This window comes from Chionomys nivalis, chromosome 3 (assembly GCF_950005125.1).
Source record: "Chionomys nivalis chromosome 3, mChiNiv1.1, whole genome shotgun sequence".
Taxonomy (NCBI): Eukaryota; Metazoa; Chordata; class Mammalia; order Rodentia; family Cricetidae; genus Chionomys; species Chionomys nivalis.
In genome coordinates, this window is record NC_080088.1 from 94,825,939 (window position 1) to 94,962,406 (window position 136,468).

Genomic DNA, 136,468 nt, shown 5'->3' on the forward strand with positions numbered 1-136,468 from the left:
TCTCTGTCTCTATCTCCATCCATCGCTAGATGAAGGTTCTATGGTGATATGCAAGATATTCATCAGTATGGCTATAGGATAGGTTCATTTCAGGTTCCCTATCCTCAGCTGCCCAAGGAACTAACTGGGGACATTACCCTGGGCACCGGGTAGTCACTCCAGGTTCAAGTCTCTTTCCAACCCTTAGGTGGCTCCCTTAACTAAGATATGTGCTTCCCTGCTCCCCTATCCAACCTTCCTTTATCCCCAATCATCCTGTTTCCCCAAGTTCCCCCCATCCTCTCCTTCACACTTTTCTCTCCCCATCTCTCCTTACCCCCATCCCACCCCACCCCCAAGATTCCAATTTTTTGCCCGGCAATCTTGTCTACTTCCCATAGCCAGGAGGATAACTATATGTTTTTCCTTGGGTTCACCCTCTTATTTAGCTTCTTTAGGATCACAAATTATAGGCTCAGTGGTCCCTATCCATGGCTAGAAACCAATTATGAGTGAGTACATCCCATGATCTTCTTTTTGGGTCTGTGTTACCTCACTCAGGATAGTATTTTCTATTTCCATCCATTTGCATGCAAAATTCGAGAAGTCATTGTTTTTTACCGCAGAGTAGTACTCTGATGTGTATATATTCCACACTTTCTTCATCCATTCTTCCATTGAAGGACATCTAGGTTGCTTCCACATTCTGGCTATTACAAATAATGGTGCTATGAACATAGTTGAACAAATGCTTTTGTCATATGATAGGGCATCTCTTGGGTATATTCCCAAGAGTGGTATTGCTGGGTCCAGGGGTAGGTTGATCCCAAATTTCCTGAGAAACCGCCACACTGATTTCCAAAATGGTTGCACAAGTTTGCATTCCCACCAGCAATGGATGAGGGTACCCCTTTCTCCACAACCTCTCCAGCAAAGGCTATCATTGGATCAGTCCTCTGTCAGATGTGGGGTTGGTGAAGATGTTTCCTTATTCTGTAGGCTGCCATTTTGTCTTATTGACTGTGTCCTTTGCTTTACAGAAACTTCTCAGTTTCATAAGACCCCATTTATTTATTGTTGCTCTCAGTGTCTGTGCTGCTGGTGTTATATTTAGGAAGTGGTCTCCTATGCCCATGTATTGAAGGCTACTTTCCACTTTCTTTTCTATCAGGTTCAGTGTGGTCGGATTTATATTGGGATGTTTAATCCATTTGAACTTGAGTTTTGTGCATGGGGATAGGTATGGATCTATTTTCATTCTTCTACATGTTGACATCCAGTTATGCCAGCACCATTTGTTGAAGATGCTTTCTTTTTTACATTGTATAATTTTAGGGGGGGGTTGTCAAAAATCAGGTGTTCATAGGTATGTGGATTAGTATCGAGGTCTTTGATTTGATTCCATTTATCAACCTGTCTGTTTTTATACCAATACCAAGCTGTTTTCATTACTGTAGCTCTGAAATAGAGCTTGATGTCAGGGATAGTGATGCATCCGGAAGTTCTTTTATTGTACAGGATTGTTTGGGCTATTTTGGGTTGTTTGTTTTTCCGTATGAAGTTGAGTATTGTTCTCTCAAGGTCTGTGAAGAATTGTGTTCAGATTTTAATGGGGACTGCATTGAATCTATAGACAGCTTTGGGTAGAAGTGCCATTTTTATTATTCCAAGAGCACAGGAGATCTTTCTATTTTCTGGTGTCTTCTTCAATTTCTTTCTTCAAAGACTTAAAGTTCTTGTCAAATAGGTCTTTCACTTCTTTGGTTAGTGTTACTCCCAAGATATTTTATGTCATTTGTGTCTATTGTGAAGAGTGATGTTTCTCTGATTTCTTTCTCAGCTTCTTTATCATTAGTATATAGGAGGGCTACTGATATTTTTGAGTTGAACTTGTATCCTGCCACATTACTGAAGCTGCCACATCAGCTGTAGGAATTCCCTAGTAGAGTTTTGGGGGTCACTTATATATACTATCATATCATCTGCAAATAGTGAAACCTTGACTTATTCCTTTCCAGTTTGAATCCTCTTGATCTCCTTTTGTTGCTTTATTGCTCTAGCCAGAACTTCAAGAACTATGTTAAATAGATATGGAGAAAGTGGACAGCCCTGTCTTATTCCTGATCTTAATGGAATCGCTTTGAGTTTCTCTCTATTTAATTTGATGTTGGCTATCGGCTTGCTGTATATTGCTTTTATTATGTTTAGATACATTCCTTGTGTCCCTGATCTCTTCAAGACCTTTATCATGAAGGGGTGGTGGATTTTGTTAAATGATTTTTCAGCATCTCATGAGATGATCATATGATTTTTTTTCTTTCAGTTTATTTATATGATGGGTTATATTGCTAGATTTTTATATGTTGAACTATCCCTGCATCTCTGGAATAAAGCTGACTTGATCATGGTGGATGATTTTTTTTATGTGTTCTTGGATTCAGTTTACCAGTATTTTATTGAATATTTTTGCATCTCTGTTCATGAGTGAGATTGGTCTGTAATTCTCTTTCTTGGTTGAGTCTTTGTGTGGTTTCAGTATCAGGGTAACTGTAGCTTCATAAAAAGAGTTTGGTAATGTTCCTTCTGTTTCTATTATGTGGAACACTTTAAGGAGTATAAGTATTAGCTCTTCTTTGAAGTTCTGGTAGATATCTGCACTGAAACCATCCAGCCCTAGGCTTTTTGTTTTGTTTTGTTTTGGTTGGTTGGTATCCTTTTGACGACTGCTTCTATTTCCTTGCAGATTATGGGTCTATTTAAAATGTTCACCTAGTCTTGGTTTAATTTTGGTATGTGATACCTATCTAGAAAATTGTCCATTTCTTTTACATTTTCCAATTTTGTAAAGTACAAATTTTTGTAGTATGATTTAATTATTCTCTGGATTTTCTCAGTGTCTGTTGTTATGTCCCCCTTTTTCTTTCTGATTTTGTTAATTTGGATGTTCTTTCTCTGCCTTTTGGTTAGTTAGATAAAGATTTGTCTATTTTGTTGATTTTCTTCAAGAACCAGCTCTTTGTTTCATTGCCTTCTTTGTTCCTATTTTATTGATGTCAGCCCTCTATTTGGTTATTTCCTGTCATCTACTCCTGGATGAGTCTGCTTCTTTTTGTTCTAGAACTTTCAGGTGTGCTGTTAAGTCACTAGTGTGAGCTTTCTCCTCTTTCTTTATGTAGGCACTTAGTGCTATGAACTTTCCTCTTAGCCCTGCTTTCATAGTGCCCTATAGATTTGGGTATGTTGTGCTTTCATTTTCATTGAATTCTAGGAAGTCTTTAATTTCTTCCTTGACCCAGGGGTCGTTCGATAGAGCACTGTTCAATTTCCATGAGTTTATAGGCTTTCTGCAATTAGTGTTGTTGTTAAATTCTATCTTTAAACCAGAATAATCTGATAAAAATCCAGGGGGTTACTCCAATTTATTTGTATCTGTTGAGACTTGCTTTGTTACTGAGTATGTGATCAATTTTATAGAAGGTTCCATGAGGTGCTGAGAAGAAGGCATATTCTTTTGTGTTTGGGTGGAATGTTTTGTAGATGTCTGTTTAGTTCATTTGAGTCATGACATCTGTTAGTTCTCTTATTTCTCTGTTAAGTTTCTGTCTGGCAGACCTGTCCATTGGGGAGAGTGGGGTGTTTAATCTCCTACTATTAGTGTGTGGGGTTTGATGTGTGATTTAAGGTTGAGTAATTTTTTTTTGTTTACATATGTGGATGCTCTTGTATTTGGGGCATAGATGTTCAGGGTTAAGACTTCATCTTGATTGATTGTTCCTGTTATGAGTATAAAGTTTCCTTCTCTATCTCTTCTGACTGATTTTAATTTGAAGTCTATCTTGTTAGATATTAGGATAGCTACACCCGCTTGTTTCTTGGCTATATTTGATTGGAAAATCTTTTCCCAGTCCTTTACTCTGAGATAATGTCTGTCTTTGAGGCTGAGGTATGTTTCTTGTATACAGCAGAAGGATGGATCCTGTTTTCTTATCCACTCCCATGGTCTGTGTCTTTTTATAGGTGAATTGAGTTCATTGATTTTTTTTTAGGAGATATTAGTGACCTGGTAGTGTTTTTGTGTTTCTATTCTTTGGGGCTTGCTGGTGTGAGGTTATCTTTTGCCTGTGTTTTTGGTGGGTGCAGGTAGCTTCCTTGGGTTAGAGTTTTCCTTCTACTACTTTCTGTAGGGCTGGATTTGTGGATAGGTATTGTTTAAATCTGGTTTTGTTATGGGATATCTTGTTTTCTCCATCTATGGCGATTGAAAGCTTTGCTAGGTATAGTAGTCTGGCCTGACATCCGTGGTCTCTTAGTGTCTCAGTACATCTGTCCAGGACCTTCTGACTTTCATGGTTTCCATTGACAAGTTGGATATAATTCTGATAGGTCTGCCTTTATATGTTACTTGACCTTTTTCTTTTGTAGCTATTAATATTCTTTCTTCATTCTGTATATTTTGTGTTTTATTATATGACCAGGGGATTTTTTTGGGGGGGGAGGGGTCCAGTCTATTTGGTATTCTGCAAGTTTCTTGTACCTTCACAAGGATATCCTTCTTTAGGTTTGGAAAGTTTTCTTCTATAATTTTCTTGAGTATATTTTCTGTGCCTTTGAGCTGAAGTTCTTCTCCTTCTTTTCCTATTATTCTTTGGTTTGTCTTTTTATTATGTCTTAGATTTCCTGGATGTTTTGTGTTAACTGTCCTTGCCTGCAGTCAGACTGATGAATATCTTCAATATCACCATAAAACTTTCATCCAGCAACTGATGGAAAAAGAGGCAGAGACCTGTATTGGAGCACTGGACTCCAGTTGAAGAGTGGATGGAGTGAGAATATGAGCAAAGCGGACCAGACCATGATGGAGACACCATTGAAACAGTTTACCTGAGCTAATGGGAGCTCACCAACTCCAGCTGTACAGGAAAGGAAACAGCATAGGACCAAACTAATCCCTCTGAATGTGGGTGACAGTTGTATGACTGGGGCAGGCTGCAGGGCAACAGGCAGTGGCACCAGGATTTATCCCTACTCCTTGTACTTGCCTTTTGGGAACCTATTCTCTTTGGATGGATACCTTGGTCAGCCTAACTATGGGGGGGGGGGCTGGACTTTCCCCAAAGTTATGTGCCTTAACCTCTCTGAGGAGTGTATGGGGGGTGAGGTAGGGAAAGTAGGTAGAAGGACTGGGAGGAGGGGAAGGAGTGGAAACTGGGATTGGTATCTTTAATGAACATAGTTTTTCTTTTTAAAAAAAATATTTAAAAAGCGAAAAAAATAATTTGTTGGATTTAACATTTTCTTTGACTGATGAATCTATTTCCTCTATAGTATCTTCCATACCATATCTCTCAATCTCTCTCTCTCCTCTCTCTCTCTCTCTCTCTCTCTCTCTCTCTCTCTCTCTCTCTCTCTCTCTATCTCTATCTCTCTATCTCTCTCTCTCTTTTGTTATTTTTACTTTTATTTTTCAAGACAGGGTTTCTCTGTAAAACAGTCCTAGCTGTCCTGGAACTAGCTCTTATAGACCAGGATAGCCTTGAACTCACAGATATCTGCCTGCCTCTGCCTCCCGAGTGCTGGGATTAAAGGCATGCACCACCACTGCCTGGCTCATCTCTTGTATTCTGTTGGTTGTGCTTGCCTCTGTAGTTCCTGTTCATTTACTCAGATTTCCCTCGGTTTTTGTTTTCTCTATTGCCTCTATTTCAGACTTCAAGTCTTGAACTGTTTGAACTGCTTGCTTCACCTGTTTGTTTTCCTTGGCTTTCTTGGGTTTCTTTGAGTGATTTATTAATTTTTTCCAATTTTTTGTTTTTCCCTTTCTTTAAGGGAATTTTTCATTTCCTCTTTAAAGGTCTCTATCATCCTCATATACTTATGTTTAAAATCATTTTCTTTTGCTTCTTCTGGGCTAGGATGACCAAGTTTTCCTGTTGTATGACCTCTGGGTTCTGGTGTTATCATGTTGCTTTTTAGGTTGAATGAATTCTTGCATTGGCATCTCCCATGTCTTCCTCCAATTTGTGCTAGAGTGTTCTTGCCTCTTGGTCCAATCCTTCCAGAGGTTGTCTGTATCTTTGGAAACTGTTCCTGGTCTGCTCTGTACTGTTGCTGTCTGAGATCTCTCTTGGCCTGCTCTTTTGGTCTACTCTGTGTAGTCACAGCCTGTGCTTCAGAGTTTCTCTTTTGGTCCTCTCTCTTGGTCCTCTCTGTGAATTTGCAGCCTATGTTTCAGAGTTCCACTGAGGTTGCAGGGGATAGGTCCACTGGTTCTTTTTTGAGACAGGGTTTCTCTGTGTAGCCCAGGCTGTTCTAGAACTCACTCTGTAGACCATGTTGGCTTTGAACTACGTAGCTGAGACTGGCCTTGAATTACACACACACACACACACACACACACCACTTCACCTCCTAAGTGCTGGGTTACAGGTAGGCACCACCGCACCCATTGCTGGTTCTACTGAATATGAGACTGCCCTTGCATTCTAGAAGTCTCTCTATTGAATATGAGACTGCCCTTGCATACTAGAAGTCTCTAGCTTCAGTGGGTGAGTAGTAATGCTTTTTAATTTTGTTAATTAACTCCTTCCTAGCCACAGCCCTTTAGTGCTACATATCTGGGCCATGCTGATTCTGCACATGCAAAATTCTAATTAGATTAGAAACCTGCTCTAGAGCGACTTATTCTAGGAATGCAGTGCTTCATCCCATCATAATTTTTAAAATGGCAGGAAGGAGCCACACCATACAATAGGACTCACATGGGAGGTTTATTGGAAGAGGAGAGAGAAGGGGCAAAGAAGGGGGCAGAGACCAGTACCTGGGAACAAGAATGGCAGAAGAGAGAGACAGAGAAAGAAAGCAAGAGAGAGAAACAGGGAGGTAGGCAAGGCCCACCTTTTATAAGGGAACGTAGTGAATGTACACAGGAGGTGCTTAGTAACTGCAGCTGAGGATATATCCTTCAGGATGCCCAGGGCAGGCCAGTACAGATACACTGTCTCCAGGGCAGGGTTCTGGAGAACCCAACAAAGATTTCAAAGATCTATGGACAGAAGGAAACTCCTTTCTGCCACTGCCTCCCCTCACTTCAAGACAGGTTATTTTCTATTTCTATAACCACTGGATCAGGGAACTAGGGTTCAAAGATGTGGTAACTTTTACGCAGTAGCCAAAGACTTTCTCAGTGACCCCAAAAAATCTCTTCACCTGTGATTCAAACACAGCACCACTGACTTTGCTTTTCGGGAGAACAATAACACCAGTTGAAGTTTTGTCATCATTTTGTGTGTGTGTGTGTGTGATGTCCAAATGTTTACCAGGGCATGAGTAGAAATCTGAGAAAGACATTGGGTGTCCTGTTCCATCACTAGGTCTCTTACAGAATCTAGAGGTAGACTGGTGGTCGGCAAACCCCAACCATTCTCCTGTCCCTTCCCCCCACAGTGCTGGGGGCTACAGATGTGTGGCTACTGCTGAGAGGCCCAGCACCCAGCAGGTCAGAAAGAGTGGAGAGGAGATGTGGAGTAGGTGAACAACTGGACAGATGCACAGACACACACAGGAACTTTATTTGAGAGCCAGAGTTCAATTCTTCTTTTATTTTTCTCTCTGCTGGTTGTTCTGTTCTGTTCTTCTACCCTGACATTTTCTTCTTTTCAGTTGTTCTCCTATCTCTCTTCTGATGTTCTCTTTTTTCTTCTCTGATGGTTCCCCTTCTCTTTCCTGATGTTTTTCCTTCTACATCTTTCCTTTTTCTATCTCTTATTTTTCTCTTATCCTTTTTATTCCCCCAATACAAAGATTTCTATGCAAGAAAAGATTTCAACCTCAGAACCACAAATTACATATTTTCCAAAAACAAATTAAAATCTTTACATAGGAAATCACATTAAGATCAGAAGTTACATGTTTTTCTTAGAAGTCCACAAGCAGTTAGACATTTTTCTTTGTATTAATTTTCACACCATAACATCTTCACCCCAAAGCAATGATTCCTTCATAAATGATTAACAAAATTTTAAGCAAGCCAAGTATATCTCAGCCAGTTCCTTTTGTCCTGACAGGAAGCTGTTTGGGGTTTCAGTGTAGCAGATTTTTTTCTTAATTCTACTCCAGAGAAACTTTAAAAGAGTGCTCAGCTGACCATCTATTTTTCTTTATTTTATTGTTGTTTTCATTGAGCTATATGTTTTTCTCCACTCCCCTCCCTTTCTCTCACCTCCTCTTCTACCCTCTCCCATGGTCCCCATGCTCCCAATTTACTCAGGAGATCTTGTCTTATTCTACTTCCCATGTACATTAGATCCATGTATGTCTCTCTTAGGATCCTCATTATTGTCTAGATTCTCTGGAATTATGAATTGTAGGCTTTTTTTGGCTTTATGTATAAAAGACACTTATGAGAGAATAGTATGATATTTGTCTTTCTGGGTCTGGGTTACCTCACTCAATATATTTTCTAGATCCATTTCCCTGCAAATTTCAAGATGTCATTTTTTTCTGCTGTGTAGTACTCCATTGTGTAAATGTACCACGTTTTCCTTATCCATTCTTCGATTGAGGGGTATTTAGGTTGTTTCCAGGTTCTGATAAACAATGTTACTATGAACATAGTTGAGCACATGTCCTTGTGGTACAATTGAGCATCCTTGGGGTACATACCCAAAAGTGGTATTGCTGGGTCTTGAGGAAAGTTGTTTCCTAATTTTCTAAGAAATCATCATACTGGGGGCTGGAGAGATGGCTCAGAGGTTAAGAGCATTGCCTGCTCTTCCAAAAGTCCTGAGTTCAATCCCCAGCAACCACATGGTGGCTCACAACCATCTGTAATGGGGTCTGGTGCCCTCTTCTGGCCTGCAGGCATACACACAGACAGAATATTGTATACATAATAAATAAATAAATATTAAAAAAAAGAAATCATCATACTGATATTCAAAAGGGCTGTACCAGTTTGCAATCCCACCAGCAATGCAAGAATGTTCCCTTTACCCCCCATCCTCTCCAGCATAAGTTGTCATTAGTGTTTTTGATCTTGGCCATTCTGACAGGTGTAAGATGGAATCTCAGAGTTGATTTGATTTGCATTTCTCTGATTGCTAAGGATGTTGAGCATATCCTTAAGTGTTTTTCAGCCATTTTAATTACTCTGTTGAGAGTTCTCTGTTTAGGTCTGTACTCCATTTTTTATTGAATTATTTGTTCTTTTGACGACCAATTTCTTGAGCTCTTTGTATGTTTTGGAGATCAGTCCTGTCTGATGTGAGGTTGATGAAGATCTTTTTCCATAATGTAGACTGCTGTTTTGTCTTTTTGACCGTGTCCTTTGCTTTACAGAAGCATCTCAGTTTCAGTAGGTCCCATTTATTGTTTAGAGGTCTATTTAATTTGCTTATCTGGTCTTGATCCAATTTTAGTTAGTGATATTTATCCAGAAAGTTGTCCATTTCCTTTAAGTTTTCCAATTTTGTGGAGTACAGGTTTTCACAATATGATCTAATGATTCTCTAGATTTCCGCAATGTCTATTATGTCCCCCTTTTCATTTCTGATTTTGTTAATTTGAATATTCTCTCTCTCTGCCTTTTGGGTAGTTTGGATAAAGGTTTGTCTACTTTATTGATTTTCTCAAAGAACCAACTCTTTGTCTTATTCTTTGTATTGTTTTCTTTGTTTCTATTTTGTTGATTTCTGCTCTCAACTTGATTATTTCCTGCTGGCTAGTCCTCCTGGGTTAGTTTGCTTCTTTTTGTTCTAGAGTTTTCAAACGTTCTGTTAACTCACTAGAGTGGATTTTTTTCCAGCTTCTTTATGTAGGCATTTAGTGCTATGAACTTTCCTCTTAACATGCTTTCATTGTGTCCCATAAATTTGTGTGATGTGTGGTCATTTTCATTGAATTTTAGGAAGTCTTTAATTTCTTCCTTTATTTCTTCCTTGACACATTGATGATTCAGGTAAGCATTGTTTAATTTCCAAGTGTTTGTGGGCTTTAGTGGAATTAGTGTTGTTGTTGAATTCTATTTTTAAGCCATGGTGATCCAGTAAGATACATGGGGTTATTCCAATTTTTTGTATCTGTTGAGGTTTGCATTGTTACCTAGTATGTGGTCAGTTTTTGAGAAGGTTTCATGAGGTGCTGAGGAGAAGGTATATTCTTTTATGTTTGGATGGAATATTCTATAGATGTCTGTTAAGTCCATTTGAGTCATAACATCTGTTAGTTACTTTATTTCTCCGTTAATTTTCTGTCTGACAGACCTATCCAGTGGTGAGAGTGGGATGTTAAAGTCTCTCACTATTAGTGTGTAGGGTTTAATGTGTGATTTAAGTTTAGAAGTGTTTCTGCCAGGCAGTGGTGGCGCACGCCTTTAATCCCAGCACTTGGGAGGCACAGGCAGGTAGATTTCTATGAGTTTGAGGCCAGCCTGGTCTATGAGAGCTAGTTCCAGGACAGGTTCCAAAGCCACAGAGAAACCCTGACTCAAATAAAACAACAAAAAAAAGTGTTTATTTTACATATGAGGGTGCCCTTGTATTTGGGACATAGATGCTCAGTATTGAGATTTCCTCTTGATAGATTCTTGCTGTGACTATCTTGAAATGTCCTTCTTTGTCTCTTTTGATTGATATTAGTTTGGAGTCTATTTTGTTAGATATTAAGATCGCTACAGTAGCTTGTTTCTTAGGTCCATTTGATTGGAAAAAATTTTTGCCAACTCTTTACTCTGAGGCAATGTCTGTCATTGAGACTGAGGTGTGTTTCTTGTATGCAGCAGAAGGATGGGTTCAGTTTTCCTATCCATTCTCTTAGCCTGTGTCTTTTATAGGTGAGTTGAGTCCATTTATATTAAGGGATAGTAATAACCAGTGACTGCTAGTTCCTATTATCTTAGTTTTCATTGTTGGTAATGTTATTGTGTTTTTCCCTTCTTTGGGATTTGCTGCTGTGAGATTATCTATTGTCTGTGTTTTTGTAGATGTAGCCAACTTCCTTGGATTGGAGTTTTCCTTCTAGTACTTTGTGTAGTGCTGTGTTTGTGGTTAGGTATTGGTTAAATCTGGCTCTGTCATGGAATATCTTGTTTTGTCTGTCTATGGTTAAAGTTTTGCTGGATATAGTAGTCTGAGATGGCATCTGTGGTCTCTTAATGTCTGCATAATGCTTGAGTAGGACCTTCTGGCTTTCTTTTTTTGTTGTTGTTTCCATTGAGAAGTCAGGTGTAATTCTGATAGGTCTGCCTTTATATGTTACTTTGCCTATTTCCATTGCATGCAGCTCTTAATATTCTTTCTTTATTCTGTATGTTTAGTGTTTTGATCCAGTCTATTTGGTGTTCTGTAAGCTTCTTATATCTTCATGTGCATATCTTTCTTTAGGTTAGGAAAGTTTGTTTCTATGATTTTGTTGAATAAATTTTCTGTGACTTTGAGCTGGAGTTCTTCTATCCCTATTATTCTTATTCTTTTCATGGTGTCCCATATTTCTTGGATATTTTGTGCTAAGCTTTTGTTAGATTTAATATTTTCTTTGACTGATGAGTCTATTTTCTTTATTGTGTCTTCAGCAATTGAGATTCTCTTCCATCTCTTGTATTCTTCTGTTTATGCTTGCATTTGTGGTTCCTGATGGTTTTCTCATAATTTGTTTCTATAATTCCCTCAGCTTGTGTTTTCTTTATTGTCTCTATTTTGTCTTTCAAGTCTTTAATCATTTTTTTCACCTGTTTGATTGATTTTTGTTTTCTTTAAGGGATTTGTTGATTTCTTCCAATTTTTTGTTAGTCTTTTCCTCCATTTCTTTGAGGGAATTTTTTATTTCCTCTTTAAGGACCTCAAGCATTCTCTTAAAGTTATTTTTAGGTCATTTTCTTCTGCTTCATCTATATTTGGTTGTTCAAGTCTTTCTGTTGTAGGGTCACTAGTTTCTATTGGTGTCGTGTTGCTCTTAGTGGTGTTGTGTTTTTACCTAGTGTACCCATTTTTACCTCTGATTGGTGTAGTTGGGCTGTCTGTGTCTCTGAAGATCAGTCTTCCAGGTGTCAGTGGATGCAAGGCTCAGATGGTTGCAACACATGGTTCCAGTCACCTCAGAGGTCACTCGGTGTTCCTAGAAGCCGTTCAGTGCTCCTTGGGGTTGCTCTACAGTACCAGGGGTCATTTGTGCCTGCTTCAATGGAGATCGCTTGCTTGGGGTGTTTGAGCTGAGGTTGCTGTCTTGGGCCTGCTCCTGTGCAGTTCACTGGTTTAAGCTTGCTCTGGTTGTGGTGGCTGGCTCAGGCCTGCTACCTCAGAGGTTGCAGATTCACTACCAGTCCTATAGTCTCTGGCTCGGGCCTGCTCCCTCAGCAGTGGCTCCCTTGTACCTGCTTCTGTGGTAGTCCTGCCTCATCGCTGGTTCAGGCCCGCTCTGGCGAAGGTCATGTGGATATCCCTGGCCTGAGCCTGCTACCAGGAAGGTCCCTGGCTTGGGCCCAGTCCCACAGAGTTCTCTGGCTCAGGCTTGCTCCCTCAGTGGTGGCTCCCTTATACCTGCTCCTGCTCCATTTATTTTTCTTTACACACAATAGGGTCATTCAATTTCCTTTCACAACTTTGTTGTTTTGGAATGCATACTGGGGCCTGAGATTAATTCTGTAAGCTGCATGACCAAGGAAATTAGGCCTAACCCTGGGTGTAGAGACATAATTGTTTTCTTTGATTATCAGCCTGTTTTCCCCAGGCAGAATTCATGAGACTTCCTTGTCCTTATTTTTTTATCCTCTGTAAATCTCACATCTAACAAAGCTGAAAGTGATTTCTAACCTATTTTTTTGCCTTTTTTTTTTGTATCTCTTACTAAATTGGCAAAATCACCTAAACTGTTTCCTTAATCATCTTTAATCATCTTTACTGTCTTAACCACTTATATCTTTTAGGCTGACTCAGAAAGGCCATAGATCTAACTAAGCATCATTGTTCTTATAAGAATCATCTTCATTTTGATCTGCAAGTACGGTGTCCAGGGAGGAATAGGATTTTCCCATGAAGCAATCACACTATACTAGATACAGGGGATCCTTTCACATAATAATCACACCATGCAAAATACAGCAGCAAGCAGGAGGGAGGACAGCATAAACAAGGGGCATTCTGGAGACAGTCCACTGCCTCCACCCAGGCTTTAGCTTTGCTATTCAGTGAACTGAACTTCATGAGCTCCATTGCTGACTACAGTTTCTCTGATACAGCCACCAATGTGTGGCCCATAACCAGGCATTTCATATGGGTACAGGTGTCAGAACTGAGGTTCTCATTCTTGCACTCTTATCCACCGAGATAAAAGATACAGCTTGAGATGAACACAGGCATTCAATGTATCTGCTTCCCGAGTAGTGCTACAGACCAAACCTCTCTCACTACCTTGCCTTCCCCACCATGATGGACTGAATTTCTCTGAACTGTGAGCTGAAATTGTACCCTCCCCTCTTTGTTAGAAAGTTGGTTAGTGATGAGAACTGTCAATTCAGAAAAGAGGTACCAGGAGTGAGGACATTCACTGTGATTCTTTCACAAGTCTGAAATGTTAGACATACTATTTACTAGGCTTTTGGTCTTATTCTGTTCCTATCTTTATTTTGCTATACCCACATTTGTCCATTTTGGAATAAAATATTTACTTTGTGCTATTTATGTTGTTAAAATCATTCTGTGAGCATGAGTATGCAGGTACCACAGCATTCATATGGAATTCAGAAAACAGTTTTGAGTGTCTGTTCTCACCTCTCAGTTTGTTTGAGGCAGAGTCTCATGTTGTTTGTCCCTGTGTATTCCAGGCGTCAAGGGAGTCCTTGTCTCTGCCTTTCAGCTTGCCTTCAGAATGCTGGGACTATGGATACATGCTACCATATTCCAGTTTACTGGGTTCTATGGATCATAACTCATGTCCCTCTAGCCAATAAATTGTTTCTTGGTTTTATACCTATTTACAGGTTTACAGGGAAAAAATGTCTTGGATTTCTAAAGAGAATAAACTATTCAGATATTGGAGGCTCTTACAGGAGAAACTAAATGAACTTTGTATTATGGGGTGGGTGGGGGAGTTTGCCAGGAATGATGATTATAAACGTGTAATCATAGCACCAAAGTAAAGGCAAAAGGGTTGTAGTTCAAGGCCAGCCTGGGATACATAGTGCAAGACTGTGTCTCAACAAAAATGAAATTAAAGGGGCTGGGTCATATCTCAGTGGCAGAAAATTTTCCTGGAATGGGTCAGGTCCTGGTACCACTTACCTCACCCCCACCCCTGACACATACACAACCATACACAGGCCTTTCTGAATATTAAATGATTTAAAAATAATTATTCAATATTGAGCTAAAAGAATAGAGTTTGAGGCCTAAAAAGCATTGTTTACCATTACTTATAAACCCATGAAAAGCTTCCACAACTGCCTCTCAAGCTGACCTTAGCTAAGGGCCCAACCTGGCCAGTCTGAAATATTGCTGAGATTCCTATCATGCCTTAGCCAACATGGGCAGAGCTAAGCTAAGAAGGGCAGTGAAGACCCAGTGGTATCTAAGCCACCTACAGATGTTCAGGAGAAATAAAGATCATTTCTAACTTTTAAATTAACATAGAGAGTATGCTAAAGAGGTGGCTCAGTGGTTAAGAGCATTTGTTGCTCTTATAGAGGACCTGAGCTTGGCTCTCAGCATGTTTAGTTCTCAGCATCCATTTCAAGTACTCACAACCACCTATAACTCCAAGGCATCCAATGCCCTCTTCTGGCCTCTGAGTACACCTGCACACATGCAAAACACAGACATACAAATACTTAAAATTAAATCTTGGGATTGAAAAGATGGCTCAGTGGTTAAGAGCACTGGCTGCTCTTCAGAGCTCCTGGGTTTGAGTCCCAGCACCCACATGGCAGTTCACAACTATCTGTAACTTCAGGTCTAGGGGACCCAGTGCCCTTTTCTGGTCTCTTTGAGCACTTCTCAATCTTGCTGGTACATACATGCAGGAAAAACAACCATATGCATAAAATGAAAATGGAAAAGATATACAAGGGGTGGGGAGATAGGTTAGTTTGTAATGCCTAGTATGTATGCAGGCAGACCTGAGTTCAATCCCTAGGAACCATGTATATGAAAAAAAAAGCTGGACACATGCATACAAAACCAATGTTGGAGAAGAGATAGGAGAATCCCTGAGGGCTGGTCAGCCAGTCTAAAAGAATTGATGAGTTCCAGATACAATGAGACCCTGACTCAAAAAATAATGTGGGCAGTGAAGAAGATGCCTGATATCAACATTTGGCTTCCACATGCATGTAGGTACACACAGAAACATACACACACACACACACACACACACACACACACACACACAATTTATGTGTGTGAGAAAGGGGGAGGGAGAGGGGAGGAAAAGAGGGAGAGAGAGAGAGAGAGAGAGAGAGAGAGAGAGAGAGAGAGAGAGAGAATGTGCATGCATGTACAAACTACAAAGCTGTTCTTCTGGTGCTTTCAGTGGCACTTAAATGCCACAGACCATCTCTAACAAGACTAGCATTTCTAAGGGAAGGAAAGCAAGCCAAACACACAAGGCGTCACCACTGAGTGGCTGAGGTGCTACAGGGTTTCAGTTCCCAGAGCGTCTCCCAGACTGCCATTCACAATAGAAGTCAGTTCTGACCTGTCCTGTAAAGAGTATGCTATCTGTCCTTGGAAATCATTTTCTGAAGCTACCTGAAATGGAGACTTTATCTGTGGTGGGGGGAGGTTAAACTTCTCTACTGAAGCACTAAATGTAGAAAGTCATCTATGCCATTTGGATTAACGCTGAAATCCTTTTTGTAGTTAAAGAGGTTGTTAGAACTATATGTTTCTTTGTTCTAAACCTTTTTTTTAAACACCAAAAGGTATGTTATACCTCTAACTACCAACTATTTAAATACATGGTGGTTTGAATGAGAATGTCCCACTGTATAGGATGTGAACACTTGGTCCTGGTTGATGGCACTGTTTGGGAGGGGGAAGTGCTTTTCACTGGAAGCAGACTTTTTTTTTTCAATATTTATTTATTTATTATGTATACAATATTCTTTCTGCGTGTATGCCTGAAGGGCAGAAGAGGGCACCAGACCTCATTGCAGATGGTTGTGAGCCACCATGTGGTTGCTGGGAATTGAACTCAGGACCTTTGGAAGAGCAGGCAATGCTCTTAACTGCTGAGCCATCTCTCCAGCCCTGGAAGCAGACTTTGAACATTCAAAGTCACTTCTAGTCACTCTCTGCTTAACTCTAGTAGCCATTCCTCCCTGCCATGATGGACTCTTTATCCCTCTGAAACAATAAGCAAAATAATCTCTTCCTTCTATAAGCTGCTCTTGCTTATGGTACTTTATCACATAAAATTAACTGATACAGATCACTTGTCAATTATATTTAAATGTGCATTATAACATACAAAATGAAGAAATATCTGTATAAATTACAAATATTTATAATTTTATTATGAAATTATAATTACATCATTTACAAGTAGCTACTTTTGAAACAATGTGTTTAAAAAACCATATAGCCCAGGCCAACCTCAAACTTGTGGTCTGCCAACTCAGCCTTCCCAGTCCTAGAATTACAAGTATGTGTCACCACACCTGGCTTATAAGGAAAAAAAAATGACAAAAAGATCCCCAAACTTTTGGACTGATGCCTCTCTAGGGATGGCCTAGTTACCATGGTAACGCAACAACCCTCTCTAGATTCCATAGTGTAAAAAAACCACCTCTTATACTCAAAGATTCTATAGTTGGGGCTTTGGAAAACATGAGTACAGAATTGATGGCTCATCTCAGCTTCCCAGTGTCTGGGCCTTCTCTGGGAAAATTTACAAGCTGGGCTGGGATCATCTAATTCCTGCCTAGACCACATTTGGCAGCAAGTTCTGGCTGGATGTTGCTGGATGCTGGCTGAAACCTCTGAAAGGGTTGTTGGCTGGAGTAGTTGCACACAGCCTGTCCATGTGGCTGCTTAGGCTTTCTCACAGTGGGGTACCTGACTCCAGAACTGCCCAGTTTAAGAAACTGTAAGCAAAATTGGGCAATTTCCTTAAAATCTAAGCCCATAAACTGGTCTAGCATCATTTCTACCATATTTTATTAGCTGAGCACTCATAGCCTATCCTGCCTAGTTTTATGTCAACTTGATACAAACTAGAATCATCTGAAAGGAGGAAACCTCAGTTGAGAGAAAAATGCCTCCATAAGATCCAACTAAAGAGCATTTTCTTAATTAGTGACCGGTGAGGGGAGGGGCCCCATAGGTAGTACTATGCCTGGGTTGGTGGTCCTGGGTTCTAAAGCAGACCAAGCAACCCATGATGAGCAAGCCAGTAAGCAACACCCTTCTGTGGCCTCTATATCAACTCCTGTCTCTAGGTTCTGGCCCTATTTGAGTTCCTTTCCTGACTTCATTCAATGAACTACAATTAGTAGTAAGTGTAAGTAAAATAAACCCTTTCCTCTCTGCTATTGATTCACAGCAATAAGAAACCCTAAGAGAGAGCCCATATTCAAAGGGAAGATGACCCAGTCTCCCAACACTGCATCAATAAATTGGAATCTAAGGTCTAACCCATCTGGAGATTCTGAGGCCAAGGATCAACCTACCACATTGCTATCTTGCGGTTCACATTTACAAATTCTCCAAGTTTCTCTTTTCATTTCTGAAGTATCTTTAACTTAGCTGGTATTTAAATACCTCAGGGATCGTTCCCCTCCTGGATTCTTCTACCTCATAGTTTTTGTATATTTTCACCTCAGTGTTCCAACTGTTTACAGATTCCTTGGATCCCTGAATCTGCTGCATGAAGTTGCCTTCTAAAGAGACTCACACTCCAACTTCCTCTTTTACCTGGAAGGAAAGCGGAAGTGGGGCAAGACCAGAAAGGTCTTGGAAGAAATGGTTTGAGCTGGGTGGCCTGATCACTTGGAAGACTTCTTTCCACACAACCACTATCTGGATGGTGGTGCTCAGAAGGGACCCATAATAAGGGGCGAGAAAAGAACTTGAATCATATCTCCACAGAAAGGCTGAAGAGCTCCTTAAATCACAGGAAAAAGTAGTGACATCAGAAAGTCACCCCAGTTGTCTTCATGTTTGTGACTTCCTATCTAGTAACAGTACAGAGGTCCAATGCTGCTGCAGGAGGCAGAGAAAGAATTAAAAAGGGCAGTTTCCAAAAGTCAGGTCTCCTGAGGCAATTTTGTGGCAGTTGGGTGAGAGATACAGTAGAGAACTAACAGTGTGAGAGAACTTGTAGGACCTGGCTAGGGAAAGATAGTCACTTTTCTCCAGTTCTTAGATTTGGTAATTTTTGTATCTTTGTTTTCTCAGCTATCTTGAGTATGAAAACTACATCTTTGGGATAAGGGTAAGAAACTACCCTGAAAAGAGCCACTGGGTGACAGCCACCAGTCCATGCACTCTGGGCTAGGTGGGTGGAACTCATTTCAAGAGACAGGTCTCTACCTCACTTGCCTATCAGTGCCATCTTCTCTCACTTTGGCCTACACTATCACGTTTAGTGTAACTGCTCAGAGACAGCTAAACTGTCTTCAGCCATCTGTCTCACTTATTTCACTGACTGATCCATCCATCCTTGAGGACCTATACACAAAATATCTGAGGGTATGGAGGCACTTAAATAGGGGGCCACAGTGTCCGGAAGCCAAAATAACTAATATCCATCAGCATTACAATCTCAAGTCATACCTGGAAACAGCTAATTTGAACATGTTTATTGAGAGCTTGTATCTATGCCTGGCAGTGTCTCAGGGAAGAAGTACCACATAGAAAACCAAATGTTTAAAAAAAAAACTCCAATGCTGAGGTGAAGTCCCTTATCCAACTCTAACCCTGCGAACAGGCAGAAAGAAGCATAGCACTCTGGTGCATTAGGATGACAGGACTCATGGCTTCTCTATACAAGAACCAATTCAGAAAGAAATGGAGGTTTGAAATACAAGGCCATTTCTCTTTCTTTTAAAGTACTTGGCTGGGGCCCAAAGGAATGCTTCATTTTACTCCTTCCTTCTTGCTCACTCATGGCCTTAAAGCGGGAAGTGGAGAAGGGGAGGGGGCCAAAGGTCCATCAGAAATCCTGAAATGAAAAGGAGAATGGAAAACATGGAGTCATGAGAAGAGACCAAATAGTAAACAGAAGGCTGCTGTTCTAGTTCCCCACGAGAGTTCCCAAAGACCACATAGAGGAGCCCACGGGTTCTGATCTTTCCATCTATTAGATGAACACACAGCTGAGCACCATCATTTCCAAGGACACACACACTAGCTCTGGAATGCTCACCTCCACATTCAGCTCTGTAGTATCTAACAGGTCCAGCCCATGCTCACTGGGAGAAGAAGGGCTACGAAGTAGCTAGAGCAAACAGAGCCAAAAGTTAGAAAGGTTGTTCTAAATTCTACCCACCAACAGAAACACAGTTCCTTCTGAAGTCTCAAGGGATAAATTATAGAACCGACCCTTCTCTTGGCCTGCTGGTTGAATCCTTCCCAAGCATTCAGCTATGAAGCTAGAGAATAGAATTGTCCTAGCATTCTAGCCGTGTTATTTGAACAGAGATATGAAGGTGTTGTTTAGATTTTCCTCTGAGAACAAAGTCTCCATTCTCTCCCCTCCACAGAGAAGACAATAAAATAATAGCACACAGTATTAGCTTAGTGTGGACTGGCTATCTAAGGGGGGGCTCTCCTCCCCTCTACCTCCTGTAAGACCTACTTGATATGTATGTTGAAATCTTAACTTTTGGGGCCCACAGAAGAGGTGACCTTTGGAATATGTTTATGTGAGAGCATGGAGCCCTTAAAATTATGTTAGTGCCTTTACAAGAGGCCAGTGTTTGCTCTTGCCTTCATGAGACAGCCTGCAACTAGCACTGAGCCCTTACCAGAACCCATCTGTGCTTAAAAGAACTCAAGACTTCTAGCTTTCAGAGCTGAAGGAATAAATGTCCACTACTTACAAACCTAGAATCCATGCTTCTCTGAGCTAAGGCACAGACCTTTGCAGTTTATGAGGCAAGGCTTTGTACTCTACACTATGTATAAATACTCCATTTTAAGGATGGAGAAATGAGACTGAGACAAGCAACAGCTAACTTGATACGAAACTAAGGACTCACATTCAGTTGACCTCACTTCAAGCTCTCTGTTTTGCTTACTAGGTCAGATCATCCACCAAAGAAACCAGGTAGGCATGCTTTTTGGTGGTGGCAGGGACCTTGAAATGCCATAGACTTGTGGCAATAAACATGGCTACAGCCACTACCACTACCATGAGGCTGGAACCTCAGAAAGCTAAGGAATGGGCTGGAACCAGCCATCAAAGCCACGGCTTTAATCCTACCCATATTGCTTAGCAAATTAAAGACTCATGTCAAAAAAAGAGAGATACGGTAAAGATAGACTCAAAGACAAAATAAAAAAAACCTCTAAATGGTTTACGGTTTTTAAAAATATATGTAGGCTTGGGAGAAAAAAAGAAAAAAAAAGAGTAGTTGGGTGTGGTGGCACACACCTTTAATCCCAACACTTGGGAGGCAGAGGTAGACAGACCTCTGTGAATTCAAGATGAGGTGGCATACACCTTTAATCCCAGCATTTGGGAGGCAGAGGCAGGCGGGATCTCTATGAGTTAGTTCAAGGACAGCCTGGTCTACAGAGGGAATTCCAGGACAGCCAAAGGTACACAGAGAACCTGTTTCAAAAAGCCAAATATTAAAAGTAAAAATAAAATAGAGGTTAAAATAAAGTCATGTAAAGATGAAAAATACACAGAGAGTCTGGATACTGTATGTTATTATGTTCTCTTTGAATTGTTTGAATGCTGAGGAAAGCTGCCAGAAGATATTTGTTTATAAATGCTGCTAAATTAATCCAAGAAAAGATATGTCACTTTGGAGAAGAGGTTTTGCTTTTGTTTCCACAGAAAATGAGAGGTTGTGGATTCATTCTGAGTTAAGAAAAATCAGATTTGATCAAGGAAGAACACCTGAGAAATCTCCAGTAGGAACAGATGGCCCAGATGTCTGAGTTCTACATCCAGAACAGATTCAAGACTGCTGCCTAAGATGATCAAGACTCACAGGATACTCCAGTCAGGAATTGATCATAATTCGAAATTTTCTTTAGGTTCCCATAAGATTATCAGTGCCCGCAACAAGCAGGAAATAGCCTGGAAAACTATACCCACATCCCCCCAAAAATGGACTATGGATAATAATCAGGAGAAAAGCTAAACAAAGGATATTAGATTCAGATTTCTTGGGTTTTTTTTTTATTTTTATTTTTTAAATGGGAAATGGTATGGGACCATGGTCTGTATTCTGTCAATTATATTTTAAATAAACACTGATTGGCCAGTAGCCAGGCAGGAAGTATAGGCGGGACAACCAGACAGGAAGTAGAGGCGGGTCAATGAGAACAGGAGAATTTTGGGAAGAAGGAAGTCCTAGTCTGCAGTCCTGGCCCAGTTACAGAAGAAGCAAGATGTGACTGCCTCGCTGAAAAAGGTACTGAGCCATGTGGCTAGCATAGACAAGAAGAAAGAAAGAAAGAAAGAAAGAAAGAAAGAAAGAAAGAAAGAAAGAAAGAAAGAAAGAAAGAAAGAAAGAAAGAAAGAAACCAGGTAGTCAGGAAAGAGAAAGGGGAAAGTGGAAGGACAGGGACAGGCAGCCTTGTCAGGAAAGAAGGGTGTGGCTGGGGTGAACTGAGGGATTTGTCTCTGGCTCTAGTCAATTTTTCCAATTACTGGGAAATTCAGTGGCAACAATACTTATCTGGAAACTGTGAAGAAATGTGCTATTCCAAGTCTTTTCTTTTTTTTAAAACATTTATTTATTTGCATGTGTGCATGTACATGTGTATGTGTGAGTGTGTGCACTGTGCATAGGTCACAGGGCAAGGTTTTTTTTTTGTTGTTGTTTTTCAAGACAGGGTTTCTCTGTAGTTTTTGGAGCCTGTCCTGAAACTAGCTCTTGTAGACCAAGCTGGCCTTGAACTCACAAAGATCAGCCTGCCTCTGCATCCCAAGTGCTGGAATTAAAGGTGTGTGCCACCACAGCCCAGCCAAGAGGGCAAGTTCTGGAAGAAATTTTTCTCCTTCTACCACATGGGTTCTGAGAACTGAACTCAAGCCTTCAGGCTTAGTAGGAGGTACTTTATCTGCTAAACTATCTTGCTGGCCTTTGCATTTCTAGCTTCTATTCCTTTCAGTTTTCAAAGCTGGGCCTAGAAGCCACTTTGTAGCTCAGGGTAGTCTTAAACTCACAGTAATCCTCTTGCCTCAGTCTCCCAAGTACTGATATTATAAGTGTGAATGACCAACTCTGGTCATTCCTGGGCTCCTTATTTAAGAAAAGTAAAGTATAAACTAAGTCTGCAACCTTTCCTCCTTCCCTCTATGACTCTTTCAAATAACCTTCAGCAGTTTCAGAAACAAGGGCATCATTGACTGACAACAGGCATCTCAGCCTCTAGTTCTGGAAAAGGGGACTGTTGGGTCCACACCTTGTCTCCACCTTGCCATTCTTCACATGATCCATCCAGAAGTCCTAGCTCTTCTTCCTCATCCTCTTCCATAAGGCTGAGTCTATGGTAGTGGCAAAGAGTACTGGTTTTTAGATGGTCCTTCCATGCCCCCTGAGTGTTTCACAGGCACAGGGAAAGAGGGACTGGCAGTGGTGGAGCAGGAATTAGGACTCTAGTTCCCACTCCTGCTTCTGAGGAGAGCCGCCCTTTACACACTAGAGAGACATGTGAGGAATGTTTTGGGACCAAGACAACCCAGGGAGCACTGGTTAAGGTGAGAAGTCAGAGTGAGTAAATCAACGTGGGAAGGGGGAACCTAACCGGGTCAGTTGTTTGCCCAAACCAGAGCCTGAAGGATCACACTGAATCTGGAAATACTGTGCACTCGACATCTTCAACCTCTGGGTGCCTGAGAGTTGCTGACTGTTGAGAATAAAGCAGGGTCAGTGACAGGGTTTGAGAAAACACAAAGGATAAAAAGAGTAGAGAATAGCATGGAGTGTGGAAGAGACATTTTGCATCTATAAAAACAATGGAAAAGCACACAAAAATCTAGTGTGCTATGGGGGAAAGAACAGAAACACCAAGGTTTCCCTGGTCTCACCTGCAGATCAGCTCTGGTCCTGGACTAGCTTTTTGCCTCTTGCCCACTGGCCTCAGGGACTGTCTTCTCTTTACTGCCGTGGAGGTGAGGGTAGGTTTTGGGTAGCTACTGTTCAGTTGAAGGCTTTCTTCTTGGGATGAGAGCTCTTCTTTCTGAGGCCTACAAGAGCCTACAAAGTAGATACACATATCAAATAGATCAGGAACCTGCCATGGGTTACTTTTTACAAAACCTGTCCAGAATTTCTTAAGGGAAAGTTAAGCAGTAAAGAAATTGAAAAATCGCCAGGCGGTGGTGGTGCACGCCTTTAATCCCAGCACTCAGGAGGCAATGGATCTCTGTGAGTTCGAGGCTAGCCTGGTCTACAAGAGCTAGTTCCAGGACAGGCTCCAAAGCTACAGAGAAACCCTGTCTTGAAAAAAACTAAAAAGAAAAAAGAAATGGAAAATCTATGTAGCCTTATTTTATTCCACTTCAATGAGCAGAGCCATACATAACAATGTACCTGTGTGTGAGTTATGATGAATCATTATGTTTAGCTTCTATTCTAGCAAATACTATCTATCTAGAAAACAAGGTAGAAAGAGAAAAATATTTACTTCACAGAGGGCATAAACATTTGATGATGAATGTGGGAGATGACTGACTCCCTAAAATTAAGCAGTTAGGCCATGAATTCTGAAGTCCTATCCATTCTAGATTAATGGTAATCATTTTGGAACCAGAGGCTTGAACAGGGTTTTCTTAAGACAGAAGACAAAAGGATAATGCTAATGTCATCTTACCAGGCAGGCCCAGTACTTTCTACAGAGGGTAAAGAAGAACGATGCCACCAACTGAGGTGTCCACACCAGAGGCTCTCCTTCCCCGAGAAAACCTCAAGTGGTGATGTGATTTTAAAACATTAGTCAAATGTCTATTACCATTTGCCAGGGATGAGCACTCTACTGACTCTCTTCCTCCTCTGCAACCATGTATGTACACAGAAACCAAAAACCCAAGTCGCCACCATTAACCTATATGAAGGACTAAAGACAGCAGGGAATGTAGCCATAAGTAAATCTTTGTGAACTTGGATTAGTCAATGATTAGTCAGTTAGGCATTACATACAAAAAGTACACGTTGAAAATAAAAATATGTAAGGTATTAGGCAATAGTGGAGAGGGTCCCTGAAACTTAATGACTACCTTAATTGTCATCATAGAAACTTCATCCAGCAACTAACTGATGGAATCAGATACAGAGATCCACAGCTAACCTTGGGCCAAGTTCCCAGAGTCCAATCAAAGGGAGGAAGGAGTGATAATATGAGCAAAGGGGTCATGATCATGATGGGGATACCCACAGAAACAGCTGGCCTAAGCTAGTGGGAGCTCACTGACTCTGGATTGACAATGGGAAAACCTGCATAGGCCCAAACTAGGCCCTCTGAATGTGGGTAACAGTTGTGAGGCTTGGGCAGTCTGTGGTGTCAGTGACAGTGGGACCAGAATTTATCCCTGGTGCTTGAACTGACTTTTTGAAACCCATTCTCTTTAGAGGGACACCTTGCTCGGCCTAGATATAGGAGGAGGGCCTTGGTCCTGACTCCAAGTGATGTGTCAGACTTTGTTGACTCCCCTTGGGAACCCTTAACCTCTCTAAGGAGTGGATGGGGGGTAGGGTGGATGGAAAGTGGCGGGGGGATGGGAGGAGGAGAGGGAAAAGGGACTGAAATTGGTATGTAAAATGAGAAAAGATTGTTTTTTAAAAAATAAAAATTAAAAAAAATAGGTAAGGTAGAATTCATCCTAATTAAGAATATCAACAATGGGGCTGGAGAGATGGCTCAGTGGTTAAGAGCACTGCCTGCTCTTCCAAAGGTCCTGAATTCAATTCCCATCAACCAAATGGTAGCTCACAACCATCTGTAATGAGATCTGGTGCCCTCTTCTGGCCTGCAGGCATACATGCAGACAGAATACTGAGGATACTATACACATAATAAATAAAAAAATCTTAAAAAAAAAAAAAAAAGAGTATCAACAATTCTGGGCATGCCTTTAATCCCAGCACTCAGGAGGCAGAGGCAGGCAGATCTCTGTGAGTTAGAGGCCAGCCTGGTCTAAAAAGAGTTCCAGGACAGCCAGGGCTACACAGAGTAACCCTTCTCAAAACAAAATAAAATAAAAAGAATGCCAAAAAAAGGGAATATTAACAGCATAAAAAGGTAATCCACAGATTTGAGAACATTCTTGTATATCTTTACCTAATAAAGATCTATCTAGAATGTGTAAAGAACCCTCAACAACTCAATAATAAAAAGACAACACAATTTTAAATTCCAGTGCTCAGGAGGTAGAGAGAGGTTTATCTCTGTGAGTTCAAGGCCAGCCTGGTCTACAAAGTAAGTTCTAGGACAGCCAGGCCAACACAGAGAAACCCTGTCTCAGGAAAAAAAAAAGATCCAAGTTCAGTTCATGTGCTCATGCTCACATGCACATACACATACACACACACACACACACACTTTAAACTTAAGATAACATAAAAGTTACCAAAGTGCACACTTTACAAAGATGGCCTAGCCGGGCCGTGGTGGCACATGCCTTTAATCCCAGCACTCGGGAGGCAGAGGCAGGTGAATCTCTGTGAGTTCGAGGCCAGCCTGATCTACAAGAGCTAGTTCCAGGACAGCTAGGGCTGTTACACAGGGAAACCCTGTCTCGAAAAACAAACAAACAAAACAAAACAAAAAAAGATGGTCTTACTTTTATAGTATGTAAATTACATTTCATTAAAACTGATAACAGTTTTAAACTTACATTTTAAAGTGCATGATAGCAAATGCACATTATTATATCAAATTTATTAGAATATTACTTAAGACAATCTTTTAAAAAAGCAAATTAAAAGCATTAGGTAAATGTTAAGAAAGTGGTGATTTGAAAGTTACTTGAGAAATCAGTGTATTGTTTGCTGCCAAGGGAGTAAGTACATCCTAAAAAGACTGCTTGGTTCAATCTTTGGCTTATCATTAGTTTCTATATCATTTTTCCAACTTTGCTATTTTAAGTTGGCTAGATAAATGGATGAAGAAAATGAATGACAGTTGGTGCTTGATGAAATCTTCAACAAAGTCTAAGTTTGAAGGAGACTAAAACCTATCTCTTGTTTAGGCAAAGGCAAGTAGGATATAGTGCAGAACACACTGATGCCTACCTACCCAACCCTGACCCTTACCTTCAACACGCTTCTTCTTGGAGTGGGAGGGTCCCTGAGGGCTGGCCTCTGCTGTGTTCTCTACAGGGTTGAGGGAGTGATAGTAGGTGGTAACTGGACCCCAGGAATGTCTACGTGCCTTGGAGACACGCTGAAGACACTTTTCCAGGTAGGATAGTCTAAGAAGGGATGGTACAGAGAATAAATGAACTGAGCCCTGCCCAGATTCTTCTGTAAATCCACATCTCTACTCAACCACTAACTTACAATAACTGCTTGTCCTGATGGAAGAGGCGGGGGGAGAACTCTGAAAGGAGCTCCAGGAATGCAAGATTTGGCGGCTCACGAGAAGAGTCAGCAGGAGGAAGCTCAGACAATGAGAACTTGATGCCTTCCCTTGATTGGGTAGAATTACTTCAGTTGGAGTCTGGAACATCCTAACCAAGTATGCCATCACCACACCTTTGCTGCCCAGGCCACACTCACCACCAGCCTGCCTGCTGCTTCTGCACATGGTTACTCTCCCCACGAAGACCTGATCACCTGCCCTCCCAGTGCCCAACCTCCAACTAGCACTTCCTCACTTGTGCAGCATGACCACAAGGTCTCGGTTGTGAAGCTGCTGGGGTCCAAAGCTCAAGGCAAATCTCCGGGCCAGGTCCCTCATCTCGATGAAGGCAGGCAGTTCCGTCAGGCCCTGGGGCCCCTGCTCCTGCATCAGTTCTGTGTACAGCTGTGTTCAGGAGACAAGGCACATTTGAAAAAGGTGACAAGGAGTTCTAGAAAAGCACTCTCTTCTCTACTCAAGACTCCACAAGGCTAACTTTCCTCCCTAGATATATCCACACCTGATCCCCTACAGCAGAGCAAATCAGCCCTGCTCTGTGGTGAGGGTTTTTAAAATATGCTCCTGAGGATCAAACTCAGCCTTACACTTGACGGGTAAGCACTTTACCACTGAGCACCACCCTCAGCATTCTACCTCTGCGGTGATGAGTAAAAATGTCATGGCTCAGCAGGTGTTTGCTACCAAGGTTGACAACCTGAATTCAATCCCCAGAATCCACATGGTAGAAGGAGAGAACTAATTTCCACATTTTCCTCTGATCTCCACACTGAAAACTGCTTCCCTCCCACCACAGCAACACACATAAAATAAATTTTTAAAAATTAAAAGTCTGTAATAAATAAAGGAGGTTGTAAGAAAACAGACTAAAAAGTAATCAAGAATTCCCTAGAGGCTAGAGAGCTGGCTCAGTGGCTGAGAGCATTTGCTGCTCTTCAGAGCACCTGGATTCAATTCTTAGCACCCACATGGTGGCCTGTAACCATCTATAATTCCAGTCCCAGGGGATCTGACTCCCTCTTCTGGCTCCACAGGCACAAGATGTACAGACAATCACACAGGTAAAACACCTACTTACATAAAAATAAACAATAATTGTTTTTGAAAATTCCCTATCACTTTAGAATGGGTGTTAATAACTGATTTCTATGGAGCTTGGGGAAGGAGGAAACTGACTGGTGAGTTAGATTAGGGTTTCTGGTGATTTAAATAAGAACGGCCCCCATGAGCTCATATATTTGAATGCTTAGTCACCAGGGATTAGAAAAAATAGGTGGTGAAGCCTTGCTAGAGGATTAGACTAATTAAAAGGATTCATAGGTGTGGTCTTGCTGGAGAAAGTGTATCACCGGGGTGGGCTCTAAGGTTTCAAAGGCCAAGCCAAGCCCAGTGTTACCCTCTTTCTGCCCTAAGAATCAGAATGTAGCTTTTAGCTATTGCTCCAGTGACTGCCTGCATGCCACCATGCTCCCTGCCAAGATGATAAAGGATTAAAACCTCTGAAACTGCAAACAAGGCCCCACTTAAAAATACTTTATAAGAGTTGCCTTGGTCATGGTTTCTCTTCACAGCAATAAAACAATGAGTAAGACAGGGTGAAACCTGTCACAAGAAATGAGTAAAGAAAGTTTCTGTCCTTAAAGATCTTGCAGGATCATCCCTAAGATGCTGGGGCCGGACAATGAGGTGGGAATCTAGGAAGAGCATGCCATATTTGTGAAGTGTCCAGAAAAGATCACCTGCTTTAGGCTCAGGAGCAGGATCCGAGAACACTGACATCGGTCAATTTGTCTTGCTCGAGTTAATGTTTCCTTAATAATGTCACCATAGTCTTCATAGAACTAAGGGAGAGGAGGTAAAGAAGTTAACATTAACTACAGGGGAAAAAAAATCTCTTTGGTTTCTTCATTCACATCCCTAATCACAATTGCTTCCCAAAAAGCCGTAAGTAGGAAAACAGTAATATGAGCATAAGTAACTCAGATGAAACCTCTTCTCTAATAGTGCAGTGTCCAAAAGAAACCAAACTTAATGGGAGAAAAAAAAACTAAGGGCAGAAACTGGTTGAACCCAATGATTGGAGAAAAGGAGTGGAGCACCAGTACCTACCCTGAGACAACACTAGTTCCCACACATCCCTCCCACCAGTCTAGAGTTCTGAGAAACAAGAGTTTCTGTGCTGCTCATTGCTTTGCCCTTAGTACCTGGCATGTCTGAGGTTCAGCAGACAGAGAGGGATACAATGGCAGGTTGAGGAAATGGAGCTAGTTATACACATACGTTATCTTGTGAGGTCTGACTTTCCCCACTGTTTTCTTTCTCTAATACCCATCCTGTGGATTTGGTTTAAAGCAGGAAAACAGATTTCTTAATTGGAAAAATAAGTTATTTCCCAGTCACTAGCTTTCTCTACGTAAGTATTCACCCCATATCTCTTTTCTCTGTCCTTTTCCTGAACCCTACTGCTGTTCTCTCCTACTTCTCTTTTAAGCCTGATACTCTCAGACTGTCCTCAACCACTGACTCATTTCCCTCCTTAGATGCTGCAGTGTTACCTTGCTATAGTGTTTGAAAACGTCTGAGGCTGCGTCTAGCTCTAGTACCCCATAGAGCAGTAGTTTGCAAAACCCGGCAAGCAGACGGCGCCGCTGGTGCAGGAGCTCTATCTGGACATGATCTTCTTGGGACTGACCTGTGCAGCAAAAATAAAACCAGCCACAGGTTTAGGCTTCCCACCCAAGATACTGTCGCCAGGCTCAGCCCCAAACCCTTCCTGAGCTCTGGGCCCAGAGTTCTTGTACCACTGCCCAGTTCTCCAGGCTGGAGAAAGACGTGATCCATGAGGAAACTGGCTAGTTCCGACTGGAGAGTAGCTTCCGGAAAAAAGACAAGGGGCCTAAGGAAATCTCGTCCCCCTGAAATCATCTGAGGGCTGAAGATGAGAAGCAAGTCACTCAGTAAGACAAAAGCCTGTTGGGGAGAGAGAAAAAGAAAGAATGATTACAAAAACCAGAATATTTACAAAGACTATAGTTGTATAGCCCATTTCTGTGGCGAACAGTCTCCTCAAACTGCAGGACACACATGCTCACCTGCTCCTGAATCTCTGGGTCTACATCTGAGAGGCAGCTCTGGCAAAGTTCACAAAAGGCTACCATTCTTTTCTTCAAACTCATCAGCTGCTTCTGTAAAAAGAGCAGATTAATTTACAGAGGAATGAAGGCTTAGGCTCCTCCATTCCCACTCTCCTCCTCAAACCCACACTCACTTGGGAAGTAGACTCTGAAATGTGGGTTACCATCCATAGAATGGAAAAATATACAAGACTCAAGGCTGGCAAAACCACCTGTAACACAAAATGTTAGATCAGGTGGCTAGAGAGCAAGAGTGAGGCGTGTCAACAGCATAACCAGTAAAAAGAGAGAAGCTGGAGTGAGGTGGTGCATGCCTTTAATCCTAACACTTAGAAGGCAGGGTCAGGAGGATCTCTGTGAGTCTGAGCCCACCCTGGTCAACAAAGCAAATTCTACAACAAACAAGGCTACCCAGAGATACCCTGTCTCAAAGAAACAAAACAGTAACAAACCTCATGCCAAAAAGAAAAGACAGACCCAGGAAACAGAATTCCTTTCTGATGGTAAAAGGATTATTTTGGGCAATGTCTAGAGGCTTCTAGCCTAGACAGAAATGTCCCATCTTTCTGGTTTATTCAGTCTCCTAGAATTCCTCAACATTCTCCTTGGCTCCCAGGAACCCCAAGAGAAAGGCCATTTCCAGGCACTGAAGCCCCCAGTCCACCTCAGAGAAGAACAGAAATGATAACCTGCCCAACCTTCCTCCCTAGAGCACTGCACACCCAAGACTGGGACCACCTAGGCAAAGTGGCCTCCAGGACACAAGTTCTGAGAGTCATCTGCCCTGTCTCTGTGTGTCCAGCCCATCACCTGCCTGGTGAGGAACTTCTCCTGTGTCCACAGCTTTCTGGAGGAGTCGAGAACATGGTTCAGAGATATCCCAGCGAGTCAAGTCATGAGCACTGTAAGGAGACAGAAGGGAAGGTTATATTGGGACACATCCAAGGCAATCAACACTAGAAGAAAGGGAAGGGGGCAGGAGAGATGCTCACTTGTAAAACGCAGAGAGACGCTTCAGAGTGGCTGTCAGACTGTACACCTCATCCTCATCTAGGAAGGATGACTAAGGAACAAAGACGCTCACAGCAAAGTTTCTCAAAACCTCGTCATTAATCCTGGCCCTCTCTTACCCTCCCTGGGATTCCCTGCATTTTTTAATGCTTTATAAGTAAAACATTAAAAAAATTTTTCAAGAGATGGAATACATCCCATATCACTGGGATCCCATACAACCCTCAAGGTCAAGCGATTGCCAAAAGACATCACCAATATCTCAAAGAGGGCCTTATAAAACAAAAAAGGGGAGAAGTCTCCCCCCCATCTACAACTGTAAAAGGCATTATTAACCATCAATATTTTAAATTTAGCACCACCTGCATTAGGTCATCAAGCTCCTGCTGGAATCTATCTGCAAGAAGATCCACTAGCTGGCTTCGGGCAAAGTCCACTCTGCTGAAGAAGGTGAACTCTGGCTTACACAGCAGATAGAGGCCACGTGCTGCAGCCTCAAGCACCTCAGGCTCCACATGCTTCACCACCACCTCCTGGAGTTGTTGCAGAAGCAGCTCCAAGTGCTAAAAGGGAGACAAGATAGGGTGGAGTATAGGCTGAAGAGTGACACAGGAGGATGAAAGGAGTGATGTTTAGGGATAAGATATGTATGTGTGTGTGTGTGTGTGTGTGTGTGTGTGTGTGTGTGTGTGTATGTATATGTATATATGTGGGCCGATAAGACGATAAGATTCTTCCTGAACCTTACATAAACAAACCAACCAACCACTGGAAGAACCCTTAACTTAAGCAGGGAAGTAGAAAGGTCTAGGAAATGAGCTGCCGCCTCACCTTCTCCAAGCGCTGAGTGCAATAAATGCTGAGGTCAAAGTAACTAAGCAGTCGGAGCAGGGGAGCAACATTCTCTGCATCTGCTGAGAACTGTAGTAGAGAGTGTGTCTTGTTAATTAAGGAACAAGGGGCAAATCCTTCCACCATCCTACCTTGGGGTCGGTCCCTCACCCACTTATACCCCAAACTGTATGAGAGGCTCTCTTACCTTGGCCAGGAGCTGGGGTAAGAGGGGGATGAGGTGCTCAGCCAGCTTCACCTTGTCATAAGCTTGAAGTTTGCGTTCTTTGGCAGTCAGACCCTGATTTTAGTAATTGGAAGTGGGAAACTGTGAAGAAACACTGGGTACAGAGGGTAAGTGTATCTGTACACACTTCTGTTCCATGAACTTTCCATCTGAGGAGGAAAACTCAGCATATCCCTTCAGATATATTTTTTTTTAATCTGGAGATGGGATTCTTAGAGGGAAAGAAGGAGGGCCTGGGCCCTAACCCAGAAAGTAGAGGTAAAGAGGACCACTAGCCATCTGGCTCCAATATTACTGACCAGTTACAACCCACCACTCATGCCTACCTTCTTCCCTGTGATGCGCCCCACTGGTGGGTGACCCTCCGCAGCTTGCCGAGCACTGGACACAAGGATTTCTATCAGCATTCTCTCTTGCATATCACCCAGATCTGTGATAGAAAGAGGATCAAAAATAAAACCACAGATTAGCCATTCTCCATCTCCATATTCCCTCCCCAGGACACCTCTGTTGCTTTTTCCAAGTCAGGCAAAAACAAAACAAAACCCCAAACCTCTCAGTTTCACACTAGAAAATTCAAGATACCCAACCCCCAGCTACCATGTGGCACGCACTCTGGTCCTTTCGCAGTAGCAGGCTTGTCAGACTCTCCCAGTCCTTCAGATAAGACTGTGCACAGTCCCATAAGCTATCTACCAAGTAAGCAGCATGGTTGTGATGCTGTGAAAGAAAGTTCCTAGTAAGTTATCCACTGACACCACATCAAATTGTTCCAACAAGTGGCTATTGGTAAGCAGGACCCTCCTACCCAATGCCTAACTTGTCTGCTACTTATAGGTCTTAGGCGTAACATTCCCTTCCTACATTACCTCACTCTCCATAAAGAAGGCCAGTAGAAGGTGAATGAAAGTTCTCTGTGTTTGTGAACTCCGGCGTCGCTCCCTGCCACCCACTGCTTTTGCCTCACACTCAGGATAGAAGATCCTGGCAGGATAGATATGGAAAGAATATAGCATGGGAGGAAGTGAGGACAAATGGACAAGTGGAGAGACAAGGAAATTCTATCGGTCTAAAAGAGGAAAGGGACAAGAGAGACTTCAAGTCCCTAGGTAGAGCAGAGAGGTGGGAGGGGGGCCAGGAAGGCAGGCAGAGGATAGTATGACAAACACACACCACTCACTTCCAGTACACAAACTCCCCTGCAGAAGAGGCCATAGCACGATTAGAAATGTACACAATGGAGTAGATTTTCTCACAGTCTGCATTGGTCAGTACTCCCTCCATGTTCCTTCAAGAGAAAAAAAGAAACTGTGTGTGTGAGAAAGTTCTCTCGTACAGCCAAGGGTGGAACAAAACAAGGCAATACGTACAAGGACATGACTCATAGAAAATGTTTAAATGAAGAGAAGAGTTAAAGATAGGGAAGTACCCTTCTATCCTACAACTCAGGAAGTCCTCTGTCTTCCATTCTGCACACAAAGAAGGCTGATTGTGATAGGTCAGGGACAGAGCCCTGGAGGGGCTTGTTTGAGGCTACAAAGGCAAGTCTGTGAGGTTGCCTCCCCACTTCCCACAACTCACTTCAGTATAAGGGTCAGCAACCTGATGGCCTCCACTGCCACTTCACACTCTTTGTCCATGACCATGGAAACCATCCGGTCCTGTGCAAAGAACATTATCCAATCTCTCTCACCCATTCCGAAACATCACAATCTCTATTTGAAACTCCTAACACAAAAGGAGCAGGAACTCTATTCAGAATAGCTATCAGCTTGCTAGAGAAACTGGTGAAAGACCTGGGGTGAGGAAATGGGAACCACATCACAGAGCCAAACCTGGGAATGCTGTCCCCATCTTACCTTGAAACGGTTGGTAAAGAGCTCCATGCGTGTGCTCAGCTCCTGGTTGCTGTACAGCCCTTCCAGAGCCTTCACACACTTTAGGCGGACTTCCTTGTGCTGTTGAGGAAGGAGACAGGAAAAGGGAAACATGACTGACCAAGGATCCCTACAGAGCCCCCATGTGCCCCTTCACTATTCTTCATTCTGGGCATGAGTGATCTCTACACTGAGGACTCTTGGATGTAAGAAACAGTAAAGAGTTGACGTCTCACTGAAAACAGAAAAGGCTCATAGAAGCACTAGACAACCACAGTGAAAAGAATCCCCTTGACTGGCACTCTGGCATTTGTGCTACCATAACCAATTCGCTATTTCATAGGGAATATTTTCTTCTTCCATGACATATAAGGTTTCAAAGGTGTTCTGACTCGTGAATGCTTTTCTCCTTTCTGCTTTATCCTACCCTCCTCAGCACTGCAGTAATCTCAAGGTTCAATGCCTTGATTGGGAGATCACTGTGAAATGATCTCACTAAGTGAAATGTCTCAGGACAGGTTAGAAGGAGCGGGTAACGGGGAGGCTGACTTAACCTGACCTTATCATGCAGGGTCCAGCCAATGTATTTTAGGTAGCTGTCGTTAAGAAAGGAGGTGCTGTAGCTTTGCATCCAATACCCAATCTCCTCGATGCAGATAGCACGGATCTCAGGAAGGACATCCCTAGACAAAGAGACAAACTGACATATTACCTTATCTCAAAAGTTACCTTTTGGCCTACCACATAGCACTCTCAAAGAAGTTATGTTTGTGACAAAACACAGGTACTAGGCCTTTCATTTCCTCATTCCAACGTAAACACACGAAATACGTGAAATTAAATGCTTCTTTCTATAATCAGCATTTGAGATAGTTTAACCTTGTACAACTACATCTCTATACTCCTTTAAAAGCCAATTCTGAAAGTTCACTTAAGTGTTGGCTAAAATTCACCATTTTTTCAATTTTATTTCAAGAAATTATTAAAGTTCTGGAGAATCAGAAGTTGAAATCTAGACAAACGTGAGACACTACTACAAATACTCTAATTCTAAAACAAGTAAAATTTAATACTATCAGTTCTTCAAACACTATGAATCTCCCCTAGCCTCAGCATAGTGAAATCACATGTTAGGCTAAGAAAAGGCTTGCTGAGCGAGACATGCCTCAGTATAGGAACCTTTCAGGTCTCTGCCCTTGTGTGCTCAAGTCTCCAACTCCAGAAAGACAGAGACAGGGCCAGGACTTGGGCAAGGTCAAGAGGAGGAAAATACTCAGTGATTATCTTGATTTCTGGATTTCCTTACCAGAACTCACAAAATCCTTTGCAGATAGGGATAAACAAGATCTTAGCTAATTCATCGTATCTGTCAGTTTCCACTCCAGCTGCAATATCCTGGAACTAACTAAATAACTCAACACTGGAAAGGGCCTTGTCATTCCCCATGCTACCACCAAGGACAGCAGTTTCAGTAAGAGCCTGTAACTGACTCACCTGTACCGATGGACAAAAATACCTCTGAAGATAGCATTCATCATCCCCTCTATCTCTTCTTGATTCTCTTGGAACTGGAGGAAGGAACAAGGTCAGTCTATCCTTCTTGTACCTCAACAATATAGCATCACAGTTATAGAAAATCCAACATCTACCCAGTTACTATTATTGAAGGACAGAGTATGAACCATCAGGTATTCTATATTCCCTCCTAGTTACAGAAGAGGCAGTGAAATCTAATGCCTCAAAAATTGCTTTGTGTTTGATATATAATAATAATAATAATAACAACAACAATAATGTTCCTGGGGACTGGAGAGATGATTCAACGGTTAGGAATACATATTGGAAAAAAAAAAAGAATACATACTGCTTTTCCAGAGCACCCAAGTTCAAGTTCCCAGCACCCATATCAGATTGCTCAAAATTACCTGTAATTCCAGCTCCAAAGGATCCTACATCCTCTTCTGGACACCTTTGTACTCATATAATATAGATACAGACACACATAAACTGGACTTAATGAATGAAAAAAATTAGGAGGACACAAAGTTGGATGTATAGAGGAGTTGGGTGGTGGAATTGGGGAAAGGTAAATATGATCAGAATGCACTGTACAAAAGTCTCAAAAAACAAGAGTATTTTTAAATTAATATATATATTTTTAAAAGTTTTGGTTGTCATGACTGGGCTGGGTATCAAAGTACTACTGGATTCTGATAGACAGAGGGAAGGAAACAGTGCTAAACAACATACAAGGCCAGGACAGTCTCCCAGTGTCAATAATGCCACCACTACTGAGAAACCCTGGACTAGATGAACTAGATAAAAGGAGAAAACATCTCTGAAACAACTAATCCCATTTCTTCATTACACTGATATATTAGGGAAAATCTGAGGAAGCAGACATTCTGTGCAACAATTAAAAGAGGAAGCCAGGTGTTAGTGCATACCTCTAATCCTAGTAGGAGGAAACCTGAAGAGGAGTTTGAGGTCAGCCTAGGCTACATGTTTATGTAGCCTATCACAAAGGAAGAGAATATTAAAATAGGCTCCAGAAACACCACCATCAAATATCTTTACTTAAATCCTGGATGGGATATTTTAAGTCTGGATTAATTAGAACACATGAGAAAAAATGATACTGGGCAACAAAAACATGTTTCATTTAAGAGGGTATACTTCAACCTTTAGGGCTGAAGAACTATTATGTCCATAATTTACTATAAGCTATCAAAACAAATAAGCTAATATAATGAAATACTGTTTATAGAATACAAATATGCATATGGTATTCATTACATTTGTGTTCTATAATGTCTTAAGTTTTTCACATTTCTAAGATCATCAGTACCAAATTTTACAGAAGTCTGTAAAACAGAAATTGAGAAAAGACCACTGGTGACAAGATACACTTGTTTGGAGAGAAGTTTTGACAAAATGGAGCTAAAATACTGTCCCAATCAGTGAAAAATCAGGAAAGTAAGGAAATACTGTAAAGAAAAATGAAAGTATATTACAGAGAAGTGGACTAAAGGGTCGATACACATTCACAAATGGACAGAAGAAAACAGTATGGTAAGGAGACTAAAGTGGGAGAATGACAACTGATGAATAGTCCAGAAAATAAGAAAAGACTCACACTTGTGCAACTCTCCTTTTCATAGAGAATACACACCAAGACTCTCAAGCAGTGCGTAAACTACAGAAAGTATCAAATACCATCCACATAGGTTGAAACATCTTTCTATAAAATTCTTGGAACCAGTAGTGTTCTAACTTTTACAGTTTTTAGATTTTGGAATACTTACATAGACCTTACTCATTGGAAACACAATTTCCAAATCCAAATCTGAAATAAACTCCAAAATGAAAAGAATTTCTGCATGTCATATTGATGCTTAAAAAGCTTTGTGGAGCATTTCAGAATTCATGTTTAGATTATGTTTAGAAATATTTAGATTAAGGATGTTCAAACTGTATTATGTATTTATATGTGTGTATGTACACCTATGAGAAACCACTGGTAAATTACAGAGTAACAAAAATAATGTTGGAATAATGTTATGTGAGCTTTGGTGTCTCTCTTTCTCTCATTTCCTCCCTTCTTTTCTCTCAAAATAGTCATATTGTACACTTTGGGGTTCTTTTTGCTTTTGAGACAGGCCTGGCTGACCTGAAGCTCAGTGAGCTCCTCCTGCCTCTGCCTCCTGAGCGCTAGGATTAAAGGTATATGCCACCATGGCCAACTACTTTGGAGATTTTTGAACCTTTGTTGACTGTGGGAAACTGAAACCACAGAAAAGGTCATATAATGTGGGTCTGCAGATCTAACGTGGGTCTATCACACACAATTTTAAATCCTAGACAGATCTACTAGTACATTTAGTAGGCCTTTAATATCATCCTGATAATGAAAAACAGCAAATGAGAATGAAGTTACACAAAGTTTGCTTCTCAGGCTGAAACAGCTCAGTGACAGTGCCTACCTGGCAGATATAAGGCCTTGGATTCAATTGTCAGTGTCACAGAAAAAGAGAACAAGGAAGACAGACAGACGCACACAATAATAATTATTTCCTTCTCTTTTAGCATAGCAGAGAAGCAACTGTTTTTTATGAGGATTGGGAAAATCATCAATAGATACAGTCAGACATGATATGTCCTACCAACCTCAAGGTGGAGAAGGGTCAGATACTAGCAAGGAGAAGACAGGTATAGCAGCAGGGTTTGACTAAAACACTGCTACTTGAAATTTAATCACTCTAAAAGATTTTCCCAGGGCTTATATATGCCAAAAGTATTACAGTTTTAAAAATGCCTCCTCAAAAGATTCGTGTATACACACACACACAAACACACACACATATAAAAGCTTGGCTGCCTGCTGATAAGACTTTTAAGAGGTGACTGGATCCCAATGGATTAACCCACAGATGAGTCCATAGCTAAATGGACTTATGAGGAGGTAGGACTTAGTTGGACGATGTAGGTCACTAGGGTCATGTCTTTGAAGGAAAGAGCTTATTCCCAGACCCTTCCCTCCCCTCTCTGCTTCTAATATGAGGTGAGTGGCCCACCCCATCATAACCTCTAGGCTCTAATAGTCAGTCTCACCACAGGCACAAAGTCATGGAACCACCTGAACATTGACTGAAACCTCTCAAACTCTGAGCCAGGATAAAACCTTTCCTCTTTGAACTATTTCTCTCAGGTATCTGTCAGAGTGATGAAAAGTCTACCACAAGGAAAACAAAACAAAACTTACTGTGTGGCTAGGTAGCCAATTAGATGATTATCTCATTTAAATTGATTAGAAGGTAGAATTACCCTTGTAATTATTTTTAATTTTTTAATACTTTTCATACAATACATTTTGGTCATATTCTTTCCCTTCTCCCAATTCCTCCCAGTAGGATTATTCTTTTTAAAGAAAAGGAAACTTTTAGTTTAGTTAGGAATAATAAACTTTTAGTTTAGTTAGGAATAATCCTCCCAGTAGGATTATTCTTTTTAAAGAAAAGAAAGTTTTAGAAGTTACATAAGGCCCTCCATAGCAAAAACTATCAGAACAAAATATATTTTCAGGGGTGGCTGGAAGGTATGTGCTCTTTTCATTTCCCAATAATTTGGCCTCCCGTGTCATTTGTTCTTTCTCAGCACCCTATGATAACCTGCACTGCACATTTAACATGAAATTCAAGTTTTACTTGGCATTTAAACACTGCTGATAATGCCTGCAAACCAATGGAAACTGAATGAAAGTGAAATACAGAAAACTAACGTTTCTTCAAATTAAATACCTGTGAGCCTACGTCCCAGAAACAAGAACACACAATGACTTTAGATGGGATGTATTCGAGGAAAACTGTTGCCAGTCCCTATTCTTTATCTGAAAGGCTGCTAGAGGCCTATGTTTACTGAGAGAAGTGATGGAGCCTGATAAGGTCTCAGCTGTAGAAGATAAAAGCTGGAAGGGGTGGGGTGGGGCCAGAAACCTTCCTCACCTCCTTTTGTTTCTCCAGCAGACTCTCCAGTCGCTCCAGTGCTCTCTGCTCTGGACCCTTGTTTCGTTCAGCTTCATACTGACGCTGATTGTTCTCTTTGTGCAGACTCAACTGGAGTGCAACTCTTACTAGAGAAGTCATTAACTTCATGGCTTTGAGTCAGAGGAAACAAGGAAGCCATTGTTCAAACCAGAGGACAGAGCATGAGTGCAAAAGCAAAGGGGGAAAGGATAAAGAAAATAAAAAGCAGGGTGACCCTCAAGTCCTAAGGTTTCCTATCCTGGAGTGGCCCTCCCCTGCAACTTTTCTGACCTTCTTTTATACACCAATCTATTGCCAGGGGTATGCTCTGAGAAGATTTGAAAACTGGGAATCATTATGGTGGTCTACCCCTTTCCTATGTCCACTAGTGGGAAGCAGGAAGGAGCTGTAGGATAAAAGCAACAAGTTCTGGATAACATTGATGCAGGTGAGAAAGAAAACCCAGAACATAGAATAAAAGCATCCTCCACCTCATTAATCTCAGGAGAGCCCACTGAGTTGTACAAGTGCTCACCAGCCAGGGTACTAGTATGACGGAAGGCGCGGACCTGGGAATCTGAGAGGCCAATGAGCAGAGAAATAAGGTCATCCATAGGAAAGCCATCATAGAGGAGGCCGTACTGACACTGATAGACCAATGTCTTCACAAACTCACAGAAGCTTCCCTGGAACTTCTTCCAGGATGGGCCTGGAGCTGTCAGGGGATAGTCCCCTGAGTCCTACAAAAAGGGTTTATGGAAAGAATAGGAAAATTACTAAGTCCAAGAAAGTTCAGGGATTTGAACATCAAAACCCAACAGCACATTGAAATGTAACTCTATATACTTCACTTTACATTATCACTCAATCCCAGAGACATGCCAGCTAATTTCTTTAAGTTCCTTTTATTTTTTTTTTAAAAAAAGATTTAACTCTTCCTTATAGAAGTTATTTCCCAGAATCAGAAATAAAGGGGCAATAAGCCTTGTGTTTTGAAATCAGAATAAGAGGAACAAGATGATTTCAATCAGCTTCTTTCACCTCATTAAACTGTTCTGTTAGGTGCTGGATGATCTCTGAGTTGGACATCATCCTGAACATCTCAGGAGTTACAGTGCCTGGAAATTGAGACAAGAGACATAAAAAGAAAATAATAAGACACAGATACATCTGAGGATGAACTAGAGGAAATATTGAGAAGAGCTTAGGGAGCAATCAGACAACTTGAATCCTTCCTATTCATAAGCCTGTCATATTCATTTGTACATGTGCTTTGAAATAACTTCTGAAAAATGCAAATGAACTATGCAAACAGAAAAAAAAACAAAACAAAAACAAGACTAGGCCAGATGATAAAATTTTTTAAAACAAGTTGATATTCCCTGGCCCAATAAAGTAAACCTTGGCATATGGAGTTTGGGGGCTCCACAGCATCAGATAGAAAACAGTGGCTGAGAAATAAGAATAATAGACTATCTCATCTACAAAGACTAAAAGGCACTAGATGTTTTATGCATATCTGCAAATCCAGCACTCTGGAGGCTGAGGAAAAATATAGGTGAAATGGTTAATAAATAGAAACAAGTATCATGGGATGTACTCACTCATAATTGGTTTCTAGCCATGGATAGGGGCCACTGAGTCTATAATTTGTGATCCTAAAGAAGCTAAACAAGAGGGTAAACCCAAGGAAAAACACATAGATATCCTCCCAGCTATGGGAAATAGACATGATTGATGGGCAAAAAATTGAAATCTTGGGGGTGGGGTGGGATGGGGATGAGGGGTGATGGGGAGAGAAAAGTGTGAAGGAGAGGATGAGGGGAACTGGGGGAATCGGGGTGATTGGGGTAAAGGAAGGTTGGATAGGGGAGCAGGGAAACTCATACCTTAGTTAAGGGAGCCACCTAAGGGTTGGCAAGAGACTTGAACTTGGAATGGCTACCAGATGCCCAGGGCAATGTCCCCAGTTAGTTCATTGGGGCACCTGAGGATAGGGAACCTGAAATGAACCTATCCTATAATCATACTGATGAATATCTTGCATATCGCCATAGAACCTTCATCTAGCGATGGATGGAGATAGAGACAGAGACCCACACTGGAGCACCGGACTGAGCTCCCAAGGTTATAATGAGGAGCAAAAGGAGAGAGAACATGAACAAGGAAGTCAGGACCATGAGGGGTGCACCCAACCACTGAGACAGTGGGGCCGATCTATTGGGAGCTCACCAAGGCCAGCTGGACTGCTACTGAAAAAACATGGGATAAGACCGGACTCTCTGAATGTGGCGGTCAACGAGAGCTGATGAGAGGCCAAGGAGAATGGCACGGGAACTTTCATCTGGCGATGGATCGAGAGAGAGAGACAGAGACCCAATTTGGAGCAAGGTCTGAGCTCTTAAGGTCCAAATGAGGAGCAGAAGGAGGGAGAACATGAGCAAGGAAATCAGGACCACGAGGCGTGCACCCACACACTGTGACAGTGGAACTGATCTATTGGGAGCTCTCCAAGGCCAGCTGGACTGGGACTGAATAAGCATGGGTTGAACCTGGACTCTCTGAACATGGCGGACAATGAAGGCTGATGAGAAGCCAAGGACAATGGCACTAGGTTTCGATCCTAATACATGAACTGGCTTTGTGGGAGCTTAGCCTGTTTGGATGCTCACCTTCCTGGACCTAGATAGAAGTGGGAGGACCTTGGTCTTCCTGTAGGGCAGGGAATTTGGACTGCTCTTCAGTATCGAGAGGGAGGGGGAATAGACTGGGGGGAGGAGAAGAGGAGTGGGGATAGGGGGAGGGGACTGGGGGGAGTGGGCAATATGTGGGAGGAGGGGGAGGGAAATGGGAAACGGGGAGCAGTTGGAAATTTTAATTAAAAAAGAATAAAAAAATGAAAAAAAAGAAGAAAAAAAAAGAAGAAAAAAAAAGAAACAAGTAATAGATTGACTCATATACAAAGACTGAATGTACTAGATGCCATGTGCACACCCGTAATTCCAATATTCAGAAGATTGAGTGGGGCAGGAAGATTGCCAGGATCAAGACCAGTCTGGTATACACAGTGAAACCCTAGCTCAAAAACTCAAAACAAAAAAGCCTCCATGGGCATGACAGTCCAGTTTCAAATCTGTGCCTACCACTATCATGGCCGAAGCAAGATTCTTTTCCACCAAAAGGTCGTGTCTCAAAAATCAACACAGTTCCCTATAAAATTAATTCTAATACTTACACACCAAAATTATAATTAAATAATGCAGCTCTCGTCTTACCTTCTTTACTTACATAATTTCAACTGTACTCATGAATAGAAGAAAAATTTTAAACATAAAGGGTAGGGATCAGGAAGAGACAGGGGAGTTTCCTCACTTTTACATCCACAGGATCGGATGAAAAAATTAACGAGCTCCAAGAATCCTGCATTTTCATCTTGCTTGTAGTTTTCTAGCCATTCATCCACCAAAGACTAGGAGAAAAGTGTGGATGATTTCAATTCCAACAGATTGTCCTATTTGATCTTCCCAACTGAAATATGCAAATATCTTATTAAAATTACAAACATCTTTTCAAATGTATGTCTGAACTAGTATGGAAGGCAGAACCCCACATAGGTCAAAAATGAGAAAGCAGCAATTCTGGAAGTAGGAAGCTGACTTTTGATGGAAGGGTTTCACTAAACAAGATAAATATTTAGAATGCACAGCATAGGAAATAGAGCCAAAGAATCATTCCAAGAGTGGTCCAAGAAAAGGCTCCCATAAAAGGTTGAGTCCTACAGAGCTGTATTCTTATGAAAATGAAGAATGGGAAATAAATTTACAGGGCCGTTGGAAACAGCATGAGAATGTACTCTATAGTGTAGTTGGAGAGAAAAACTAAATCTCTATAAAACATTATAACCATACATAGCCCTTAGGACTGAATTTACCACCCAGATTCTTACTACCTATATGACCAGAATAATCTCAGGTAGAGATTAAAAGTGATTCTCAGATGGGTATGGTGGTGAACATCTCTAATTGCAGTATTTGGGAGGTGGAGGCAGGCGGATCATAAGTTCAAAGTCATCCCCAGCTTCATAGTGAGTTTGAAGTTAAGTCTGAGCTATACAATACTCTGTCTCAACATAACAACAGCAAAAGTATTCAGAAGTGTTCCCATGTTAGAAACAAATTCAGGTTCCTCTCTTATAAGCACATCTTTGATCCTGACCCAAAGCGTTCCAACACAGAGATTTGAAGAAAAATGAGTGAATCATAGAAAAAAAAACCTAGTAAAACATGGGAGGAAAGAAAGCATTGAAAGAAATAGTTATAAAAACAGACAGCAGGGGCTGGAGAGATGGCTCAGTGATTAAGAGCACTGCCTGCCCTCCGAAGGTCCTGAGTTCAGTTCCTAGCAACCACATGGTGGCTCACAACCATCTGTAATGAGATCTGGTGCCCTCTTCTGGCCTGCAGGCATACATACAGACAGAATACCAAGAATATTGTATACATAATAAATAGATATTTTTAAAAGACAGACAGCAGAATTACAAGCATTCACTTATGGGAATGAAGGTGTCACCAATTATTAAATGGCTGTTTCATATGATTCAAGAAATATACATATAAATGTAGAAAAATACAATTAAATTTAAAAATAAGTTAACTTTGCAGAGGTGAGATATATAATAAAATGCATAAGTTTACTGCATATGGCTAGAAAAGTGGTTCAGCAGTAAGAACACTTGTTGCTCTTGCAGAGGGCCCAGGTTTGGTTCCCAACACCACACAGCGGCTCACAACCACCTGTAACTCCAGTTCCAGTGGATCCTGTGCCTTCTTCTGGATTTTCATGGTATTACACATTCATGGTGCAAACACAGTATATAGGTACTCATAAACATAAAATAACGAAAACACAAACTTCTTCCAGAAATTACTTTATTGTACAGGATTGTTTTGGCTATCCTGGGTTTTTTGTTTTTCCATATGAAGTTGTGTATTGTTCTTTCAAGGTCTGTGAAGAATTGTGTTGGGATTTTTGTTTTGTTTTGGTTTTTCGAGACAGGGTTTCTCTGTGGTTTTGGAGCCTGTCCTGGAACTAGCTCTTGTAGACCAGGCTGGTCTTGAACTCATAGAGATCCGCCTGCCTCTGCCTCCCAAGTGCTGGGATTAAAGGCGTGCGCCACCACCTGTGTTGGGATTTTGATGGGGACTGCATCACATCTATATGTTGCTTTTGGTAGAATTGCCATTTTTATTATGTTGATCCTACCTAACCAAGAACATGGGAGATCTTTCCATTTTCTGGTATCTTCTTCAATTTCTTCAAAGACTTAAAAGTTCTTGTCGAACAGGTCTTTCACTTCTTTGGTTAGTGTTACCCCAAGGTATTTTATGTTATTTTTTGCTATTGTAAACAGTGATGGTTCTCTGATTTCTTTCTCAGCTTCTTTATCATTAGTATATTGGAGGGCTACTATACTGAAGGTATTTATCAGCTGTAGGAGTTCCCTAGTAGACTTTTGGGATCACTTATGTTTACTATCATCTGCAAATAACAAAAGTCTAGACCATGATGGATACACCCACTGAAACAGCTTACCTGAGCTAATAGGAGCTCACCAACTCCAGCCATACAGGGAAGGAAACAGCATAGGTACAAACTAGTCCCTCTGAATGTGAGTGACAGTTGTATGGCTGGGACAGACTGAGGGGTCACTGACAGTGGCACCAGAATTTATCTCTACTGCTTGTAGAACCTATTCTTGTAGGCTTTTTTGGAACCTATTCTCTTTGGATGGATACTCTGCTCAGCCTAGCAAAAGTAGGGAGGGCCTTAGACCTTCCCCAAAGCAATGTGCCTTACCTACTCTGAGGAGTGGATGGGGGGGGGGAAGAGGCTGGTAGAGGGGATGGGAGGAGGGGAGGGAGTGGGAACTGGGATTGGTATGTAAAATGGAAAAAAGATTGTTTTCTTTAAAAAAAAAAAAAAAAAAAAAACCACTGGATGGGCTACATAGAAGAACAGATGCTGAGCCGAATCAATGAAAGTATCCAAAATGCAACTCAGAGAGGCTGACAGATTATCAAAGTATTAAAAGGATCAGAAAAGAGACTGAAAAGTTCTAAGATCTAATTGAATTCTAGAATATAATAAAATGAATAAAGGGCAGTACGCGAAAAGAATTTTCCATACTTGCTGAATGACATCAATTCTAAAATTCAAGAAGCTAGTGGATCTCTAGCATAACAAATAAAAAGAGACTTAACCTTTAAACAGCCCATAAGACATTAGATGTCTTTGTCTTCTAGAAAGGCAGAATTGCTCCTGTCCTGTGATACTTAGAAAAGGAACATACAGCTGGGTAGTGATGGCACACGCCAGCACTTGGGAGGCAGAGGCAGGTAGATCTCTGTGAGGTCGAGGCCAGCCTGGTCTACAAGAGCTAGTTCCAGGACAGGCTCCAAAGCTGCAGAGAAACCGTCTCAGAAAAAAAAAAAAAAAATTCTCCTCTGGGGGCTCTCTTATCACTGTAGGGACTCATACTCCACTGTCTTATCTTTTTTGGTTTAGGTATGCTCAATAAAATGCCAAAAACAAATTAAATTTGTAGATTCTGCTCCTTATTGTCTCATTCTACAAAGAATCTGATAGTATTAGGGAACAGGTGAGTCTGGTATTGTGGCACACTCCTTTAATCCCAGCAGTTATGAGTCAGAGACAGGCCGATCTCTATGAATTGAAACCAGCCTGACCTGCATACTGAGTTCCAGGCCAGCCAGGAATACATGAAAAAATCCTGTCTCAAACACACAACACAGAGATGAAGTTTGCAGTTGTCACTCTCTAAAGTCAGCATAGCCTCTTGCTCACTGAACTAAATAAATCTGAAGGAGGGTAAGCAAGGTCTCATTAGTATGGCCTGTAGAGAGCAGACCAGCTGAAACTCCACAATTGGTAAAGCACCCCTTAACCAGTTTTAGACACTGTTAGCCAGAGTCTGACCTCTACTGGCAGGGTGAAGAAAGCTCATTATTACAGGCTCCCTATGAAAGCTGACCCTATCACAAGTCCACTGAATTTCGGATTCGCAAAAACTCCCCTTCTAGTGTCTGATGCAAAAAGTTGCTCAGGATTTCAAAACAGAGTATAGTTATCGATGCTTTAAAAGAGACCTATACAGTTGTCATTTTTGAAGATACCAACTTGTGTGCTATCTATGCCAAATGTGTAACAATTATACCTAAAAATATCCAGCAGCATGACTTATACATGAAAAACACCTACAAAACACTATGAAGGGAAACATTTCATTCCCAAAAAGCAATTCTCTGTCTTCTTCCTCTTATCAATAGTTCTATGCTACATATTTTTTCCTATGTGATCAAAAATTATATGATTGCTAGCAGAAAAATAAGGGACAGAAATCAGGTATTGGTAGTTGGTTTCCATTTTCATTTTATGTGAATTCTTAATATAAATGCAAACTGTAAATCATTAATGCAAGTCAACACATTTCAGTAAACAAGTTTCAACAGTTGAACTTTTATAATTATAAAAATACTTGCATAACTTTTTCTAGACAACACCATTTTTAAAATTATAATTAAATTTCTTATTGATACTAAGAGGAAGAGGAGCAGAGGTGAGTCACTTCTTTACCTGCATGTCACTTTTGGCAGCTTTCACAGCATCAAAGAGATCATTGGTTGGAGGCACTGATTCATTCTTGTCATTCCCACTAAGTATTATTCGGGACCGCTTCTTCTGATGTTTTGCCACCTAGTAAGTATAGAAATATTAGGCATACAAAAGCTGTAAGAATGATGCTAACATTTAATTTGATCATTATGACCTTAAGTAGCCTTAAGCTGCCAATTCCACAGCTATGCTTCCCTTATTGTTTCAGATCTTTAGTAATTATTTTATTGTTGTGAAATTTGTTATTATTAACCTTTTCTCTATTTAAAGAATTCTGGCACCTCTCCATCCTAATACTCTCTTTTCTTCCATCCCATCACCTGAGTCCCTTCCAGATTTTTCTTTGCTGATTCCCCGACTAGATTCTAAGTTAAATAAAGTGGACTCATACTTCCTAAATATAACCCCAGCAGCACAGACACTGAGAGAAACAATTAACAAATGGGACCTCCTAAAACTGAAAGCTTCTGTAAAGCAAAGCACCCAGTCAACAAGACAAAACGACAGCCTACAGAATGGGAAAAGATCTTCACTAACCCCACATCAGAGGGCTGCTCTCCAAAATATACAAAGGACTCCAGAAATTGATCATCAAAAGAACAAACAATCCAATAAAAAAAAAAAACGATGGACAGACCTAAACATAGAACTCTCAAAAGAGTAATCTAAAATGTCTAAAATGTTCAACATCTTTAGTCATCAGAGAAATGCAAATCAAAACAACTCTGAGATTCCATCTTACACGTGTAAGAATGGCCAAGATCAAAAACACTGATGACAACTTATGCTGGAGAGGATGTGGGGAAAAGGGAACATTCCTTCATTGCTGGTGGGAATGCAATCTGGTACAGCCCCTTTGGATGTCAGTGTGGCAATTTCTCAGAAAATTAGGAAACAAGCTTCCTCAAGACCCAGCAATACCACTTTTGGGTATATATCCAAAGGATGCTCAATCGTGCCACAAGGACATGTGCTCAACTATGTTCATAGCAGCATTGTTTGTCATAGCCAGAACCTGGAAACAACCTAAATGCCCCACGACGGAAGAATGGGTAATAAATGTGATACGTTTACACAGTGGAGTACTACACAGCAGAAAAAAATAACATCTTGAATTTTGCAGGCAAATGGATGGAGCTAGAAAACATCATTTTGAATGAGGTAACCCAGACCCAGAAAGACAATTATCACATGTACTCACTCATAAGTGGTTTTTAAACATAAAAGAAAACCAGCCCACAAATCACAATCCCAGAGAACCTAGACAACAACGAGGACCCTAAGAGAGACATACATAGATCTAATGTACATGAGAAGTAGAAAGACAAGATCTCCTGAGTAAATTGGGAGCAGGGTGATCTCAGGAGAGGGTTGAAGGGAAGGGGAGAGGCAGGGAGGGGAGCAGAGAAAAATGTAGACCTAAAAAAATCAATAAAAGAAAAAAATAAAGTGGACTCACTGGGGAAGTTTTGAGTGGTCGTTTCGGTGCTCTCTTCCTCGCATTGCGTCTTGAGTGGTCTTCAAAGTCACTATCTTCACTAGTTGATACAGAGGGACTGTTCCTAGTAAGAGTATGATTTTCCTTGTATCATCCCATTCCTTCCACATAAAGAATTAACTGTAATTCCTATTAACCTCTAACTGTGCCACATCTACATGAGAAAAACATTTAAATTTTAAGAGATATGGAGCAAGAAAAAAAAAACACTTCAAAGCAGTAGAGATGAAAAATGAGCAACCAAAAGCCGATGAGAGGGCTCAACAAGTAAGAGCACTTACGACCAAAGTCTGTTGACCTTGGAGTTCAACTCCTGGGGCCCCTTGGTGGAAAGAGAAAACTGACTCCTGAAAGTTGCCCTCTGACCTCCATGTATATATTTGTGGCATGCACATATACACCTAAATAAATGTACTTTTTTTTTTTTTTAGAATGAGGAACTGAAACAGGTGAATGAGACAGCTGGTATTCAGAGAATGTTCAGACTACCACTCTGTGTGCAGAAAAATCTATATGGCTGAGGAATAACTTATCATTCATACATAAATAGATGAATGTGTAGTTGGGGTTATAGTTTATCCTTGAAACATAACCTTAGTGATTCAAGTTCATAGCGCTGATATAATCTAGTCCTTGATAATAGCACTGGCAGAAACAGAAATGAATCAGAGAAGGCCAATTAATACAAATGGGATAAAGATAATGGTGTATGAGATGGATTTTTTCTCTAAAAAGATTACAAAATAAAACATGCTATTATAATCTTCACAGAATAAACTCATAAAACTGTAAGAATCATAGATCACAGAACTACAGGACACCAACTAAAAAAAACATTTTCAACAACAAATAAAGCACTCTTTATTTATACAGTCCTCACTCCCTGTTTCCACTAGCACACTAGCAACGGCTACATGCTAAGCACTGCTACATGTCCAAGACAGGTTTGGCTAACAAGATGAACTCAAAACTAGACGTGTACTCTATTCTTTTTCAGGGTCTTGCTATGTAGCCCCAGGGCTGGCCCTTTCAGCTTACAATTAAGATATGCTATTCTTGATGTTTGTAAGATGTAAGACAGCCGTGCTAGGAGGAGTCCCCAGTGTGAACCAGTATGGCATTTCTTCCCTTCCTCTCTTCTCCCTTTCCAGCTGCCCATTTTTTGTTTGGTTGGTTTATTTTTATTCCCTGCCACCCATTTTTTGTTTGGTTGGTTTATTTTTATTTATTGTTTGAACGCAGAGTTTCATGCAATCCAGGCTAGCTTAAAATCACTACACAGCTGTCCTTAATCTCTTGATCCTCCTGCCTCCACGCCCAAGTTCTGGGATCACAGGTGTGTTTCACCACATCCAGCTTCATACAGCGTTTCTGATATTTTTACAGTCCCACACATACTATCACCAAGAGAGGAGAACAAAGAGAGGAGAGCTGCTGAGGATATAGAAGGGGCCCAAAAATGCAGAAACCTCTCTCTCCCAGCTGCTCACCGCTGTGCAGTATCCTGTGAGCTCCCATCATCACAGGATAGACTGGTGGGGGAACAAGGAGACAGGGCGTTCTGTGCACTTCCCACAGACTTCTGACTTGGGGAAGACACGCTGTCTGAGGAGGGTGACCACAGACTGGGCATGTTAATCCAGCTGCAGGGGAAAAGAAAGGGTGTTTGTACCCCCACTCCAGCCCTGCCCCGACCACTTTCTCGCCCAGGACAGGGTGTCAGGTCACGACTGCATCAAGGGTGGGCACACAGAAACCTGAATGGGGTGGTGGTGATGCTGCAGGCTAATTGGGAGGCTGAGGCAGGAAGGTCACCAAATTCAAAGCCAGCCTCGGTTATGGAATCAATTCCAGACTAGCCTGGGCAATTTAGTAAGCCCTTATCTCAAAATAAACGGGGGGGGGGGGAGGGAGGGGGAGAGGAAAGGAGGGAGGAAGAGAGAGGGAGGGAGGAAGAGAGAGAGAGAGAGAGAGACAGAGACAGAGAGACAGACAGACAGACAGACAGACAGACAGACACCTGGGGATTATAGTTGAGTGGTAGAAGGCTAGGCTAACACGTTTAAGACCTGGGGTCCAATCATCAGTACAGGCAAATAAATAAATAAATAGGCTAATAAATAAGTAGGTTTACACCGGAGCAGTTTTAGGCATGAATCCCTTTCACTGGAGGGGGCGGCCATAAACTGGCTGGAGTAAGAGAATGAGTCTTAGCTGACAAAAGCAGACCTCAGTAGTGCACCTCAGATTTCCATTTCTGGAAATCGCCTCCTGGAGCTCTGGATGATTCGGAGATAGATAGAGGTGTCCTTTGAATTAGGCCGGAAACATTACGAAGGGTAAAGGAAAGTGCACATTCTGTTTCCAGAAAGCGCCGTCTAAGGCGGACCCTAGGAAGCTTGTTCGAGCTTAGGGGGACTTCCCTTTGGGAGACGACTCGCCTCTCCGGGGCTTCCATAGTGGACCCCACAGAGGTGCCGAGGACCGAGGGGCAGAGGGGCAGGAGGGTCGGAACGCGGCCTAACTGTGGGTTCAAAGGGGCAACCTCACTGTCGGCGATGGATGCACACGCGTGAAGGAAGGCCACCACCTCCAGGGTCCTTTCAGGCCTCAGTGGACATCCCGCCTCTGACAGAGACGCCCACCGCCGCGGCTTTTCTTCCTCAGGAGGCGGGCGGGTAAGTCTCGAAAAACGCGGGAAGGCACGAGATCCACTGTGCGCAGGCGCGAGATTAACTGTCCTTCGCGCGGCTGAGAAGTGTCGCGAGATTCAGAGGAGCGTAAGCTCGTGCTGAACACGTTCCGCTCACACGGCGCGCTCGGCTTCGAGCAGCCACCAGGCGGGAGGCATGCATTCCTGTCACGTGGGCTCGAACGCCAGCGGGTCGCTCCACCCTGGCCACGCCTCCTTTGCGCCTCTGCCTCCCCCTCCATTGGCTGAGCGTTCTGCTACGGCCTTCAGCCCGGCTTCTCAACTGCAATAGGCTCCGTTTCACGCAAGCCCCGCCTTTCGAGCGAGAAAGCCACGCCCCTCCTCAGGGCCACATCCCACATCCCCCGCCCCCTCCACCTCTACAACCTCCGCTGTGCGACCGCGTTCCGCCCCCTGCCGAGCTCCCCTTCCACATTGGCTTCAATTCTCCTCTGACCCCGCCCCCGAGGCCGGTTTCTTCTCATCATTGGCGAACTCCCGCTTCGGGCCCCGCCCCCTGTCCCGCTCCCTGGCTCCCATTGTCTCCGCAGATGCCGCCTGGTCCAGCTACCGTGCTGGGGTTGCTCAGTTTTGGGGGGCACGCTCTTTCTCTGTTCTTCGAGACGTCCCGCGGCCGAGAAAGGAATTCTAGAGAGTTCTGTGGACTCTCCTTTCCTCCTTAGGACCCACTTTACCCCGTCCCAGGGAGGAGAGCAGCTATGTCCGCGCTGCGTCCTCTCCTGCTTTTGCTGCTCCCTCTGTGTCCCGGTCCTGGTCCGGGACCTGGGAGTGAGGCAAAGGTCGTCCGGAGTTGTGCAGAGACTCGGCAGGTGCTGGGAGCCCGGGGATATAGCTTAACTCTCATCCCTCCCTCCCTCATCTCAGGTGAGAAGAAAGAGGAAGACTAAAAAGTCAGGGGTGGGAGGGGGCGGGGACGGGTCCTCCCCGTCTCACAATGACTCTTTCTTTTCAGTGACCATTGTGATAATTGTCTCATCTCGTAGGCATCTTTCTTCTCCTCCTGTAACTTCCTTACCAGGATCACAAGAACCCCGCTGCTCACATAATAGCGCTCGCTCAATCCCCACCCAAGGAATTCCCTCTCTGTAATTAGCATACCCGTTAGTGGCTTTCTTAGCAGCCAGGAATTCCCTTGCAATTTCTGTGAGCATTTTTTATAATAATACTTTTGCTCACCGAGTAACCCCACCCCTACAAACCCCATTCTTCATCCCATGGACGTCCCATTAATCCTTGGAGGCGTGGCGTCTGTCCTGTTGGGAAGAGTCACCTGAAGATACCCTGGTCACTAATTTGGCCCTCGAGGCAGCTGTCAAATAGATGATCCCATGACAAATAGCGGTGAACTGGGGTGGGCGAGGGACGGTAAAGGAGGGTTCAGGTAGGGCTGAAGGGGCAGACAAAGAAAAAGGCGGCCAGGCAGGTGGAAGAGAATGACCAGCCTCCTGAGACAGGTGGGAAATGGAGGGAAAATCCTAATATCCCACCTCGCTGTCCACTGTTCCTCCCCGTTTCCTCTGCCCAGGTGAGCACCTTCAGATCTGTCCTCAGGAGTACACCTGCTGTTCCAGTGAGACGGAGCAGAAGTTGATCAGGGATGCTGAGGTCACCTTCCGTGGCCTGGTGGAGGACAGTGGCTCCTTCCTGACTCACACACTCGCTGCCCGGCATAGAAAGTTTAATGGTGAGGACCTTTGGGGGTCTCCAAATGGGTTCCACGCCTCTTTATGTTGATGATTCCCACCCAGCCCCTGTCCCCACCTCTTGCAGTCACCCCAGAGCTCCCCCCAACTGCCCAGTCCTGCCCGGCTCCAATTCCCACTCTGCATTCTCTCCAGGCCCCTGCCCTGCTCACTCCTAGTCTGCCAGATCTCTGACTTGCTCAGTTTTCTAACTCTTTTGCCTCCTCTTTTCCTCACTCCCTCCGGTCTCTGCCCTGTCTCTGCTCTCCCCCTCCCTATTCCCTCTTCTCATCCCTCCACCTTTGTCAGAGTTTTTTCGGGAGATGCTGTCCATATCCCAGCATTCTTTGGCCCAGCTCTTCTCGCATTCCTATGGTCGCCTGTATTCCCAGCACGCCACCATCTTCAATAGTCTGTTCTCTGGCCTGCGGGACTACTATGAGAAGTCTGGCGAGGGGTTAGATGACACCTTGGCGGATTTCTGGGCACAGCTTCTGGAGAGAGCCTTCCCTTTGCTGCACCCACAGTACAGCTTTCCTCCTGACTTCCTGCTCTGCCTTACTCGGCTCACCTCTACTGCTGATGGCTCTCTGCAGCCCTTCGGGGACTCACCCCGCCGCCTCCGCCTACAGGTGAGGGGGTCCCAGCAGCTTCTGACCTAGTGTCCTAATTTATGAGCCATCATCTCCAAGACAGTCTCCCGTTTTGTGCCCATGTCACCTCTGACCTTATGCCCTGCACCTCAGCCTTTCTCTGGCTTGGTGATCCCTTCTCAAGTCACGGTCACCTATGCCTGACCAGTGTTCCTTGGTCTCCTGTAACTACATGCCCACCCTCATTCTTTGCCCTACTTTATATATTCACTTGGCCCTCCGTCCCCAGCTAGTTGTCTCTATGTCTTACACAGTGACTTCCTGTGATCCAGTTAAGCATAAGCTGGGCAGTCCATGGTATCACATTGGATTGTCACCATAATTGTTTGAGGTAAATAAGAGCATCCTTACTTTCTGAAGGAGAAAAATGGGGCTCCCAAGGAAGTCCCATAGCCAGTGAGGAGTAATGCTGGACTCCACACCTCCTTCGAAGTTCAGTGTTCTGATACACATTCTAGCTCTAAACCTTGTTCCATACAACCCTACCAGCTCTTCCCAAACACCCAATACTTCTAGACGATAATTCCTTTGGAGCTATTGAACCTCCTTCTTACATCACCCAACAGTGTACCCACCCCGTTAACCCCACAAACCGAACCTCCTGTTGTCTCTCAGCTCCAGTCTTGCCTAACTCATAATAATTTTTGTGGCTTTTTTTCCCCCCTCACCTTCTTTTTCCCAGATAACCCGGGCACTGGTGGCAGCCCGGGCTTTGGTCCAGGGTCTGGAGACCGGAAGAAATGTGGTCAGCGAAGCCCTTAAGGTTAGCGGGGACCTGAAATGGACAAAGCTCAGAGAGTGAAGAAGACAGGCACCAGCTGGCAGGAGAGGCCTAGAGCTGTCCCTTGTCTGCTCCTGGGCTCTGGTGTTCCAGGGTACATCAGGAAGGCAGGCCAGAGTCAGGCCTCCACTGGGTCTCTGATCCTCTGATGACACCTTCTACTGGTCTTGGAGGGCTTGTTCATTTCCATAGCGGTTCAAGATTATGGTGATCCCTCGGTGCCCCCTCCCTCCTCCCTGCAGCTGAAGGCCTCGCTGCATCGCTGGTCCTGTCCTAACCTCACCTCCTGCCTCCCTCATCTCTCCTCAGCCATCTTGGGCTCACTCTTGGGCCTGACTCTGTCCTTACCACCTCCTCCCCAGTAACACCCTAGTCAAACACTTCTCATGGAGTAGAATCAGCAACCTTGCTACTGGGTTCTCCCCTTTGCAGCCCAGCCCTGTAGCAGTCTGGTGGTGTCACCGGATGCCATATGGGGTCACCAGCCACAGTTGCTCACATCCAGCTTCCAACAGATAGCCTGGGGAGGTGGGTCAGGATCTCTGGTCTCTCTGTGCCCAGCACCAGGCTTGCTAAGGCAGCCTAGGTGTTCATGGATGCCCAGACCCATTCTCTACCCACCAGGTGCCCGTGTTGGAAGGCTGCAGGCAGGCCCTGATGCGTCTGATCGGCTGCCCACTTTGTCGGGGAGTCCCCTCGCTTATGCCCTGTCGGGGCTTCTGCCTCAATGTGGCCCATGGCTGCCTCAGCAGCAGGGGACTGGAGCCTGAATGGGGCGGATATCTGGGTGAGGGGGCTCAAGAACCACACTGGGAAGGGGGGTAAGAGGGAGGGGGCTTTTCATTTAATCACACACACCATCTCCACGCAAGCAAATTGCTCTTTCCTAAGGCCGTAGTGAGATTTGTGGGAATGCCCTGGTTCGGTGCATACCCTCTACTTTCTCTTTACCCCCTTCCCTCAAGATGGTCTCCTGCTGTTGGCTGAGAAACTCCAGGGACCCTTTTCCTTTGAACTGGCTGCTGAGTCCATTGGGGTGAAGATCTCAGAAGGTTTGATGCACCTGCAGGAAAACAGTGTAAAGGTGTCAGCCAAGGTATAGAGAGGGAAGGGTGGAAGGGTAGGGGTGAGGTGTGGCTTTCGGTGTGAGTGTCAGAGACAATAGGTCATGTGGGGAGACTGTAGACTCGGGGGTGGGGCACAGTGTGGCTTGCTTCAGAGTGGCTGTATTGGGGTCTTTTCCTGTGCACAGGTATTTCAGGAATGCGGGACCCCGCATCCAGTGCAGTCTCGTAACCGCCGAGCACCAGCGCCCCGAGAAGAGGCTAGCCGCCCATGGAGGGCAGCAGCCGAGGAAGAACGGCCAACGACGGCGGCGGGCACTAATCTGCACCGCCTGGTGTGTAGAGGAGCTGCGGGTGCAGGTGGGTGTGGCGCGACCGCGCTGGACGCGCTGCAGCTTTGTTTTCCGTCGTGCAGGTAGGGGAGCTCCGAGAGAGAGTTGGCCGCGTGCGGGGCTTCTGGGCCGGATTGCCCGTGACCGTGTGCGGGGACTCCCGCATGGCGGCAGACCTCTCGCAGGAGGCGGCACCCTGCTGGACTGGCGTTGGGAGAGGCCGGTGAGTTTCTGACGGTGGTGGCGGGAGTCGGGCAGCAGATAGAGGGAAGGAAGGCAGCGGGAGCCTTCGCGGTGTTGTGTTCTCAGGTATCTGTCGCCTGTGGTCGTGGGCTCCTTGAACGAGCAGCTCCGCAATCCGGAGCTGGATCCCTCTGACCCCGACGTCCCGACGCGGCGGCGGAGGCTACATCTCAGAGCAGCTACGGCACGGATGAAGGCGGCTGCCCTGGGTCAGGACCTTGACATGCACGATGCCGGTGAGGCCCAGAAACCCACTTGGCACCGCCCCTTGCCCCCCCCCCCCCCCCCCCCCCCCCCGCCTAGGGACAGTATCCAGCGAGTCTCCCCTAGGGGCCTGCCCATTGCTTCTCAAGTCCCGCCCACTGCCCTCTAACTTCTACCTCTGCTGAGAGCCAGCTCACTGTTCTGGAGCCCAGCCCACCACCTCCCTGCCCGTTTATGGCCCTCTCAAGTACCCGCTCTTGGAACTCCTGGTGGCCCCTGACATCATCACCCCCCACTGCGCCTCCGCTCCGCCCATCTCCCTTGTCCCTCTCATTGCCCCGTTAGCCCCGCCCCGCCATTAACTCCTTCAGTCATTCCTATTCACTTAAACCCCTCCCAAAGGTCTCCATCCTTGATTGCAGTGGAAGACAAACATTCCCACAGAGAACACTGAGGAAACTTACTGTAAAGAGCAGTGGGGGGGGGCAGAGAAGCTAGCTGTGGTACCACTAGGCTGCCTTCCACCCCCAGATTAGCCAAAAAGAGAAACAAACATTCATGGTTTATTCTTTGTCTTGGTCACTCTCCCTGCCCCTTCCTCCCCCGCCCGTTTCTCTGCTTTTGTTCTCTGTGACTTCTTGTCTGCTCTCCTGATGTACCCACTTTTGTCCTTTTCCTGACGCTGGCTTTCCCATCTCATTACCTTGTCCCATCTCCATGTCTGGCTTCTGATTTCTGGTTGTGCGTTCCCTCCCCCGGCATTCCTGTCCATTACTCTTATGTGTGTCCTTCTCTTGCCTCTCTTTATCTCTTTTTTTGTATATTAATTATGCAAAATAATGGGGTTCATTTTGACATTTTCGTGCATGCCTATATATACAAACATGTACTTTGTGTCTTGCCTCAATTCCCCTCCCATATGCATCATTCCTACCTCTCTTCCTCCTCCTTTCTGCATCGGCCCGTTCCTCTCCATCTGCACAGATGAAGACGCCAGCGGCTCCGGAGGGGGACAACAGTACGCAGATGACTGGAAAGCTGGGGCAGCGCCTGTGGTCCCCCCAGCCAGGCCTGCAAGGCCACCTCGCCCTCCTCGAAGGGATGGCCTTGGGGTCAAAGGAGGAAGTGGCAGTGCCAGATATAACCAGGGCAGGAGCAGGAATCTGGGATCGTCTGTTGGTCCCCATGTTCCACTCATCATCATCCTCTTTCCCTCAGCCCTGACCCTGCTTGGACTTCGATAACCAGGGAGGGGTGCCCTAGCATCAGAAGGGTTAATGGCCCTTCCTCTCCACCTTTCTCAGCTGAGCATGAGGAGGAGTGGAAGGGGGCTACAGAGAAGTAGAAAGGGACTTGGTGGGTGAATGGCTGGGGCCCCAGATCCAGGAGTTTCCCATTGATGGGCTGGAGGCAGATGGGTGTTCATAATATTTATTTTTTCATTTGGGAACTGGGGATATTTATTTAGGAAGGGAGTGTGGTTCAGCTCTTTTAAGGTGTGGGGCTCACTGATGTAAAAGGCAGGGGGTGGGCTGTTGGGGAACGGGTTGAAGGAACTTGGAAGTGGGAGGGGGGGCTATTGGCATGAGGGATACCTGGTATTGAAGATGGACAAATAAACCTAGCTGGGAGTGAGGTCACATGCCTGTAAACCCATTATTTGGGAGGTTGAGGCAGGAGGATTGAGAGTTGGGGACACAACTCACACACACACAAAAAGCTAGGTGTTGACAGTGGGCCAGAGGATGGGGATGGGGGAGATGACCGGGGTTCTGTTGACTCTTTAAAAGCATCTGTTTCTTAAGTGGGGGAGGGGGGCTCATCCTATGACCTTTGCCCTCCACATCCTTCACAAGCTTCCATTTCATCTTTCAGCGTTAAAGTCAGTGTTTATAGGTAAATAAATAATAATTCATTGGACCATACGTGTGGCTTTTTATACATGTGCGTGTATGTGTGGTGTGTGCATGTGCACACCCAGACGCCAGAGGAGGAAATCTGTCCTGCTGTTTCACTCTTTATGGGCATTAATCCCTTGAGAAGGCATTCTCACTGAATCTGGAGCTAGGCTGTCAACCAGCAAGCTCCAGTGTGCCTCTTATGCCGCACCCATCCCGTATCACTGGAGTTACAGTCAGATGCACTTGTAGCCATGCCCGACTTCTTCACATGGGTGCAGGGGATTTGAACTTGGGTTCTTATGCATGTGGAGCAAGTGCTTTTCTTACAGTCTGTTTCCATACTCTTTAATTTCCCTCCTGGGCATCTGTAACTGGCTCAGTTTCTGCCTGCTTCTTGCCTCTTGAAGTCGGTTCCTTGGGAGCAAGCAGCCCTAAGGAACAACCCCAGATCTCCCAAGCCTGAGGTCTAAATATCTTAGCCTATTGAGAAAGAATTGAGAAGATCAAACAGGAATCACATGAGGAAGTAGCTGTAAAATGTGCAGAACACCAGGTCTATTTATGTTAACACTCCACTGCCTTTGCCTTCGGGGTAAGAGTGACAATTCTTGACAGACTTTGGCTGTCTTCTCTGTCTCTGTGTGTGTGTGTCTGTCTCTTTCTCTCTCACATACACCTGAATAAATCTTTTGTGGAAAGTCAAAAAAAAAAAAAAGTAATTGATTCCTTCTTGAAAGGAGGGTAGAAGTGCCATTTCAAAGGCAGACTAGGGTATCTTTTCCCCGGTAGATTGGTAAAGCAGCATAAAGGGGCAGGGAGGGGAGAGACCCAGAGAGAACGGATCAATGCCCAAGCAAGCAAGTTAGCAGCTACTTGGGCTGGCGGGACAAAGGGAGGGGAGGGGGAGGAGTCTGGGTGCTGAGAAAAGTTTGTAGGGAAAGTTGATCCGAGGAGCCGGGCGGTGGCTGGGACAGCCCGACCTGATTTTTCCCCTGCTCTCCTTGTGGCCTGGTGAGTGGCTAGAGAAGCTGAGGCTGGGACCAGTGGAGGGACCTTTGAATTTATGGAAGGAGACCTGAAGGGTTCTCAGAAGACCCTTAACAAAGGGCTGACGACAGATGAAGCGGTCACCAAAGCTGCAGAGGGGACTGTGAGCCGGGAAGAGGGCAATGAGAAGAGCTTGAGGTGAATGGGAGGAAATAAAGTTTAGCTCGGGGATACAGGAGTTTGCTGGCTGAATTCTGGGGGCTGTGGTGGAGGAGGAGTTGGGGATAATGCCAGAAGGAGGCGAGTCCCTGGATAGCAAGCTTGGATTCTTTTTGCTTGGGGTCACCCTGGCAATTCAGGGAAGGAGGCTGTCAACGCTTGCTGGAAGGACCTTGATCTTTGATTGTAGGGTGTGATCTGAAAATGTGGAGCTAAATCCAAATTCATCAGGAAGCTTAGGGCCTGGGGAAAAAAATCAATCAAAATCTCTCTCTCTCTCTCTCTCTCTCTCTCTCTCTCTCTCTCTCTCTCTCTCTCTCTCTCTCTCTCTCTCTCTTTCTCTCCCCCCCCCCTGCACTGATAGGATTAAGAAGCGGAATGGGGTGCATCCAGGGGCTCTGTCATCCCACGTTTCCACCAGCCCCTTTTAGAACTTGGGGTCTGCCTTGGTGGAGTGAAAAACAGCTTTGCCAGCAGGAGCAGTGACTCACATCACTCCTCTATGTCCACCAGCCCCCTTTTCTCCTCCAGGTTACCCAACCTTTTCCTTTCTGGTTCCTCCGACCCCATTCCCTTCTAAAGTTTCCCCCTAAACTAGCTCAAGAAGGAGGGAGGTTCTTCATTCCTATTTGTGATCGACGGAGGGACTCGGAAGGCAGCCAGGACCTGGCTTGACAATGCCCTGATGGAAAGGTCATGAACAAACAGATTCTATCTCATTTGGTGTCTGTTTCATTTGAGATCTGGGTCCTGACTTTCTCTCCTTCCCTTTCAAATATCCAAAGTTTGGGAGAGGGGTACAGTCAAAGAGTTGGAGGGGGGCGCTGAAGACAAACAAGTTTGGCAGAACAGGGAATAGATGTCAGGTCATCTATAAGGGTCTGGTGTAAAGGGTGCACATGAGCGCGCGCGTGCGCGCACACACACACACCCCCTAGGCCACTCACCATCCCTGCTTCAGGTCTCAGTGGCAGAAGAAGAAAAGGTTCTGCCCTTCTCTTTAGACTCCTCTCCTTCCCCCCTCATTTCCCTTCTAGACGCTGACAGAGGCAAAAATCTGCTAACTCAGGGGGCAGACTCAACCAGGGCTGCGAGCAGGCCTGGGGAATGAGCCCCTGATCTCCAAAAGGTGTCTTCCACGGTTGCGCAGCCAACTCCAGCTGTCTCTGCCACCCATGGCTCTTGGCCCGGGCTCTGTTCCTGCCTAGTGTCACCTGCCTTGTGGCACATGGGTCCTCTATCTCCTGTCAGGACCATGAGGCTCTGGAGACCTCGGAGCCTGGGGGTGGCTCTGGGAGTCTTCATGACCATTGGATTTGGCCTCCAGCTCTTAGGGGGACCATTCCAAAGGAGGTGAGTACCCATCCTGCCTTGCCTCTCCGACTATACCCCACCCCAACCTACTCTTTCTTAATCCCACATGGGGATGTGTGACTCTAGGGGGCAAATGCTGGGGTGGGGGGCATTCCTACTGCCCATTCATCACAAGGACCCACCTGTTCCACACAATGGCAAGGGACAGGACACTCCGCTTCCTTTCTCTTTCCAGGTTACCGGGGCTGCAGCTCCGACAGTCCTGGATCCCTTCACTGGGACCAACTGTTAAGTCTTGCCTCCCCCGACAGCGGCTTGTGTTCTTGAAGACACACAAATCTGGGAGCAGTTCTGTGCTCAATCTCCTTCATCGCTATGGGGACCAGCAGGGGCTACGCTTTGCCCTGCCTGCCCACTACCAGTTTGGCTACCCAAAGCTTTTCCAGGCCTCTAAGGTCAAAGGCTACCACCCCCAGAGTTCAGACACCAAGAAGCCTTTCCATATCCTCTGTCACCACATGAGATTCAACCTGAAAGAGGTGAGGAGGTACAGGGAGGGTGGAGACGAATGGACAAGAAATCTCAGGCTTGTGGTTAAGACCTGTAAGAGGGGTTCATCCTTGGTATGGGGGCTCACACACAAACTGGACCCTAGGATATAAAGGTGAGGTTTCCTGCTGCTCTTTCTCGAAGTGTCCTCTGCCTGGGGCAGAGCTAGAGTGTTCCCTCTCTCCTGTGGGATCTGTGTGTGGAGGATGTGTGTGCTTGTGGGGGCCAGATGTCAGGCCAGATGTCAACTCCAGATATATATCTTACTTTCCACCTTAGCTTTGGAGACAGGCAGGGTCTTTTACTGAACCTGGAACTTACTGATTCAGCTAGACTGGCTGGCCAGCGAGCCCCAGGATTATTCTGTTTCCTTCTCCCTAGTGCTGGGGTTATGGGTAAAAACCACGTTTTGAAACTTCATGTCAGTTCTGTGTTAAGCCCTCAACAGGAAGAAGAGTTGGACATTTTGAACGTATGATGGTATATACCTGTAATTCCCGAACTTGGGAAGTTGAGACAGGAGGCTCCTGGAGATCAGACTAGGGATGTAGCCCAGCTGACAGACTGCTTGTCTAGCATGTATAAGGCCCTGGATTCAATTCCTAGCAGCACATAAACCAGGTATGGAGGTGCACACCTATAATCCTAGCACTTGGGAGATGGAACCAGAAGGATCCAATCTCAAAAACTTAAAAAATAGTTGAAGGTCAACCTGAGCTATATAACGATACCTCTAGCTCAAAAAGAAAGAAACAACGAGAGAGACCCCAGCTCTGACCCCAAAGGAGGCATCTTATCAGAGAGATGAACACGTTGTCTCACGTGCTTAAACCAGTGAATGCTTGTTGGGAGAAACAGAAAGCACACGGGCACTGAGCGTGGTGGCTCACACCTTAATTCTAGCACCGTGAGGGATAAGGAGCACCTGGCAGGAGAACAGAGAGGTTCATGTGGTGGGCGGGGAACTTAAAAGATCAGAAGGGGTTTTTGAGAAAAGGCTTATTATGCTTCCTGCTTTTTCATGTGTCTGTCTGTCTGTCTATATTTGATACTGGATCTGTCTGTCCGTCTGTATTTGATACTGCATCTCATGTAGCTTAGACTAGCTTCAAACTAGCTGAGGATGATACTGAACTCCTGATTCTTCTGCCTCCATCTCCCTAGTGTTGGGTACAGGTGGCACAAACCACTATCAGTTTATACAGTGGTGGGGATGGAACCCAGCACTTTGTGAATGCTAGGCAAGCACTCTACAAAGTGAGTTAGTTCTCCAGCTCAGACAGTCTTCTAGGGGAACTGTGTGTGTGTGTGTGTGTGTGTGTGTGTGTGTGTGATAGTTACCATTATGACATTCAACATTAGCCCAGATGACTTAGAACTCATGGCAGTACTTCTATCTCAGTCTCTCAGAGTGACAGAATTATAGATGTGAGCCACAGTGTCCAGTAACCATCAAATATTCTTGGTGTTTTTTGTTTGCTTTTTAATGAAGTACTAGGGATTGAATCCAGGGATTCCCCACGTGCGCTAAGCAAGCATTTTCCCACTGAGCTATATCCCCAGCCCAGATTGGGCGTTCTTAGAGGAAGCAAACCATCACAAAGACATGATGATTTATGTATACACGTGTGTATCAGGAGAGTGTGTGCCATTTATAGAATAGCGGAGACTGCCCAAACACTTTATTTTGGAACAGGCTCTTGCTGTGTACCCTGGGCTTTCCTTGAATTCTTGGCTATCCTCCTTCCTCAGCCTTCCAAGGGCTAGGATTACATATATGAGCCACCACACCCGGTACACCCTTGTTGAAGGCAGAAGAGGAGACAGCTGAGGAAGTGAAGGTGATGTCAGGGGCACCAAGGGGCCACTGTTGTATAACAAGGGGCTACCGTTAAGAGTGGGCCAGTGACCACTGCACTGGGATCCTCTAATGGCTGAGAAATGACTGTCATGGTCTATCTACCGTGTTCCAGGCACTTCCACATTCTTCCATGTATACTAATCCAGATTTATACCTGAAGACACAAAGGCTCTGATGACATCAGTGAAATGCCAAAATCACACAAATAGCAAATGGCAGAACTGGGAATGGTTATTTTTGATGCCAGGGAGAGTTAACTACCATCTGCTTTCCAAAAAAGCCAGCGTTCAAAGGCTCTGCCCTCTGGGCGTTGCCATATTAAGGAAGAAAATGAAAAACATTTAGTTAAAGAAAGGCATAACTCGCCGGGTGGTGGTGGCGCACGCCTTTAATCCCAGCACTTAGGAGGCAGAGGCAGGTGGATCTCTGTGAGTTCAAGGCCAGCCTGGTCTACAAGAGCTAGTTCCCTCGGCTTATACAAAAAAAAAAAAAAAAAAAAAAAAAAAAAAAAAAAAAAAAAAAAAAAAAGCATAACTCTTAAAAACGAAAACTTCGTCTATAGGATGTGTGTCCATAACTGAGCCAAGCGTGTGTATACCATAGTGTATGTGTGGCTGTCAAAGAGTCAGAGGACGGCCTTGTGTTAGTTCTCATGTTCCACCTCATTTGAGACAGGGTCTTTTCTGCAGTTTGTGGCTATGTGCTCCAGGCTAGCCGGTCTCTGGTTTCTGAGGACTCACCTGTCTCCACCTCCCTCCTCACCATTGGAGATAACAGAGGCGTGCTCCCATGTCTAGCTTTACCTACATGGGTGCTGGGGCTCCGAACTCAGGTCCTCACACCTGTGCAGCAGCCGTTTAGCCACTGAGCCATAGCCCCAGCCTATCGTAGCTCCTTTAAAAAAAAAAAAATCAATTTTTTTCTCAGTAAATTTTCAGTCTGTTTTGCTATGTAGCCCCACTCTCAAATCTATAAATGGTCATTCACAAATGGTCATTTTTCTCTGGCTGTCTCCTGCAGAGCTGAGGGGGGTGGTATAGGAGTTTGGGGAATGAAATTTCTTGATGATATGAGAAATGTAACCATTTGTTCTCTTTTCGGAGGGATGGTTAAAGACTGAGGAATGCCTTGTTGCTGATTTGGGGCCTTGCTCATATAGTTTCCAGATGCGTAGCATAACAGCATAAATTCCAAATAAGTTCCTATTATCATTTTGGAGATTGACCCAATTGTATTTATTTTATTCATCTGAAGATTTGTTTGTGTGTGAGAGAGACAATGCGTGCCTATGCATGTTCAAGGACACTTAGAAAGGGTAGCAGGGAGTTCTCGGGTATCATTCTCTGCCTGTTCCTTTGAGGGAGGGTCCCGGGTCCCTCCCTGAACATGGGGCCAGGTTCTCAGCTAGGTTGGAAGCCAGCAAGCCCAGTGATCCTCCTGTCTCTGCCCCCATTGGAGGCAGGCTTACGGGCATTTGCAGAGATACCTGGCTCATTACCTGGGTGCTGGGATCTGAACAGATTCTCACAATTACAGCATACAAGGTCTTAACCACTGAGCCATCTGTCCAGCCCCTGATCCTCATTTTTAAAAACTTCCTTAAGGACAGACTTATTACCAATTGCCACTGTGGTACAGAAAGGTTAGATTCCATGATAAAAGTCATTTTCAGGGTAGATACCTTCGGGGAGTGTGGGAACTATTAACATAACACATCAATCAGTCTGCAGGGCTATGCTACAGCCTGATTCTCAAGATACCTGTTGAGTAATAGACACATCCCAGACTTTAGTCTTACCCATTTTCCAGCACTGTCCTGCCCTCCCCCCACCTCCCACCAGTGCCCTACTTCAGGAGTGTCTTGTTCTCCAAGATCTTTGGAGTTACAGAAGAGCCTTGCGTGGCAGCCATCCTGGGCTGGCCTGAGAACACAGTTCCTGCCACCGCTGTCTCCCTCCTTCCATTTTGAGGAGCCTCAGCCAATTGCTTTCTTGAAGCTGTGATTAAGAGTCCCAGAAAAGGCATTTAACAGGAGTGTGTGTGTGTGTGTGTGTGTGTGTGTGTGTGTGTGTACTGGCCATGTTGGCACCTGTCTGTAATTACAATGCTCAGGTGGCTGAGCCTTAAGGCCACCCTGGGCTGTGTAAATGTGACCCTATCTCAAAAAGGGGATAGGGCTGGGGAGGTACAGTAAAATGCTTACCATGCAAGCAATTTTAGGACCTGAATTTGATTTCCAGAACTCATGGAAGAGACTCTGTGTTCCCAGCTGGGAGGAGGCAGATAGGAGAGTCCCTGGGGCTCCCTGACTAGTCAGCCTTGCCTGGTTGATCTCTCACTCAGGCCAGTGAGAGATCCTGTCTTGAAAACATAGGTGGATGATGCCTGAGAAATTGAGGTTCTCCCCCAGAGTCCACATGAACACTGACACATATGCACACGCAAAACCTGAATACAAATGGATTTTTATTGTAGAAGTAAACACCAAGTCTGGTCCTTAGAGGTTTTAGGTGTGTGCCAGCCAGCTCCCAGGGCTTATGGCCCTGTCTCTGCCTCCTTGGCACAGGGCTCATGGGTGAGCACCACTGTGCCAGGCTTTTACGTGGGTACTGGGAGTATGGACTGGGGTCCTCATGCTTGTGTGGCAAACACTTTATTGACTGAGCCATTTCCCCAGCCCCAGGTTTGAGAGTTTTTATCAACTAAAGACGACACAATGAATGACCTAGAGCTCATATATTCGTCTCCTCACCTGGGAACCCCTGACTTACTTCCTTTTTGCAGAGAAGCAAATTGAGTCTTAGAGGTGTTACATAACTTCCCCCAAGCACACCCAGCTAGTTAGGGAACCTTAATGGGGGCGGGGGGCAGAGTTCCGAGGGGACTCACCAGAGCCTTACTTTGTACTTATTTTCTATTTTCTACTCAGTCAAGCATTCTCTGTGTCTGCTCTTTCTTTCCTCTGCAGGTACTTCAGGTCATGCCTTCTGACAGCTTCTTCTTTTCCATTGTCCGAGACCCAGCGGCTCTAGCCCGCTCTGCCTTCTCCTACTACAAGTCAACCTCATCAGCCTTCCGAAAGGCACCTTCTTTGGCTGCCTTCCTGTCCAATCCTCGAGCCTTCTACAGACCCGGGGGCCGTGGCAACCACTATGCCCGCAACTTACTATGGTTCGACTTTGGGTTGCCCTTCCCCCCAGAGACGAGAGTGAGTCCTCATCTACCCAGGGACCCCAGCCCCCTCCAGCTACATATTATGCCTTCTGCTGCTGGCCCTGGAACTCTCTTCCAGCCTGTGACCACAGCTGCTAACAGTCACCAGCAGCCAGCCGGCTTTGCCTCTTCAGATTTCCGGCCCTCATCTTTTATCCAGTGGGGTCTGGCCTGGCTGGATTCGGTCTTTGACTTGGTCATGGTGGCCGAGTACTTTGACGAGTCATTGGTTCTGTTGGCAGATGCCCTGTGCTGGAGTCTGGATGACGTTGTGGGCTTCATGCACAATGCCCAGGCTGGAGGTGAGCAGAGGCTCGGGGCTGCCAACAAGAGTGTGTTGAATGGTGAAGATCAGCAGCTGACTGCACGGGCCCGAGCTTGGAATAACCTAGACTGGGCTCTTTATACTCACTTCAACCGTAGTCTGTGGGCGCGGATGGAGCAATATGGCCGCAGCCGGCTGCAACGTGCTGTGGCTGAGCTCCGGGCTCGAAGAGAAGCTCTGGCTAAACGTTGCCTGATGGGAGGTGAGGCTTTAGACCCCAAATACATCACCGATGTAAAGCTCCGTCCTTTCCAGTTCGGTTCAGCTAAAGTTTTGGGCTACGTACTTCAGAGCGGACTGAGCCCAAAAGACCAAGAGGAATGTGAACGCTTGGCTACCCCTGAGCTGCAGTACAAGGACAAACTCGATGCCAAGCAGTTTCCCCCTACAGTCTCCCTGCCTCTCAAGACCTCAAGGCTACTGCCCCCATAGGCATGGGATGACAAATGAGGACACACGACGGCCTTCCCTTCCCTTGGAAGGAACAGGAAGTTTGCTCTAAGGTGAGACTTGAGCCGCCTGGCTTTTCTGTAGGAATTCCAGCAACAGCTGCCTCCCACCCCCAGCTGCTCACTTGGTCTCTTCAAGTCTCCCAAGACAGGTTCATGTAGCAGTTCCCCCAAAGCCCGCTGGAGGGGCAAAAGAAGAGTGAGCCAGAGAAAGTTGGGGCATGATACATCCAGTTCTCTATGAAATATTTGTTATGGAGCTGTGTTGATTTCACTGTGAAGATATTTGTTGGATGAATAAATGCTATGAAACATTTACTTATTTTTTTAAAAAAATTATTTTTTTGTGTACAAGTAATTTGCCTGCATGTATAAATGTGTACCGTACAACATGCCTGGTGCCCACAGGTCTCCTGGAACTGGAGTACCAAAACTGTAGTTACCAAAAAAAAAAAAAAAGAAAGAAAGAAAAAATGACTGTGACTCACCATGTGGGTGGGTGATGGGACCCAAACCCTGGTCTTCTGCAAGATCAGCAAGTGCTCTCAACCTTAGAGCCATCTCTCCAGGCCCCAGTTATGTGCTTTATGTAGGGCTCTCAAAGGGGTAGGGATGGAGACTCTTTTGTTGGATAGAAATTGGACTGGAAAGCGTTCTTTCTTTTCTTTCAATATTTCCTCAAGGCTGGGAATACAGCCCATTGGTAAAACGACTGACTAGCCTCAGGCTGAGGCTCATGATGCCAATAATACAGACACACACCACCAAAAACAACCGCCGCCACCACAAAAATTCAAGAAAAAGACAGGGGTAGCTCAGTGTGGTCAACCCTCAGCCCTGCATAATCAGACCTGATGACACATACCTGTAATGCCACCACTCCGGAGAATAGCAGAGGCAAGAGAATCAAAAGTTTGAGTTCATCCTTAGTCAGGCAGAGAGAGAGTTTAAGGCCAGCTTGGGCTTCGAGAAGCCCTGTCATAAAAGGAAAAAAGCGTGAGAGAGGGGGAAGAGAAAGAGAAAATTAGGGAAGACAGCAAGGGAAAAAGGGAATAAAAAGAAAGAAGGAAGGGAGGAGGAAGAGGGGCAAATAAAAATAAATTCTACCCAAAGAAGCTTGTCTAGCCTCCCACAAATTCCTCAGCAGCCTACATTCACGACCGCAAACCACACCAGCTCCGTGCAACCTCAGAGGCTACGCCCCTTTCCTTCCGCTTCCGGTCTTTCTCCAGTCATTCAGCCCTGCACCCCAGTTCCGGCGCCGCAGGGTCTGGGTTCCGGGTTCGTTTCCCCGGTTTCCGGGCCGGGCTGGTGTCTCCCGCTGCCGGGCGGAGCGGCGGCCCTCGGGTGTCGGGACTCGCCGGCCGAGCTCCCGCAGGTCCCGTGGCTCCCCGCCGGCCCGGTCTCGGGTCGCGTCGCCTTCCCCCCCAATGGAGTCCCAGTGCGACTACTCGATGTATTTCCCGGCCGTGCCGCTGCCGCCACGCGCCGAGCTGGCTGGGGACCCGGGCCGGTACCGGGCGCTGCCCCGGCGCAACCATCTATACCTGGGGGAGACGGTCCGCTTCCTGCTGGTGCTGCGCTGCCGGGGCGGCGCGGGGCCCGGCGTCGGGGGAGGCGCGGGCTTGGCATCCCGAGGGGCCTGGACCGAGCTGGCGACAGCCCTGGCCGCCCTGGCCTCGGTCAGCGCCGGAGGGGGCATCCCGGGGGGCGGCGGCGCCGGCGACCAGGATGCCGAGCCCCCGGGGGGAGGGGACCCAGGGGGCGGAGGCTTGTTTCGAGGCTGCAGCCCCCTTCTCACTCACGGCCCGGGCCCTTCTACCTCAGGGGGAGCGACCACGGTGAGGATCCCTGGGTGACAAGGGCAGAGGGGAGGTTCGTTGGGGGTAACAGGGGAAAGTTTGGGGCATGGACTCTTTAGGGACTTGACGCAGGAGGCAGATGACAGCATTGTTCTGCCTTGCAGAGGGACCTAAGACTGGAGGCAGATGACAGCGAGGGGAGGGCATAAAGACTTGCCGTGTCTTGCAGAGAGGTTGAAGGATCCTGCGTCTTTGACTTCTTCACGTCTCCTGACTTCTTCACCCCTTTACAATCCCCAGCTGCCTGTGGAAGAACCGATCGTGTCCACAGATGAGGTCATTTTCCCACTCACTGTTTCACTGGATAGACTGCCCCCAGGGACACCCAAGGCCAAGGTAGGATGACAAAGCTGGAGCTGTTGCCCTATAATTCAGACGGCGTTTCAAGACCCACCCGTCAGTCCTGATTATGGTCCGATGCCTCCTGTATCTAGATTGTAGTGACCGTGTGGAAGCGTGAGGTTGAGGCACCGGAAGTCAGAGATCAAGGCTACCTGCGCTTGCTACAGACTCGATCTCCTGGGGAGACTTTCCGCGGAGAACAGAGCGCCTTCAAGGCCCAAGGTGGGGAAGAAGGGAAAAGCTGGAACCCGGAAGAGGGGTAGATTAGAGGGAGGCAGGGAAGAAGCAGAGGTCTGATTTCTTGCCTCATCCCCTGTCTACAGTGAGCACCCTGCTGACGCTGCTTCCCCCTCCAGTTCTGAAATGCCGGCAGTTCACTGTGGCTGGAAAACACTTGACCGTGCTCAAGGGTGAGCAAATCTTTTGGCTCAAGGCTTGAATAGTCCAAGGGAGTGGCTTGGAGGGCAGTGATGGGTCTGTTATGCTGGTAAAGGTAGGGCTGGGGGAAAGTGGGGGGTCTCACTTCTCTGAACTTGGCTGGTTCCCACACACAGTGCTGAACAGCTCCTCCCAGGAGGAGATCTCCATCTGGGATATCCGAATCCTCCCCAACTTCAATGCCAGTTATCTCCCTGTCATGCCTGATGGCTCTGTACTGCTGGTGGACAATGTCTGGTGAGGTCCTGAGGAGGGGTGGGGCTGTCAAGCGGTGGGGCAGAGATGGGATGTGGCAAGCTATTCACTGCCTTCCTTTCTTCTGTACTAGTCACCAGTCGGGGGAAGTCTCCATGGGCTCCTTCTGTCGGCTTCCTGGTACCTCTGGCTACTTCCCTTGTCCTCTTAGTGCCCTGGAGGAACACAACTTCCTGTTTCAGCTGAGAGGGGGTGAGCAGCCCCCTCCTGGGGCCAAGGAGGTGAGCTGGTGTGTTCACATAAGTGATGAGAACAGCGGGAACTGGAAATACAGTTCCGTTGGTAGAGTGCTTACCTACCAAGCATAGAACCCTGGGTTCTGCCCTCAGCGTTGCATAAATCAAAGTGGGGCCTGGGATTTTAGCATTCCGGAGACAGCAGGAGAATCAGAAGTTCAAGGTCATCCCCAGCTAAGTAAGGAGATGTAGATGAGTCTAGGCTGAGACCTGTCTCAAAGGAGAGACAACTGAAGGGAAAGGTGTGGGCTTAAGAGATGAAAACTCTGAACGTGGTAAGTCTCCCTTTGTCCTCTCTGCAGGGTCTTGAAGTCCCCTTGATTGCCGTGGTTCAGTGGTCCACCCCAAAACTGCCCTTCACCCAGAGCATCTACACCCACTACCGGTGAGTATGTGGGAGACCACCAGGCACTTCTCCTGCTCACCTCTGCCTAACACATACACCCAGCTTCCTCTTCCACTGCTCCCAGCCTGCCCAGTGTCCGCCTAGACCGCCCCTGCTTTGTGATGACCGCTTCTTGTGAATCCCCTGTTCGGACCTACGAGCGTTTCACTGTCACCTACACGCTGCTCAACAACCTCCAAGACTTCCTTGCTGTGAGGCTTGTGTGGACCCCGGAGCACGCACAGGCTGGTGGGTCCCCTACCAGGCTGAGACCTCGTCCCCTGGGAGGGGAGGGAAAGGAAGACGTAGGATAGTGAGAAGAGCTCAGAGTGGTGTCAGGCCTACCTCAGTGGGTGCCTGCAGCAGCCAGATGGCTCTGCCAAGTACCTGGCTAGTCATCCAGGGTCACAGATGGGGAGTTAAGATAGGCAGTGGGCAGAGGCATTGGGTCTGTGCGTTCTGGTACAGATTCTACCCCGCTCATTTACTAGCTGTGTGACCTTGGTAAGTTACTGCATCTCTGGGCTTCTATCCTCTCTAAAACTGAGTAAATAACATCTCATGGCTTGTTACACGTATTAATGAGTTAGTGCACGATACTGATGAGAACAGACCTCGGCACATGGCATTAACCATCGCTGTCTATAACCCTCAGCAAAAGATAACATTTACTCAGTGCACCCCACAGAGCACCTTGTGAATTAAACACCCCCCTGCTGGTAAAGACCTGTGGGGGCTGAGGAAAGCTGTTTCTGTCCCCAGGAAAGCAGCTGTGTGAAGAGGAGCGCCGGGCCATGCAAGCAGCCCTGGACTCCATCGTCTGCCACACACCCCTCAATAACCTTGGCTTCTCCCGGAAGGGCAGCGCGCTTACCTTCAGTGTGGCCTTCCAGGCTCTGAGGACGGGGCTCTTTGAGGTGGGCCCAGTGTTGGGTGGGACAGTCAGGGCTCCCTAGCTTTTGGAGGGGAAATGCCTTAGGGAGCCTAGAAGGCTGGGCACAGGGAAGCTGGAGGCCCAGTCCAACCTGGGTCTGTGTGAAGGTCTGCATCTTCCTACCCAGCTGAGCCAGCACATGAAACTGAAGCTGCAGTTCACTGCCAGTGTGTCCCACCCTCCGCCGGAGGCCCGGCCCCTGTCCCGCAAGAGCAGTCCCAGCAGCCCTGCCGTCCGCGACCTGGTGGAAAGACACCAGGCCAGCCTAGGCCGCTCTCAGTCCTTCTCCCACCAGCAGCCTTCCCGTAGCCACCTCATGAGGTAAGGGACCTGGGTGGCTGTCAGTGTGACCAGGAGGGGAGTTGGGAGTCTAGGAACAGGATGCCAGGGGGGTGGAGGGATGGGGATGCTCACCCCCACGGAGCCCACAGCCCCTGTCTTCTCCCAGGTCTGGCAGCGTGATGGAGCGCAGGGCCATCACACCCCCTGTGGCCTCCCCTGTTGGTCGTCCCCTCTACCTGCCCCCGGACAAGGCTGTGCTTTCTCTAGACAAGATTGCCAAGCGCGAGTGTAAAGTCCTGGTGGTGGAGCCTGTCAAGTAGCACCAGTCTGCTCACTCAGCTCTGGACACTCCAGAAACCCTAAGCCCCCGGAGGGCTCCTTGTTCCCAGGCTGCGCCTCCCACTGTAGGCAGAGAGGCCCTGCACGGCTGTCTGTCTGTGTCTGCTGCTGAGGGATAAGGGCAGAAGCTGTGAAATGGGCAGCATGGCTGCAGCTCAGCCAACAGTATTCCCCAAGTTCTCGTGGGGGGCTGGCCCCACCCCAGCAGGGCAAGGGCCGCAGGCGCTCCCTTGCCCCAGCCCTTCACTTGTCCCGAGTTTACAGAGTATTCTCCTTCCTGTTCAATCCTCTCTGCCTCTGAAATTCCCTTCCACCCACCCGCAGGGCTGAGATTAGAGGGTGGTAGTGGTAAAGGGACCCCAACAATGACAATGACTCTCCTGTCTCAGGGGTTGGGGACATAGCTAGGTGGCCTCTTTCTGCCCCTCATGTTTACGTTGGCAGCCTGAAGCACTTTAAGTTCTGTTTTCTTGGTTTTTTTGTCTGTTCCTGTAACTTATTCTCTTGACTCCATCTCCAACTGAAGTAAACTATTAAACGCTCTTCAGGAGGGAGTCTGAGTCTTGTCTGTGTCGGCCACAGGGGAGATCGCCTTCAGTGTACAAACAGCTGTCTTCCTGTCCATGAGTCTCCAATTTCTAGTTTTACTTTGGCTTTTCGGAACGCCCTAGACTGGCCTGAAACCACTGTGCAGCAGCCCAGCCTGTCTGAACTTGATGCTCCTGACTTGCCTCTCAAGTGCTGGGATCACAGATGTGCACCATCACACCTGTCTCAACTTCCCAGTTCTATGATGCCTGGAGGTGGTCTTGTCCCACTGATGGACTGAGGTACGGCTATCTCCCTAGAGGGTCAAAGACAGGCACAAGGTGTGATGGCCTCAGCCCCACCCCCACCCAGACAAACCATTCTGTGCACATATTGTGAGCACTAAGAAGGGTTGCATTGCTGTTTATTATGCAGAAGGCAGAAAAGAGGGGATCTTTTTGCCAGTTTCCCTTAGCGCAGAAGTCACTTAGCCTTTGTGACTTGAATGGGGGTGAGGAGGTGGTAAGCACAGGCCCAGTTCCAGCAGTGAGAAAGACAGAGGACAGTGTCCCCCGTCACAGGCCTCAGCAGCAGTCCACAGTCCAGCCAGAGCCTTCTGCAGCTCAGACATCAATAGGTTCCCGACCGCGGTTCTGCCTCTTTACCACAAACACCCTCTGTCCGGACACAGTCACCAGCAGCGTGTGTTCACCAAAGACCACTGGAAAGGGAAGGGAGTACAGTTAGCAAGTGCAGTGGCCTCCGTGAGGTCACAGCAAAACTGGCTGAGATAAGACAAGGAGAGGCGGCTGTGAAAACCCTTCTGGTCCTTATTACTCGGTTCTCATACTAGAGGGATCTCAAACTGAAGGCAGGAGTTGAACCAGGGACCCCAGGAGGAATTTGGAATCAATGGAATGGAGCTAGATACTCCTTCCCAAAGCAGAGAAGCCTCTAGGAAAAAAAAAAAAAAACCCACCACCAAAGGCAGGAGCTCACCAGACAGGCGCTTGAAAGGGACGTTCGTGCCATGGTGCAGCCGGAAGCCACAGGCTGTGCTGACCAGCTCTGAGATGGTGCTGGCTGCCTGCTCATCGTTCTCAAGGTCCCCAGATGACTGTATGTGGATGGAGGAGAGTAGGGGCAAAAAGTGAGAGCCTGGAGTTAGGGACAAATTCAAGACACAGGACCGCTGGCTCTCATGCTTGTTATGGTCTCCCATAGTCTCAAGTTGCCTAGCGTTGGAAAAATTCTACCTAAAGCTTCTTTATGATGGTGTTGCCATCCCTTGTACCATCCTGTTTCTCATCCTGAAATACCAGGCTTTATTTGCAACTCTACTGATATCCAAGCTGGCGATCAAAACATCAAGTGTGTTTATCAAATGATCTACCACACCCCCAGCCCTTCACTGGGGGATGCTAGGCAGGGGCTCTACCACTGAGCCACACCCCAGCCCCTCACTGGGGGATTCTAGGCAGGGGCTCTACCACTGAGCCACACCCCAGCCCCTCACTGGGGGATTCTAGGCAGGGGCTCTACCACTGAGCCACGCCCCAGCCCCTCACTGGGGGATTCTAGGCAGGGGCTCTACCACTGAGACACACCCCAGCCCCTCACTGGGGGATTCTAGGCAGGGGCTCTACCACTGAGCCACACCCCAGCCCCTCACTGGGGGATTCTAGGCAGGGGCTCTACCACTGAGCCACACCCCAGCCCCTCACTGGGGGATTCTAGGCAGGGGCTCTACCACTGAGCCACACCCCAGCTCCTCACCTAGGATTCCTGGCAGATGTTCCACCACTGAGCTAACTGCTCAGTCTTTAAAGGTTCCACCTGTTCCCAGTCTTCCCACTTGTCCTGTCTGTAGGCTATGAAGCAGAAACACCCACTTCGTCTTTGAAGCTTTCCCTCTGGCTAGGACAGTAGTCCAGACTTTGTCTGGACAGTAGTCCAGACTGTCTTAACTTCCTCTCCTCACTGCTTCTAAGTGGGCCTATATTACTAGGCTTAGTTCCTTTTGCTGTTTCCCTATCTGTATGCTGGGGTCAGCAGGACCTATTTTATTGGCTTGTGAAGGTTTTGTGAGAAAACAAGAGAGCACTATGTATCTACATAATAAATGTTCTATATATCTGTTTTCAGTACACCTCAAACTCAGTATCTACAGTCAGGCCATCAACATTCTTAGCCACTTCCTTGGTCAGCTTCCTTTCCTGAGTTATTTATTCAGGCATCATAGTATTTTTCAGGTTTTCTCAGTTTAAAGCGCTCCTGGATGAGTACTTCAGAAAGGTAATATACATGCAGAAGTACTTTTATCTAGTTAGTACCAACATATAGAACACCTCTAACACCGCTGGGCTCTGGAGATGGCTTAGTGAATAAGAGCGCTTGCTGTACAAGCAAGAGGACCTGAGTTCAAATCCCCAGCCAGACATGGCCACACTTGCAACCTCAGCACCGTAGGGGGCACAAGACAGGTGGACTGCTGGGGCTTGCTCAGGGCTTGCAAGCCTAGCTCCAGGTTCACTGAGACCCTGGCCCAAGAAATAAGACAGAGTGCTAAGAGCAGGACTCTGCTGTCCTGCACTGGCCTCAGCATGTGTGTGAGCACACATACCTGTACACACATGTGCAGGCACACTAAAAAATAGATACAACTGAGCTGGAGAGATGATTCAGCAGTTAAGAGCACTGGCTGCTCTGGCAGAGGTCTTGAGTTCAATTCCCAGCAACCGCATGATGGCTCACAGCCATCTGTGCAACCTGATGCCCTCTTCTGGAAAAAGGGCATCATGCAGATAGAGCACTCATACATAAAATAAATAAAATCTTAAAAAGGTGTTCGCCACCATACCTGGTTCTCCTAAGGGGGCGGGAAGACCTTGTTCCTTCTTGCTACCAGTCTAGTTTCCTACCTAGATGACTCCTGTTAAACCATTTCAGTGAGCCATGTTTGTGTTTTAAATAACCCTTAGGATTCCTCCAAAGATGTCGAGGCTAGCCATAGGAAGTCCTCCACTATCAGATTCTTACCACATCATCCTTCCTGCTCAAACCGTTTCAACAGAAACCCACAACTAACTCAGACAGGCACTGACACACTCAGGCAGTTAAGTCCAGCTCCCAGCCCTGAGTGTTCTTTCCTCATTCACAGCCTTCTGCCCTTGCAGCTCAGCTCATTCCTGCCTCTAAAGAAGTCTTGCGGGACTGGAGAGGTGGCTCAGAGGTTAAGAGCACTGGCTGCTCTTCCAGTGGTCCTGAGTTCAATTCCCAGCAACCACATGGTGGCTCACAACCATCTGTAAAGAGATCTGGTGCCCTCTTCTGCCCTGTGGGCATACATGGAGGCAGAATGTTGTATACACAATAAATAAATCTTTAAAAAGAAAAAAAAAGAAGTCTTGCGATCTAGGTGCAGGTGAAATGGTTCAAACATATAAGTGCTTGTCTCAATGCCAATGACCTGAGTTCAATTCTCAGGTCCCACATGTTGAAAGAACCCTCACTCCAGAGGGTTGTTCTCTGACATTTACTGGGTGTGGCACCTATATGCACCCCCATGTGAGTTTTAAAGCTATACCAAATAAAAACACTATAAGTGATTAGTCATCATCAAACTAATTGTATGACTTTAGAAAGTTGGTAAACTTTTTTCCCTTTATTTTATTTATTTATTTATTTTGAGGCAAGGTTACATGTAGTCCAGGCTGGAATGAATTCACTACCGTAGCCAAGGATGACCCTGAACTTCTTCCAAGTGCTGGGATGACAGGTTATGTCCCACCTGGTTTATGTAGTGCTGGGGATTGAACCCAAGGCTTCGAGCGTGCTAAGCAAATTAACTCTCTGAACTGAGCTACATCCCCAGCCCTTTGGATACAAACCTCTTTTATACCATAAAACAAAAGACTTGGATTCCAGACGTTAATTACTAAAAGCTCAATATATGGCAAGCCGGGAGCCAGAGGACAAAAAATAGACACCTGGGAGAAACTGGGCAATATCTGATGGTATTTCTGGGTCGTGTATCCCGAAAGGACCTCCCCAATACACACACACACACACACACACACACAGTCCCGCCCACGCCCTGCTCGCACGCCTCACTTTCCCACAACGCACCGCCAGCACTGCACCTTCGCTCAGTACCAGGTAGCCAAGCTGGTCTGGGATTCGCTCCAGCCCCTGGGTCAGTGCGGAAGTCTAGTGGGTAAAGAGGCAAGGGGTGAGAAGCATGACAGCCTTGCAGACCCATCTTCCTCCTGAATTGGCCTTCCAGACCCTCTAAATGGCTTGTAAGACTATCTGCGGCCACTACTGGACCCCCGAGCTCATCCACTTGTCGTGTAGACGACCCTGGAGACCTTCCTAGCCCCTCCTCGCAGCCCTTCTCACTCCAGCCCCCTTGTGCCATCTAGACTATTCCCCAGCAGCAGAACACCCGGTGGCAGAGCCTTCTCCAGCCCTCCCTGTCGCCTCCCTCCCATCTCCATTCCCTCTCGTTTCCAGGGTGCAATGAAGGTAAGAGCCTAGGGCAGGCCATAAGGGGGAAACTGAAGCTTGGGGAACGGGGACGCGGAACCCTAGGCGTGCACGCCCGCGCATGCGTCCTCACTCACCATCGCAGCCGTAGGTGCCCGGGGAGCTCTCTACCGGATAGGTAGCTTCCGGAGCCAGGCTCGGGTCATGTGGTTCCACCAGCTGACGCTAGCCCAGCCCTCCGCGCGCCGATTGGAGGGCGTTGTACGTCATCAGACTTCATCAACCACTGCGAAGCGCCGCTCCCGGACACATTCGTGGATTGGTTGCATTTCCCCGACCCGGTGAGAGTGTCGGAAGAGTCCGTGGGTTAGTGGGCGGGGGCGGGACACACCCCCCACCTCCCACTCTACGAATGTGCGCATGTGCACCCGGGGCTTCCTAGCAGAAACTACCGCAGTCTAGCGGTGTAATGAGAGTACGGGACACCTCTGGCACTGAGTGCCCGGCTTCAACCTGAACCTGAAATGAGAAACTAATGTGAAAGACGAAAGTTTGCATATGAAAAGCTGTTCATAAAGTTACTCTCCTGTCTTGAGGACGTTTAAGGGTGAAGCAACCCAAATATAACTCTGAATGGGTAAATCAAATTTGGTGCACACACACAATAGCATATCATCAATACAAGGGAATAAAGTCTTGATACAATGAAGCACAAGAATCTCGAAAACAAGATGGAGAAAGTAGGCTGGAGAGATGGCTTCAAAGGCCACTCAACTAAATAGCGAGTTCAAAGCCAGTCTGAGCATGAGCTACCTACCGAGACCCTGACCAATACATGTAAACTTCTGGCAAACCCAGAAAAACTGGAAGCATGTTAGTTGTTGGTAGTGGGACAAGTGACTGTTATTGGGTTTTTTGGGGGGGGAGGGGCAGGGTAATTTAAGCTTTTTGGAATTGCGTTAAAGACTGCACATCATTGTGATTGTGCCGAGGTCACTGAACCATACACTTTGAAATAGAGAATTTTAGGATGTGTGAATTATTCCCCACCCCTCTTTTCAGTGGGCAGATCTTGAGTTCGAGGCTACTTTACACTTAATAGTGAGACTGTCTCTAAAGAGTTTTAAATTAGTAGAGATTAGCAAGAGAAAGTTGTTCAGAGATGCTAAATATACAAGCCATTCCCTGGCCTTAGGTACTCGTGATGCTTAGGCATAATATTTTGGGTTTTGTTTGTTTTGTTTTGATATAGGACTTCATGTAGCTGGTCTTGAGTTTCTGAAGTTCCTGTTTCCACCTCCCAAGTGCAGAGGCCACAGCTGTGTGCTGCCACCGCTGGCTAAGGGCAGCTTTTATTTATTTGTTTTTCCATTTATTACTCAGATCATTTCCATCTATACACACTCATCAAAATCTCTCATTCACAACCCTATAATAGCGCCCCCTTAGCTTCCCTGTGATAGCTCCATGTTGCAGATGGGGGAAGTGCAGAGGTTGAACCTCGCTTCCAGGCCTACAACTGGCCAGTGGCAGGGTCAGTTTCTAGTCTCAATTTTCTGATGCCAAGTCCAAAGCTTTTTCCTTTGCCCTATGGACAAATTATGCAGTTCTTTAAAACTACATTTTACCTTTTTTTTTATATAGCAATTGACTAAACCATCCAAGAACACTTGGCATTCAGTAATCAAGAAGGAAATGAGGGTCTAGAGAGATTGCTTGGAGGTTAAGATCTTGTGCTGTTCTTCCAGAGGACCTGCATTTGGTTCCCAGCATCCATATCAGGAAACCCACAAGCTCCAGCTCTAGGGAATCTGATGTTTTCTCTCTTCAAGCCTCTGTGGACACATACATGCACGTGCACACGCATGCACACACACAATTTTAAAAATAAGAATTTTTTTAAGGGCCTGAAGTCAGAAGGCAATTTTTCATTTCTTTTCAGGCATAGTGTCAGACATGGTTATTAACACAGAAACTATTAACAACACAGAAAATGCTGATTTTTGACAACAGACAGCCCATGCAATGACATAAACTGCATTTAAAAACTTCCTCCTGACGTTTTTATTAATACGAATGAACTCTTTGCAAGGCCGATTCTTCACCTAGTACTGTTTCCTTTGGTCACAACGTGACTCACACAACTCATGTCGACATCGATGTTTCTTGTTCCGTCACCGAGTGTGTACTGGGTATCTCCTGCGTTCCAAACACTCGTTAAAATTGACGGGAACCGCTGTGACTTTTCTCTGAGACAGGATCTCTTGTAGGCTCGAAACTAGTAGTCCTAAAAGCAAGCATAGAATTCTACGTTGAAACCAGCCTTGGCAATGAGTTTTTAATATAACAACAAAACCATAAGCAACAAATTGCCCCCAAACAAGTGGGATGTCACTGTTAATGTAACTGAAATTAAGGTCTCTCTGTGACAGTCTCAGAAGTTTCACTGAAGAGTGGGCAGCACCTGAATGTGAGCAGCGCTAGTGGACCGGCATCCCAGACTGAATAATGAGAAAGCTAGCTGAGTCCCAGCGGCCATCTCTCTGCTTGCTGACTGTGGACGCCATGTGACCAGCTGCCTGGTGCTCCCACCGCCAGGCCTTCCCACCACCAAGATGAACTCCCCGCCCCCGGAAACCACGAGTCTTCAAGTACAGGACTTTGTTACAACCACCAGAAAATTAACTAACACACAAGACCTCATCAGATTGAAAAAGTTCTGCTGAGCAAAGGAAATGACCAATGAAATAAAAGCGGGACAATATAAAGGATGGGAGAAAATACCTGAAACCATATAACTGCTGTGAAGTCAATACCTAAAATATCTGTCATTCAGACAACAGCTTGAGGAACCATGTAATTCATTAACGGATGGGAAACGTCGAGACTTTTTTCTGAGATGGATACACAAATATCAATCGCTGTTTTGTACAGTTCAGAAGCTGATCTACAGTGGCCACAATTTTGGTTTTGAATGGGTGACTTTATTAAGAAGGAGAGAGAGCGAGAGAGCGAGCACAAAGCAATTGAATCGGGTAGTCAAGTATCTAGCAGACACTAACTTGGGAAACCCCTCTTTAAAGCAGCCACCAACAGACAGAAAGTCCTGGGCAGAGTAGAATGTCTCCTTGTGGGAGGCTTCTAAGTAAAGAATAAAAACCATCAAACTGGGAGCTTACAGACATCCAGCAGAAACTGACCTGGGGTTTTCACCCCATGGCTGAGCTTTCAGCCTCTCTCCCACATCAGGCCCCTTCATACCAACACTAGGACCTCTGTTGGAAACGGGACACCTGCCAGTCATTCTCAAGGGCACTTTGTTTGGTTGGCTGGTTTTGAGATAGAGTCTCACACTGTAGACTCGGCTGGCCTGGTGCTCACAGAGATACTCCTGCCTTTGCCTCCAGAGTTCTGTGATTAAAGATGTGTATCACTGTGTACTGACAGGCCAGTATCGTCACTCTTGGGCTCTTTTGATGTTTGTTCCCTTTCTGTCGGAGTTAGGGGGGCAGCCCATCCCTAGACCTTGGAAGACCCCTTGAGACAAGCACGTTTATGCCTGAAATGGAGGTGGAGTTGGGGATGAGGGTGCAGCTCTGCTTCCAGAGCCAGCTACCCAGTGCATTCAAATAGCATATGACAACTGACAATGAGTGTCCATGACACCAGCTCTCAAGGGCATTCCACATCACTAACGACTAGGGAAATGCATACCAAAACTACCCCACACCTGCTAGGATGGGTATTTCTGTAGGTTTATTATTTTATACATAGGGGTGTTTTGCCTGCATGTCTATGTTCCACGCATAGTACAGTGCTACGTGAGGCCAGAAAAGGGTGTCAGTCCATATGGGTACTAGGAACTGAACCCCCAGTTCCTCTAGAAAAGCAGCCAGTGCTCTCAGCCATCGCTCCAGCTCCTGGGACGGTTATTATAAAAGAAAAGTGGTGAGTGTTGGTAAGATGTGAAGAAAGGGAATCCTTGTGCCTGCTGGAGACAATGTAAATTAGTACAGCCATTATAGAAAGCAGCATGACGTTTCCTCAAAGAATTAAAAACAGAACTACCACATGGGTCCGGAGAGATGGCCCCATAGTTAAGAGTGCTTGCTGCTCTTACTGAAGACTGGAGTTCAGTTCTTGGCACCCACATCGATGATTCCCAACTGCCCGTAACTGCGGCTGCAGGCGGGATCTGGTGCCCTCTTCTGGCCTCCATGTGCATTACACTTACACGAGCAAACTCAAGACTCAGATGTGCACAGGTGTACTTAATCTAAATTAATAAAAATAAGATATCTTAATTTTAAGAAGCTACTTTGTGATTCAGCCATTCCAATACTATGCATATAACAAAAGGAAACAAGATCAATATGCTGAATAGATATCTGTATTGACGTGTTTATTGAAATACTACTTATGACAGCTAAAATATAGAATCAACCTACATGTCCACAACAGGTAAAGAAAGAACGAAAATAAGCTGGACGGTGATGGTGCACACCTTTAATCCCGGCACTCAGGAGGCAGAGGCAGGCGGATCTCCGAGTTCCAGATCAGCTGCTGAAAGTACTTGCTAGGTAAGCCTGACGAATAACCAGGACCCACACCTGCCATCCAGTACTCTTACAGAGAGATGGAGAGGCAGAGGTCAATCATCCAAGTTCACAGACCTGTAGCCTGTAGAAAAATAAGAGAGTCAGGGCCTCGACAAAATAAAAAAGATAAACTGACTCCCCAAAGTCATCTTCTGTCGTCACATACATGCTGTATGATATACACATTCACATAAATAATTATAATAATAATAATTATTATTATATTTAAAGCAAGTTGCAGAAGGAAAGCTACCCAGTCTGACTTCACCCATTTATCTGTTGAGATCTAGGAAGGCAGAGGGTGTGTATGTGTATCATGATTGCACTTTAAGGATAATATAAAGCTTATATGAAAATCACAAACATCATAATCATCTGACAGATGGGTAGGAGAGCAATCAAGTGTTGACAGAGCTTTGCTGTCCTTCCCGGTCCTGCAGCTATTCAGTCCCAAAGAAACACACAGAGGTCTACATCAATTATAAGCTGGTTGGCCTATCAGCCCAGGCTTCTTATTAACTCTTACATCTTATAATTCTTGTCTGTGTTAGCCGTGTGGCTTGGTACCTTCTATTAGCAAGGTATTCTCATCTTGCTTCCTCTGTGTCTGGGTGACGATTGCAGACTGAACTCTTTCCTCTTCCCAGAATTCTCCTGTTCTCATCTCCCCGCATCTACTTCCTGCCTGGCTACTGGCGAAATCAAATTTTATTAAAATAATACAAGTGACAAGATAAAGACCATTGTCCCACAGTGATCAAGGAAGTCATTTACTTTTTACACTGGTTTGAGGCCTGTGGAGAAACTGCTGTCATTTGAATATGGCTAGGCGGTAGTGGCACTAAGATTCAATTGCTGCTTTCTTTGTTGTTTTATTTTGCTTTTTGAGGCACTATTTCTTTTCTTTTTTTGAAACATTTTTACTTATTTCCGTATATGCATGCATAGGGAGTATTTTTATTAATTATTGATAATTTCATATACACCTGTAACATATTTTGACATTTCTCACCCCTCTACTGTTCTCCTCCAGGTCCATTTCCATCTCTTTCCAACTTCGTGTCCTTTTGCTTTATCTTGTTTTGTTTTGTTTTTTGAGGCCAGGTGTCTTTGTTTAGCTCTGACTGTCCTGGAACAAATACTGCAGATCAGGCTGGCCTTGACCTCAAAGATCCCTCTGCTTCTGTCTCCCATATGCTGGGACTAAAGGCATGTGTTCCTCTTTGATCTTTAACATGTTCTGTTCAGGGGTAACCATAATTTTATGGTTGGGGGTCACCACAACATGAGGAACTATAGTAAAGGGTCACAGCATTAGGAAGGTTGAGAACCACTGAATTTGAACAGTTAGGTAGGGTGGTCTTGTTGGAATAGCTGTGACCTTGTTAGAAGAAGTGTGTCGCATGGGTGGACTTTGAGGTTTTGAAAGATCATGCCAAATTTCTCTCTCTCTCTCTCTCTCTCTCTCTCTCTCTCTCTCTCTCTCTCTCTCTCTCTCCCTCTCTCTCTCTCTGCCTGCTGCCTATGGATCAGGATAAAGTCATTCATAGTGAGGAAAAGGTCACTGATACAATTGACCTGAGACATGAATGCTATTATTGGTTTTCTGTGTCAGATATGACATGTGTTGGGTGATGGCCTGTCAATTTAAAATAAATAAAATTAACAAATAAATAAAATTCAAGCTGTCATAATTTATTTTAAAATGGCCAGAAGGAGTCACGCCATACAACAGGGCCCACATGGGAGGTTTATTGGAAGAGGAGAGAGAAGGGGCAGAAAAGAGGACAGAGAAGGGGCAGATAAGGGGCAGAAAGGGGGCAGAGAGGGGCCAGAGACCAGTCCTGGGGACAAAAGTGGCAAAAGAGAAAATGAGAGAGAGAGGGAGGTGGGCAAGGCCTGCCTTTTATAGGGGGACAGTCGGTAAAGTGCACAAAGGTGCTCTTAGTGGCTGCAGCTGAGGAGATGTCCTGTAGGACACTAAGGGCGAGCCACTACAGATGCCTGCATACTAACATCCTTCCCTTTTGTTTACTATAAAAAGGTGAGGAGTTAGAAAGGGGCAGCAGGTGAGACAGGAACGAGGATACTGTATTCTCAAGACTGCTTTCTCCTGACCCAGGAGCATTGTAACCATTGAGACCTGAGAATTCTGGGGTGCTGGCCCCATCCTGGAGTATCTTGGCTGGTTCACTTCACTGTCCAGGCTCTGTGGAAAAGTCAGGCACCACTTGGATCTGGCAAGATGCTGTTCCAGGTGGATTCAAGTCAACTCCCTGCAGCTCACAAGAACTTGGAGTCTACAAAAAGAGATCCATTTTAGACACATTAGAAAGCAACCAAAGAGAATTTAAAATCCTGACTTTGTGGATATGATACTATAGTGGTAGAGTATAGTGTTTAGTACTCTGCCAGAGCTAGACTAATAGCTTATCAGATCAATCAATTAATGTCAAGATTGGGAACAGTAACAGAACGAGAGAGAGGGAGAAATCGGGAACACGTTTCATTCTTTTCTACGTCTCAGATGGCTTTCTCCTTATCAACACTTACACTTTCCTGTCTTCACACAAACAAACCTTAAAGCACCTGTTCCTTGCCCATCACCACAGCGTTACCCTGACACCCTCTTCTATCCTATTTACCAGGAGATACAGGTGGGAAGTCAATAATAAAAACTGAAACAGAACAAATATGTATCAAACTTTCATTGCTGTTTCCAGAGAAGGCAAGAAAACATGACATGAAAAAGATCACCAGGGCCAAATGGAAACAGGAGAAGAGGGGCCTGTGAGCAGGGACTGAAGGAGCACAGAGGCCATCATTGCCCTTGGCAAGCCATGGGGGCCTCTGCTCAAATGCCCAACTCTGGGAAAAGGACACTCTGGGGGACCAGAAACTCCATTATAGAATGTATATCTTATTTATCAAGTACTTTATTTAGCAAACATAGGCCACCACTTATTTATTTAAATTCTCTAGACGCTTGGTGAAAAATTTTTGTGGTCCAAAAAACTCTACCAATGCAATGATCCAAATCAGACCAAATCAAATGGAATTAGAAAAGAAAAAAAAAAACAGGTTTAATGGATACCAACACTCCTGGGTGAACTTCCAGGCCCTTAGAGAGCAGATGGGGAAGGAAGACAGGGAAACCAAGTGTTTGTTCTCTGGGCTGCTGTTTAAATACCCTGTGAGAGTGGTCTTGAGCATCTCTGAGGAGGGGTCATTGTTTGGTGGGCTTTCTCAGGGGTGGAGTCTGGACTGAGGTAACTCCCAGGGGAGGGGGGCTTGGGATGAAACTTTCCAACCAAACATTTCAGACTCTTTGGATATATGGATGCCAGGGGCTGAGGTGAAGCCTTAACCCAAACATTTGGCGTTGAAAACTTGGCAAAGACATAAGTACTTAGTGTTAAGTATTTTTCTGACCGACAAGCCAATAATCCAAATCAAACAAGATCAGACCGAATTAGAAGGAGCCCAGGTTTAATGGATACCACCACTCCTGGGGGCAAGGGGTAGGGGAAAGAAGAACTGGAATGAACACCAGAGAGGAAAAAGGAGAGATCACGTGTTCATTCTCTGGGCTGCAGTTTAAATAGCTTGTGGTCGTTGTCTTGACCCTCCCTGGGGAGAGGTCATCATTTGGCGGGCTTTCTTAGAGGTGCAGTTTGGATTGAGGCAACTCCCAGGGGAGGTGGCTTGAAATGGAGTTTTCTGCCCAACATTCCAAAATGGATGCCAGGGGTCTGGAGTGATGCCCCAACTCTAAAGGGAGATAAAATGGACAGAGAGCTAGCTCACTGGGACTAAAAAGATTGCTCTTTAACCTCAGTAAAAGATGGCTGCCAGGCATGTAGCTGCTTACATCATAATGAGGTCACCAGCCAAGTTAGAGAAGAGCCTCATGGTTGCCATTTAAAACATGTTTTTCTAAACAATGGTTACATGCACATACACACAGAGTTACATACACATACATGCAGAATTAAACAGGAGTAAAGAAAAAGACAGGGAGAATTGGTGTGTGCTCAACTCCTCCATCCAACATTGCAGCCAACAGACAGGATATTTAGAGAGGGAGAGCAGACAGACATGTGGCAGAACTCCTGCTGGGCTACACTGGGCCTAGCTTTGGGGAATTAGCACCTAGTCCTAATCCGTCTTTTGCTTAGCAGATACCTTTTGTCACCCAATGTGAATCTTGTCTGAGAATTTCCCAAAGACATAAACATCTGCAAAACTTCACAATGTAACTATATTCTAGTCAAGCCCCTGCCGAGCACTTAAGTGGCTCTCCAGATTGACACCAGGTAAATTATTCATCATTGTCTTTATGCAAGAGGATGATCTGGTTTCTCACCTCTCTGGCTTCAGAATTTATACCTACCTGCTTCATATTCCAAATGCAGGCCTACTGAAGGTTCCTGCAGGACTCTCCCCCCTCACCCTTTTCACATTTATTATTTTCTTCTCACTCACGCTGTCTTTCAGCATTGCAGTAAAGACTTATGTGGTTGCACCAAACATTGCATTCTTCTCTCCCAACTGGATGTTTTCAGGCAAATCTCTCCATCTGTGAACCTTGGCTCAAAAACATGACTTCCGCCATATGCCTCCCCACTGTACCCCATCTCTAAACTACCTGTACACGCACACTGTAGAGGTGGTACTCTCATGTATTATCAGAACACCCACTCGGATCTGTGAAAGTTCTATGATTCTAAATCGGGAGAATTATCTAGAGCACGCATCATCAAACTAAACTGGTAGGGTGGAAATACAGCAGGAAAAGCATAGCCTAAAAGGACAAGTGGTTCTCACTTGGCCTTGAATCCAGAGACCCGGGTGCTTTCACAATCACAAACAGAATGAACCGAAAATCTAACCAGTGCAACCATAGAAGACAGCCAAGGGAAAAAGACAATAGCTCATAGAGCTAAGAATCCGTAAGCATCTGACAGCTTCCAGAAATGCCGATACTCAAAGAAAGCCAAAATTCTATTTCCCACTGCCTTAAACTAAAGTGTGGAAGGAGGAAAGCTGAAAACCGTGGCACCTAGTGAGTTGAGAATTTGCACTTGGCGTTATTGTTAGGAAAAAGCCTAAGATGAGCTGCTCCACTGACACAAGGAAATCCAATCGGGCAAATCAGACCGAATAAAATGTCCGGGCTTTTTTAAATGCAACACTCTTGGGTGGCCGAGAGCATGGCAGGGGAGACAGAGATGGAAATCACAAAAACAAAATTTTTAATTTTTAGGTCAGTTAATCCAGCATTCCTGTCTTTCGCATGGTTAATAGACTCCTCTTCATTACATACCTTCAAACAGTCCCTGGACTGGTCTGGGCACCCGAATTCTGAAAGCTGTCATCATTAGGTTTCTCCCAGGAACCGTCTTTTGGTCCAGCATCAACCGTATCACCACCTCCTTTGCGGAGAGGAACCTCGGGGGCGGGGGGGAGGGGGTGCAGCTGGCCCCATGCTAGAACTGGTAGTCTTCCATAAAGCTGCTTCGTCAGCTCCACCTGGCTCTGTCGCTGCCTCTCCTCGCACACTGATCGGCTGCTTTCGAGGGACTCTGGTTTCTGCAGAATGGGCAATTCTTTTCTGAAGCTCTTCATCTACCGAAACTTTCTCCAATATCAGATGCTTAGCTGCTGCCACTTCCTTCTGTGTTCCTGAGATTGTTATAAGTCTTGACAGTAGTAGCGTTCCCTCTGATTCTTTTCACAAGTGATTTTGGCTCCAGAGGCCTTACAGATAGAGCGAATCGTCTCGCCACCTCTCCCTGTGATTCTGCCCACAGATCTCTGGGGCACTGAGAGTTGCTCAGACACTGGGGTGTTCTCTGTCTGGATCTGATGGATTGCTGCCTTGGCCCTGCACTCCTGAACAGGAAACCCGCTGATCAGCAGCTCTCGCTCATCGCCTACATCCTTTGTGTCCACATCAATCCGAGCGCCGGGCTGCTTCCGCAGCTGTTTAATATTGGTTCCTTGTCGACCAATAGTGAGTTTCTCAGCCTCCTGGGGAACTCGCATTTCTATCTTGACGTCATCTTCTCCAAAGAATGTCAATCGCTCTTCTCTGCTTTCCCTGTATCGGCGGTATAGGATGTGGGCAACTGTTGCACTTGCTGGGATCCCAAGGCCCAGGGCTATTTTTTGAATAGTGGACAGGCTTGTCCATGAAGTTCATTCAGTGGACATTTTCTGCTGTACCCTGACTTAACATCCGCTCCTCCGAGGCGCACGCCACACGCTTCGCCTCGCACGTCACCGGTGTCGCCGCCCCGTGGCTCCCTACGTGAGTGAGCACTTTCAAGGGACTCGCATGAACCTAACACCTGCGCTGCGACATCCACGGCATTTTGGTGCCCAACGTGTGGCTTGAAGAAGGATAAAGGATCCGCTAAAGAAGGACAAAGAAGCTGACCATTTTAAAAACTGGAAGGACAAGTTCCCTCAGGACAAAGGGACTCCAGGATTGGCAGTTTTAAATGTTTTAACATGAAAATAATCCAGGGAAAATATCAAGTCAGGGCCGAGGTTATGCTTATGTTTCCACAGGAGATAAAGGATTGTGGATCCCATCAGAATTGATCTTTAAAAATCCAGCATGAGCTTGAGACATCTCCCAGATGCTGCAGCTGCTGAGATGCCCCTGGGAAACAAAAGACCTCTGGAGCAGATAGCAAAGCCTCTCACCTGGGGACAGTTTAAGAATTTGTGACAAAGGGGAAGGGAATGGCTCAGAAGCCTGAATGCTACAGATCTGTTCCTTGCATGCTTATCTGTGGTAGTTATACCGGTAACAGGGGCAAACTATACATATCAGGCTTTTATCCCCAACTCTCCAATTAACACAGCAATAAGTTGGGGAGATACGGGTATTCCTGTAGTGGCTAATGAATCTTCATGGCTATCTGGTCCATATGACAACAGAGGTCCTTCTCAGCGGACGGAGGAGTGAATGAAAACTACAGTGAGGGAGTACAGGGAATTTCTATTTGCATGGGAAATGAAATTCAATGCCTAAAGATAACCTATCAGGTATGGCTTTCCATAGTCAATGCTACCCAAGATTATTGTAACAAGTTTTATATGCTTCAAGCATCTGGTTTTAAAGGGCAGGAGATTAATGATACTAGTTCCATAAATCTACTGTTCTGTGAGATGCGGGTCAGCAACAAAGAATCTGACTGGATGCATTGGCAACAATGTCAGAGTAAGAGGCCTCAAGTGCTAATTAATACCTCCCAAGGAGATGTCATAGACTGGAGCCATGTTGGATCACCTCAAGGAAGATATTTCTACTTAGAGTCAACATGGAAACAGTATAATTTGAATGGTGCTGTGGAAACTAGTGCTTCTGTTAATGAACTTATCTGATGGCATGGACTTGGGATGTCAAGTCCTGTCCTACAATTTGGCGCTTCAATTCAGACTAACTTGTGGAAATTGCCAAGTGCCTTCTACCCTCTTAAGGCATGGGAAGGAAAATTAAACATTAAGGATGATAACTATACTTTGTCTTTTAGACTAAATCAAAGCCATCCTTTTATGGCATTGTACCGTTTCTTTACTTGCTACTAAAAGTGCCTGCACAATGGCCCCCTAATAGTTACAGCATCACTTGCGAACTCTGTGCCCTTCATACCTGTGTTAATTCTAGTATGTTTTAAAATTTGTCCCTTGAAAGTTTATATAGTCTTAGAGCAAGACCAGCAATCTGGATCCCAGTGAGGTTGTCAAAAGCCATGCAAGGCTCTCCCTGTGATGGTCCTGGTGCAGAAGCTCACTGAGAGAACGTTGAAAAGAACAGGTCAAATGGTTGGACTGGTTATTGCAGTTATTATGGGAATCATTGCATTGACAGCTACAGCAGCAACAGCTGGAGTGATGCTTCATAAGGAAACCCAAACTGCTGAATTCGTTAGAGAGTGGCAAGAACATTCAACAGAACTTTGGACTGAACAAAACAAGATTGATAATGAGACAGTGAATTAATTAACCAAGTTAAGGCAAGTTGTCATATTGTTAGGGGATCAGTTAGAAATTTTGAAAAACAGATAAAATTAAAATGTGATTGGAATGTCTCTTCCTACTGTACTACAGCCTTAAAATGTAATGATAGCAAGTATGATTGGGACAAGGGTAAGATGCATTTGATGACGTTGTCCACTCTCTTCGTATCTATTCAATATAGTTCTTGAAGTCCTAGCTAGAGCAATAAGACACCAAAGGGAGATCAAGGGGATAAAAATTGGAAAAGAAGTCAAACTCTCACTGTTTGCTGATGATATGATAGTTTACATAAGTGATCCCAAAAATTCTACCAAGGAACTTCTACAACTCATAAACACTTTCAGCAATGTAGCAGGATACAAGATTAACTCAAAAAAAAAATCAATAGCCCTCCCGTACACAGAAGATAAAAGGGCTGGGGAAGAAATCAAAGAATCAACACCCTTCACAATAGCCACAAATAGCATAAAATATCTTGGAGTAACTCTAACAAAACAAGTGGAAGACTTGTATGACAAGAACTTTAAATCTTTGAAGAAAGAAATTGAAGAAGACACCAGAAAGGGGAAAGACCTCCCATGCTCTTGGGTTGGCACAATTAATATAGTAAAAAATGGTGATCTTACTGAAAGGAATCTACAGATTCAATGCAATGCCCATCAAAATCCCAGTAAAATTCTTCAAAGACCTTGAAAGAATGGTACTCAACTTCATTTGGAAAAGCAAAAAAAAAAAAAAAAAAAAAAAAATCCTGTACAATAAAAGAACTTCTGGAGGCATCACAATTCCTGACTTCAAACTCTACTACAGAGCTACAGTGCTGAAAACAGCCTGGTACTGGCATAAGGACAGACAGGAGGACCAACGGAACCGAATAAAAGACCCGGATATCAATCCACACATCTTCAAACACCTGATATTTGATAAAGAAGCAAAAAATATCAAATGGAAAAAAGAAAGCATATTTAAAAGTGGTGCTGGCATAACTGGGTATCAACATATATAAAAATGAAAATAGACCCATATCTATCACCATGCACAAAACTCAAGTCCAAATGGATCAAAGACCTCAACATAAAGCCAGCCACACTAAACCTCATAGAAGAGAATGCATTGGCACAGGAAACCACTCCCTAAATATAACCCCAGCAGCACAGACACTGAAAGAAACAATTAATGAATGGGACCTCCTAAAACTGAAAAGCTTCTGTAATGCAAAGGACATGGTCAACAAGAGAAAACGGCAGCCTACAGAATGGAGATCTTCACTAACCCCACATCAGATAGAGGTCTGATCTCCAAAATATACAAAGAACTCAAGAAATTGGACACCAAAAGATCACATAATCCAATAAAAAATGGAGTACAGACCTAAACAGAGAACTCTCAACAGAGGAATCTAAATGGCTGAAAGACACTTAAGGAAATGTTCAACATCCTTAGTCATCAGAAAAATGTAAATCAAAAGAACTCTGAGATTCCATTTTACACGTGTAAGAATGGCCAAGATCAAAAACACTGATGACAACTTATGCTGGAAAGGTTGTGGGGTAAAGGGAACACTTCTGCATTGCTGGTGGGAATGCAAGCTGGTACAACCCCTTTGGATGTCAGTGTGGTGATTTCTCAGAAAATTAGAAAACAACCTTCCTCAAGACACAGTAATATAACTTTTGGATATATATCTAAAGGATACACAACCGTGCCACAAGGGCATGTGCTCACCTATGTTCATAGCAGCATTGTTTGTCATAGGCAGAACCTGGAAACAACCTAAATGCCCCTTGATCAAAGAATGGATAAGAAAAATGTGGTACACTTACACAATGGAGTACTGTATAGCAGAAAAAAAATAACGACAGCTTGAATTTTGCAGGAAAATGGATGGAGCTAGAAAACATTATTTTGAGTGAGGTAACCCAGACACAGAAAGACAATTATCACACGTACTCACTCATAGGTGGTTTTTAAACATAAAGCAAAGAAAGCTAGCCTACAAACCAAAATCCCAGAGAACTTAGACAACAATGCAGACACTAAGAGAGACTTATGTATATATAGAATCTACATGGGAAGTAGAAAGTAGAAAAAGACAAGATCTCCTGAGTAAATTGGGAGCATGGGGACCTTGAGAGAGGATTGAGGGAGGAGGGAAGAGGCAGGGAGGGGAGCAGAGAAAAATATATAGCTCAATAAATATCAATAAAAAATATTTTTTAAAAAAGATGCATTCGATGGGTTGCCCTAATTCTTCTCAATGGTTTATGCTTTACAGAAAGAAATTAAAGAAACTTTTGCAAAAGGTTACCTGATAGCACAGGAATGGATATCGTAGAAGGCCCATAGCCCACTGTAGCATCATTCAACCCTATGTATCACTGTAATAGATTTCTTATCCTAGCAGCGCTGCTCTTGTCCTAGCAATGGTAGCTTTATTAGCTTTAACATGTGTCTTGGTCAATGCTATGCCCAAATCCACAAAGTCCCCCAAAAGCCAGCAAGGAGACTGAGTCCTGTATGTAAAAGCAAAGAGCCTTTATTTTTACGCAAGTTTGCAAACTCAGTCTCTCCTCATGTCCAACATACTGGAATAAACTAAGGCCCCGGGCTCAGTTAGAGTTGGGTTTTTATGGTAATAAAGGTGGGGGTGAGGGGTTTCTGAGGTTCAGAACTCCTGATTGGCTCACGTTTGTCTAGGGGTGTACTGGTGAGTGTGCTAGCAGGTGATCCTATCTACAGCGGTTGGAATGTTCGGCATTTCCTTTGGATGATCTGGTCTTGAGTGGTGCTCAGGTAATCTTAGTTTATAGTCTTTCCTGTAACCAGGTATTGCTTCAGGGTAAACTACTGAGACTCAGGCCTCCATTAAATTTATTGATGGCTGATTCCTACTCTGGCAGGTGATAATGGTTATACCCTGATCTTCCTCAGATATTAAGAGGACGCTCCCCAAATTGGCAACAAATCCTTCAAAAAGACTTCATTAAAAAGGCCTTTGGGACTGAAGAGATGGCTCAGCAGTTAAGAAAGACTCTGCTGGCCAGGCAGTGGTGGTGCATGCCTTAAATCCCAGCACTCAGGAGGCAGATGCAGGCCAGCCTGATCTACAAAGCGAGTTCCAGGACAGCCAGGACTGTTACACAGAGAAACCCTATCTCGAAAACAACAACAATAAGAGTAGCTTTGCTGTAGTAGAGGGACTGAGTTCAGTGCCCAGGACCCCTGTCGGAGGGCTCACGTCAGCCTTTTACAGGCATCTTCACACATGTGTCATACAGTTACACAGAGACTTTCATGCACTCAAACAAACAAACAAAGGAAACCTGTAAAAGGTTACCTGCTCTTTCCGATACCGCCTCATCCTATTATCTGGACGCATACAGAAAATTTCATTCTTTCAAAACACATCAAACCCTTATCCAAATGAGACATTCTAACCAGAACAGCTTGCTCTCTCTCTCTCTCTCTCTCTCTCTCTCTCTCTCTCTCTCTCTCTCTCTCTCTCTCTCTCTCTCTCTGACATGGTTTCCCTACCCCCATCACCTTTTCACCTTTTCTCCCTCCAGCTCAGCACTATTGGTTCATGTAGAAAGAATGTCTCTTGCTCTGTAGTTCTTCAGCCTCCCCAGCCTCCCCACTAACTGCTCTGCAGTGTGCATGCTAGTGTAAGAAGCTCCAAACGTGGCTGCTGCCCCTTCCTAGCCTATTGACTGGATGTGTACATGGATGGAAACAGACTCCCCGTTCCTTCCCTGCTTCTTATGGCTAATCCAGGTTTTATACTAGAGCCCCCAGGGAGAAAGGTAAAATTTAGGTCTTCCCTTTGCTCCCTGAGGGTGTCTACGGGAAAAGGACACTCTATTGGGCACACCTCCCTGGTGGCTCGCTGTGAGCCTGCAATCTGCCCACACATAGTCACGTATGTGAGTAAAGTTCCTGTTTTTCCACCTGAATTCTGCCTCAGTGTCTAGTTCAGCCGGCCAAGACGGCTCAGCCTCTGCAGCTATCGCAGATGCTCCTGCTGTTGCCCTTTCCCTCTAAACCTGACAGTGTGTACATATGTCAGGTGACAGTTTTCAAGAACATTGGAAGTCTATGCAGTGAATCAGCTCCTTTGTGATGGGAGGGCCTCTTAAACTTCTGATGCTGTGTGAGATACCTGGATTCGTATTTATAATGCAACAAGAGTCTAGGCTGTGTGGATCTATTCATGGAGCAACTGAAGGGCTACAAGATCCTGACCGCGGGGTTAATCGTTCTGATTTTGGTGAGTACTTTCCTTGCCTCTTATTGGCATCCTTATCGCTTTTCTGTGTTGGGATTGGTTAAGTGCTTTAACATTGGAGAGTGGACTGAGGGAAGCGCTCATTCTTCCTCTGCTCACCCCTGAGAGACATCTGGGAGCATCAGCTGCAGAGGAGAACATCATCTAAGAAGCAGTGTGAGCAGCTGTGTGTTGGTGTCATCAGGGAATCTAAAGTCAGAAGTTTTTAGGAAGTCCCCAAGGAGAAAAAATAGGAGTGAGTATACGGACTTTGGTTGGGAAGAAATGACCAGATGTTTGCTTCCCCTAGGTAGGGCAGTGCCAACAGACAAAAGAACAATTCTACCCAAGTCTAGATAGCTTAATAAGGGGGTTTATTGGGCTTACTTAAGGAGCACACATAATCTCCAAACAAGCACATCAACAAATGGGCTCCACAAACAACTTCCCTATAGCTGCATAAATGGAGTTCTCCCTGCTCCAGCTGCCACCTTCTATGTTCCAGCACCTCCAGACACCGTGAGAAGCTGGAGCAGAACTGCAGAGAACTGGAAAAGGTTCAGGGTGGGGGCAGCTGAATTCCAGGGGAGGATCTAATGACCCTCCCCCAGCCGTTCTTCCACAGGCAAAAGTCTAGAGACTGACTGGCCCTTGTTGAGGCTGGCTTGCCTGTCATCACAGCGGCTCTGATGGAGACGGTCATGGCCCTGTTCCACATCAGCAATTCGAGTTCTCAGTTCTCTTGACTTTAGAAGTTGTTCTCTCTGTCCCAGTTTAAGAGAACAAAGTCTTTTGGTGTCTGCTTCTGTTTTTAGCCTGGAGGGAAATAAAGTCAGGGAACAGAAAAGGTCTTGTACACACACACACACACACACACACAGGACTGGGTGAGTAAAGGGGGCAGTGAGAGTGAGAGAATAATAGACAATAATGGGGTGAATATGGTCCATATGCATTGTATATGAGTATGAAACTGACACCGTAAATAAGAAAGAAATTAAACCCTTCTTGGAGCAAAAGCAAGAAAAAGAGTTTAGCATGACCCAGTGTTTCCTCTTTGAAGCTGTGTACAAGAAAAAGTCAACACTGTTTGGGAGGAGGTTCTTCCTGTCTGTCTGTCGAAAGTGAAATTTTAACTCATGGGGTGTTGTTGATATTTAAGCAGCAAGACCTTTTTGCATGAAAATGTAGATTTCTAACCTTTCCTAGAAAATGAATGGTTTAAAATATTAGAAGACAAATCGGACATGATTCTGGAAACAATGAAAGAGTGAAAGAGATTAAGAAAAGATGAATTCCTTCTTTCAAAAGATGTTGATTTCTGGTATCACTTCCATAGCAACTTTGTGTTGGGTGAAAGTACAGGCTTCTTTTTTTCTTTTTCTCTTTTTAAAATTGATTTTTTTTAAAAAAGAATCTTTTCTCATTTTACATACCTATCCCAGTTTCCACTTCCTTCCCTCCTTTTGCCCCCCCCCCGCCACCACACAGCCCCCTAGCCACTCCTCAAAGAGGGTAAGGCTTCCCATGGGGAGTCAACAAAATCTGACGCATCACTTTGTGGCAGAACCAAGGCCCTTCCCCCTATATCTAGGCTGAGCAAGGTCTTCCTCCAAAAAGAATGGGCTCCAAGATGCCAGATCAAGCACTAAGGATAAATCCTGGTTGGTCCCACTGTCAGTGGCCCCACAAACTGCCCAAGCCACACAACTGTCCCCCACACTCAGCAGGTTCAACCGCTATCAATCCAGAGTCAGTGAGATCTCACTAGCTCAGGTCAGCTGTTGCTGTGGGTGTCCCCATTATGGTCATGACCCCTTTGCTCATATTATCACTCCTCCCTCTCTGGGACTGGTCTCTGGAAGATCAACCCAATGCTTAGCTGTGGATCTCTGTGGATCTCTTCCATCAGTTGCTGGATGAAAGTTCTATGGCAACAATTAAGGTAGTCATCAGTCTGATTGCAGGGGAAGGCCAGTCAAGGCACCCTGTCCACTATTGCTTAGGGTCTTAGCTGGGGTCGTCATTGTGGATTCCTGGGAATTCCCTAGCGCCAGGTGTCTCGCTAGCCCCAGAATGGCTCCCTCAATCAAGATGTCTCTTTCCTTGCTCGTCCTTTCTGTTCTTCCCCCTTCTTGTCCATCCCATTCCCTCATGTTCTCCCCCTCTCTTCACTTCTCCCCTCCTCTCCTCCCTTTCTTCTTCTGTCCTCCCTTCTCCCTCCCTCCTCCCAATTATCTCAGGAGATCTTATTTAATTCCTATTCCCAGGGGGATCCATGAATGTCTCTCATAGAGTTCTTTGTAACCTAGCTTCTCTGGGGTCATGGACTATAGGCTGGTTATCCTTTGTTTTACATCTACTATTTACTCATGAGTGAGTACATACCATGTTTGTCTTTCTGGGTTTGGGTTACCTCACTCAGGATGGTTTTTTTCTAGTTCCATCCATTTGCATATAAATTTCAAAATGTCATTGTTTTTTACCACTCAGTAGCACTCCATTGTGTAAATGTACCACATTTTCTCTATCCATTCTTCAATTGAGGGACACCTAGATTGCTTTCAGGTTCTGACTTTTACAAATAATGCTGCTATGAACATAGTTGCAAAAATGTCCTTGTGGAATGAGTGTGCATTTTTTGAGTATATGCCCAAGAGTGCTATTGCTGAGTCTTGAGGTAGATTGATTCCCAATTTTCTGAGAAACCATCATACTGACTTCCAGAGTGGTTGTACAAGTTTGCACTTCCACCAGCAATGGAGAAGTGTTCCTCTTAACTCTGCATCCTCTCCAGCATAAGCTATCGGTGTTTTTGGTCTTAGCCATTCTGACTGGTGTAAGATGGTATCTCAGAGTCATTTTTTGCATTTCCCTTATGGCTAAGGATGTTGAGCAATTCCTTAAGTATCTTTCGGCCATTTGAGACTCCTGTTGAGAATTTTCTGTTTAGATCTGCACCTCACTTTTTGATTGTATTATTTGGTAGTTTGATGTCTAGTTTCTTTAGTTCTTTATATATTTTGGAGATCAGTCCTCTGTCTGATGTGAGGTTAGTAAAGATCTTTTTCCATTCTGTAGGTGTATGTCAACTTCTTTGCCATCCCCTCAACTTTTACACATACTAAAAGGAGTTAAGCTGTAACGTACATCTAGTGTCCAAAGAGAAAACAAAGACATGCGCCTATGTGACTATAACCCAGGCAAGCCAGAGCTGGCCCTCCACGTAGAGTCTGAGCATCTGGGTGGCAGAGAAAGAGAATTATGAGTTGGAGGCTGACCTATGGAACAAGCCCGAGGCCAGTTCCTAAGATCTGCGGCAAAAATGCCCAAGGTAGGAGGAGAAGCACTTGTGGGTGTAATCACTGGAGCGCAGCTGAGAAGAGCTTTCCTCTCCCTGAACCTACAGGCTGTTAAGGGAAGCTGTGAGGAGAGATTTCCTTCAGCGGTGGAGCCTCTGGGAAATTTGCCTATGTGCTTTTTATTCACCTTAATTAAACTAATTCAGACACACAGAGGCATGCGAGCACGCGCACACACACAGGCACATACACACGCACGCACACACACAGAGAGAAAAGTACAAGGAGGACCAACTGGAAGTGGGGGGGACACACAACAGAGTAATGGGAGGGGCCGGAAGTTCAGAGGTTTAAATGCTTGCTGCTCTTCTAGAGGACTGAGTTCAGTTACCAGCAGTCATGTTTTCTGGCTCACAATGACTATAACTCCAGTTCCAAGGGATCTGGCACCCAATTTTGACCTCCATAGGCACCTTCACACATGTGTCAGAACGCACACGAACACATAATAAAAATAAATCTTAACCAAAACATTAGAGGATTGGGCACAGCGACACATGCCTTTAATCCTAACACTTGGGAGACAGAGGCAAATGAATCTCTGAGTTTGAGACCAGCTTGGTCTAGAAAATAAGTCCCATGTCAGGCAATGTTACATAGTGAGCCTTTTCTAAAAATAAAATAAAATAAAAAACAAAACAAAAATCTTAGGGCTGGTGAGGTGGTTCAGGGTAAAGGTGTTTGCTGCCAAGCCTGATGGCCTGAGTTCAGTCTCTTGAGACCCACATGGCGGAAGGAGGGAAATGGTTCTCTAACGTTGTCCCCAGAGCTCCACATATGTGCCGTGAAATGTGTGCCGCCACATACTTGCACATAAATAAATAGATGAGATAAATTTTTAATAAAAAAGAGATGGAAGAGGAAAGAAAAATAAAAATTAAGAAAATTACTATCATCAACAGATTTGAATTTCTCTTTTTTACCAAGGTATCCAGCATTTCGACTTATAATAGTATCGTTAATTTTGAAGAGTCATAAAAAACCATGTTTTTATGAGCACCATGTTTTATGAGGTTCATACATTTTGCATCTATGTTACTATGTGAAGTTGTTATTTGTTAATTTTGTCTCATGACCTCAATCCACTTTATGGATATACCATGATTCACTTAACCACTGTATTGTTGGTAGAAATTTGATATAGAAGAACACATCTTTAGTCCTATCATTCAGAAGGTAGAGGCAGGTGTAGCTCTGATTTTTGTGGCTATCTTGAACTACATAGTGAGTTCCAGGACAGCCAGGACTGTGCAGAGAGACTGTCTCACAAGACAAAGAAAGAAAGAAAAACAAAAACAAGAAAATTTGAAAAAAGAAAGGAAGGAAGAAAAAAACTAGAAAGGAAAGCAGGAAATTAAAAGAAAGAAATTTGTGTTACTTTCAATTTGGGGATTTCCCCCCCCCCCTTTATGAGATAAGAGCTTCATGTTTCTCAGGCTTGTCTCAAACTTGCTATTTAGCAAGTTATATAAGAACAGCTTCAACAATTCTTCCCCCCCCCCCATTAACGTTTGGCAGCATTAAGTTTGGAATCCAGAGCCTCATATATACTAGACCTCTACCACCAACCTGAACTTCTCATGCTCTGAATTCTTCTCCCTGGGGATGCCATTGCAGCAAGGCATCACCACACCAGGTTCTGTTGTGCAGGAAGTAGAATTCAGGACTTTGTGCATGTTAAACGGTCGCTCTATTAACTGAGATACAGTCAGGAGGGGTCTTCAATGCTGCTACTGTGAACTTTCTTTTCTTTCTTTCTTTCTTTTTTTTTTTTTTTTTTTTTTTGAGACAGGGTTTCTCTGTATATCCCTGGCTGTCTTAAAACTCGCTCCATAGATCAGGGTAGCCACAAACTCACAGAGATCTGCCTGCCTCTGCCTCCCACGGCCCAACTTACTGTAAGCATTCTATCCCATTTATCTTAGTGAATACCACACCTTAGCATTGAGTATTTACCTATGAGATGAATTGCTTTGTCCTAACATACACATACATTAAAAGATGAAAATAATAGCTATTCAACTTTCATTAATATAACTTGAGAGATACAGTTGCTTTCTATTCTTACCGATATTGTTATTTATCAATTGTCACTTAAATCATTTTTATAAACACATAGAGCAATTCCAAAGTGGTTTTATTTGTTTTCTTAATAATTCAGTAGAGGATCTAGTCATAGATTTCTTGGTTATTTAAATTCTCTTTTATTTAAAAAATGCTGTACTGTGTATGCTGGCATACACTTTTAATTACGGCACTAAGGAGATGTAGGTTGGCTGATCTCTGAGTTTGAGGTCTTGTCTACAAAGTGAGTCTTAGGACAGTCAGAGAAACTCAGATAAACCTTGTTTCTTTCTCTTTTTTTTCAAGACAAGGTTTTTCTGTGTAACAGCTCTGGCTGTCCTGGAGCTTGTTTTGTAGACCAGGCTGAGCTCCTCCTAACTCTGCCTCCCAGGCCAATGTACCCAATGAGATTCTGAGTTCTTGGGTTACAGAGTCTGTAAGCATCAGTGCTACTGTTCTCCAGCACATCAGATGTCAACACTGGGAATAGTGAGATGGCTCAGCAGGTAAGGAAGCTAGTTGTCAAACCTGATGGCCTGAATTTGATATCCTGGAAATGGGAGAAGGAGAGCTATGACCCTACAAATTGTCCTCTGACCTTCACATACAGGCCATAGTGTGCAAGTACAATAGTTTGTCTGTGTACACACACACAAAGAGAGAGAGAGACAGACACACACACACACACTGTTTAAAAAGAAAAAAAACTAAGAGGCATTTGTAGCTAGAGAGGTGGCTCAGTGGTTAAGAACACTGTCTGTTATAGAGAGAGTATCTGGGTTCGGCTCCCAGCACCCATATGACAGCTTAACAGGCTTTTGTAACTCTAGTTCCAGGTGATCCAATGCCCTCTTCTGTTCTTGGGCACCAAGGATGCATGTGGTATACATGTATTTATGCAAGCAAAACACTCATGCATATAAGTCTAAAGAAGTAGGAGGAAGAGGAGAAAAAGGAAGGAAGAAGAAGAAGAGGAAGAAGAAGGAGGAGGAGGAGAGAAGAAGAAGGAGAAGGAGGAGGAGAAGAAGAGGAGGAGGAGGAAGAGGAGAAGGAAGAGAAGGAGAAGAAGGAGACGGAGAAGAAGAAGAAGAAGAAGAAGAAGAAGAAGAAGAAGAAGAAGAAGAAGAAGAAGAAGAAGAAGAAGAAGAAGAAGAAGAAGAAGAAGAAGAAGAAGAAGAAGAAGAAGAAAAGAAGAAGAAGAATTCCAGAGTGGGGCCCAATTTCAATTTCCCTAGTAACATATGGTGAGTCCATTAGGACTCCCCAGAAATTCGAGCAACAGTATCAACCCAGTCCTGAACTGTTTGTTTCTTTCAAATAACGGTCACGGTGACTCAAATGCCAGGCTTATGAATGACAAATAGAACACGACATAGGTAGGTAGGACTGCTGGGTGCTACTTGGCCAACTGTAATACCTCCTTCCGGGAAGAAAATATGGCACACACAACACACTGGCATATCCTTCTTTCTTTTCCCACAGGTGTTCTATCTCATGATGTCTTGGCCTGAGCCCATGAACCATTGGATCCCACCACCCCATCGTGCCTCTAAACATGCCTCTGAGCCCAACAACTGGGACGCTCTCCCTCAAGAACTCACCAACCTGACCAGCCTTCTGTACTGGCCTCCGACTGGTGGTGACAAGGATGACTTTTTGGCTTCCACCAGCCCCCAAACCTCCACCTACCGCTTGAAGGGTCCTGCTCAGGCTACCTATACTCTGGGAAGTAATCTAGAGGCAATTCTTGTGGCTAGGGACCACCAGGGTAGGCCCAAGACTCATGGTGGAGATCTGTTTCGGGCACAGCTTCTGGGCCGGGAGTTGAAAGCAGGAGTCCCTGGGGAAGTGAAGGATCTGGAGAATGGCACATACCTCTTGTCCTTCCCCCTGCTCTGGGCTGGGCCAGCCCAGGTGCAAGTGAAGCTGATCCACTCCAGTGAGGCAGTCAGGGTCCTACAGAGGGTCTGGAAAGGAAAACGGGCCACCGTTGACTTTAGGGGGTATTTTCGAGGCAGGAATGGCACTCAGGAGGCTGTGATCTGCAACGTGGACCCCCAGTCAACTGGAGCCCAAGGGCCCACCTGCCAGTACAGGGATGTGGTCTCTGGAGAGCTCTGGTTCTGTGCTCAACCCTCTACTCTGCCCTGCGATGCTTTAGTCGGTCACTCCAGTGGAAGTTACCTGAAGGTGACCACACGGCATGATGAAGAACTGATGGCTGGGTAAGACATCTAGATACTGAATGTGTCTCAGTCCTCACCATAGCTATGTGGAGGTCAGAAGACAACTTGAGGAAGTCAGTTCTGTCCTTCCACCATGTAGGACCAGGTATCAAACCCAGTTTGTCAGGTTTGGCAGCCAAGCCCCTTTACTTGTGGAGGCATCTCACTGTCGTCATTATTTAGAGATTCTTGCAGCTCAGAGTGATCTTGTATTCTTAGCGTGGTCGAGGGTGACATTATAATGGAGGCAGAAAAGTCAAGAGTTCAAGAACAGCAGACAGTGGGTGGCACACGCCTTTAACCCCAGCATTCGGGAGGCAGAGGCAGGTAGATTTTTGTGGGTTTGAGGCCAGCCTGGTTTACAGAGTGAGTTCCAGAACAGTCAGGGCTATACAGAAAAACCTTGTCTTGAAAAACAAACAAAACAAAACTAGTTCAAGGCCATCCTTGGCTGCATAGTGAATACAAACAAGTCCAGCCTGGAACTCGTGGGCGTTACAGCCTATGTCAAAAAGGCAAGCCGGGCGGGTTGGGGTAAGGGGTATTGTTATAGTCCCTACTGCCTGTTTGTGTAATGACAATAACAAAATGAATTGTTCTTCCTAGACTCTAGTGCCCAAGGAAACTGTAGTTTCTCATTTGCTGTGAATTTCTGTTTATTATAAAAGAGAACTGTACGACCCTTTCAATATCTTGACTGTTAGTGAACTGATAAGATCGTTCTCTTGCGTGTGTTCCTCCTATTAGAGTCGCCCATCCGTGCTCCCTCTAGTGTAGTGCCCTGGGATTAGGCAGAGGACAGATAATCAGTCATTCATGGTATGTTCTTTGCAAATCAAATTTTCACCTGGCCAACCTCCCTCAAAGTTCATACTCAGTGTTTCTTCAGGAGTGTGACTGACCAGCCACTCGCTTCAGGCATATCTCCTATCCTGGTGACACCAGCAGCCATTGGGGACATGAGGAATATGGGTGAGTGAGTTTGGAATATGGGGGTGGGGAAGGGATGGTCATCAGCTGAGATGGGTTGTGAGCTTTTTGATTTGGTATGTGTGTGTCTCTGTGTGGGGGTGTGTGTGGTGTATGTGTGTGTGAATATGTCAGTATGTGAGTATGTTATGTATGGTATATGTGTGTATTCCTGAAACCATGTGTTTTTGCACGCGCATGTGTGTGTGTGTCATATTTTATTTTACTTTAAGTTGTATTATGGTTCTTGCGCAGGGAAAGTGGTTTCAATTGGCAGTGAATTGTTAACTGATAATGATTAGAGAAGGAAAAACTGGGGTTCTGCCAGCCCAAGGGTGGCTAGGTAGGTTGTGAACAGAATTCATGTAGGAGAGACCTAGTTCTGATTTTTCGGGCCACAACCAGCAAGCAAGGGAGGGTCAATGCACATATTATTGTCCATAGAGGTTCTCAGGACAATGGTTCATAGTGACCAATTGAGTGGCCTTTACTCACCAAGCACTCACAGTCTTCAGAGGGGCCAGCCTCTCTCTTGCTACTTCCTCAGAAAGGAAGAAATTGAAGGCATTAATGCCTCCCTCAAAGAAGTAATGGACCCCTATATCCATCATATGCCCAACCCAAAGGTGAGCCTAAAGGGGAAACGAAGATCTGTAGGTTCCTCCCAGCAGCTGGGTTCAGGGTGGCACTTGAGAATCCACATGAAAACGTGTGCTTTCTCTCTCTCTCTCTCTCTCTCTCTCTCTCTCTCTCTCTCTCTCTCTCTCTCTCTCTCTCTCTCTGGGTGAAGATTTTGTAGAAACTCTGTTCAGTCGCTAAAGAACAATAGGCACAGTTGCTTTATGCTCTTGGATGGAGTATACCAGATACAGTGTTCCTAGAGGAGGTAGGGGTGGGTCTAGAGCTTCAGGCACAAGGGCACAGTGGCCAACCACGCAGCCTTGGGACGCCTGTGTCCAGTCCCTTGGAGGGTTGAGGCAGAGATCCATCCCACTCCCAGCACCCTCTAAGCCCAAAATGGATGGTCACTGAGGGAGATATTTGAGTTGTTCCCAGGTGTGGGCCACCACTCGTGTCAGGGAAGGTGCTGGTTGCCAGCCATCAGCGCCAGGCTGGAGGAAGGGTTCCGGGTGTATGTAGAAAGAAGAACCCAGGTAACAGGTCAATCTTCTAGAAAAGTAAACAAAAGGCCACATGAATAAAGAGCCTCTTTATTTTTTGAGACAAAGAATCTTACTGAGCTTGCTGTTTCAGCTAGACTGGCTGGGCAGTAGGCCCTTGGAATCTGCTGTCTCCACCTCCCCAGGTGCTTGGGTTCCAGGCATACCACACACAGTATTTACAGATGTTCTAGGAGTCAAACTTAGGCCTTCACCCTTGCACATGCCTGTACATCACCCACTGAACCAGCTCCGCAGCCCTGAGATGGGTTTTATTGTAGTTTTTAATTTTTCCTGCCAGGGAAGTGTAGTACAGTGGTTAGTACTAGGGCTATAACAGCATACTTTTAGCCTAGCAATACTTGCCTAGCTTGGGCAAGGCACAGGATGCTATCCCTAGCACTGATAGTAAAGAAAAAATATTTTAATGACGTTATAATAAACATACAAACAGCTGTACATGTATAATATATACAACGTCCTGAATTTACAAGTACCAACTCTTGAAGCCATCTCCACAATTCGTGATAGAAACATCCTTCACCTCCCTGAAGTCAGAAAAATATCCTTCACCTCCTTGAAGCCAAACTTTAAAGCTTAAGGATGTCAGGACTGATGAATGCGACAGCAAGAGGCTGGAGAGAGTGCTCCAAGGTTAGGAACTCCTGTTATTCTTCCAAAAGACCTGAGTGTTTGCCCGGCTTCATGTTGGGCGATCCACAACTGCCCATGTCAGCCTGCGGGAATTCAATCTCCTTTTCTGGCTCCAGCTGGCATTGTAACACAGATGGCATACACCCAGTCACATAATTTTTTTTTTTTTAAAAAAAAAGAACACTGTTGGGTCCACGGGGGTCACACAAAGATGAGGACAGACCACCAACATCTACTAAACCAGAAGCAAACTTTATTCCAGGAAAAAAATTAAAAATTAAAAAACAGGTGCTGAAGAGATGGCTCAGTGGTTAAGAGCATTGCCTGCTCTTCCGAAGGTCCTGAGTTCAATTCCCAGCAACTACATGGTGGCTCACAACCATCTGTAATGAGATCTGGTGCCCTCTTCTGGCCTGCAGGCGTACATGCAGACAAAATACTGTATACATAATAAATAAATCTTAAAAAAAATTAAAAAACAAATCTCCATGGAGCACAAAAAGCTTATCAGCTAGCTGAGACCACAGTCAGAGATGAATTGGTAAGGCTGTGGCAAAGGCTGGTTTTTGAACTCCTCCTTTTATAGCGAGCATTGGGTAATAACAAAAGAATTTTTACAGTCTCAAGGTAAAACTCAGATACAAATTACCCTTCTTTGCAATTTCTATTAACAGAGTTTTTCATTTAAATTCGTGTTTGTATTTAGCCCATCGCTTTCCCTGTCATTCCTTGATAGTGTTTACCCAGGCTCTGCACCTCCCCTGACTGCCAGTTTCGCACTGCAGAGAAGGGTATGGGACAATATAAAACCCAAAAGTCAAAAGTCACGTACATCCCAGAATTTAAATGCTAACTCATAATTTAAAAGCTCACATCAGTTTCTGGTTATGAGTGGCCGGGGGCGGGGGAGTATCTAAAAGCTGATCCTCGGTTTGCAGAGGGCCACTTCAGCCTCGCAAATAGAGCTCTGGGTTGTTAAGCGGAGTAACCCACGGTTAATAGTTAATCCTTAAACTGCTGAGACAGCTGTTGACAGTCTGCTCTCATTCCCCTAGGCTGACAACTTTATATTTCTTTATTTCAACATTCTTATTTCTGGAATCTACATTTCTATATTCTTATTCTTGGACTCTTCAAACACTAACGGTAAATCCAGCTTCTATGGGACAGTGTGGTGCACACCCACTATTTTGGCACTCTGGAAATAAGGAGGATCAAGAGTTCGAGTCTGACCTCATCTTGTAGGCAGAGTTTTCCATCTAGACCACCGATCAGTTCTGTCCTGCCAGCTGCTCCCCAATTAACCACACAGAGACTTATTATTAATTATAAATTCTCAGTCGATAGCTCAGTTTATCATTAGCTAGCTTAACCCATTTCTATTAATACATGTGCCACCCGGAGGATATGTTTACCTCACGTACATACTTCCTGTCCTGCTCGCTCTGCATCCAATGGTGGCTCCTCAGACCCTGCCCTTCTTCTCCCCAGCATTCTCTCTGCCCTGAAAAGTCTGCCTCACCATAGGTCAATCAACATTTTATTAACAATGAGAGCAACATATCTTCACAGTGTACAGAGGGATTATTCCAGAGCATCACCTAATATTGAATTCGAACTTAGACTCAAACCCAGTGCTTTGTGAACACTAGGCAATCAAGCACCTACCAGCTAAGCTGTATTCCCAAGCCCTGGCACCTCCATGTTCTACTCATCCTTGCCAGCATCAGCTTTTCCCCTCTCTCTTTGGGTACCTTCTCTCTCCTTTGAAGGGACCTCTTGGGATTCAGGTTTTATCTTTGGAGGAGCAGGTTGAACAGGCAGTCATATAGATCTTTTCAGCGCTCCCCCTGCGCCTTGACTCCTTATCATTTTGGCTCCCCTTCAACCTTTCTTGGTGTGTAGTGGAGACAGCAGGAGCTAAGCAGCACTGAATGCAGGCGTGAATTGGTACACGTCTTTGGTCTGCGTGGGGGTCATTATCATCTCTTCTTCACACTGTTTCCAATTGTTAGTTTTGAGTGGATTTTTGTATTATTCAACTGAGCTTTTTGTTATTTTGTCGTTTTAGATAGGGTCTCATGATGACGCCCTAGCTGGCCTGGAACGTGGCATGTGTGGAAGGCTGGCCTTGAACTCACAGGCATCCCCCCTCTTCTGCCTTTTGAGTGCTGGTATTAAAGGCGCATGCCAGCATACTTGCTGCTTTCTTTTGAAACAGGCTTGAGTAACACAGGTTGGCCTTGAACCTATTATGTAGCCAAGGATGAAACTAGAACATTTTTAACTGAAAAAAAAAAGTTTACATTGTGTGAGTGTGTATATGGGTGTGTGTGTGTGTGTAGCCATGCATGGCACAGCAAAGGTGTGGAGGTCAGAGGGCAACTTGTAGAATTGGATTTTCTCCTTCCACCTTGTGGGTTCCAGGATCAAACTCGGGTCATCAAGTTTGGAGATGGAGACATCTTGATGGCTTTTAAAAATTACTTATCTGTTTATGATTATTATGTATGTGGATATGTGATGTGGATATGAGTGCACATGTGCCATGATGGGTGTGTGTGAGGTTAGAGGAGAACTCCGTGGAGGCAGTTCTCACCTTCCACATTCGTGTGGGCCCTGGAGAGCTGCACTGAAGTCACCAGACTTGCACAGTAAATGCCTTCACCCACTGAGCCATCTTGTAGATACCACCTCGAATTTCTGATCCTTTTCCCTCCACCTCCTGAGTTACAGGCCAGAAGCTGACAGAAATGCTTTATTCAGTGATGAGATTTGAACCCAGAGCATCAAACATACTAGGTAAGCATTCTACAACCTTGGATGCATCTCCAGCCATCTGTGTTCTTCTTTTGTTTGTTTCTTTTGAGACAGGGTCTCACTACATAGCCTTGGCTGGTCTGCGACTTGCTATGTAGACCAGACTGGCCTTAACTTCATAGACATCTGACTCTGCTTCCCAAAGGCATGGCCCATCATCCTTGTTCTTTTTTTTCATTGATTTTTATTGAGCTATATATTTTTCTCTATTCCCCACCTTCCTCTCCCCTTCCCTTCAACCCTCTTCCATGGTCCCCCTGCTCCCAATTTACTCAGGAGATCTTCTCTTTTTCTACTTCCCATGTAGATTAGATAAGTGTAAGTCTCTCTTAGGGTCCTCTTTGTTGTCTATGTTCTCTGGAATTGTGATTTGTAGACTGGTTTCCTTTGCTTTATGTCTAAAAAGCACTTGTGAGTTATTACATATGATATTTGTCTTTCTGGGTCTGGGTTACCTCACTCAAAATGATGTTTTCTAGCTCCATCCATTTGCCTGCAAAATTCAAGCTGTCGTTATTTTTTTCTGCTGTGTAGTACTCCATTGTGTAAATGTACCACATCTTTATTATCCATTCTTCCGTCGTGGGGCATTTAGGTTGTTTCCAAGTTCTGGCTATGACAGACAATGCTGCTATGAACATAGTTGAGCACATGTCCTTGTGGCACGATTGAGCATCCTTTGAATATATACCCAAAAGTGGTATTGCTGGGTCTTGAGGAAGTTTGTTTCCTAATTTTCTGAGAAAGTGCCATGTTGATATCCAAAGGGGCTGTACCAGCTTGCACTCCCAACAGCAATGCAGAAGTGTTTCCTTTACCCCACAACCTCTCCAGCATAAGTTGTCATCAGTGTTTTTGATCTTGACCATTCTTACAGGTGTAAGATGGAATCTCAGAGTTGTTTTGATTTGCATTTCTCTGATGTCTAATGATGTTGAACATTTCCTTAAGTGTCTTTTAGAAATTTTAGATTTCTCTGTTAAGAGTTTTCTGTTTAGGTCTGTACTCCATTTTTTTTATTGGGTTATTTGTTCTTTTTATGACCAATTTCTTGAGTTCTTTGTATATTTTAGACATCAGTCCTCTGTCTGATGCAGGGTTGGTGAAGATCTTTTCCCATTCTATAGGCGGTCATTTTGTCTGGTTGACCATGTTCTTTGCTTTATAGAAGCTTTTCAGTTTAAGGAGGTCCCATTTATTAATTATTTCTCTCAGTGTCTGTACTACTGAGGTTATATTTAAGAAGAAGTCTCCTGTGCCAATGCATTCAAGTGTACGTCCCACTTTCTCTTCTGTGAGATTTAGTGTGGCTGGCTTTATGTTGTGGTCTTTGATCTATTTGAACTTGAGTTTTGTGCATGGTGATAGATATGGATCTATTTTCATTCTTTTGCATGTTGATATCCAGTTATGCCAGAACCATTTGTTAAATATGCTTTCTTTTTTCCATTTGATACTTTTTGCTTCTTTGTCAAAAATCAGGTATTTGTAGGTGTGTAGATTAATATCTGGGTCTTCGATTCAGTTCCATTGGTCCTCCTGTCTGTCCTTATGCCAGTACCAGGCTGTTTTCAGGACTGTAGCTCTGTAGTAGAGTTTGAAGTCAGGGATTGTGATGCCTCCAGAAGTTCCTTTATTGTCCAGTATTGATTTGGCTATCCTGGGTATTTTGCTTTTTCATATGAAGTTGAGTACCATTCTTTCGAAGTCTGTTAAGGATTTTGCTGGGATTATGATGGGCATTACATTGAATCTGTAGATTACTTTTTGGTAAGATTGACATTTTTACTATGTTAATTCTACCTACCCAAGAGCGTGGGAGATCTTTTCACTTTCTGGTGTCTTATTCAATTTCTTTCTTCAAAGATTTAACGTTCTTGTCATACAAGTCTTCCACTTCTTTGGTTAGAGTTACTCCAAGATATTTTATGTTATTTGTGGCTGCTATGAAGCGTGATGTTCCTCTGATTTCTTTCTCAGTCCATTTATCATCTGTATAAAGGAGGGATACTGATTTTTTTTGAGTTAATCTTGTATCCTGCTACATTACTGAAAGCATTTATGAGTTGTAGAAGTTCCTTGGTAGAATTTTTGGGGTTGCTTATGTAAACTATCATATCACCAGCAAATAGTGAGAGTTTGACTTCTTCTCTTCTGATTTGTATCCCCTTGATCTCCTTCTGGAATCTTGTTGCTCTAGCTAGGACCTCAAGAACTATATTGAATAGATGAGGAAAGAGTGGTCAACCTTGTATTGTTCCTGATTTCAGTGGGATTGGTGTGAGTTTCTCTCCGTTTAGTTTGATGTTACATATTTGTTTGCTGTATATTGCTTTTATTATATTTGGGTATATTCCTTGTATCCCTACTCTCTCCAAGACCTTTAGCATAAAGGGATGTTATATTTTGTTGAAAGCTTTTTCAGCATCTGATGAGATGACCATGTGGTTTTTATTTTTCAGTTTGTCATATGGTAGATTACGTTGACAGATTTTCATCTGCATCTCTGAGATGAAGCTGACTTGATCATGGTGGATGATGTGTTCTTGGATTCAATTTGCCAGTATTTTATTTCAAAAGAATTTGGCAATGTTCCTTCTGTTTCTATTATGTGGAATAATTTGAGGAGTATTGTTATTAGTTCTACTTTGAAAATCTTGTAGAATTCTGTGCTGAAGCCATTTGGTCCTGGGTGTTTTTGTTTTGTTTTTGTTTTTTTTTTGTTTTGTATTGTTTTTTGTTTTTGTGAGACTTTTGATGACTATTTCTATTCTTTAGCAGTTAAAGGTCTATTTAATTTGCTTATCTAATCTTAATTAAATTTTAGTAAGTGATGTTTATCCAGAAAGTTGTCCATTTCCTTTAAGTTTTCTAATTTTGTGGAGTACAAGTTTTTGAAATACGATCTAATGATTCTCTGGATTTCCTCCATGTCTGTTGTTATGTCTCCCTTTTCATTTCTGATTTTGTTAATTTGGATATTGTCTCTCTGTCTTGTGTTTAGTTTGGATAAAGGTTTGTCTATTTTGTTGATTTTCTCAAGGAACCAACTCTTTGTCTCATTGAGTCTTTGTATTGTTTTCTTTGTTTCTATTTTGTTGATTTCAGCTCTCAATTTGATTATTTCCTACTGTCTAGTTCTCCTGGTTGAGTTTGCCTCTTTTTGTTCTAAAGTTTTGAAATGTTATATTAATTCACTAGTGTGGGATTTTTTCAGTTTCTTTATATAGGCATTTAGTGCTGTAAACTTTCCTCTTAACCCTGCTTTCATTGTGTCCTATAATTTTGTATATGTTGTATGGTCATTTTCATTGAATTTTAGGAAGTCTTTAATTTCTCCTTTTATTTCTTCCTTGACCCATTGATGATTCAGGTGAGCATTGTTTAATTTCCATGTGTTTGTGGGCTTTCTGGAATTAGTGTTATTGTTGAATCTTAATTTTAAGCCATGGTGATCCAGTAAGATACATGGGGTTATTTCAATTTCTTTTTTTTTTTTTTTTTGCATCTGTTGAGGTTTGTTTTGTTACCTAGTATGTGGTCAGTTTTTTGAGAATGTTCTATGAGGTGCTGAGAAGAAGGCATATTCTTTTATGTTTAGATGGAATTTTCTATAGATATCTGTTAAGTTCGTTTGAGTCATAACATCTGTTAGTTCCCTTATTTTTCTGTAAATTTTTGTCTGATTGACCTGTCCAGTGGTGAGAGGGGAGTGTTGAGGTCTCCCACTATTAGTGTGTGTGTGGTTCAATGTGTGATTTAAGCGTAGAGGTGTTTCTTTTACATATGAGGGTACCCTCGTATTTGGGACATAGGTGTTCAATATTGAAATTTCCTCTTGATGAATTTTTCCTGTGACTGATATGAAATGTCCTTCTTTGTCTCTTTTGACTGATTTCAATTTGAAGTCTATTTTGTTAGATATTAGGATAGCTACACCTGTTTGCTTCTTAGGTCCATTAATTGGAAAATTTTTTTCCCAACCCTTTACTCTGAGGCAATGTCTGTCTTTGAGGTTGAGGTGTGTTTCTTGTATGCAGCAGAAGGATAGATTCAGTTTTCGTGTCCAATCTGTTAGCCTATGTCTTTTTATAGGTGAGTTGAGTTCATTTATATTAATGGGTATTAATGACCAGTGATTGCTATCTCCTGTTATTATAGTTTTCGTTGCTGGTGATGTTACTTTTTGTGTTTTTCCCTTCTTTGGGATTTGCTGCTGTGAGACCATCTATTGTCTGTGGTTTTGTTGATGTAGCCAACTTCCTTGAATTGGAGTTTTCCTTCTAGTACTTTGTGTAGGGCTAGGTTTGTGGCTAGGTATTGGTTATATCTGGTTCTGTCATGGAATATCTTGTTTTGTCCTTCTATGGTAATTGAAAGTTTTGCTGGGTATAGTAGTCTGGGCTGGCATCCGTGGTCTCTTAATGTTTTCAAAACGCTTGACCAGGACCTTCTGGCTTTCATTGTTTCCATTGAAAAGTCAGGTGTAATTCTGATAGGTCTGTTTTTATAAGTTATTTGATCTTTTTCCTCTGCAGCTCTTAATATTTTTTCTTTATTCTGTATGTTTAGTGTTTTGATTATTATGTGGCGAGGTGACTTTTTTTTCTTTTGATCTAGTCTATTTGGTGTCCTGTAAGCTTCTTGTATCTTCATAGACACATCTTTCTTTAGGTTAGGAAAGTTTTCTTCTATGATTTTGTTAAACATATTTTCTGTGCTTTTAGTTGAACTTCTTCTCCTTTGTCTTTACCTATTATTCTTACATTTGATCTTTTCGTGGTGTTTGAGGTTTCCTGGATATTTTGTATTAAGTTTTGTTAGATTTAATGTTTTCTTTGACTGATGAGTCTATTTTATCTGTTGTATCTTCAGTGCTTGAGATTCTGCCTTCCATCTCTTGTATTCTTCTGTTTATGCTTGTATTTGTGGTTCCTGATTGTTTTCCAATGATTTGTTTCTATAATTCCCTCAGCTTGTATTTTCTTTATTGTCTCTATTTCAGTTTTCAAGTCTTGAATAGTTTTTTTTTCATATGTTTGATTTCTTTTTCATGGTTTTCTTTAAGGGATTTGTTGATGTGTTCCAATTTTTTGTTTGTCTTTTCCTTCATTTCTTTGGGGAAATATTTCATTTCCTCTTTAAGGGCCTCAAACATTCTTCTAAAGTTACTTTTTAGGTCATTTTCTTCTGTTTTATCTATATTTGGTTGTTCACGTCCTGCTATTGTAGGGTCACTAGTTTTTACTGGTGTAGTGTTTCTCTTTGTGGTGTTGCGTGTATTCTTACCTTGTCTACCCATGTTGCCCTATGATTGGTATAGTTGAGGCTGTTTGTGACTCCGATGATCAATCTTGCAGGTGCCAGTGGATCTAAGGCTCAGGTGGTTGCTGCTTGTGGTGCAGTCAGGGCCACAGTTCCAGTCACCCATTGGTCAAGCCGTGTTCCTAGAGGTCGCTTGGCACTCCCAGGGTTTGCTCTGCAATAGAAGGGGTCATTCGGGCATGCTCCCACAGATATAGCTTGCTTGGGGCTTTTTCTGCTGAGGTTGCTGCCTTAGGCCTGCTCCGGGAGAGGTCCTGGCTCAGCACCTCTTCCTTCCTCTGCGGTTCCGGATTCTCACAGGGACCAGCAGAGGTCCTGGCTCAGGCCTACTCTCTCAGTGGTTGCTCCGTTGTATCTGCTCCTGTAGAGTTTGCTATCTCGGGCCTGGGCCAACCTAGGTCTTTGGCTCAGTCCTCTTTCTTTAAGTGTCCCTGGTCTGGGTCCACTCCTGCTGAGGCCCCTGGCTTGGATTTGGTCCCTCAAAGGTCTCTGGCTGCGGTCTACTCCCTCGGAGGTCCCAGATTCATGCCTGGATCTGCAGAGGTCCTGGCTCAGGCCTATTCCCTCAGAGATCCCAGACTCACACCCAGACCTGCAGAGGTTTCTGGTTTTGGCCTACTCCCTCAGTGGTTGCTCCCTTGTACCTGGTCCTGTGGAGTTTGCTGCAGTCCTGCTCAGGCCTAGGTTGCTGGCTCAGTCCTGTTTCCTTAAATGTCCCTGGTCTGGGTCTGCTCCTGCCAAGGTCCCTGACTTGGGCTTGGTCCTGCAAAGGACTCTGACTCCAATCTACTCCCTTGGAGGTCACAGACTCATGCCCGGACGTGCAGGTCTCTGGTTCCTGCCTCCATTATCCTTGTTCTTAATCACAGAAAATCACTTAACATTCTAGGATCTCAGCATCCCCATCTGTAAGTGAAGACATAAATAGCGCTACATCCTGAGTGTGGAGGCACACACCTGTAGTCCCAGCACTCTAGAGGTCAAGGCAGGAGGTTTAGGAAGTCAAGGCCATTCTCTGGTGCTTAGGAAGTTTAAGGCAATCATGAGCTACACTCATTGGAAACACTCATGTGTGCTCCTGAGCAGACACACATGCACACCATAGTAGAACTTCACAGACTCTGTAAGGGTGCATTGATAAGCTACACATAGAGTATGCAGAAGCATGCCTGACTAGATCACTGAAATGGCTCAATGCGCAAAGTATCTTTTCTTTCTCTGGTCTTGTAGCCAAGGCTGATGACCTGAGTTCAAACCCTGGGACATATACAGTGAAAGAAAAGAACTGATTTCCAAAAGCTGCCCTCTGACTGCTACATGTGTACTGTGGCGTGCGTACACCCCCACACAAACAAGTGTGAATGAAAATTAATTTACAAAAAAATTGTAAAGAATGCCTGATTTTATTTATTTATTTATTTATTTTTGAATTTTTCGAGACAGGGTTTCTCCGTAGCTTTTGGTTCCTGTCCTGAAACTAGCTCTTATAGACCAGGCTGGCCTCGAACTCACAGAGATCCACCTGTCTCTGCCTCCCGAGTGCTGGGATTAAAGGCGTGCGCCACCACCGCCCGGCCAGCTTGATATTTTGTAAAATGTTCATGCTCTGTTTGTTTTTTAATCTGCTTTTCTCTCTCCTATAGCCTTGCCCTCTCGGCCCCCATGCCGCCCTGGCCACCTGTCTCCAAAACCCTCTGGCTTCTACTACCAAGACAGATGGCACTCAATGTTCTGTTCTAGCCGCTCTTTCCCCACTGTGAGCAGCATCTTGAACTGCCTGGCTGGCCGCATTGTCTACATGATGGGGGATTCCACCCTTCGGCAGTGGTGGGAGTATCTGCGAGACACAGTGCCCTGTGAGTGACCATGGGGGCAGAGGAGGGCCTGTGAGGACTCATGATGGGAAAGTCAGGCAACACTTACGTTGAAGGAGACTCCCTTGGTAGAAAGGTAGGGCAGGATGCTGGACTTTCCCGAAAGGCAGGTGAGTGAATGAAGGAGTGGGATGTTTTGCTTTGTTTTATGAGACAGGGTCTTATTAAGTACTCCTGGTTGACCAGGCACCCACTGTGATTATCAGTCTGGCTTCAAACTCAGAAAATCCACCTACCTGAGCATCCTGAGTGCTAGAATTAAAGAAAGGCATACACCACCAAGCCCAGCTAGGGGTTAGTTATAAAAACTGTCTTTCTCTCTCTTTCTCTCTCTTTCTCTCTCTCTCTCTCTCTCCCTCCCTCCCTCCCTCCCTCCCTCCCTCCCTCTCTCCCTCTCTCTCTCTCTCTGTGTGTGTGTGTGTGTGTGTGTGTGTGTGTGTGTGTGTGTGTGTGTAAAGGAGGTCTCATGTATCCCAGGCTGTCCCGGAATTCCATATGTAGCCAAGGATAACTGTTGTGATATTTTGTTCATGTTCTGATGAATAAAACTTGCCCGAAGATCAGAGGGTGGAGTTAACCACTGGTTAACAATAGAGGTGTGGAGATCTGTACAGGCAGGAGACAGGAAGTGATATGGCTGGGTGGAGAGAGGAAGTGGTAAGGCAGGGCATAGACAGGATCTCAGTCCTTTTTCTATCTGAGGATTTAGAGAGGTTAGAGGTGACTGTGGCTGTTCCTTTGCTTCTCTGATCATTCAGCTTTAACCCTGATATATGACTCCAGGTTTTTATTATTAAGACTAATTAGAATTATGCTCCAGATGACCTTGTAGTTCTGATCCTCCTGTCTCCACCTCGCATGTGTTGAAATTCCAGGCATATGCTACATTCACCCATCTTAGAATATTTCAGATATAACTTGGGGATTGCATGCTAGGCAAGCTCACTACTAGCCAAACTATATCCCGGCCTGCAAGAATGACATTATAACCAGGGAGTTGCCTTCCTTTTTACCTAGCCAGAGATCATGGAAATAGCTAAGGACAGTGCAACAAACCTTTCAACAATGCAGTGGCTGAGGATCCAAAAGAGTCATCTTGAGTTTCTACCTAACATCATCAGTCAGCTTCTTGTGTACATGTGTGTGTGCATGTGAATATGTGTGTATATGTTCATGTGTGCGTATGTTCACATGTGTGTGCATGTGCCCATTTGTGTATATCCACGTGTTTGTGTGCGAATGGGGAGGACCGAAAACAATTTCTGCTGTCATTCTTAGATACAGCCCGCTGTGTTTTATTTTATTATTACTATTGAATGTGTCTGTAATAAGTGGGTGCAAGGCTGTGTACATGTCATGGAACATGTGTAGATGTCGGAGAATAGCTTCCAGAAGTCGCTTCTTTCCTCCCAGGGATGGAGCTCAGGTGGTCAGGCTTGCACAGAAGGCACCTTTCCCTAACGAGTCATCTCACTAGCCCTAGCCTCACTAGGAGCCAGCATTCTATGCACTGAGCCACAGTCCTTGCCGTCATTGGATCATGATAAAGTACTGAAGATGCTAGGGTCTCAGTGTCCCTACCTATAAGTGAAGCTAGAAATACTTCTTCAACCCGAGTGTGGCAGTGCACACGTATAGTCCTAGCACTCTGGAGATAGAGGCAGGGATTTAGAAAGTCAAGGTCATTCTCAGCTACAAAGAAGGTTAAAGTCTAGCACGAGCTACGTAAGATTTTGTCTTAAATGCTAGTGTGCTCATTCACACACATACACACACACACACACACTTTATAACAGAATATATTTTGAGACAAGTTCTCTCTTTAGCCTAGAAGTTTCCAAATGGCAAGGCTGACTGTCCATCAAGCCCAAGAATCCTATCTATACCTCGCTAGCTCTAGAGTTACAACCGCAAGACACCGTTGCGGTTCTGATTCTTTTAAAATATGAGATCTAGGAATCACGCTCAGGCCTTCATACTTGTATAGCAAGTCTCTAGAACTGAGCAACACTCCAGTGTGTCACTAGAGGATTATAGGCAGGTACTTTACCACTTCTCTCTCCTCCTCCAGTGACTGTTGGGAGATTTTAGGCCGGAGCTCTACCACTGAGCCATGCCCCAGCCACACTCAAGTGTTGAGCACTAGCCTCTGATGATCCAGGAAGGGCTAGGGGAGTGTAACTCAGTAGTAGAGTGCTTGTCTAGTACCTGAGAGGCCCTGGGTTCTACTCCCCTCATCCTCAGAAGAAAAGAAGGAAGAGGTAACTCCATGGTTGAGGGCACTGGCTGCTGTTTCAGAGGACCCAGGTTCAATTCCCAGCACCCACATGGCAGCTCACAAACTCCAGCTCCAGGGGATCTGACACCCTCATGGAGACATACATGCAGGCAAAATACCAATGAATACAAAATAAGAATAAATCGTGTCTCTGTTTCAAAATGGTCCCAGACAGTGACTCACAGCTGCTCATTACTCAAGCACCAGAGAATCTTTGTGTCGCTGCACTTACTTGTACATATTGGCAGACAGACACACACAAACATACACATAATTTAAAAAATTAAAAACAGCCAAGTGTGGTATGTAACTGGATCTGGGAGGCAGAAGCAGGTAGCTCTCTGTGAATTTGAAGCTAGCCTGGTCTAGCCTGTTCAGGTCAGCCAAGGCTACATAGAGAGACCTTGTCTCAAAAACTAAGGTAGAAACTGGGTGGGGTGATACACACGCAATTCCAGTAAGGAGAAGTAGACACAGACGGATCAGGAGCGCAAGATCATCGTTGGCATAAAGTGTGAGCCCAGCCTGGGCTGCAACATGAGAAGAACCTGTCTCAAAATATATATACACTTTTAGATAGACGGGGTATAGTGCTGCGCACCTTTAAGGCCAGCAGTCGGGAAACAGGCAAGCAGATCTGTGACTCTGAGGACCCGTCGTCTACATAGTGAGTTTCAGGCCAGCCAGGACCACATCGTGAGACCTTGTGTCAAAAAGAAGAAGAAGAGCATTTATTTGTATAAGATGATTCACAATCCTATGTTAATTTATTACTAAAATTTTACTACATTTATTTATTTATTTGGTGTCTATATGAACAATCACTTGCTACCATGTGTGTGAGGAGATCCTAGGACAATGTACAAGAGCTGTTTCCCTCCTCCCACCCTATGAATCTTAGGGGTTCAAGGCATCAGGGCTGTCAGCTGAGACATCTTCCTGATCCCCTATGTTAATATTTTCTTTCTCCTCCTCCCAACAGCTCTGAAGCCAGTTGATCTACATGTCCAATACCAGGCAGGTCCCCTGATGGCTGTGGACACAACTCGGGGGACAGTGTTGCACTGGAGGGCCCACAGCTGGCCCCTGCGCTCTCATCGCACTCCAGTGGCCTCTTTGCACTCTGTGGCCAGAGTTCTGCATGGCCTGGCCGGGGGTCCCTACACAGTGGTGGTGCTCGGTATGGGAGCCCACTTCACCACCTTCCCTCCATCCATCTTTGCTCGAAGACTGGCAGGGATTCGGGAAGCTGTGAAAGCCCTGCTGGACAGGGAACCCAGTACTCTGGTGGTTATCAAACTGGCCAATACTGGCTACAAATCCGTGTATGGCAGTGACTGGCTCACAATCCAGGTGAACAGGTTCCTCCGCGCTGCCTTTGATGGTCTCCAAGTGGCCTTTGTGGATGCATGGGAAATGACCTCCAGTTTGGCTCTACCGGACGACATCCACCCAAAGAAGCTTATTGTCCGCAACGAAGTAGAATTATTCCTGTCCTTCATCTGTCCCACCTGAGTGCTCCTGAGAGACCCGAGAATGAATGGATGCAGAGCCTGAGTGGGAGCCATCAAAATGATGGACAGCAAATGATGGGTAGCTGAGGCTACCCCTGGCTCACCCACTGTAACACTCGGGTCACCATATTTTATACATCTTTCTATGGACCACACGGATAAGTCTAATTTTATATAAATGAGATGATATTTTACACAGTGTCTTCTATTTGATTTTTTGTGGTTGTATATGGTGAACCTGGATCTAGGCTGGCAGCCAGGAAGGGTCACTAATCCTTTTGTCTCTGTCACCCACAGCCCTGGGCTTACAACACAAGTTCTTATGGTTTTTTTTATGTGGTGTTGGGGCTTCAAACTCAGACCCTGATGTTTGTGCCCTTATCCACTGAACTATCCCAAATCATACCTTCGCTTCCTTGCTCCAGCCTCCCGAGTGCTGTGATTACAGCCACACAACCACCCTGTCTACCGCCAGCTTGTGTTTTATTTTTAATTAGGTTAATTACATATTTTGCAGTCCATGAGCAAGAATGCAGATCCCTTGCACCTTGCACCTATAGGTTCTCCCAATGATAACAGCTTGCAGAACTGTGTGTAGTCAGGTATCACAACCAGGATGGGAATGTGGGGAAAAACTAAGAGTCTTATCCAGATGTTTCTACTTTTGTTTATGTTTTTCAAGACAGGGTCTGTTTGTGTAGCTTTGGAGCCTGTTCTGGAACTCTCTCTGTAGACCAATCTGGCTTTGAACTCACTGAGATCCACTTGCCTCTGCCTTCCAAGCGCTGGGATTGAAGGCATGAGCCATTACCGCCCAATTGATGTTGTGACTTTTTATGGTATAATGTCTAGCCGACCTGGCGCCAGAGGGACAGCAAGTAACCTTCACTAGCCATAAAACCCAGCTGGGTTATACCTGGTCTGGCTCTGGAGTTTTTACACTGCCCCTAGAATTTCCTTTGTGTTACAAATGCCTTTTGTTGTCCTATGTGAACTCTTGACTGAGAGTTTCCCATGGATACAAGGCCTATACAAAAACTTGCTTTAAAGGAAATCCAAACACCTTGGTACCTCATGAATCAGGTATTTGCACCTGGTATTGTATCGTCAGAGGCTCCTATCAGTTTGTTTTGAGATATGGAAATCTACTAGCTAAAGTGTAAATATAGGAAAAAATTAAGATGCTGGGAGGTGAAGGGAAGGCTCCTCAGTTCATGAAGACTGAGCCCCTGCAGCCATAGAGGCTAAGTTCATTCCCAATGTGTCTCTGAGTCTTCATTTCACGGACACGCGTGAACCCACACATCCATGACGAAATATTCGCAACAACTTTTATTTGCGCTTTTGCTCCTTTGCTGTTGTTTGTTTGTTTGTTTTATTTTTGTGAATCTGAGCATGGATCCCAGGGCCTGTGCATGTTAGACACTGCTCTACCACTGAGCCACACCCCAGCCCCTCACTGGAGGGTTCTAGGTGGGTGCTCTACCACTGAGCCACAACCCAGCCCCTCACTGGGGAATTCTAGGCGGGTGCTCTACCACTGAGCCACACCCCAGCCCCTCACTGGAGGATTCTAGGCAGGTGCTCTACCACTGAGCCACAACCCAGCCCCTCACTGGAGGATTCTAGGCGGGTGCTCTACCACTCAGTCACACCCCAGCCCCTCACTGGGGGATTCTAGGCAGGGGCTCTACCACTGAGCCACACCCCAGCCCCTCACTGGGGGATTCTAGGCAGGTGCTCTACCACTGAGCCACACCCCAACTGCACACTAGAGTGTGAGGGGTATGTAATACACAGGAACTGCATCAAGACAGGGTTAAAGTACTAGTGACTCTCTGGAAAGAACTCAAGACCAAATTAGAAGAAAAATAAAACAAAGTATTTCATTTAACTTAAATTAAGATTTAAGATAAGGGGCTGGAGAGAGAGCTCAGAAGTTAAGAGCATTGATTGTTCTTCCAGAGACCTGGGTTCACTGTCTGTAATTTCAGTGTAGTATGACACCCTCACACAGACATACATGCAGGCTAAACACCATAAAATTAACAACAACAAAAATAAGTTAAATTTCATTTAACTTTACCTTCTTGAAGTCAGGATTTCCAAACACAGTCCTGTCAGTGGTTAGAGTTTCGATGTCTAAAGTTAGGAAGACAAGCAAAGCCACACAAAAGATAAAATGAGAACACTTTCTGGACTCTAGTGTAGCTGCACTGTGAACACTTGTGTATGTAAGAAAGAAGAATGGTCCATTTCCAAAGGAGACATGCGCCGCTTAGGTCCAGACAATAACAGAAACCCGAGGACCCTGCTAGCATGTGCTAATCTAACTAGCCCTCAACAAACTAAAGGGTCAGAAGAAAAAAAGTAAATTATTGGAGCAAGAGTGATGACTCCATGGTTTCAAGCGCTGGCTGCTCTTTCAGGCCAGATTTGATTCCCAGCACCGTCATGATGGCTCATAACTGTTTGGTTGGATGCTTCACCCTAGCCCCTGGCATCCATTCTGAAATGTTGGGGTGGAACTTTCCACCCCAGCCCCCTCCCCTGGGAGTTGCTGCAGTCCAGACTCCACCTCCAAGAAAGCCCGCCAAATGGTGAACCCTCCCCAAAGAGGGTCAAGACCACTCTCAACAGGCTATTTAAACTGTCCCCCACAGAACGAACATGTGGTCTTTCCAGTTCTTCTTTCCCCCTTCAATGACCCCCTCCGTCTTTCTACCAAGGGGGCCTTACAGCCCCCACCCCTACTCCCTCCATTCCCCCATTCCCCCACTCCCCCCACCCCTGGGAGAGCTGGCATCCATTGAACCTGAGCTTTTTCTAATTCAGTTTGATTTGGTCTAATTTTGATTATTGCTTTGGCAGAGAGGCTTATCCGGCCATAAAAACTTTACAACAACCATCTCTAGTTCCAGGAGACCTGACACCCTTTTCTTGCCTCCACAGGCCTTGCATACAGGTGGTGCACATACATACAGGCAAAATGTTCATACACACACAGCCAACTAAATAAATCTAATTTTTAAAAAATTTATCATTGTCTGCTTGCCTGCAGACTTGACAAAGTCAAGACAAATCCTTATAATAAGTGGGTTGGGGGCTGAAGAGATTGCTCAGAGACTGAGTGATTGCTTCTCCCTGGCAGAGGACCCCAGTTTGGTAGGCACTATACAATACCTAGTAACTCCAGTTCCGATGGAAACAATGGCCTCTTCTGGCCTCCATTGGCATAGGCACCTGCACACATATAGCATACATTCACATAGATACACACACCTACAAAAGAACAAAAAATAAAAATAAAGCTAGTTGTGGCAGTGCATACCTTTAATCCCAGTACTTGGAAGGCAGAGGCAGGTGGATCTCTGAATTCTAGGCCAGCCTGGTTCTACAAAGTGAGTTCCAGGTCTGCCAGGGCTACACAGAGAAACCCTGCTCAAAATAATAATAATAATGATAATAATAATAATAATAATGATAATAAAGTGAAATCAAGTCTTTAAAACAATACTAAATAAATAAATACATATAGCATAGAGATGAACCCGTGCATTCATTAAGAAATAAACAAATAGCTGGGCGGTGGTGGCACATGCCTTTAATCCCAGCACTAGGGAGGCAGAGGCAGGCGGATCTCTGTGAGTTCCAGGCCAGCCTGGTCTACAAGAGCTAGTTCCAGGAAAGGCTCAACAGCTACAGAGAAACCCTGTCTCAAAAAACCAGAAAAAAAAATAGAAAAAGAAATGGACAAATAAGACAGGCGTGGTGGTGCACACTTTAAATTCCAACACAAAGGAGGCAGAGGAAGGTAGACTTCAGTGAGTTCAAGGTCAACCTGGTCTACATAGTCAGTTTCAGGAAAATCAGGGGTACATAGAGATACTCTGTCTCAAAACATACAGAAAGAAGAATAAGAAGAGGAAAAAGAAAGGGAGGAGCAGGAGGAGGAGTCAAAGATGTGTGGCAAAGAGAAAAGTAAGACCCAGTATATTATTCAGGGTTCTCTTGAGTAAAGTAACAAAACTTATAGAATGAATGTGTGTTGGTATGGGACAATTCTATATTCTGTAAATTATGTTTTAAACAAACGCTGATTGGCCAGTAACCAGGTAGGAAGTATAGGCGGGACCACCAGACAGGAAGTAGAAGCAGGTCAATGAGAACAGGAGAATTCTGGGAAGGAGGAAACCCATTCCTGCCCAGTCCTGTCCAGACACTGAAGAAGCAGGATGTGACCTGCCCCTCTGAAAAAGGTACTGAGCCATGTGGCTAACATAGATAAGAATAATGGGTTAATATAAGTTATAAGAGCTAATACAAAGCCTGAGTTAATGGGCCAATCAGTTTATATCTAATGTGTGTGTGCATGTATGTATGTGTGTGTGTGTGTATATGTGTGTGTATGTGTGTGTGTGTACGTGTATGTATGTGTGTGTGATTTAGATACATATATATATATATATGCACATAGGGAATTTATTAGAATGACTTACAAGCTGTGACTTACAGTGTAGTGAATTACAATGGCTGCTGATGAATGGAAGGTCCAAGAATCCAGCAGCTGTTCAGTCCACTAGGCTGGATGTCTCAGATGGTCTTCAGTAAACACTAGACTTGCAAGGAAATAGGCTCTACTGCCAGTAAAGGAATAAATGGACTTGCCAATGAGGCAAGAGCAAGCAGGCAAAGAGCAAAGGCTTCCTTCTTCCATGTTCTTATATAGACTTCCAGTAGAAGACATGGACCTGAATAGAGGTGGGTCTCGTCACCTCAAAAGATCTGGATTAAAGGTATGTCTTCCCACTGCGAAGATCTGAATTAAAAGTGCATCTTCCCACTTAAGTAATCAAAAGTCCCTCATAGGTGTGCCCCTTCATTTTGGGGTTTCAGTTAATTCCAGAGATAGTGAAGTTGACAAGCAAGAATAGCCATCACACTCCCCAAACTCCTTTTCAGTCATGGTGTTTCATCACAGGAATAGAAGCCATAAGTAAAATGTGTGGAAATGGATTGTTTCATGTTGGGGAATTGTGGGCCAGCACAATCAGCATGGCCTTGAACTCTTGATTCTGCTCCTCCTTCTCCTTCTCTTGCAGGTTGGAATTACAGGTCAGCGCTATCATATCTGGGGCTGGGTACCCACCGAGAAGACTAAGTGGACTCGGGTTTAAGCCAATGGAAAGTCTTTATTAACTGACTGGGGACTGTGCTGGGGGTTTGGGATCCCAGTGTAGCCTTGAGTCTTTCTAAGGGTGAGCTTCTAAGCGTAAAAACCAAAACATGTTCTGGGTTGGTATACTTCAGTTGACAGGAGTTGTTAGCCAGAAGCAGAACTACAGAATCCACAAAAGCAAGGTTAGTACTTTTAGAGACTTCCCCAGAAGTTTGATTAGTTAGGTCTTTGTTTTCATTTTGACAGGTGGTGTTACCTAAAAACTGAGGCTAAACTTACTTCCATTGTGGAGTCAGTTGTAATAAAATCTGGGAGCCTACAGAGATCTGGAGGCCTGTTACAGTCCCCAGTCACGTTAGTGGATGAGTCAAATTGTGGACTCACACTGCTCTAAAGTTTAGTTGGTCCTAAGAACCATTAATTAGACTTAATTAATCCTTTGTTTTTCATAATTGGTCATAGAATTGAAGAAGCAAGATCCCCACTGTTAATTTCATCAGAATGAAAATTTTAGACCTAGCCAGTGCTGACAGCAGAGTGGTTAGCCAGTGGGAACAAAAAAAACAAAACAAAACAAAACAAAAAAACAGAGATTCATACCAATTATCTGATTTATGTCTTTGTCTCTTTTCCTTGTAGTCCACGGTCCTTATTAAAATGTATTTGCCCAGGCTAGAGAGTTGGCTTAGTGATTAAGAGCACTGCTTGCTCTTCCAGAGGTCCTGAGCTTAATTCCCAGCAACCACATGGTCACTCACAACCATCTGTAATGAGATTTGGCACCCTCTCCTGACCAGCAGGCATACATGTAGACAGAACACTATATACATAATAAATAAATAAATGTGTTTTCCCATTATATAAATCATTAATAGAAACATATTTAGTAAACCAGCAATACATTGCCAAAGTCCAGCTTCAGCTGTGTTCAGGTGCCAAAGAGGAGGTATGGAGTGTTGGGGAAAAAAGGGGGATGAATGCAAATCTGAGGGTTCAGCAGCAGTGTCTCTCAAGCAGAGACTCTTTATTTATCTAACATAATGACTACATAAGTCATTTGGCAAGTTTCAGAGTCTCAGATCTCTTTCTCACTTCCCCATTAAATGTTCAAAGTGAAAACGCAAAAAACTAAACAGTCTTATCTGAAACGCCTTCGGACAGCATCTGTCAAATCAGGAAATCACGAGTTTTTTTAGGATCTGCAAAGCATAGACTTGTATTTTTACAGCCCGTTTCTAGGCTGGCTGTTCATGCAGTTACAACTTGTTAGACAGTCTGAAAATAGTTTTGCCTTAACCAAGTTACCTGTAGGATCATTTGATATCTTCTAAAATGCAAGTTTTACAAAATCTCATAAGAAGCATTTAACTGGCTGCTTATAATGTTTTTCAGTTCTTTAGGGTTGGGGGCAGGTCTTGAGACAGGGTTTCTCTGTGGCTTTGGAAATTGTCCTGGAACTAGCTTGAGTAGACCAGGCTGGCCTCGAACTCACAGAGACCCACCTGCCTCTGCCTCCCCAGTGCTGGGATTAAAGGCGTGCGCCACCACCGCCCGGCTCAGTTTCTTAGTTTTATAATAGGGTCTGTTCTTTTCAAACACTCCCAGAAAGGGTACCCTGGTGTCTCATTGTTTTCCCATCAACTCATATCAGTTTTATTCCCCCTGTAAAGGCTCCATTATAGGGCAGTGGATAAACTTGTGACGCCTTATATCCAGAGCTGCGCAAGGCATTTCTCAGAATACCCAACTGATACCACAATCCTTGGGGCACAAGGAAGATTCTTCTGTGATTCTCTTTTCAGGCCAAGACCCCCTGCCTTCTACCCAAGTGGAGAGGGTCTATAAAAACCGACAAGTACTTGTACCCTCCCCCAGTGTTAATTCCACTGAGAGAGAATAAGACCACTACCAATTTTTTAAGCCAATTTTGAAGCAAGCTTTATTAAATATTGGCCAGAAGGATGGACACTAGCCAGGTCCATACCTGGGATCCCCACAGAATGGCCTCAAATTACTTTAGTCAGGTGCTTATAAAGGCAAAACCCACAGGGCTATGTACCTCATGCCTTCCCCCAATTGGGGGTGAGCACACATTCTGACTTACACATCCAATCAGAGATGAGCACACATCCTGACGTACTTCCTGCCTATGGACCCCTCTTACGGCTAGAGCAGGTATTATACTAGAGCCCCCGTGGAGAAATGTTGTAAAATCGAGGTCTCTCTTTTACTCTCTGAGCAGGTTTTGCAGGACACTCTGTAGGGTCTCTGCAGACACCAGAGTCCTTAGAGTAACTCTACAGGTGAGGCAAATAAGAAGTCCAGTTCAACAGGACTCAGTTGCCTGTGTGCCTTTAAGCTTCCACAGCCTGACACCAGGCAGTTGATTTTAGGCATCTTGAAGTGCTGTACAATTTGGGGAAAAGTTTCCTGTGTGCACAAAGATGCAGAATTATATCAAAACTTTTTTCAAAGTACGTGTCATGTTTTCCATGAGGATGGACTCTTTGGATCGGGTACATGTGTTATGTTAAGAGTTTAGGGGAGGATCTGGTGTGGTCTCAGTCATACAGATAGCACAAGGATCACCTCGAATATTAACCACCTCCATTCCCAGCCTTCTGAGCAGGGAAACAGGTTACACATCTGTTATAGGGAGGCTGCTTGTTCGTTTCCCGGCTACCCAGACTCCCGAAATAACCACACAGAAACTGTATTAATTAAATCACTGCTTGACCAACTACTTAAGTGTATTGCTAGCTAGCTCTTATGTCTATAATTAACCCATATGCATTATTTTATATTTTACTGCAAGCCTTGTGGCCTATCAGCAAGGTTTCACCATGTCTGGAGCTCCATCGCTTCTCCCCTGACTCCGCCTTCTTTCTCCCAGCATTCAGTTTAGTTTTCCCATCTAACTCTACTCTACCCTATCAGGCCAAGCAGTTACTTTATTAACCAATGGCATTCATAGCATACAGAGGGGAATCCCACATCACCTCCCCTTTTCTATTTAAATAAAAAAGGAAGGCTTTAAATTTACCACAGTAAAATTACATATAACAAGACAGATATTAAGCAAGAATTATAGTTAAATATTTATATCTACTTTATCTTTTATCATAACTAAAGAAAACTATAACTATAAATTCTTCAACTACATCAAAGACTCCAGAAGGATATAATATTACCTAAGTAAACAGGAAGTGCATTGTAAGCAATTTCCAAAACTCTAGAAATGACAGAGACATCTTGCTGCCTGGACAGTCATCCAAAATTCTTGCGCAGCATTGGGGCATCCATCTTTATCCTACAAGCCCATAGTATCCAGTATACTTTTCCATGAAGCAGAAAATTTCAAAGACAGTTCTGCCTATATTGACAGTTTACCATTTACTTTCTTCTGTATCCTGCAGAATGTCTAGCAGATTCTTTCATGACGCAGGAACCCCGAAGGATCATCTCACCTTTAGGCAAGTTTAGCAGTCATTTCTCTGTGGGTCCTGCATGTCCAGTTCACACAACATAATATCAAGCAGTCCAGGCAAGAGCAGTTTCTTGCCCAAATGACTAGCAAACTCCACAAGGAGCCTCTTTGATGCCCATCTTCCTCTTTAGGTAATTGATGCTGCCGGGAGCAGATGTGTCTCATGTCATGAATAGTCCTAACTAATTTAAACATTTTAAATGCCATATTCTGAAGGTCTCTGAAAGACTTGAAGAATACCTAACTGAAATACATCTTTATATATCTAGAAAATCTAACTAACATGACTACAAATTTGACTATTATAGATGACTCTCTATTAACATATATTTCTTAATTATACATTACATTTTTAAATGAACTGCACAAACACAATACTTTAATGAAAAACAGAAGTACACATATAATAAAATTGACCTTAAATTTGTATCAATAAACCAAGATCCATACCAATGCAAATCTCTATAGTATATCCCCCTTTAAATGTAGACAAACATTTGTAAACAATATTTGGGAATTTGGGTGTAGTTATCTCCAAACTGCTTCCTGCTTTTTGTTGAGCAAAGTAATTTTTGGGGGGTATTCAGAGCAACCTTTTGGGGAGTCTTGGTACACCAAACCACATTAATCTGGATGGATTCCACAGGTTCTCATCCTTTGTAGAAATAAAAGAAGAACCTCTTTTCCAAAGCAACATAGCCTTAGACTCAAAATCTGAAGATACCTTTAAAGTGTATATGTTTGTTACTTAGCTCCTTCACAGAAAATTCAAAGAAAACACAATAATATATATAATCAAGATTCTCTGTGTATATTCCATCTTTACATGGCTTATTTGTTTTTATTCTATTACTTTTTAATATTTTATTATCTTTTCTCCTTTAATCTGTGACTGTACTCTGTCTCTTTAAAGAATTTGCTTTATTTTTTAAATGATTTCTTTCTTTTTCTAACTCTCTATACTCTTTTTCCTCTTTCTCCCAAGCCTATATACATTTTTAAAACACACTGTGACTTGTTTAGAGTCCTTTTATGTCTGAATCTGTCCTGTTGTACGTCTGAAATTCTTTTCTGTCCAGGAGTGCTTTTTAAAATGCTAAGCAGCAACTAAGGCTGCTTTGTCTTTTGGCTCCACCTAGTCCAACATGGTGAGGTGGAGGTCTGTTTAGTGTGAGCCATGCTCACAGTCCCACTTTCAGGCACACGGCGGGTCTATGTTGCCATTAAGCAAGTTGTAGCACTCTGCTCACAAACCCTATTTAAATGGTTGGTGTCCTGAAAGAGCCAGTGTTTGTGCCAGTGGCATGGCCCAGGAAGCCACTGTTTCAAAACAGCGTGGTTTTTTTCCTGCTGAATCAGGAAAACCTCTCTTAAAGGAGCTGAGGCACGCCTCCAGCACAGTGCTGGCTACCAAGAAGCCATGCTTAACTCTTTTCTTTTGTGTCTAAAACTACTTTTTAAGCTTTTTCAGTTTTTATGTGAATTTATTTGGTCACGTTGGTGCATTAATTTGTAATTAAGAGGCTGCTTGTTCATTTCCCGACTGCCCAGACTCCCAAAATAACCACACAGAAACTGTATTAAATCACTGCTTGACCTATTAGCTCTAACTACTTATTGGATAGCTTTTACATCTTAATTTAACCCATTTCCATTATTTTATATTTTACCACAAGGCTCGTGGCCTACTGGCAAGGTTTGGGCATATCTGTCTCTGGTGGCAGCTCCATGGCTTCTCCCTCACTCTGCCTCCTTTCTCCCAGCATTCAGTTTACTTTTCCCCATCTACCTCTGTTCTACCCTATCAGGCCAAGCAAGTTTCTTTATTAACCAATGGAATTCACAGCAGACAGAGGGTCATCCTACATCACACCTCTCTTCCATTGAAGAGGCAATCCTGGGTGTCTAACATTCCTGGTTTCCCTAGTGCTTACTTGTGAGCACATGGACCTTTTGTGCTCCCAATATCCCCTCCCTTCTAACTTATAAAGAAGAAATAATGGCTATATGGAGGCCAAGATTGAATGCATTTCCAGCATGGCTAACCTAATTAATAGAGGCAAGCATAAGAGAATGATAAGAATAGCTAACAAAGCATCAAGGAAAGAGAATGTCATCTTAACCATGATGGTAACTTGAGAGATTTTGTGTATTTCTTTCCTATTTTTTAGTGGTGGAGGAGAAGGTTTAATGAAGATATGTGAGAGCATGCCCAGAGGCAGGAACACATGGAAAAGCCCAGAATAGATATGATCCTGAGTCATGTGAGGAGGTGGGGAGAAGAAGGGAGGAAGGGAATAGGGGAACCAGGTGCAGCAGCCAGAAGGCCCAAAAGAAAGTAGAATAAAAGGACTAGATAGATAAAATTGTTGGATTATATAGGGAAGGGAAGCTTGGGGAAGTGCAGCCCAGCCCCTGGGCTAGAATTTAGGGTAGGGTTGGGTAAGCTAGCCAGGAAGGCCCTGTGATAGATAGGGACTGAGGGGTACAGGGAGAACCTAGTGGTCAGGTCCACTTTGATAGATCAATGGACAGACATCCCAGCCATTTGCCCCAGGTCTGAAACCTAACAGCTAATAAGATGACTAAAGACAACATTAAAACATTCTGAATGCTTGACAGTTTCAGAAGTTCCAACCAGTTAATTATCTAATTAGCCTTGCAGATGCTCAATGGAAGGTGCTGGGAATTTTCAAAACTTTTCTAACTTTGTTATGAGAACTTTCAACGGTCCTGTGGCCTACATGGCTTGGCCTCTCTGAGGTAACTCAGCTTTATCACATTCACTGATGACAGCAGGCCTCTGTCAGAAATGTCCTCTGGGCCTTAGATCAAAGGATGGAGAGAATGCTGGCCAGGCTGGGAACTGTGGGGGCAATGGCCTAGAGGCCACTCTGGTTGGCATCTATGAGGGCTGGTTTTTATGCTTGGAGAGGCAAGGGTGAAGTGGCAAGACAGTACTCAGATACTAAGCTGGGCTCTGGGGCAGACCTGGGACTCAGGTTCTCAGTACACAATGTTGTGAACCTTGGATAGGGTCACCTGTCACCCCCTGCACTGAGGCACCCTGGCCAGTTTGTGGCATTCTGTAAATGACCTTGCACAACACAGTGATTTGAAGCAACACTTGATGAAAGAAAAACAGTTTTTGTGGGGCCACTCACTGCCTCTGTGACAGAATTCATAGGCAAAGGCCAACTTGTCCTTGGGACCTCCATCTTCAGCACACAGCATGCTACCACATAGGGGGTGGGAAGAGGCAAGAAGGGAGATGGAACATGTCAGAGAAATGTCAAGATTTAGCTCCAAGTGAAATAGGGGTGGGCGAGTGGTGCGGGAAAATTATCTGTATCCTGTCAATAATGTTTTAAATAAATGCTGATTGACAAGGCAGGAAGTATAGGTGGATTGACCAGGCAGGAAGTATAGGTGGATCAACCAGACAGGAAGTAGAGGCAGGGCGATAAGAATAGGAGGATTCTGGGAAGCAGGAAGCTCCATCCGCAATTCTGCCCAGACTCTGAAGAAGCAAGATAAGAACTACCCCACTGAGAAAGGTACCAAACCATGTGGCTAACAAAGATAAGAATAATGGATTAATATAAGCTACAAGAGCTAATAAGTAGCCTGAGCTAATGGGCCAATCAGTTTTATAACTTATGGAGATCTCTGTGTGATTTTCTTTGGGGCTTGCTGGCTGTGGGGAACTGGGCAGGACATAAACCCTGACAAGCCGGCCTTCATGTTACAGAATGGTGCCCACGTGGATAACTGCATCCACAGAAAGCCTGAGAAAGCTTGGGAAAGAATAGAGTAAAGCATGTTTTCTTGGTAGCAGCAATTTCTCAGGTCTGCTCTGCTTGCTAGAGGCAAGCAAGCACTCTCATTTAAGAAAGGCTTCCTCACTCAGCTTTAGTTGCAACACCTTGTAGCTCTTTTAAGAGGTCCTGCCACAAAATACTTAAATGATGTTGATAAAAGCTGTTTTTCAGTGGTAGCAGGAAAAAAAAACTGTGCCATTTTAAAATGCTGGCTTTCTGTGCTGTCCTGGCAGTGCAAACTCTGACTCTTTGAGGCAGGAGAGCATTTGAGTGTTGCATCTTGCTTGCTGGCAAGGACCTTGTAGTGCTGTAGAGTTGTGGCAGTGAACAGGGCTCTGGCTGGTACCTCAGCCACGAGGCTGGAATCTCATAAAGCTAAGAAATGGGCTGGATCCAGCCGTCAAAGCCACAGCTTTAATCCTACCCATATTGCTTAGTAAATTAAAGGTTCATGTGGTCAGAAAAAGAGAGAGAGATACAGTAAAGATAGATTCAAAGATGAAGAGAACTTCTAAATGGTTTACTATGTGTTAGAAATATATGCAGGTTAAAGGTTAAAGTCCAAAAAAACAAAGAAAGAAAGAAAGAAAGAAAGAAAGAAAGAAAGAAAGAAAGAAAGAAAGAAAGAAGAAAGAAAGAAGTTGGGTGTGGTAGTACACAACTTTAACCCCAATGCCTGGGAGGCAGAGGCAGACAGATCTCTGTGAGTTCAAGTTGTGGTAGCACACACCTTTAATCCCAAAGCTTGGGAGGCAGAGGCAGACAGACCTCTGTAAATTCAAGGTGTGGTTGCAGACACCTTTAATTTTAATCCCAGCACTGGGGAGACAGAGACAGATGGATCTCTGTGAGTTCAAGGATAGCCTGGTCTACAGAGGGAGATCCAGGACAAAGATACACAGAGAACCTGTCTCAAAAAGCCAAAAGTTAAAAGTAAAAATAAAAGAAATACAGGTTGAAGTAAAGCCACATAAAGATGGAAAATACACAGAGAATCTTGATACTGTATGCTAGTATGCTCTCTTTGAATTGTTTGAATGCTGAGGGAGGAGCAACAGCTGCTAAAAGATATTTGCTTATAAATGCTGCTGAATTAATCCAAGATAGGTATTTTGAAAATACTTTGGCTTCAAAATTGAAGTCAAAAGGTATGTTACTTTGGAGAAAAGGATTTGCTTTTGTTTCCACAGGAAATGAGAGACTGTGGATTCATTCTGAGCTAAGAAAAATCAGATTTGATCAGGGAAGACCACCTGAGAAATCTCTGGTAAGAACAGATGGCCCAGATGTCTGAGTTCTACATCCAGAACAGATTCAAGACTGCTGCCTGAGATGATCATGACTCACAGGATACTCCAGTCAGGACTTGATGATAATTCTAAATTTTCTTTAGGTCCCCATAAGATTATCAGTGCCCCCAACCAGCCAGAAGTAGCCTGGAATACTATGCCCACATTCCCAACAAATGGACTATGGATATTTTCCTTTGTTTAAAAAAAAAAAAAAAAAAAGAGGGGGAAGTGGTGTGGGAGAATTGTCTGTATTCTGTCAATCATGTTTTAAATAAATGCTGATTGGCCAGGCAGGAAGTAGAGGCGGGGCGATGAGAACAGGAGGATTCTGGGAAACAGGAAGCTCCCAGACCACCGAAGAAGCAAGATGTGAACTGCCCTACTGAGAAAGGTACCGAGCCATGTGGCTAACAAGATAAGAATAATGGGTTAATATAAGCTACAAGAACTGGGCAGGACATAAACTCCGACAAGCCGGCCTTCATGTTACAGGCGAGTGAAGGAGTGAGCCATGTGTTGTCTGGGTTACCTAGGCTGCTTCAGTGAAGCCAAGGGCAACATGGGGTGACAAGCCAGCCAACTTGTCACTTCACTCTTCCCAGGAGATAAGGACATAAATGGGTTGATGGTGGTAAAGGTGGCTGAGGGAAGTCAGCTGGTTAGAATGGGAGTCAGCAGGATGGAGGAGATAAAAAGTCTCAGGTGACCATGCTTCAGGTCTAAGCAGCTCGAAGTCAGCTGCCAACAAGCAGAGCTCTACAAGGGGCAAGTGAAGTCTCCCTTTGGGTTTCTGGGTGGACATAGGACAGGAGCTGGGGAGGGACAGTGGGCTGCAGACTCAAACTGCAGACTGCTAGTATGTGTTTAGGTTAAGGCTTCACCCCAGCCCTGACACCCATATATCCAAGGAGTCTTGAATGCTTGAGTGGAAAGCTCCACCCCAAGGCCCCTTCCCTGGGAGTTGCCGCAGTCCAGACTCCACCTTCAAAAAAGCCACCAAACGGTGACCCCTCCCCAGAGAGGGTCAAGACCACTCCCACGGGCTATTTAAACTGTCCCCCAGAGACCAAGCAAGTGGTTTTTTTTGGTCTTCCTTCCCATCTCCATCCCTGGGGGGCCTGAAAGGCCACCCTGGAGCGTCAGCATCTATTATACCTGGGTTTTTTCTAATTTGGTTTGATTTGGATTATTGTGTCGGCGGAGAGGTTTATTGGGACATAAAAACTTTCAGCATGTAATAAGGAGAGTGTGCTGGGTCATTCAGGCTGGCTCCTGGATGACTCTCCAGTGGCTTTCCTGAATGTAAGATCTTGCATTCTCCAGTAGCTCCATTCCCTGCCCCTTCCCTGGGTAAGGCTGGATGCCTCAGGAGCAGCCATGCACCCTCCTATCCCTGAGGCAAAGAGCTGACTGGTGGCAGTAGCCCCTGCAGCTTTCCCCACCATTGCAGGTCCAGGAAGTGGCAAGCAAATCTTGATACTGTAACTTTAAGTGGGGGAGCCCCCCACACACACACCCTGAGTTGACTACCACTAGGCCCTTTAAAAAGGAAATGAAATAGGGCTAGGTTGTGGGAGCCTCTACTCTAACTGCTGATAACATAAAAGTAAAAACCTTCTGCCATGAGAACAGGAACAAACGCCGTCCCTGAAACAGATGTGGCCCAGGTCGGGGCCCTGGTCCTATTCTCATCGCTGCTGACCCTCTGTGACTCTAAAGTAAGTGGAGAAGCCAGAGAAATGCAGAGCCATGGGGTAGGACACAGTGTGGGGACACAGCCACTGACCTTCCTGTCTTCGTTCCTCAAGGAGCCCCGTGGTGTGGGTGCGAGTCCAAATGGAGGCCCCCAAACTCCCACCCCTCTCCTTCTCAGTTCGCTGTGGGTCTTAGGAACCAACTTCATCTCTCTGGTAACAGTGAGCTGAGGATTTGTTGATTTGGGGAAGTTTAGGGTAGGGGGTAGGATATGCCAGCAGGAGGGTCATGTAACAGGTAGGGACTGAGGGATACAGGGAGAACCTGGAGACCAGGTTCACTTTGATTCGTTAAGTACGTTAGTTTCTACTGCAGCAGAAGCGTGTGTCTGCCTTCAAAGCAAGTGAGCCAGGACCCAGGTGCCTTGCCACCTCAGCTATGCAACATGCGCACCCCTCAGAAGTGCCTGCCAGGCACAGCTTGCTCCTTTGCCTCCTCTTTCCACTCTTTTTTTTTATTATTCTTTTTTAATTAGTATTTCCACCTGCTCCCCGTTTCCCATTTCCCTCCCCTCCTCCCAAATATTGCCCCCTCCTCCCACTCCCCTCCCCCTATCCCCACTCCTCTTCTCCACCCCCCAACACCATTCCCCCTCCCTTTCGATACTGAAGAGCAGTCCAAATTCTCTGCCCTGCAGGAAGATGAAGGTCTTCTATCTACGTCCAGGAAGGTGAGCGTCTAAACAGGCTAAGCTCCCACAAAGCCAGTTCATGTATTAGGATCGAAACCTAGTGCCATTGTCCTTGGCTTCTCATCAGCCTTCATTGTCCGCCATGCTCAGAGAGTCCAGTTTCAACTCTTGTCTCCTCTTTCCTTTCTTGCCTCTTCTTCCTTCCCCTGCCTCTTCTCCTCTCTTGCCTCTCTTCTTCCCATTGTCTCTCTGTCTGTCTGCCCTACTCTCTCACGGCCCCATCCCGACATGGCCTTTCACTCCCAGCTTCCTCCCTCCCCCAATAAACCTCTTGCACTAACTCTGTTGCTCAAGGCCTGGCGTACCTTGGCAGGGCCCACCGATAGGTAGATTACTTTTTCATATATCTTTACGAAGTAGACACCTCAACCGTTTGTCTGTTTGAAACCTTACATCCCAGCCTTTTTGCTGATAATCAATAAAGATAAGGGGTAATGAAATCTTCTATACAACTACTTCCTTTTTGCACTGAGGCATCATTGTTGGGGATGGGGATCAGGAAAGCTGGGGTGCTGGCCATGTTCTGGAAGAGCAGGCTGTTTCACTAGCTGTTGAGGTTCTGCAGGACCATGTGGGGTTAGGTGAGTATTGATGTCTCCCCAAGTTCTCAGCTTACTCTTGATAGGTTTGTTGTCTGCCTTGGGATATTTCATTGATCCAGTACTCTCTGGGAGGCTGTCCTGGTCAGAAGCATGAGAGTGGGAGCCATATTGAGACCTTGTTCATTTTCTGGAAAGACATAAGTATGATCTCACCTTGATATTAGAGGAACATCAGGCTCTTTCCGTTGGTTAGTTTCTAGAGTTTTTTTTATTGTTCTTGTTTTTTAACATATACGTTAAGCTGTGTCTGGCTTTGGGGAAGCAGAAAAAGCATGATCTTTCAAAGTGAAGACTGAAAGTTAGCAGAGCTGAATGGAGCATAGGATGTGGGGACTTGGGTAGGTATATAGAATCACTTTTTATTTTTTAAAATTCGCCAATTAAGTATCTCAAAGTGTTGTTTCACGTAGCTTCATCTTGTGGATAGTAAGGGATTTTAGTGACATGACCAATATTTCATAAATTGCCAAAGTCTTCAAAGAGTTTGCTAGTATAAGCAAGGCCATTATCAATTTTTAGTTGTAATAGCAATCCTAGAAAGAAAATGCATGAATGTCTATTTGACAAAGTCAAATTCTAGATATGACACAATGGTGTTTTCCTGGAGCCACCAGGGCCCCATGCCACGCCTGGAGCCATGCTCAGTCAGTGACTAGCTAGGGAGAGGCACTGTGTTTGCCTGTAGTGCATCCCAACACAGATCTCTAGCTACCTGACAGCAGAGACAGACACAGACAGCTGTAGTTTCAGATGTCAGGCTGATTTGAGAACCTTACTACTAATTATGACTACACGTTTGAAATAGTGTATAAAATAATGCCTTTAATAGAGGATGGGCTCTCATGAGCCTCCTCTAACTTCCTGTCTTGCCAGGGTCTAGTCACATATCAGACCAAGGACAAACACAAAACTTAAATAAAGCAAAGTCCACTTGATTAACAATGATCATTAACTTTTAAAGATTTAAAACTAAGGCTATGTGGTGATTTGAAAGAAAATGGCCCCCAAAGGAAGTGGTACTAGCAGTAGGTATGGCCTTGTGTGAGGAAGTGTCATTGAGGTCTCTTTTGCTCAAGCTTCCCTCAGTGTGAGTGTCAGCCAACTTCCCATTGCGTGCAGGATGTAGGACTCTTAGGGTCATGCCCCCTCCGCTCAATGATAATGGACTGAGCCTCTGAAACTGTAAGTAAGCTCCCTCAATTAAATGTTTTCCTTATAAGAGTTTCCATGGTCATGGTGTGTCTTCACAGCAGTAGTAACCCTAACTAAGACAGGTTATAAGATTTGGGAGCTTTAAAATTCAAATAATTTGAATTTTGACCTCAAGAAGGCTCTTCTACAAGGTAACAGCAAAATTTAGCCATAGCTCCTCATCTTGTA

General features: G+C 44.5%; 6 protein-coding genes and 1 pseudogene across 9 annotated transcripts; 4 read left to right on the plus strand and 3 right to left on the minus strand.

The window, feature by feature from the left end:
* Positions 1-19,119: 19,119 nt before the first annotated feature.
* On the minus strand, positions 19,120-51,167 carry Stag3 (STAG3 cohesin complex component). The gene is made up of 34 exons (XM_057764718.1): positions 51,132-51,167; positions 50,032-50,184; positions 48,503-48,599; positions 47,005-47,124; positions 42,721-42,817; positions 40,390-40,466; positions 39,884-40,088; positions 39,328-39,479; positions 35,321-35,394; positions 34,386-34,509; positions 33,809-33,907; positions 33,531-33,610; positions 33,130-33,237; positions 32,819-32,933; positions 32,564-32,669; positions 32,276-32,379; positions 31,911-32,003; positions 31,703-31,792; positions 31,234-31,434; positions 30,853-30,923; positions 30,675-30,762; positions 29,995-30,072; positions 29,819-29,911; positions 29,528-29,696; positions 29,282-29,418; positions 28,466-28,567; positions 26,965-27,113; positions 26,648-26,776; positions 26,402-26,559; positions 23,179-23,347; positions 22,896-22,997; positions 22,554-22,635; positions 19,333-19,404; positions 19,120-19,128 (listed from the first exon to the last, which is right to left on the minus strand). The coding sequence occupies exons 2-34, from the start codon at positions 50,172-50,174 to the stop codon at positions 19,120-19,122; spliced, it is 3,693 nt and encodes a 1,230-aa protein (XP_057620701.1). The 5' UTR covers positions 50,175-50,184; positions 51,132-51,167.
* A 785-nt stretch (positions 51,168-51,952) lies between these two features.
* On the plus strand, positions 51,953-57,593 carry Gpc2 (glypican 2). Its single transcript, XM_057765774.1, has 10 exons — positions 51,953-52,118; positions 52,780-52,938; positions 53,246-53,568; positions 54,272-54,352; positions 54,995-55,157; positions 55,336-55,466; positions 55,623-55,769; positions 55,850-55,989; positions 56,076-56,245; positions 57,198-57,593. Exons 1-10 carry the CDS (start codon positions 51,953-51,955, stop codon positions 57,455-57,457), a joined length of 1,740 nt encoding a protein of 579 aa, XP_057621757.1. The 3' UTR covers positions 57,458-57,593.
* A 1,444-nt stretch (positions 57,594-59,037) lies between these two features.
* On the plus strand, positions 59,038-67,455 carry Gal3st4 (galactose-3-O-sulfotransferase 4). 3 transcript variants are annotated; one of them, XM_057765489.1, is made up of 5 exons: positions 59,055-59,125; positions 59,685-59,851; positions 60,358-60,673; positions 60,870-61,173; positions 66,013-67,455. In XM_057765489.1, exons 3-5 carry the CDS (start codon positions 60,549-60,551, stop codon positions 67,012-67,014), a joined length of 1,431 nt encoding a protein of 476 aa, XP_057621472.1. In that variant the 5' UTR covers positions 59,055-59,125; positions 59,685-59,851; positions 60,358-60,548; the 3' UTR covers positions 67,015-67,455. The 3 variants fall into 3 exon arrangements, with proteins under 3 accessions (XP_057621473.1, XP_057621472.1, XP_057621474.1); XM_057765490.1 differs by lacking the exon at positions 59,685-59,851 and having other exon boundaries at positions 59,038-59,125; XM_057765491.1 differs by lacking the exons at positions 59,055-59,125; positions 59,685-59,851 and adding an exon at positions 59,167-59,299.
* A 761-nt stretch (positions 67,456-68,216) lies between these two features.
* Positions 68,217-72,649, plus strand: Trappc14 (trafficking protein particle complex subunit 14). The gene is made up of 11 exons (XM_057765488.1): positions 68,217-68,872; positions 69,134-69,229; positions 69,328-69,457; positions 69,559-69,645; positions 69,790-69,910; positions 70,002-70,149; positions 70,467-70,549; positions 70,635-70,798; positions 71,312-71,466; positions 71,611-71,804; positions 71,932-72,649. The coding sequence occupies exons 1-11, from the start codon at positions 68,462-68,464 to the stop codon at positions 72,083-72,085; spliced, it is 1,743 nt and encodes a 580-aa protein (XP_057621471.1). The 5' UTR covers positions 68,217-68,461; the 3' UTR covers positions 72,086-72,649.
* A 387-nt stretch (positions 72,650-73,036) lies between these two features.
* On the minus strand, positions 73,037-77,409 carry Lamtor4 (late endosomal/lysosomal adaptor, MAPK and MTOR activator 4). Of its 2 annotated transcripts, XM_057766172.1 has the most exons (4): positions 77,258-77,409; positions 76,761-76,841; positions 73,632-73,749; positions 73,037-73,353 (listed from the first exon to the last, which is right to left on the minus strand). In XM_057766172.1, exons 1-4 carry the CDS (start codon positions 77,258-77,260, stop codon positions 73,256-73,258), a joined length of 300 nt encoding a protein of 99 aa, XP_057622155.1. In that variant the 5' UTR covers positions 77,261-77,409; the 3' UTR covers positions 73,037-73,255. The 2 variants fall into 2 exon arrangements, with proteins under 2 accessions (XP_057622155.1, XP_057622156.1); XM_057766173.1 differs by lacking the exon at positions 76,761-76,841 and having other exon boundaries at positions 77,258-77,343.
* A 5,888-nt stretch (positions 77,410-83,297) lies between these two features.
* Positions 83,298-87,934, minus strand: LOC130872265 (tudor and KH domain-containing protein-like; annotated as a pseudogene).
* Positions 87,935-93,962: 6,028 nt separating this feature from the next.
* Positions 93,963-118,362, plus strand: LOC130870684 (NXPE family member 3-like). The gene is made up of 5 exons (XM_057763412.1): positions 93,963-94,019; positions 100,925-101,667; positions 102,557-102,639; positions 114,239-114,451; positions 117,730-118,362. Exons 1-5 carry the CDS (start codon positions 93,963-93,965, stop codon positions 118,260-118,262), a joined length of 1,629 nt encoding a protein of 542 aa, XP_057619395.1. The 3' UTR covers positions 118,263-118,362.
* The last annotated feature ends 18,106 nt before the right edge of the window (positions 118,363-136,468 follow it).

Bases quoted from the DNA above. Each gene is read 5' to 3' on its own strand.
- Gpc2 (XM_057765774.1), top strand. From the start codon at position 51,953: ATGTCCGCGCTGCGTCCTCTCCTGCTTTTGCTGCTCCCTCTGTGTCCC. The intron at 52,939-53,245 runs GTGAGGACCTTT...CACCTTTGTCAG, and splicing joins CCGGCATAGAAAGTTTAATG to AGTTTTTTCGGGAGATGCTG. The intron at 55,158-55,335 runs GTGAGGGGGCTC...CCTTCCCTCAAG, and splicing joins TGAATGGGGCGGATATCTGG to ATGGTCTCCTGCTGTTGGCT.
- Lamtor4 (XM_057766172.1), bottom strand. The intron at 73,750-76,760 runs GTGCGTTGTGGG...ATCCACATACAG, and splicing joins GCGAAGGTGCAGTGCTGGCG to TCATCTGGGGACCTTGAGAA. The intron at 73,354-73,631 runs GTGAGCTCCTGC...TTCCCTTTCCAG, and splicing joins CCCTTTCAAGCGCCTGTCTG to TGGTCTTTGGTGAACACACG.
- Trappc14 (XM_057765488.1), top strand. From the start codon at position 68,462: ATGGAGTCCCAGTGCGACTACTCGATGTATTTCCCGGCCGTGCCGCTG. The intron at 69,230-69,327 runs GTAGGATGACAA...TCCTGTATCTAG, and splicing joins CAGGGACACCCAAGGCCAAG to ATTGTAGTGACCGTGTGGAA. The intron at 70,799-71,311 runs GTGGGTCCCCTA...TTCTGTCCCCAG, and splicing joins CCCGGAGCACGCACAGGCTG to GAAAGCAGCTGTGTGAAGAG.
- LOC130870684 (XM_057763412.1), top strand. From the start codon at position 93,963: ATGGAGCAACTGAAGGGCTACAAGATCCTGACCGCGGGGTTAATCGTT. The intron at 94,020-100,924 runs GTGAGTACTTTC...CTTTTCCCACAG, and splicing joins GGTTAATCGTTCTGATTTTG to GTGTTCTATCTCATGATGTC. The intron at 102,640-114,238 runs GTGAGTGAGTTT...TCTCTCCTATAG, and splicing joins TGGGGACATGAGGAATATGG to CCTTGCCCTCTCGGCCCCCA.
- Stag3 (XM_057764718.1), bottom strand. From the start codon at position 50,174: ATGCCCAGTCTGTGGTCACCCTCCTCAGACAGCGTGTCTTCCCCAAGT. The intron at 33,611-33,808 runs GTAAGATGGGGA...TTCTTTGCACAG, and splicing joins TCTTTACCAACCGTTTCAAG to GACCGGATGGTTTCCATGGT. The intron at 23,348-26,401 runs GTAAGGGTCAGG...TCTACTTTGTAG, and splicing joins CAAGAAGAAGCGTGTTGAAG to GCTCTTGTAGGCCTCAGAAA.
- Gal3st4 (XM_057765490.1), top strand. From the start codon at position 60,549: ATGGGTCCTCTATCTCCTGTCAGGACCATGAGGCTCTGGAGACCTCGG. The intron at 60,674-60,869 runs GTGAGTACCCAT...TTCTCTTTCCAG, and splicing joins GGGGGACCATTCCAAAGGAG to GTTACCGGGGCTGCAGCTCC. The intron at 61,174-66,012 runs GTGAGGAGGTAC...TTTCCTCTGCAG, and splicing joins TGAGATTCAACCTGAAAGAG to GTACTTCAGGTCATGCCTTC.